The sequence below is a fragment of the Notamacropus eugenii genome, chromosome 3, assembly GCF_028372415.1.
Source record: "Notamacropus eugenii isolate mMacEug1 chromosome 3, mMacEug1.pri_v2, whole genome shotgun sequence".
Lineage (NCBI taxonomy): Eukaryota > Metazoa > Chordata > Mammalia > Diprotodontia > Macropodidae > Notamacropus > Notamacropus eugenii.
In genome coordinates this window covers 23,091,808-23,235,986 of record NC_092874.1, presented here as the reverse complement: position 1 = coordinate 23,235,986, position 144,179 = coordinate 23,091,808, and the positions used below count along the sequence as shown (strand labels likewise).

General features: G+C 44.1%; 1 protein-coding gene across 1 annotated transcript; it reads left to right on the top strand.

The window, feature by feature from the left end:
* The first annotated feature begins 52,809 nt into the window (after nucleotides 1–52,809).
* On the top strand, nucleotides 52,810–93,728 carry GPD1L (glycerol-3-phosphate dehydrogenase 1 like). The gene is made up of 8 exons (XM_072651108.1): nucleotides 52,810–53,009; nucleotides 70,916–71,093; nucleotides 72,935–73,075; nucleotides 75,782–75,920; nucleotides 79,258–79,370; nucleotides 85,924–86,157; nucleotides 86,329–86,435; nucleotides 90,641–93,728. The coding sequence occupies exons 1-8, from the start codon at nucleotides 52,963–52,965 to the stop codon at nucleotides 90,735–90,737; spliced, it is 1,056 nt and encodes a 351-aa protein (XP_072507209.1). The 5' UTR covers nucleotides 52,810–52,962; the 3' UTR covers nucleotides 90,738–93,728.
* The last annotated feature ends 50,451 nt before the right edge of the window (nucleotides 93,729–144,179 follow it).

The window sequence follows — 144,179 nt, the reverse complement described above, 5'->3', positions numbered from 1 at the left end:
GTATGAGTCGTTGCTGAGTGAAGTCAGCAGAGCAAAAGAACATTGTGAACAATAACTACAGTGAGGTAAATGAAAAGATCGCTGAATGGAAGATGAACTCTGGGTAATTGAAAATCCAACTGTGGCACCAGAGACCAGTCAATGAAATCACACCTCCAGTGCTCAGCACAAGGTCTGACACATAGTAGGCACTTAAGAAATGTTTGTTGACTTGACTTGGCTCTTTCTGGAAGAGGGGTGGAGGACACAAGGGCAGAATGCAGCCTGCAATGTTTATTTTTCTTTATTATGGGGAAGCTTCAATTTTGAGGGGCATGGGTGTGGCACTGTGCTCAGCCATGACCATAATGCAAAAACAGAATACATCAATAAGATATTTTTAAGTCCTCAAATAAGTATTTGATGGATACAAAGAGCTACAGCTAGAAGGATGGTTATGGAACTCCCTGACTCCTGAAATAACAGAAGAGTTCTTTATCAGTTTCCATATCATTCCATTCAGATGTCCTTAAGTTCTAGCATTATGTGGTCATCAATTTAGAAACTCTAAGGGACCTAAGAGGTCATCTAGTCTGACTCCTTCATGTCATAGATGGGAAGACTAGGGCCTAGGGAGAGTAAGTCATTTGCTCAAGGTCAAACAAGTAGTAAAATGGAAGGTGAGATTTGAACAAGGTCCTCAGACTCCAAAGTTAGAACTCATTGGACAACATAATATTGCTTCTCCCCAGGCCCCAGTGCCACCTGGCATCTTACTTTTGAATACAGTTCCAGGATGAAGCATTAGGCATAAGAAACAATGACTTTGACTGGTTGGAATCATTGTAAGAGGCTTTCACCAATTCAGAATGAATGAAAGGCTGCCATTCAAGGTGGGCTAGGCTACTCTGCCAATAAGCAGCTGTTGTTGGACAGTGCCAGGCAATCCTGGAGGATTGAGCACCAGCTCAGCCCCATTTAACAGTGGCCAGCCCTGGTAAGGAGCCAGCACACTTGAGTGACTTACTTAACCTAAACTAGCAGTGGGTCAGCTCTGTGAGAAGCAAGCATACATAGGTGGCCATGTCCCCCAGGGAACTACGTGAGGATTTTGAAAGAAAGTATCTTGTTCTACCATTTGAGTAAATGCCTTTGCTATAGAATTTAGAAAGCCTAGTGTCTCACTGTTAAGGGAAAGCACACCAGTGGGGGCTCACAGGACATGATGTACCAAGCTGAGTAGAAGTTGGGTGAGTGAGCCAGAGTAGAGATTGTACATAAGTATTTACTGTGTCCTAAGTTTTGGTAATAAAAATGTAAAATCAAGACAGTCCTTGGTCTCTAGGAGCTTACATTCTCCTAGAAGGAGAAAACACATGCAGGGAACAGGTGACCTAGGGAGGGTATGTTGATCTGGGAAGTCACAAGGGCAGTCTATTGGTGGGACTTTTCCAGAGATAATGCTAGTATTGATTTAATTAAAACTCTTATAGCTACATGTTGAAGGAGCTGAGAGGGAATGTACATGGGACAGGATATGAAATGAGCATGGCATAGCCATTTTGTCATGCCTGAGCCCAGGGAGTTCTGAGCTGAGTGGCTTAGCTGTTTTGGGGAATGATTTCTGGAGATGCAGTTTGAAGGGCAGAGCAATTGCAGGGTGTTTGAGGTGAGGAAGAGGATGCATGGATCCAAGAGGTTAGACCTGTAACCAATGAAAGCATCTCCATATTTGCATGCCTCACCCTTTAGAATGTAAAGTCCTTAAAGGCAAGAATCATTTCAGTCTTTACATTTGTGTACTTGTCACCCCGTCCAGTATTTGGTGTTTAGTACTTGCTAAAGAAATATTTGTTAATTAACCAGTGATGATATATCTATCACAATGGAATGTCTTTAGCCAGCTAGAAGTGACATGCATCAGAAGCAGTTGCCAAGGCTGGAAGAAAATTGTGACAAATATTGAGTTGTTCTAGAAAAATTCCTGATCTATCTATTCAGGCCAGACTGAATCTGAGCACTTTAATGGAGGCAACAGAGAGGTTTTATACAGAAGACTAGGGAACAGAAAAGGGGTCTAGATGGAATTAAGGAATGGCGGTCTAGGATGGGGCCAGGGGTAGACCACTAGGGCCACAATGAAAGGGCAGTTAATTAACTGGGAAGGGCTGGTTACCGCAGGAGGAGCCAAGGACTTAGTCGGGTGGGAGGGTTCCCAGAGCCTGTACCCACCACAAGCATGTGCCAGGTATTGGAGATATAAAAAGAAATATAAGAGAGTCCCTGCCCTCATGGAGTTTAACGGGGGAGGCAAGACGCAGACCACCATGTATGAACAGGCTGTAGCCAGGACACATGGGAAATAATGAACAGAGGGAAGGTACTCAAATGGAGAGGAAGCAAGAAAGTCATCCCACAGAACATGGGATTTTAAATGGACTTTGACAAAAGCCAGGGAAGCCAGGAGATGGAGATGAGAGGAGAGAAAGAAAGAGACAGAGAGAGAGAGAGAGAGAGAGAGAGAGAGAGAGAGAGAGAGAGAGAGAGAGAGAGAGAGAGAGGAAGAGAGAGAGAGACAGAGAGACAGAGACAGAGAGACAGAGACAGAGACGGAGAGGGAGAGAGAGAGACAGAGACAGAGATGGAGAGGGAGAGAGAGAGGAAGAGAAAGAGAAAGCACATTCTAGGCCTGTGAAATGCAGAGCCAAGAGTTAGAGTCTGAAACCTGCAAGAAGGAAGCCTGAACTAGGGATTATATGTTGAAAAATAAGCAGATCTTATATTTTTATAATTTGTTTATAAAATTATTTATATATATAATATATAAATTCTTTTATAATAATATATTTCTTATATTTTTAAATTAAAAATTATTTTTTAATTTTAAATTTAATAAAAATTTTAAAAAATTAATTAATTAGTTTTTAGTTTCAACATTCACTTTTATAAGATTTTGAGTTCTAAATTTTCCTCCCTCTCTCTCCTCCCTGTTACCCAAGATGGTATGCAATTTGATATGGTCTATGTTCGTACAATCATATTAAATATATTTCCACATTAGTCATGTTGTAAAGAAGAATCAGAACCAAAGGGAAAAGCCACAAGAAAGTAAAAAAGAGAAAGAGAGCAAATAATATGCTTCTTTCCACAGCCAGACTCCAGAGTTCTTTCTCCAGACATGGATAGCATTTTCTGTCATTAGTCTTTTGGAGTTGTCTTAGACATTTCTTGTATTCTGCTGGCCCGGTTGGAGATCTCCACCTTTAGGTGATTTCAGACACCACTCCTTTCACTTCAGTGGTCTGTAGTGACACAATCTCTCTGCCTCCCTAGACCTTATAAATGGCCAACGGCTCTGAGTCAAGAGATGCCGTTGGAGGTATCATTGTGAACAAGGATATCCCCTAACATATCATCTAAGAAATCTGCCAAATTATAGGGTTGAAACAGATGGCCCCAATCTACAATACAGGAAGCGATGTCCTCACCCGGCTGTTGGGGTTTTGTTTGTGAAATTTAAATTCCTGAACTATGATGGAGGCTGCTGCTTACTTACCAGCTGCTCTGGAGTCAGTTGGCAGTGCCTGGTAGTTGTGCCAGATTTAAGGGAAACGCTTCTTCTCTTTGTGGTCATCCCTAGAATGGGTACTAAATTAGCTATCTGAAATGGCAAGGCATCAGCTGACCTTCAACTTTTCTGCTGAGAAAGTGTTGTAACCATAACTGTAGTCATGTAAAAGGAACAAGATACTGAGAAAGCCAGAGGGTAATATCACATCACAGATCCACTTACCTTACACACAGAATACAAAGTAAAATTAAATCCCAAGGACCACACCTAAGAAATAAGTGAAGAAAGAGCTTTGAGTGGCCTGGCCAGAGTCCTGGAGAGATTTTTAAATGAACAGTAGTTAAGTGATCGATCTGCTGAGTCCTCAAAGCCTGAAAGCTGACTTCATAATTTTGCTAAAGACCAACCATGTGGCCAGGGCAATCCGGGACCTTCCAGGAGCTGTCCCTAGGTTATTTTTTTCTCCCTGCTGCAAATAAAGGCCCTCAGACCAAATTCTAGGGCCCTGCTGGCATCTGGGTAGAAGTGAGCATTTAGAGCGGGAGTTCCTAACCTTTTCTTTGTGTGTTGTGTTATGGAATCCTTCAACAATCTGGTGGAATCTATGGGCCTGTTCTCAAAATTATGTTTTGTTTTTCTAAAGTTGTAATTGCTAAGCTTCAGTCAGAAGTTAGTGAAAATAAGCTAGCAATTTTTCCCTTCCAAGTTCAGGGTTCTCTGAAATCCATGGATCCATGTTAAAAACCCCAGATTTAAGGAGATGTTACTCCATAGGAGCAGGGGTTCAGTTCTCCACCCTCCCCAGTCTCCTGACTTATACCCCAGGTTTGGCTATAGAATATCACTTTCAGCAGCTGAAACACCCACCATACCCTCCAAATGATCACAGATCCTTCCTCAGGATACAGATCATAGAAGGAACCTTAAAGGTCACATGATTTAATGCCTTCATTATATAGAAAACGATAGTGAGACCCATCAATTGTAGGGAGGGGTACAGTGGCCAGAGTGCCGGACTTAAAAGTCAGAAGGAATTGGTTTGAAATCCCACTTCAGGCACATCCTAGCTGTCTGACCTTGGGCAAGTCACTTAATCTTTGCCTGTCTCAGTTTTCTCATCTGTAAAATGGGTGGGGCACTAATAATAGTACTTACCTCCTAGGGTTGTTGAGATAACTGTAAAGTGCTTTGCAAATTTTAAAGTGCTATCTAAATACTGGCTATTTTCATCAATAGAAGTGAAGAGATTTACCCAAGACCAAGTTAGTGGTAAAGTCAGAACTCGAACCCACATTCTCTGACTACAGACATATCAGCTCTTTCCACCATACCACACTTCCCCTTTGCTGAAGAAAACAGGCCGGATTATTCACAATACAATGGAAAGAAAGAACACTGCTAAGGAGAGCACAGTGGAGGACCTGAGTTCAAATCCTCCACAATATTCACTTTGTATGACCTTGGACGATCAGCCTCTTCGTCTTCATTTCTTCCTGGGGGAAATGATCTCAAATCTGGCTCTGGAATTCTATGACTCTGACCCTGAGGCATCCTCCAGAGCCCCGCATCTGACCTCTGGCAAGGCTTTCTCTTTCATCTGTGAAATGAGGAGTCTGGAGGATGTCCTTACTGTCCCTACCACTTCTGTCTCCAACGGTTTTGTAATGAAAACACCAAATAACATCCAAGACATTTTCTTGAAGGCCGTAAAAATCAGATAGAAAGATGAAACTTGGAATGGATTCTTCGACTCATTCACCTTTGCTCTGCTCATGATTTCTCAGGACAAATCTCTTCTGATATGCGATGTTTCACTTTAAATGGACCCAGGCATTCTGCCACCTCCCAGGAGCTATATTTTTCACATTTTAATCATTTTCAGGGCTAGCAAGATTATCTCCCAGCTGGGGGCTGCAGCAGCCTACACTTTCTCTTCCTTACTCTAACCCAATTTCTTCCACTGGCAATCCCCCATGACACTAGCCTAAATAATTTAGTATTTACTATAATTGGATGTAGATGAAGCACCCACTTTTGTAAAAAAAAAAGTTATCAATATCCTTTGTTTTTACATCTTCTTAATTTCCACATATATCCCTCCCCTCTCCTTTTCTTTAACCAGTGTTATGCCTTATAGCAGAAAACAGCAACAATGACAACGTATCAAATAATGATGATATCTGGCATTTATATGACCCTTTAAAATGTGCTTTAGACACATTATTTTCTCTGACCTTCACTACAACCCTGAGAGCTAAGTGCTATTGTTACCTCTGTTTTAAGGATGAGGAAGGGAGACAGTTTTAAGTGACTTACCCAGGGTCATAAGCTAGAAAATGTCTGGGGCAAGATTTGAACACAGTTGTTCAAAACACCAAGTCCAGCACTATCTACCATGCCACCTAACGACCCACTCTCTAAAAGAGAAAGAAGGGGGAGAAAGCAGTCCAGCAAAGGTAACCCCAACGTATCGGCCAATGCTGACAGTATATGCAATGCCCCATAGCCCATGTACAGAGAACGAGCAGAATTTCATTTTCCCACTGTTCTTCGGGACAACTTTGTTCAATATGATGGCTCTTGTTTGCATTTATATTGGAGTAACTGTTCATGTTTCTTTTCCTGGTTCTACTTGCATCAGTCATTTCAACCTTCTGATGCTTCTCTACAGTCATCGTATTTGTCATTTCTTCTAGCACGGTCAATTTTACTACATTCATGTACTTTTTTGACCATTCCCTAAGCAGTGGGCATCTGCATTATTCCCAGGTCTTTGCTACTCCCCAAAGCCCTGCTATGAATATTTTGGCGTACGAGGTTTTTCTTTTCTGTCTTTGAAGTCCCCAGTGAGATTGCCAGGCCAGATAATGCCCATCCACCCTCTTGGTGATGCTCTGAGCATGTGGTGTTCGCTCTTCTCAGAACCCAAGCAGCCAGAGAGACACGGAAGGGAAGTGAAGGTCAGCAGGCATTATTATATTATTTTTGGGTCATAGCATTTCCTCTGATTTTCATCACTCATTTAACTCCTCCCATGAGCATTGATTGATCCTCCCCCAGACTACAATTGTTTTCTCTGACTGTCCCCCATACCTGGAATGCTCTCCTTCCTTACCTCTGCCTCCTGGCTTCCCTGGCTTCCTTCAAGATCCAACTAAAATCCCATCTTCTACAGGAAGCCTTTTGCAGTCCCTCTTATATCTAGTGCCTTCTCTCATGTAATTTCTTATTTATTCTGCATGTATCTTGTTCTTATGTATTTGTTTGCTGTGTGAGCTCCATGAGGTAAGGGACTGTCTTTTACCTCTTTCTATATCCCCAGTGCCTAGTAGAGTGCCTGGCATATGGTGGGAACTTAATAAAATGCTTGTTGACTGACTGACTGACTAGCAAGGTACTGTGTAGATGCTAGAGAAAGAACAAAGACATATACAAGCTATGGTCTCACCCTCTTGGCTTTAGTCTCCCAGACTGTCCTTAGAATCTCATGTACCCTTCCCTGTCCCCCACCTCCACCCTGCTCCAAATCATGCTTTTTGGATTTCTATCCCTACGATGTCTCTTACTTCTGCTCCCTTCTCTTCAGTCATACAGCTACCACCTTATCTCAGGACCTCATCACTCTTCACCAGATCATTGCAGCCTCCTAATTGGGCTCCCTGACTCAGGTCTCTCTCTACTCCAGTCCATTCTCCAAATTGCTACCATAGTGACTTTCCTCATGAGTAGTCTGACCAGCAGACCGACCTGCTCAGTCAATTCCAGGAGTTCCCCATTGACTAGGCTAAAACATAAACTCTTCTGTTTAACTTGTGGCTCTCTTTAAAACTGGTCCCCTAACCTCTGTTTCTAGCCCCCTTATGCAATACTTTTCTTCTAGAACTCCACAGCTGGGCCAACCTGACCTCTTGGTTCCTTGAAGCCTCTGAGCCTTCGCACTGAGCATCTCTCAGTCTGGAACACATCCCTCCTCATCTCTTCTCCATAGATTCTTCCCTTCTTTTGAGCTTTAGGTCACATGCACCTGCCATAGGAAGCCTTTCCTGATCCTCTTACCTGCCAGGGCCCACTTTCCCAAACTAACCTATAGTTAGGTACTTCACATGTATTTATAATTTATTCTATATATTCCTATACAGAGAATATAAACCTTATGCTCTTTATGTCCTTAAATAGAAAATATACTCTTTATATTCTCCATATCCTTAAAAAGAGAATATATTCTTTATAGTCTCTATGTCCTTGTATAGAGAATACAACCGTTATGTTCTCTAAGTCCTTATATAATACAGTGTGCCCTTAGAGATACCTGAGGGAAGGAGCTCTCCTCCCACTTTGGAGGAGGTGACCGTAACCTGATTACTTCCTGTTGGCCATGAGGATCTCCTTTAATCGGCTGTTGAAAAGAACTCAGTAAGTATGTTCAAAGACCCTCTCCCCCCACCAAGATCTCTTCTTCCTGACTGACTCAAGAGTGAAGGGAAAAGAAATAGGAGAAGAATTGATACAACAATAATAACATTATAGAACAATGCTATGATAAACCACAATGACAGGAGACCGAAAATGAAACATGATTCATGCCATCGACCACAGAGGTGACAGACTCAGAATGCAGGATGAGTCCTACATTTTTGGACATGGCTATTGGGGGAATATGTTTGCTATGCATATTTACCATGGGGGTTTTATTTATCTTTTTACAAATTGTTCAGTGTGAAGAGGGGGTGGGGGAGAAGAAGAGATAATAAATGCTTCTAAAAATAAAAAGTATGCTAATTTTTTAAAGTGACTGAGTTCTGAGGATCAAGTAGAGGGATTCACCTCCCTAGAAGGACCACAGGTTTTGAATTCATGCCTTTATGTCTTCTTTCCTTTGGTACAAGGCCTTGTGAGATTCTGAGAGGCAGCAGACCTCTTACTGGGCACCTGAGGAGTGAGGTAGCAGCTACCAGATGAGCCACAGTGACTGCAATGACATTGGCAGAAAGACCAAGATGGAAATCGATACCCAAAGAAGGAAAGAGACTGATGAAGAGACAGAGACAAAGACATGACAGAATGAGCCCTCTTCCTATTGATCAGCTGGGCTCAACAGAGGTGACATCGAAATAGCAAATAATCAGCCCTAGAAAAGAAATCGTTTGTAAATATCTCCCGAAAACTCCAATACTAGCCTCTCCACTGCTTGTAATCATTCTAAGAATCTATTGCTTAGTCTTGCCTTTCCTCTACGGGAATAAAACTATCTGTTCCACACTTGCTTCATATTGGTGCTATCTGTACCTTTCTCCCTCCTTGCTGGATCAGTGTCCCAAATATGGAAGAGCTTTGCTGGAATCTGGAATAGGGGTGAGGTCAAAGCCCTGGGAACCTGGCTTCCCTGCTGAGGGATCAGACCAGGCCAGAACAAGTGACTTTTGCAGTCACAAAGCCAGTAAGTGTCTGAGAAAGGTCTTTCTGACTCCAGGTCCAGCCTTCTAGTCACTAAGGCACTTCCTATCTGCCAACTCTTAACTGTAAGAGACAGTTTCTGATCTCAGGGAGCTCACGTTTTAATGAAGGAGACAATGTGCCAACAACTGGGTCCAATAAAAAGGGATGCGCAGGGTAAATCGGGGAGAGTTTCAGAGGAAACACATCGAGATTAAGAAGAGCCAGGAAAGACTTCTTACAGAAAGTGACGCCTTAGCTGAGACTTGAGGGAGGAGGCAGAGACGAGAAGGAAAAGCATTCCTGACTTGGGGGACAGCCAGAGGAAAACACTCAGAGCCAAGAGATGGAGTGTCCTGGGGCAAGGAACAGTGTCACTGCATCAAACTGTATGCAAAGGAAAGAAAGAAGATTGAAAAGGGAGAAAGGTGTCAGGAGATGAAGGAATTTGAAAGTCAGACAGAGGACTTTACATTTGATCCGGAAAGTAATAGGAACTCACTGGAGTCTGCTGGATTGAGGGGCGATATGGTCAGACATGCATTTTAGGAAGCTCAGTTAAAGAGGAGTTAAGGGTAGTTTGGAGTGGGGAGAAACTTGAGGCGAGGAAGTCAGCGATATTAGCGAACAACTTTCAGAGGAAACACTACTCCAAATCACTAATAATGGAAGAAATACAAATGAAAACAAACCTGAGGTTTCACCTCACATTTCATCAGATTGGCAAAGGTGGCAAAGGGAGAAAATGGTAAATGCTAGAGGGGCTATGGAAAGACAGGCACACAAATATCCTGTTGGTGAAGCTGTGAATTGGACCCCCTCTTATAGTAAACAATTTGGAATCAGGAGAGCAAAGTTAATTAGTTGTTCATATGCCTTAGCCTAGAAATATTAACGAGTATATTTCCCAAGAGGTCAAACATGAAAAGAAGTACACATTTATATTAAATTATTCAGAGCAGCTCTAAATCCATGATCGCCTCCAAGAGCAAGTCATTTAACCTTTCAGTGACCCCAGAAAGTGTTTTGAAATAATGAATTACAGAATTGTTCCCAGTCTGTTTTAATGGAGTGAGTTGTGTCTCTGAGAGTTCCCTAGATCAATGAAGTAACGGGTCTTGCCTCAAACAAAAATTCTTGCTAACTAGGTGCCAAGCTTATTTTTGTCTGTGTTGAATAAAGAGCGTGTACTTTCAGCAGCCTCTAAGTTTCAGTGCCCTAGGATAAAGGCTCAGTCACCTGATCCTGGTTGTGGCTTAGGAAGGAAATCAGAAATATTTTGAAAAAGTCTTAATGCAGGTGAATTGTAATGGCACCATACAGATTGCAGTAACCTGCCTTTGCCACCAGATGGAGGACCTGCATTGGAAAGGTTTTAAAATAGGTTAGCTGAATCCAGAGGAGGGGTTCCAAGGGTCTTGGAGTGAAAACCATAGCCTGAAAAGTTACTGCTGACAAAGCGGGAAGTGGTTATTTCCTCCTGTGACCCCCAACTGATGCAGTCAGATTTGACACTTTCATTAGGGCCTGGACTAGCAGTCAGGTATCTTGAAATGTTCAGGTATGGTCATATTTCTCCATTTCTTGAGCATCAGGTCACCTGGTCTTTCTCTGGTCAACCAGATATCTATTTAGAGAGGCCAGGCCTGATTGGCTGTATAATATCTGATTGTGTAGACTATATCAAACTAATTTGTGCCTCAGTTTCCTCATTTGTAAAATGAGGGTCATTATTACAAGACTTCTGACTATATCATAATGATAAAAAAGGAAAAGAATAGATGTGAAAGCTCTTTGGGGAAAATATGTTTTATGTATAACAAAGATGCAAGGTATTATTTATTATTTCAGGATGTCTTCTGGCCTCGAATATGGAATTTGATCTACCGTGTACCACAGTCTGAATGCATCAAAAGAATGTCTCACATTTCCTGAATGATCACATTCCACTCAACACTTTACGCAAATACGTACACACAGAACTGAGCATTTGTAAAGATGAATGTGTTGGGGAACTGTGGCTGTGCTGAGAAGAAGGGAAAGAAGAAGCAAAAGACAGAAAAGAGGAAGCAAAAGAGAGAAAAGAGGAAACAAAAGTGGATGGGGAGGAATGGAAGGGCAGTTTTCAGAGCTACAAGCACCACTGGAATAAGAGGAGAAATTCCTGTGACTTAGCCTCTTGTCTTAGACACAGGAGTTCTTAACCTGGAGTCCATAAACATCTGAGGTATGTATGTACATATATATACATGTATAAAATACATATACACACATACATATATACACACATGTACATACGTATATGTACATATTTGTGTATATGTATATATGTACACACATATTTTGATAACTGTGTCTCGATACAATTGGTGTCCTTGATTACTCTATGTATTTTATTTTATGAATTTAAGACCATTATTCTAAGAAGCGGTCCACAGGCTTTACCAGATTGCCAGAGAGGTCCACAACTAAAAAAAAAAAAAAAGATTAAGAACCCCTTAGAAGATCAGAGTCCCTCCTGATATCCCCCATGGATAAGGAATTGTTTCATTCTTTATACTTGTACCTCCAAGTGGATAGCATGTAGAAGATGCCTAATAAATGCTTATGAATGTTTCATTAGTGTGAAGGTGTGTGCCGTGTTTCACCAAAAGCCCCAGTGTGCACTTCTAGATTCAGCCACTAGGGGACACATGTGTATAACAGCTGCAAGTCTGTTAACCCCAGAAGGGTGGGGAGAGTGACTCAGTAGCAAAACATAGGAATCTTACAGACTGTCTGGTTCTAATCTCCTTATTTTACAGATGAGGAAACTGAGGCTCGGAAAGATAAAGTCACTTCTCCCAAAGATGCATAGTCTCTTCCATTTGTAGAGCTATAATTTTATTATCTTTTTCTCTTACTGTTTTTATTCTGAACTTAACAGACACCAAATAAAATGAGCTTTTCTATATACATAGTCGGATAGTAAAAGAAGATTGTATGGGAAACTCTCCATTAGGTACAGCTTGCTTTTCTTTTATAAGTATGTAATAAATTTAACATGTAACTTTAAAAAGTGTGCTGCTTGTCTGGGATTTCTTTTTGGCCTTCCTTCTGTTCTCTTTTGTGCATTTTTTAAATTTCAGTGTGATTTTATTTATATAAAAAGTGTTTTATAAAGATGCTAATATAGTGCCTAGGTTTGCCTTGGCAGGAGTAATCTATGGTAATTTCAAGTGAACTATTGCCTTTAAAAATTTTTTAATTTAAGTTAAATTACTTATTTTTAGTTTTCAACATTCACTTCCATAAGTTTTAAATTTTCTCTTCCTCCTTTCCCTCCCCTCTCCCCAAGACATCATGCAATCACACATAGGCTCTACATGTATTCCTATTAAACATATTTTCACATTAATCATGTTGTATAGAAGAATTAGAACAAACGGGAGGAAATATGAGAAAGAAAACAAAACAAAACAAAAAAAAGTAGTCTGCTTCATTCTGCATTAAGACTCTATAATTCTTTCTCTGGATGTGGAAGGTATTTTCCAACACGAGTCCTTTGGAATTGTTTTAGATTCTTGCATTTCTGAGAACGGCTAAGTCTATCAAAGTCAGTCCTCACACACTGTGGCTGTTACTGTATACAGTGTTCTCTCGGTTCTGCTCATTTCATCCAGCATCAGTTTATATAAGTCTTTCCAGGTGTGGTTTTTTTTTTTACATTTTTTAAAAATTAACTTATTTGCTTTCAGTTTTCTACAATCACTTCCATAAATTAGTTAGATTTTCTCCCTCTCCCTCCCCGAGATGGCATGCAATCTAATACAGGTTCCACAAATACATTCTTACTAACTACATTTTCACCTTAGTCATGTTGCATGGAAGAATTAAAATGAATGTGAGAAACTATGAGAAAAGACAAAGGAAAACAAAATACAAGAGAAAATAGTCTTTTTCATTTTGTGTACCAATTCCACAGTTCTTTCTCTCCATGTGGATGGCATTTTGCCTTGAGTCCCTTGGAAATTATTTAGGTCCTTGCATTGCTAAGTCTACCACAAAAATTCCTCACACACTGCAGTTGTTGCTGTGTACAAAGTTCTCCTGGTTCTGCTCCTTTCATATATCATCAGTTTATATAAGTCCTTCCAGGACTCTCTGAAGTTTTTCTTTTCATCATTTCTTATAACACGATAGTATTCCATTACATTCATATACCACAAATTGTTCAGCCACTCTCCAATTGATGGGTATCAATTTCCAGTTCTTAGCCACTACAAAAGGCTGCTATAAATATTTTTGTATATGTGGGTCCTTTCCCCATTTTTATGGTCTCTGTGGGATGCAGACCCTGAAGTGGTAGTGCTGGGTCAAAGGGTATACACATTTTTATTTTTTAAATTTATTTATTTATTTTTAGTTTAAAACATTCATTTTCACAAGATTTTGAGTTCCAAATTTTCTCCCCATCTCTCCCCTCCCCCCACCCCAAGACACTGTGTACTCTGATTAACCCTTCCCCCAATCTGCCCTCCCTTCTATCACACCCTCCCTTCCCTTATCCCCATCTCCTTTATTTTCTTGTAGGGCAAGATAGATTTCTATGCCCCATTGCCTGTATAACTTATTTCTTAGTTGCATGTAAAAACATTTTTTAACATGTGTTTTTAAAACTTTGAGTTCCAACTTCTCTCCCTTCCTCCCTCCCCACCCATCCCCAATGAGAAGGCAAACAATTCAATATAGGTTATACATGTGTAGTTATGCAAAAGACTTCCATAAAAGTCATGTTGTGAAAGACTAACTATATTTCCCTCCATCCTATTCTGCCCCCCATTTATTCTATTCTCTCTTTTGACCTTGTCCCTCCCCAGAAGTGTTTACTTCTAATTACCCCCCTCCCATTTGCCCTCCCTTCTACCATCTCCCCCACACCTCACTTATCCACTTCTCCCCTACTTTCCTATAGTGTAAGATAGATTTTTATACGAAATTGAGTGTGCATGTTATTCCCTCCTTAAGCCAAATGTGATGAGAGTAAGCTTCACTTTTTTCCTCTCACCTCCTCCCTTTTCCCTCCATTGAAAAAACTTTTTCTTGCCTCTTTTATGAGATAATTTGCTCCATTCCATTTCTGACTTTCTCTTCTCAATACATTCCTCTCTCACCTCTTAATTTTATTTTTTAGATATCATCCCTTCCTATTCAACTCACCCTGTGCCTTCTATATATATGTACATAATCCCTCCAATTACCCAAATACTGAGAAAAGTCTCAAGAGTTACAAATATTATCTTTCCATGTAGGGATGTAAACAGTTCAAATTTAGTAAGTCCCTTATGATTTCTCTTTCCTGTTTACCTTTTCATGCTTCTCTTGATTCTTGTGTTGAAAGCCAAATTTTCTATTCAGCTCTGGTGTTTTTATCAAGAATACTTGAAAGTCCTCTATTTAATTGAATGACTATTTTTCCCCTGAAGTATTATACTCAGTTTTGCTGGGTAGGTGATTCTTGGTTTTAATCCTAGCCCCTGTGACTTCTGGGATATCATATTCCAGGCCCTTCTATCCCTTAATGTAGAAGCTGCCAGATCTTGTGTTATCTTGATTGTATTTCCACAATACTGGAATTATTTGTTCCAGCTGCTTGCAATATTTTCACCTTGACTTGGGAACTCTAAAATTTGGCTACAATATTTCTAGGCATTTTCCTTTGGGGATCTCTTTCAGGAGGTTATTGGTGGATTTTTTCAATATTTATTTTATCCTGTGGTTCTAGAATATCAGGGAAGTTTTTCTTGATAATTTCCTGAGAGATGATGTCTAGGCTTTTTTTTTTTTTTTATCATAGCTTTCAGGTAATCCCATAATTTTTAAATTGTCTCTCCTGGATCTATTTTCCAGGTTGGTTGTTTTTCCAGTGAGGTATTTCACATTGCTATTTTTTCATTCCTTTGGTTTTGTTTTATAATTTCTTGATTTTTCACAAAGCCATTAGCTTCCATCTGCTCCATTCTAATCTTTAAGGAATTCTTTGCTTCAGTGAGCTCTTGGACCTCCTTTTCCATCTGGCCAATTCTGCTTTTCAGGGCATTCTTGTCCTCATTGGCTTTTTGGATCTCTTTTGCCATTTGGGTTAGTCTATTTTTTACAGTGTTATTTTCTTCAGCATTTTTTGGGTCTCCTTTAGCAAGCAGTTGACTTGTTTTTCATGATTTTCTTGCATCCTCATTTCTCTTCCCAATTTTTGCTCTACTTCTCTTACTTGATTTTCAAAATCCTTTTAGAGCTCTCTCATGGCCTGAGATCAATTCATATTTTTCTTGGAGGCTTTGGCTGGAGGAGCTTTGACTTTGTTTTCTTCTGTTTGCATGCTTTGTCTTCCTTGTCACTAAAGTATGAGTCTTTAGTCTGATTGTTTTTCCAGTTTTTGCTCATTTCCCCAGCCATTTACTTGGCTTTTGAGCTCTTTGTCAAGGTAGTTCTCTGCTTCCAGTGGGGGTGGGGGATATACTGCCAGCTTCTCGATCCCCCCACAATCTGTAGGCCTAGAGATCCAGAAACAGTGGCTACAGTTGCCCCAGCTACTGCTGTGGCTGCTGCAGGTTCTTCTGCCCCCTCCCCCTCTGCTGCCCTGGGGCTGGGGCTGGACCACTCCAGTGTCCTGCACTGGTCCCACAGGCTTTTTCCACTGACCTTCCAATTTATCCTCAGTGTTTTGGGGTTGTGAAGTCTGGAAACCACCACATGTGTGAGATTCAGTCCCCCCAAGGCCTACTCTGTGCACTCACAGCCCGTGCTGGACTTCACTCTGCTCCCAGCATGGCGTGATAGACACTTCCCGGCAACCTTCCAGGCTGTCTTGGGCTGGAGATTTGCTTCCATCATTCCACTGGGCTGTGGGTTCCACAGCTCCAGAATTTATTTAGAGTCATTTTTTCACAGGTATTTGGCTGGGCTTGGTGGAGCCACTCTAGAAAGTCTATGCTGTTACTCCACCCTTTTGACTCTGCCCCAGTCTATTTAATTTTAACTTATCTGAGTGAAGGTAGAGCCAAAGGCTAGGGGAGGCAACATTTTGCCGAGAGAAGAACACTAGATTTGGATGTAGTTTTGAATCCTGGCTATGCTCCTTACTGCCTGTGTAACTTTGGATAAGTCATCTCACCCACCTGAGACTCCTTCCTCTCCTGTATAAAATATGGGTGGGGTGTAGGGTGTGTTCAGGGAGGACTAGTACTGGTGTGATGGCTGTTGAGCCCTTTCAGGGCTCTTTCTACCTTTGGTGTCCACCTGTTCCAGCCAACTCTCACCTGTGACTCCTGTAAGCTGCAGCATGCACAACAGCCACACTCCCGTAAACTGTTTCAGCAGACAAGCCAGACCAGGTTGAGGGTAACCAAGCGGTCTCAAATCCATTAGTGAGTTAAAGGGGAGTCTACCCCAAGCATGTGAAGACTTTCCCTGGTGGAATGGGTGAATGAGAACAATTTGTTTCAACAGCCAGGAAAGCAGATGAAGTAGGCAATGTGGAGCGCTTAGAACTTGGTTAGACACCAAAGACCCCAAGGTCATCCACTGCATCCTGAGCCATTGCCAGCCATCTTGACACTGTCCTGCCACTGGACTATGAAGACTCCGGAGGAGAGAGTGAGGCTGATGACTTTGTGTAACTCTGCCTCATTTAAATACAATTTATGCATGAATCAAAAGACATCACCCATACCATTTTACTATTATGCCTCAAAGCCTTGTGGTGACAGGCAAGTGATAAAGCAGCAGGTGTGGATACACTGGGAGCTGTAGTCACAACCCTACACATAGGCGGCCCAAGCCATAGGGTCGTTTCTCACTGGAAGTAGCAGTGGGATTTGGCAGCCCCCAGGGTATCTGAGCAGCCTTTTAAGGACCGCAACTGCTCACTTCCTGGTGTGAGGAAGAGGGCTAGAAAAGGTGCCCTAAACATTGCCTGCTTACCCAACCCTGGCCTAAATACCACAGCAGGTGGAGAATCCAATTCTGTGGTTGAAACACCAAAAAAAAAAATGTACAAAATGTACAAAAACATCTGTAAAGGTGATTCCACTCAGCATTGGCACATAGAACATGCTCACACTTATAGACAACACAAAATCCAGTAGACCTGAAAGAAGAACTGTTCTTGTTGCAAGAGAACTCAACAGGTATCGCATCCAAATAGCCCTGAGTGAAAAAAGGCTGGCAAATGAAGGCCAGATTACTCAAGTTAGAGCTAGATACACATTTTTCTGGAGGGGCCACAGTGAAGGGGAGTGCTGTGAAGCTGGCATAGGTTTTGCAATCAAAACTAATCTAGTCAGCAAGCTGGTAGGCCTGCCAAAATAAGTCAGTGACAAGCTCATGACAATCCGATTGCCACTTGCAGGAAAACATCATGCCACCATCATCAGTGCCCATGCTCCCACCATGATGAACACTGATGAGATCAAAGAAAAATTTTCTGAAGACCTAGAGACCCTTATCATCAATGTGCTGAAAGAGGACAAGCTTACCATTCTGGGTGGCATTAATGCTAGAGTAGGCTCAGACTACCAGACTTGGCAGAGAGTCCTAGGGAGGAATGGAGTTGGAAACAGCAACAGCAATGGTCACTTACTGCTGAAGACTTGTGCATCGCATGGCCTTCTCATCACCAACAGTCTTCCATTTACCTAAACACAATAAAACTTCATGGATGCTGTTGGAGCCTCATTGATTAGTGATAAGGACATGATCCTAGAGAGATGGGATGAACATTTCCATAGGGTTCTCAACAGATCATCATCAATCAATGCTGAGACCATTGACCATTCACCTCAGGTTGAAGTCAATCCCTCCTTAACTGAACTTCCAACTGAAGAAGAGGTTTTGAGGGCCATTGGGCTCATTTCATATGGCAAAGCATCTGGTGCTGATTCTGTTCCAGCTGAGATTTACAAAGTGGGGAGGTCCATTGGTCATATAAAAACTGACTGAAATTTTCCAGGTTATGTGGCAAGAGGAGGTAATCCCCCAGGTATTCAAGGATGCCTCCATTGTCCATCTCTATAAATGTAAAGGGAATAGATTGTCTTGTGACAATCACAGGGGGCGTGTCTCTCTCTCTCTCTCTCTCTCTCTCTCTCTCTCTCTCTCTCTCTCTCTCTCTCTCTCTCTCTCTCTCTCTCTGAGTCATTGCTGGCAAGATTCTTGCTAGACTCCTCCTTAATAGGCTGATCCTTCACCTGGAAGATGGGCATATACCTGAAAGTCAGCATGACTTCAGAAAAGGCCAAGGAACAGTTGATATGGTGTTTGCTGCCTGACAGCTCTAGAAGAAATGTTAGGAGCAGAACAGAGGTCTGTACACAACGTTTGTAGATCTGACCAAGGCCTTTGACACTGTTAGTCATGAGGGCTTATGGAAATTATGTCAAAATTTGGTTGCCCAGAGAAGTTCATCAATGTTGTCTGTCAATTTCATGATGGCATGTTTGCCCAGGTACTGGATAGTGGACAAAGCTCTCATGCCTTCCCAGTCACCAGTGGAGTGAAACAGGACTGTGTGCTTGCTCCCATGCTTTTTAGCATGATGTTTTCAGCCATGTTGTCAAATACTTTCAATGAGGGTGAACACAGCATCAAGGTCAGCTACTGCACTCTTCAATTTGAAAAGGCTACAAGCCAAGACCAAAGTGGAGGGAGTGTTGGTGCATGATTTTCTGTTTGCAGATGATTGTGCACTCAATGCATCCTCTGAAGCTGAGAAGCAACAAAGTATGGATCAATTCTCTGCTGTTGGTGATAATTTTGGCCTAATAATTAACACCAAGAAAACACAGGTGCTTCATCAGCCGCCCCCACACCATCCACACGTGGAACCATCTGTTACAACAAATGGAGAAGTTTTGAATGCTGTGGATAAGTTCAATTACCTTGGTAGTGTACTTTCCAGGGATGTATGCATGGATAATGAGATTGAACCATGCATTGTCAGAGCTAGCTCAGTATTTGGGAGTCTCTGAAGGAAAGTATGGGAGAGAAGAGGTGTTAGATTGACTACTAAACTGAAGGTCAACAGAGCTGTTGTGCTGACCTCATTGTTGTATGCTTGTAAAACATGGACAGTCTACCAACGCCATGCCAGGAAACTGAATTGCTTCCATCTGAACTGTCTTAGGAAGAGTGTGATGATCGCCTGGCAGGATAAGGTACCAGATACTAAGGGCTTTATTCCAACTAAACTGCCAAGAATTCAAACTATGCTTCAGAGAGTGCAACTCTGATGGGCTGGTCACATTGTTCGAATGCAAACCATATGCTTGCCAAAAAGACTATTTTATGGAGAGCTTGCATGGGGCAGGCGATCACATGGTGGTCAGAAGAGGTGATGCAAGAACACTCTCAACATCTCTCAAGAACTTTGGCATTGATTGTGAGACATGGGAGACACTGGCACAGGACCACTCAGCATGGTGTGCCCACATCAGATAAGGTGCTGTGCATTAGGAGCATGGCAGAATTGAAACAGCTCAAAGGAAACATAGGATGAACAGATTTAGAGAATCCACCCCAAATGTTCACATGGACTATCTGTGCCCAATCTGTGGTAGAGCATTCTGAGCGCATCTTAGTTGGACACATTGAAACTTGACTTTATCATGGTGATGTCATTTTGGTCCTCTTCGAGAACAAAGCAACAACCAACCAAAATATGGGCACTGCTCTCGTTTGTCTCTAAGACCCCTCTTGGTTTAAGTTCCATGAGAGTAAGAATTTGTCAGTAGTATTCATAATTAAGGATATGATGAAAGGAATGAATGAATGAATGAAATAAGCATTTATTAAGCACTTGCTAGGTAAAAAGCTTGAGGATTATGGTCCACAGAAAGATCCTAGAGTAAAACATGAATGCTCAGTATGGCCTCATACTTTCAGAAAAGCACAGAATTTAAGCATTGGAAGGGACCTTAGGGGCAATCCACCCCAATCCATACCCAAAGTGGAACTATGCTCCAACAAGTAAGTGGTCCTATCACCTCTGCTGGAAGACCTCCAAGAAGGGGGAAGCTACCTACTATCCACTGTTAGTCTCTATCTAGACTAACCTTATTTTATTTTTTCTGTCAATATGGATTAAGAAAACACTGCAGACATAGGTCTTCTTTTGTATATGCTTATACCTAGGGCCCAATGAATGTGAATAATGAATCCCCTTGAAGTAGTATAATGCTAATGGGATAATAAGATCTTCCCTACTCATTAATAGGTCTCATGCAGAGCCCATTGGGGAGGGACTTGCCTAAGGAGGAGCTTGCTTAGGGGGAGGCTTTCTTGCAGGAAGGCTTCCCCACCTTTTGGTACTAAGTTGATTAAGCACTGAGTTATGAGGGTTGTGATGCCTGAGAAGTCTATATATACTCTGAGTTTGTATTTTGCTTTGAGAGTTTCACTTATGAGAAGGGTCATTTGATTCCCTGTTTGAGATTCTGAGTAGCCATATGTTCAGGACCCCCAACGGCTCAGATGTAAAGGCTCTCTCAATCCAGTGGTATATTTAAAGTGTATTTCTTTGATTTAGTCAGCCAGAGCCCTGTCTGTTGATCTTCATGCTAATTTCTCTGCTTCTATTTTCTCTGACATTCAGGGTGCTGACTTTTCCCCTGAACTAGTAAATGTAATTAAAGAAGATTGTTGACCCCTAAAAATTTGCTTTTCTTTAAGAAAAGCAGACCCAAGAACCTGTGCTAGCAGGTCATCCTGGGTGTGCCTGGGTCCTTGCTGTTACAAGTGGTCGCATTATTAAAATTCACACTATCTATTTCCATTGGGCAGAAACAAATGACCATATTTTCCATAATTAAAACTTCCAGTAGTGAGAATTCATATAGATGTGACCACCCAAGGGATTGTTGTTTGCACTAATGGAGACCTTATTCCTCACTTTGATTTCACAATGAAATAGAACACTTCCTTCTTTGTAAGACAGCTTGGGATATAATGGATAGGATGCTAGACTTGGAGTTAGAAAAATCTGACTTCAAATCCAGCCTCAGATACTTACTAGCTGTGTAACCCTGGGCAAGTCACTTAGACTCTGTCTGTCTCAGTTTCCTTAACTGTAAAATGGGGATAATAATACCTCCCAGGGTTTCTGTGAGGATCAAATGAGTTAATACTTGTAAAGGGTTTAGCACATAGTAGGTTTTTAATAAGCATTTATTCTCTTCCCCTCCCTTCTTAAGTGGAGGGAGGCAGAAAAGGGCAGAGATAGGTATCCTTCTTCCGATCAAGTCCCTAGGTTATACTCTACTGGGAGAGACAACATAGGAACAACTATATACAAACACTGTAGTCATAGTATAAGGGAGAGGTAATCTCAAAGGGAAGGTACTAATAGCTGGGGATGATGGAAAGGCTTCTAGTAGAGGTAGAATTTGAGCTGAATTTCAAAGGAGTTCAGGGAGGCCAGAAAGGGAAGGTGAGAGTGGAGAGTATTCCAGGTATAGGGAAGCCAGTGAAAAGTCATGGAGTTGGGGGTAGAGATGAGAGTGTCACCCATTGCTGGATCTTACAGAATGTAGAGGAGAGCACAATAAGGTGCCCGGAAAGGGAGGAAGGAGCCAGGTTGGGAAGGGCTTTGAATGCTAACCAGTGGATTCATATATGATCCTGGAGTAGCCACTGGAGTTTATTTAGTAAAGAGGTGACATGGTTAGACTGGTACTTTGGGAAGATCGAATTAGCAGCAGGGTGGAAGATGGAAGGGAGTGGGGAGAGGCTTGCGGCAAAGAAAGCCACCAGCATCATTATAGCCATAGTCCAGGTGGGAAGGCATGAGGGCCTGCCCCAGGGGAGAAAAAGGAATGTTTCAGAAGGATGTGAAGACAGAGAGGGTAAGACCTAGGGACAGATTGGATGGATGGATAATTGTGAGTACAGAATCAAAGATGACACAGAGAATGCTAGCCTGAGCGAATGGGAACATTGTGATAGAGTGATGGGGAAGGTTAGAAGAAGAGAATTTTGGGGGAAAGATAACGGGTTCCATTTTAGACACATCAAATTTGACATCTAGTACGAGATGCCCAGTCAGCAGCTGGAAATTTTAGACCTGACGTCAGGAGAGAGGTTGAGACTGGATAAATGGATCTGAGAATCTTCTGCATGGAGATGATCATTGAACCCTGGAGAGCTGGTAGACCCTCCAGTGAAATTGCCTGGAGGGAGAAAAGAAAATAACCCAGAAAAGACCTTCAGGGACAACCCTACCTAGAGGGTGTGGCCTGGAGGAAGAGCCTGCCAAGGAGCCAAGGAGGGGCCACACTGGTAAGAGGAGATTCCAGAGAAAGGGGCAGTCATGGAAATCCAGAAAAGACTCAACATCTAAGAGAAGCTAGAGATTGATAGTATCATCGAGGCCAAGAATGAAGAAGAGGAGGATTGGGAAAAGGCCAATCAGTCACTTTGCAGAGGGTGGTTTCAGTTGAATGATGAGGTCAGAAGCCAGACTGCAGAATTTAGAAGTGAGGTTCTCAAGGCCTGCAAGAAAGGACAAAGGCTAGGAGGCAGGAAAGGATCACCATGAGATTTTTCTTCCCCTGTAAACTCACTTCAGCCAGGAATGACCTTTTACTTAATATGGAAACAGGGCCCTAGGGCAACGATAGGCCAGAACCTCCAGCTAGGGCAGAGAGGGCCCTGCACAGCTGTGGCTGCAGATGACAAACAGCTGCTGCTAATTTTAGCTGCCTCTATTATGTGTGTATTATGGTCTCAACCCCTTAAGCCTGGCCAACCGCTGACTCCCTGGGCCAACCTGGGGGTGGAGACAAGGGGGAGAAAAAACATAAAGCATCTAAAACTTGTTGATTTGATTTAAAATTTAGTTGAACTAAATTATTTGTTATCTGGGATGGCTCTTTGGTAGGGGGAAGGGATACAAGGGAAATTTTCACGTTAGTTATGCTGTAAGGAGGAATTAGAACCAACCTTGAGAAAGAAGAAACAAGACAAAGCCAAAAGAGAGAGAGAGATCAAACAACTGACTGCGATCTGCATTCAGACTCCATGTCTTTCTCTGGACATGGATAGTGTTTTCCATTATGAGCCTCTTGGAATTGTCTTAGATCCTTGCATTGCTGAGAAGAGCTAAGTCTATCAAAGCTGGTCATCACACAACATGGCTGTTACTTTGTACAATGTTCTCCTGGTTCTGCTCACTTCTCTAAGTCTTTCTAGGCTTTTCTGAGGTCTGCTTGCTCATCATTTCTTATAGCACAATAGTATTCCATTACATTCATATAAGCTATCAATAAAATTTATTTTCAAAAAAGAATGAATTGACCCCACCCATTGTCACATTCACATCCACTGTTATAATCCCTCATTGTCATAGTACAAGGTTATCACAGTCCAAAATAAATCATTCCATGGGGGTCCCAGAAGTCACCAATTCATAAGGCAATTATTCTCCATCTGTAGCTGAAAAAGATTGTGATCATCTGGGGAGCACAGATTTAGAGCTGAAGGGATCCAAGAGGTGATCCAGCTCACTCAGAGTTATTACTCCCATTTTACAGATGAAGAAACTGAGGCCAAAATAGGTGATGTCATTGCCCATTTCACACAGAGAAAGAGCCAAAATTAGAAACCTACTTCATCCACTCCCAATTCAAAGAGCCTTCCATGATGCCATGGACCACTAAGAGTGGAATCCCCTTTAGTTCTGCTGTAAAACCAGAGTCACTGGACAGACCTTCACCTAGGACTAGAAATGACCAACAGTTAGGAACAGCAAGCCTTCATCTGGAAGCAGGGAAGCCAAGATTGAGGAGGGGATGGGGCAGGACTGGGAGAGGGGTTGGTTTGGGCTGAGAGACAGAGAGACAGAGAGAGGGGGGGGGGAGAGAGGGAGAGAGTGACAGAGAGGGATAAAGTGAGAGAAAGGGAGAGGGAGAGAGGGAGAGGGAGAGAGAGGGAGAAGGAGAGAGAGAGAGAGAGAATGCTTTTGTGGAGGCCCACAAACCCCTCAAACACTAAGGGGTTGGCTAGCAACTTTAAAGACAGAATTCCTGACACACTTAATCCTATTCCTGAAGGGGATGGAATTTGTCTTTTACTGGTTTTCCAGATTTTGACCTTTAGCAAGGTTGTTTCTGACACTTCCCTTGCCCCTCCAAGCCCAGTCTGAGGCTGAGATTGAGATTACGTGCCTCCAAGGCTCCTGTACCTGCTTCACACAAGGCTCAGGTTTGCTCTCAAACTTTTGAAATTCAGCCTGGCTGAGGAGGAGAGGCAGGCAATCAGTCAACAAGCATTTTTACTGCACCTACTATATCTCTGGGCGTCCAAAGAAAGGCAAAAACCAGCTACTGCCCTGCAGAAGTTTCCATTCTAGAGGGAAGGCAACCAGTTTGATGGCTAAGAAGAGGCTGGGCCAGAGAGGGGAGAGACTTGAGGCAGGCAGACCCCTGGCAGGGCTCTACAATAGTCCAGGTACAAAGCAATAATGGCATACACCGAGGGATGGCCATGGGTGTGGAGAGAAGGGAATGTTTAAAAGAGAAAATCCAGAGTGAGAAAGACCACCCCATTCTCAGGAATCATAGGATCACCCTATTTCAGAAGCCTCAGAGTCCTGCCTACACCTGAAAAAACATCCCCATCATAAACATAGCCAACAGGTGTCCTCTAGAGTTGGTTTGAAGGAGCTTGTGAGGTCGCACTTTTGGGGTGGGACTCAGAGAGGCAAGTAACTTTCCAAGGTCACACAGCTAGACAATGCTGGGAAGAACCTAGAATAAAACACCCACAGATCTTTCTGATTCTAGAGTCCCATCAACCAAACTCAACTTGAACATTTAGGTGACATATCTGTGCCAGGGTTAGAAGCTGAGTATTCCAAAATACTAATGAAAGAAGCTTACATTCTACTGGGGGACAAGATACCCATGGGCACAAGGAGAGAACAAGGAAAATGGAGGAAGGAGAGACCACTGAGAACTGGGAGCATCGGGGTGGCTTCCCAGAGGAAGTGGCCCTTGAGCAGAGCTGTGAAGGAACACAGATCCCAAGAGACAAAGTAGAGAATCCAGTTCACTCTGGGTATGGTAAATGGCAAGTAGCCCAGCTGGCCTGGGAGCGAGAGCTCAGCGAGGGGAAGGCCGTGAAATAAGATGAGAAAGAACCTGCATTGACTTTGCATTGGATACTAGCAGGTAATGGGGAGCTGTTGAAGATTCTTCAGTCAGGGATGGTGTGGTCAGTCCTGTGCCTTTTCTAGGTTAAAGTAGCAGCTGAGTGAAGGATGGATTGGAAAGGAGAGGCACTGGGGAACAATTAGGTCACCATTTCTTCAGTTCAGGAAAAAGGGGGTGAAGGCTTCATCAAGGGTAGTTGTGTTGAGTGGGAGAAGGGGACAGAGATAGAATCAATAAATTCATTAAAGTGGAATGTCTTTAGAATCTTCTTCAGAGTCAGGAAGTCCTGGCTCTAACATTGTATGACTAGAGCGTGTCACAAATAAGGCAACTCCCTAGGATTATAAATTACAAGAAGGGATTCATCTGCTTTGGCCAAGGACATCTCCCTGGCAGCTCCCAATGCTACTGAAATCACAGGAGGGGGGCGGGAATTGATAAGACTTGGCAACTGGATGTGAAAGATGAGGAAGAGTAAGGAGGTGAGGACAACTTCTCGGTTACAAACCTGGATAACTGGGGAAAGGATGGTTCTCAACCAAATATGGATATTTGGAGAAGGTGAGACTGAAAGGAGCTAACATGTGATGTACTTGGAGAACCTTGAAGTGGGTCTATAAATGTAAGCATGATTAAACTGAAGACAAGTGGGACCAGCTAGGGCAGTGAGGTGGTGCCATAGTGCACAGAGCACTGGCCTGGAATCAGAAAGACTCATCTTCATGAGTTCAAATCCTACCTTCCTAGCTATGTGACCCTGGGCAAGTCATTTAGCCCTATTTGCCTCAGTTTCCTCATCTGTAAAATGAGTTGGAGAAGGAAATGGCAAACCACTCGAGTGTCTTTGCCAAAAAAAACCCCTAAAAAACAGCCTAGCCATAACTGATCTCAAATTGTATCATTCTGATGGCAAGCAAAGTAGGATCTTTAGCTGTTTTTGTTTTAGTATAATCAAGTGCCTCTGATTAGATCTTGCCATTATGAACCAAGAGTCTTTACTAGGAGTAAAGTATAGAAACAAGAGTTTCTTTAACTAGAAACAGTATATGTACTTGTATTGTTAATTATTTTAATGTGATTAAAGAAGATCTTCCCCACCCATTCATGGACCTGAGAAGATTTGTAGAAACTTTTGTTAAGTTTCTAATGAGGCACTGGTTCTCCAAAAAATGTATACATATTCTGAGGGTGAGGTTTAACTTGGGGTTTAGTTTTGGGAAGAAGCTTTGTGTGCCACGTGAGACTCTGGGAAGCATCTAAGCAGCCCAGCCCCACCCCCCCCACCCCCCTTTAAAAAACCCGGATGTTGACACTACTGTCTCTGGTAACTATGTACGTATGGTCAGGCAGTTGCATCTGTCTGTTGATTTGTGATGTATGTATATTGCTTACTGTCAGACAGTTGGGAAGCGCTGTCTGCTGATTTAAATTTCTCTGTATTTTCTCTGAAGTTTAGGGTGCTGACTTTTTTCCACGAACTAAGTGAATGATACATGTGCTTGATTAAAGTGATTGTTGACCCCTCAAAAGTTGCCCTTCCTTTTAGAAAAGCAGATCTAAGAATCTGTGATAGCAGGCCCCCCTGTGTATGTCAAGGTGCTTACTGATACAATTATAAAGCAGCAAACATCAAAAATACTTGGTACTGGCTAAGACATAGAGGGGTAGAGCAGTGAAGTAGGCTAGGTACACAAGACACAGTAGTCAATGATTATAGCAGTCTACTGTTTGATAAACCCAAGGACCGCAGCTTCTGCGATAAGAACTCACTGTTTGACAAAAACTTCTGGGAAAACTGGATAATAGTGTGGTGGAGACTGGGCTTAGACCAATGCCTGTCACCATACACAAGAATAAAGTCCAAATGGGTACACGATGTAGGTAGAAAGGCTGATTCTATAAACAAATTAGGGGAACAAGGAATAGTTTATTTGTCAGATTTACGAAGAATGGAGAAATGTATAACCAGAAAGAGATAGAGAACATTATGAAATGCATTTTGATTACACTAAATTGAAAAGTTTTTGCACAAACAAAGCCAATGCAACCAAGATTAGGAGGGAAGCAAAAAACTGGGAAAGAATTTTACAATTAGTGTCTGTGACAAAGGCCTCATTTCTAAAATATATGGAGAACTGAGTCAAATTTACAAGAATATAAGTCATTCCTCAACTGATAAATGGGCAAAGGATACGAACAGGCAATTTTCAGAGGAAGAAATTAAAGCTATCTATTGTCATGTGAAAAAAATGCTCTAAATCACTATTGATTAGAGAGATGCAACTCAAAACAATTCTGAAGTACCATATCACACCTAGCAGATTGGCTAACATGACAAAACAGGACGATGATAAACGCTGAAGAAGATGTGGGAGAGTTGGAACACTTATTCGTTGTTGGTGGAGCTGAGAGCTGATCCAACCATTCATTCTGGAGAGCAATTTGGAATTATGCCCAAAGGGCTATAAAATTTGCATGCCTTTTAACCCAGCAATATCACTTCTAGGGTTATATCATAAAGAGATCATAAAAATGAGAAAAGGTCTCACATGTACAAAACTATTTATAGCTGCTCTTTTTGTGGTGTCCAAGAACTGGAAATTGAGGGGATGCCCATCAATTGGGGAATGGCTGAACAAGTCATGGTATATGAATGTAATGTAATACTATTATGCTATAAGAAATGATGAACAGGTGGACTTCAGAAAAACCTGGAAAGACTTACATGAACTGATGCTGAGTGAAATGAGCAGAAGCAGGAGAACACTGTACACAGTAACAGCCACAGTGTGTGAGGACTGTTTCTGATAGACTTAGCCCTTCACAGCAATGCAAAGATCTGAAACATTCCCAAAGGACTCTTGAGGCAAAATGCCATCCACATACATGGAAAGAACTATGGAATCGGAATGCAGAGGGAAGCAGACTCTTTATCTCTTGGGTTGGGTTTTGTTTTGGTTAGATTTTTCTCATGGTTTCTTGAATTCATTTTAATTCTTCTGTGCAGTTCTAGAGCCCATATCAGATTGCATGCTGTCTTGGGAAGGGAGGGGAGAGGGAGACGGAAAAATGTAAGACTTATGGAAGTGATTGTTACAAAGTGAAAACGAATATACAAATTAAAAAAAAACAACAACCCTAAACCCCCAAAACAAAACCCAAATGGGGTCACAAGGAGTTGGACATAACTGAAATGACTCACAACAACCTCCAACACCCAACAGGGCTTTCTTTCTGCAGCCATAGCACAAAAGGTAACTGCTCTGTTAGGCCTCAACCAGCTCTAGGAATCAGCACCAAAGATCCACAAATAATTAAGAAGAAGAATGATATTGCTGAGGGCAGTAAACATTCTAACCACACCCATTAAAAAAGATTCTTTGAGCCACTGCTGGAAATTGCTTTGCATCCAATTTCAAAGAGAGTGCCATTAAACCTTTAAATAAAGCAGAAAACTAGTCCATAAAATAAAAATGGGGATCCACTCGGAGAGGTTTGGAGGTTACATTTATGATATCTGAATTCCCCTGAAGCACCAAGTGATAAAATTCCCCTGCGTGTGCTGGACAAAACAGAGGGCAACTGTGAGCCACTTCCTGTCTCCAGGGAGTGGGGGGGACTGAGAGAAGCAGAGGAGGATGCTTTAAAGTTATCATGTCTAGAGAAGAGACACGAGAGACAACTGAAATTTCAGGTCATCAGGAAAAGTTAGGGGCTGGGCTCGCCAAGCTGCTCTCAATCCTCATGCATTTCATGGTCTTGAAAATGATCAAAAGTCTTGAGTTTGAGGCTCTTATGGGTCATCCATGAAAAATCTCAGATACCTTCTCACCTCCCTGCTTCAGGGACTATTAGAGAATTAATGGAGGAAAACTCTGGCAGGATCAACCAATCAACAATCAATCAATTAAAAAGCATTGATTAAGTACTTGATGAGATACAAAATACATCAAGAAAAAATTGCCCTGGCCTCATGGTGCTTACCTTCTACTGGGATACAACACGTATTCTATTTACATGTCTTCTGCCCATTTACAATGCACCCTCCTTGAGGGCAACAACTGCTGCTGATTTGTTTGTCTGTTTATTTGTTGTTATTCACTTGTCTCAATCATGCCTGATTCTTCATGACCCCATTTGGGGCTTTCTTGGCAAAGATACTGGAGTGATTTGTCATTACCTTCTCCAGCTCATTTTACAGATAAGAAAACTGAGGTAAATAAGGTTAAGTGACTTGCCCAGGGTCACAAAGCCAGAAAGTGTCTAAGGGCAGATTTGAACTCAGGTCTTTTGACTCCAGGCTTGTTGCTCTATCCACTGCACAATCTAGCTGCCCCATTTATTTATATGTTTTTATCTTCTCTGGTACAAAGGGAAGGCCAAAAACTTTTAGGCAGATTTTCCAGCTCAAAGAGGGTGCTGGGCCCTTAACCCACCCCCACCCACCCCCCACCCCCCACCGCCCCCTCTCCAGATATGGAAGGGATAACTGTATTGCCTTTCTTTGTAATCCCACCCCCTCCTTGGCTTGGCACGTGGTAAATACTTGATAAGTATTTACTGATTGACTCTAACTTAATTAACTCAGTAGGTAGCCTTAGGCAAATCACTTTCTCTCTCTGAGTCTTAACTTCCTCATCTGTAAAATGGGGGTGAGATGAGAGGGCTAGATTTTCTTTAAAGTCCCTTTCAGTTCTAAAATCAAATGAGATGATATTTGTAAAAGTGCTTGGCCCAAAGTCTGACACGTGTGTGTGTGTGTGTGTGTGTGTTGGGGGGGACACACAAGCATATATTAGGTGCCTACTGTGTGCCAGCTGCTGGGGTAAGCACTCTACAAATACCATCTCCTCTGACCCTCACAAGAACCCTGGGAGGCAGATGCTATTACTATCCCAGACCTCACTGACACACTCCCCAGGCACAGGGACCAATAAGGGGTTGTTGCTTCATTCTGTGCCCAGTCTGGCAGATGGGGGGTTTCCCCTGATTGCCTCATTAACAATATAGAAAAAAGAAACCTGAGGGTAGGGTTGGACTTGTTACTCCCTTCGTATGGGGAATTCCCTGATGAGGAAACTCCCTTTCTTAGCAATTTATAGTCTCAGATTGGCACTTGGGGTGTTGACAAATTAAGTGACTTGCTAACTTGCATCAAAAGCTGGCCTTGAACTCAGGTGTTCCTGTCTCTGAGGCAGATGATCTCTTAAGTCTTCCAAGCTGCCTCATCACTGAATAAGTATATATAAAAATTATTCAAAATAAATGGAGAGAGACAGAAAGAATGAGAGGCAGAGACAGAAACACAGAGGAACTGAGAGGCAGCCTGTGTGGTCTTTTTCAGAATTACTAAGGTAAAAGCATCCATATGAGATAGAATTCTATAATCTCTTTTCCATGTAAGAGCTCTCCTAACCACACCCACAAAAATATCCTTTCAAGGCTTACAAAACCCTCGGACAATTAACTGAAACTCAGCTGTGAGTTTCCTAGGCTGCTCAATCCTAGAGAGGTGCCCACTGCACACAGACACTGAGAGTCAGAACTGGCCTTCCAAACCACGCCTCCTTAATGCCAAGCCCAGAATTCTGACCACTAGCAGATATACTACAGAAAGTTCTATTGACCTGGGTTCAAATTCCCACTATCACTTACTAGCTGTGTGATCTTGGGCAATTCACCAGACCTCTCTGGGCCTCAGCTTCTAGGGTCCTATACTACTAGCCCAGAGCTCTTTGGGTTTATTTTGTGCTTTACGTTGAAGAGAGGAGAGAGAAGGCAGGCCAGTAACTACCTTTTTTTGGCATCCTGTTTCCTAGGAATTGAGTGTTTCCTCCACACCCTCCATTCTCACTCAAGCTGGAAAGTTGTTTAGGAAAAAGGGGATCCATCAATTAGAGATTTCAATTAACCTGGGATGAACTAGTGAACAACATTTCTCAAAATAAGGCCAGGCAGCCTAATTACAGAGCCTTCTAAAGAAAAAAACAGATAAATCACCCGCTTCCACCAGTTCAGGCTGTACCCTGGGCAGACTAATTGGAGCTAATTCATCTCTCCTAATGGATTGTGGATGCTCAGAGGATACTGTGGGGATGCTGTGATATCCACCTCTATCTGCCTCCCTCAGAGATGTTTTGAAAATCTTATGAGCCAAGAGCCAAGATCTAGAAGCATATTTTGGAGTTTGAGATAAAGAAAACTAGGGATAAAAACAGTTTGGTGAAGAAGTTACCCAGGCTTGAGAGCTCAGTGTCGTCCTCCACTCTTCCCTTTCCCTTACTCCACATAGTGAATCAGTCGCCAACTCCTGTTGTCTCTCCTTCCACATTTCTTGAATCGGAACCCTTCTTTCTACTCGATTCCCCCCTAGGTCAGGCTCTTGTCACTTCTTACCTGGACTGATACAATGGCTTCCTCACTTATAAAGTGACAGGACTGGACTAAATAACTTTTGAGCCATCTTCCAGATCTACATGTAGGATTCTGGAATGATTACTACCTGTTTCTCCTTGGAGTATATCTTTCCACCTTCTCAGGTCTCAGTCTTTTCATTTCAAGATCTAGCATTCTTGTTGTTATGTTGGACTCTGTGTGACCCCATTTAGGGTTTTCTTGGCAGAGATACTGGAGTGGTTTGCCAATTCCTTCTCCAGCTCATTTTACAGATGAGGAAACTGATGCAAATAGGGTGAAATGACTTGCCCGGGGTCACACAGCTAGGAAGTGTCTGAGGCCACATTTGAACTCAGGAAGGTGAGTCTTCCTGATCCTAGGTCCAGTGCTCTGTGGAGCTACCTAGCTGCCTATGATTCTATAATATTTGCATTTCAAGCGTGGCTAATAGTGGACTCTTTCCCCCTTTCCCTGCTGTGGTATCCACTGGAGAGTGTGCTACCTGGGGATAAATGACACTCCATTTTAGGTGGATCTGGTAATTGGAAAAACCTGATAGCTTTAGAAAATTCAAATAATCCTACCAGCTGCTCATTGGGATACTTGTCTACTCCTGAATATGTGAGGAATATTCCCTTGGAAAGGAAAACTCTGAGCTAAGCAAGTAGAGAAAGAGCCCCAGGGCCATACTGCTCCAGTAAGTTACAAGAAGTGCTGTCATAAAGACTGCTATTGACGTCTTTTATCTCCAGTTGGAGAATGCTAAGAGTTTCAGATGATAACTATCAGTTTAAGGAGAGATTTTTGGTGGGGGTGGGAAGTCTATTCCTGGATCCTGAAATCAATGGACCCAAGGTTTGAGATAAAATAACCCTCCAAGACAGTAACCTTTGGGCAATGATTATGGTCAAAGGTTTGGCCTCACGTGAATAAGATTTGTGTTGTGAAATACCAGTAACTGGTATTCCCAAGGACAAACCCAAGGGTTTCAATGACAGAACTGTGTTCAAGAGTGCTTGACCAGATGCTCAGGGATTAATTTCTGTGAGGGTGTCAATTGTCCAAGACCAGCACTCTATCCATTGTGCCTTCTAGCTGCTCCTGAGGGCACTCTCTTTTGCTCACTTTTTCTTTATATTTCCCTGCCTTCAGCATCTGCTCCTCTGATCAGAAGCCTGGAGGGTGGAGCACTAAATTCCCCCAAAGTTTTCCATTATGCAGGACTGGGCCTGGACTTTCCAGATAGCTCTCCACTTAACATCTGCAACTGTCCTTGATTTGAACTCTATGGACCATGAAGCCCTGTCCCAAGTACCCCCTGATGACTATTCCCCCCTTTCCAACTTCCTTTTGTGAGTTGTCTTCCCCCATTCCATTGTAAGCTCCTTGAGGACAAGAACTGTATCCCCGGTGCTACCATGGTGCCTGGCACATAGTAGGTGCTTAATAAATGTTTATTGAATATCCTCAGCATTTAACATTGAGCCTAATATACAGCAAGCACATAATCAATGTTTCTTTAGATAATCAGCTATCTACTCTCATGTCATCAGGTACCTATGAGCCATTTCTAATTGGATGGTCCATAGGCAGTTCAAATTCAATGTATCCAAGATAGAATTTATTGTCTTTCCCCTAAAACCTACCCTTCTTCCAAATTTCCCTATTTCTAATGAGGACACCCCCATCTTTCCAGTCACCTAAGCTCAGAACTTCAGTCATACTCAACTCTTGACTCCCTTACTCCACACATTCAAACAGTTGCCAAGTAATATCAACTATATAGTGTTCTAAGATTTATAAAGATCGTCCCTGCCAACTACCCTGTGCAGTGGGTAGCACCCGTATTATCACTCCCATTTTATAGATGAGGGAATGCACCCAAGGTCACCCATGTAGAAAGTGGAAGAGCTGAGATTCTGACAAGGCAAGCTAAAAAGCCACACAAGATAATTACATATCATCACAAAAGAAAATGAGGAGAGAGAAGAGAGACTCTGATACAAAAATAATTTTAAAAATCCTACACAGTTATTGAAATAAACACAAGAGCATAAGAAACAATACAGATGGGAAGTAAAATGACCCATTATTTCCCAAGAGAATCCTCAAATAAATAAGTGACATGTTAAAAAATTTAAAAGAATACTAAATATTGGCAAAGAAAAAAAACCGAGAGGAAATAGAATTTGTTTACATAAGAAAATCCCAAGGTGAACTGAAGCTAGAATTAAAAGACTGGAAAAGATTAGGAAGAAATTTTTTTTTACACAAACAATATGGAGACTATAATAGGAAGCTCAAATATATGATAGAGCTGAGAACCATTCAAATTGAATTAAGGCAAAATTGAAAACAACACAGAAGAAAAGGAAAAATTAGTTTACAAAACAATGCACTGGAAGGAGTTGGAAGCCAAGACCATGCAAGTGACAAGCTTAAAGGACAAGTCAAGACACAAGCATCTCAGGAGCACGAATATCCTGGACCATTTAAAAAAAGGAAAGAATTAGATGGCCTTAATTCCAAGAAACATTTCAAGAAAACTCTTCAGAATTTTAAAAAGGAAGGCCACTTATAACAGGTAAGAATTCATAGAACACTATGAAAGCACAGCATGTAACTCAGCTTTCCCAGACTTCAGTATGACAATGTCCATGAACAAATCCCATGAGCTGCAAGAAGAAAGATACATGTCACGCTCAGGAGCAACAGGTGTGATCGCAGCAGGGTTTTTCCAAGAAGATCAGATACGAAACAGTGCAATTGACATATGATGTATAAAAAGTTAGGAAATGTGACTAAGTCACCCAGAAAAGCTTTCCACCCCTTCCTAAGGTGGGACCGTTTGTGAATTGAAACAACTTAAAAAGAATCCACTTTAAAAAAAAATACCCTTCAAAGCAGTATTCAAAAAAACATGACTTTCAAACCAAACAGAGAAGAATTTAGAAGACATACTTTTATGCTCAGATAAACCAATTCCTAAGTAAGAACAGGAACGTTCAACGTGTTGTGGGGTTGAAATCACTAAATGTTTCAAAAAAAAAAAAAACAAAGAGAAAAAAATGAATGGGGAAAAGAAAAGGAGGAAGAGGGAGAAGCGATTCCAAAGCGATATTTCCATTTTTGATACAGGATACAGCATGAGAAATGCTTATATTAATATTACATTAATACTTATATTATTATAAGTTATAATATAATTATATTATCTAAAATTGTATAATATATAATAATATAGGATATATAATATAATATATTATAAGTTATTATAATATTAATATTATATGAATACTTATATTCAAATGTTTAATGGTCTGTGATATCATCAGTTTGAAAGACTGCAACCCATCTCCATACCTGCTCATTCTGTGAAACATACTGATATGAGAAGCAATACAAGATGAAAGAATCTTACACTAGTGTGGTTATTTCAAGATTAGTTTGTTAATAATCATAAAAATAATAGCATTTACATAACACTTAAAGGTTTGCACAGTACTGTACAAATAACAGTATAAGAAAGTTGATATCCTCTTCTGACAAATCAAATAATGATTTAATAAAGAATGATGGAAGGGAAAAGATGAATTTAACAATTATAACATAAAATATATTATTTCCATACAGGTACAGCATAGTAGTATCTATGGAATACAGTCAAAGGAAAACTCAAAGGTGAGTTTATAAGACTGGATACCTACATTACCAACAGAAAAATAGGGAATTGAATCTACACCCTCTATGGGAAAACCAAAGACTCATGTTCCAGGACTTTCATTGTCTAAGACTATTTGGCATTCTAGGTGCCTTTCTCAAGCAGGGAGCAGGGAGGGGTGGCCCAAGGACACCTTGGAATCATGGAGGAGATACAGAAGGGGACAGACAAACATGAACAGAACTGGCACAGCTGAGAGTAATGGGGGCAAGGAATTCAAGTTGTTGGAGGATAATATTCAGGATCTTTGGTAGGTTTGTTTTTTTAAATTTGTGAGGGTGATATCAAATAGGTCTAAGGGAAATTGTCATCACTGACATTAACTAGGAATACTTGAGAATTTTTAAATGAGAAGAGAAAATTAAAAGTCTTCTCTGTCCACATAAAAGTAATGTTATTTAGCTGTTTCAGTTGTGTCTCACTCTTCGTGACCCCATTTGGGGTTTTCTTGGCAGAAATATGGGAGTGTTTTGCCATTTCCTTCTCCAGCTCATTTTACAGATGAGGAAACTGAGGTAAAGAGGCTTAAATGACTTGCCTGAGATTACTATCATTCATGGAACCTGCTTACTATTTCTATATAATTACTAAGCAGTAAAATAACAATTACGTATATCATTAAATATATATCAGCCTAACTTGGTTGTAGGCTTAATTGAATTACCATATTAGGATCTACATATGTATGCTCATATTTCACAGTTATTCATACTTTATTGTAGTCTCTTCAAAGCTTAAAACAATTTCAGGGAACCTTGATTCGGGGTCAGTAGGCAGGAAGAAGGAATAAAAGAACCACTGGAGCTTAGAGATCCATTGCTTGACCAAGAAAAGCTAAGAACCGTAGGAAGGCATTCCATCCTCCAAGGGAGGATATGATTGGTGTTGGAGGAGACACTAAAAACCACATCCTAAGTAACACCGGAACCCAAGTTGTGAAGCTGTGAAGATGGTCTGCTTTTACTGGCTACTGTCCATTCAAAGGGAAAGCTGTGATTTTCCTAGTACTTTTAAGCACATCCAACCCAATCCAACAAGTGTTTATTAAGTACTTATTCTATGCAAGGCACTACACTGGATTTATAGAGGCAAACAAAAACGAAAGCATCAGTCCCTACCTTCAAGAAGCTTATATGGCGGGTGGGAGGCACCACATTTAAACAAACAGATGTGATTGGATTAGAAGAGGAAGAAGAGGGGGGGAGCAACCAAAGAAATCAATAAAGGCTTCCCAGGGAGAGATAGCATAGAAGGAGGATTGAAAGAAGTTAGGGATTTAGATAGGAAAAAGAAAGTTCATTTCACCATGGGGGACAACTTGGGCAAAAAAACTCAACCTAACCCAAGCAATGGAGGAGATCTAGAAGGACCAAAGAGAAGTCTATGGCAGAATTTATTACATTGTCTGGAACCTTGGCGAGAGTACTTTCAGTGGAGGTCTGTGGGGGAAAGGTAGCTAGCAAAAATGCTGAGAGTTAGGGAGGAGGAGAGGAAACACTGTGTTGTATACACACATTTCAACCACAATCCTGAAGCAAATCTTACCACTTAAAATTTAGAGGAAATTTTAAATAGTTAAATTAATGGTAAAGTACTTAATTTAAAAAATATATTATTTAAATACTTAATCTAAAGGAATCATTCCTATTAAGAATTAATTTAATTATAATTGTGTATAATATAATAATAAATGTAATGATTTAAATACCTAAGTACTTAGTATTTTAAATTTTTTGTCTTGTTCTATGGAATATTCCATGAGTCCTAAGTTGAAATCATATGAACTAATTCGTGTACTATTGTCTAATCGATGTTTTCATTCTTTCTAAATAAAAAGCACCAGTGAACATCTCCTATGGCATGGTCTTCCTTGATTTCCAAGGCCCCTTCTAGCTCCGAAGGATTATGATTTCCATTTTCTGTCAGTGGTTATGAACCTGCGGTCTGTGAACTGGTATTTTTAATATTTGGACAAGTGTGTTTCAATATAATGGATTTATTTTATAATATTATGTATTTTATGCCTTTAAAAACATGATTCTGAGAGTTCATAGGCTTTATCAGAGTGCCAAGGGGGTCCTTGACATTCCAAAGTTTAAGAGCCCCTGTTTGAGATGGTTCAGATGCCATTAGGTTTGGCATTAGAAAGGCTAGATCTCCTGCCTTAGACACTTATTGGCTAAAGGTAACCCTGGACAAGTCACTTAATCTCCTAGCCTCAGTTTTTTCATCTGTAAAACAGGGAGCATAATGGGAGCCTACCTTGTTTTGAGGATTCTGTGAAATCGTAATTACATACATAATTATGTATATAATTTTGAGAATTGTATAAAATAATCATAATTATGTATATACATATATATATAGTGCCTTACAAACCTTGAAATACTACATAAATGAGTTAAATCAAGTAAAGAAGCATTTATTAAGCACCTTCTGTGTGCAGGACAAGACCAAGGAAAGTCTTGCTTTCAAGGAACTCACAAACTAGTGTGAGGCACTGCTACTATTCTCCACGTGTGAAGTAAGTTTTGCCACTGGACCTGCTGGTGGCAGCCACCCAAGTCGAAGGCTTCATGCCTTAGAGAAGCTTAACAGCCTCGATGTTCTGAAATCTCAAGCCCTTGCTAAAAGGGGAAATGTGGGCAGGTTGTTAAATTTCTAAATTTACTACTGAATACCAGGGGAGGGAAGGGGTAAGCTTTAGCCATCCACAAATATTTTAAATTCCCAGTACAAGTAGTATGCTAGGCAATGAGGGAAATCCTAAACACATAAAACATGGTCCTTGTCCTTGTCAAGCTTATAATCTAGGGAAGACAGGACATCTTCATTAGGAGATAAGATCAGAGATATAGAGCTGGAGAGGGACCTTAGAGGTCATTAAGTCCAGCCTGTGCAGAGTTAGCAAGATGGCACACTTCTTGGAGTCAGGGAGACCTGAGTTCAAATCCACCCCCAGACACTTAACTAGCTGTGTGATTCTGGGCAAGTCATTTTACCTCTGTCTGCCTCGGTTTCCTCATCTGTAAAATGGGGATAATAATAGCACCTGTGTACTAGAGTTGTTGGGTTGTTGTTAGGATCAAGGCAAAAAACAGAAAAGTCATGGACACACACATTTATCTACATACAAATATACATACATAGAGTGAGTGCATTTGAGCAAGAAAGAGAGGGAGGGGGAGAAACAGAGAGGCTGAAACAGAAACAGAGAGAGAGGAATTTCAAAATATTCATAGTAGCACATTTTGTGATCACAAAAACATTAACGATATGACTTTGGGCAGGTTTCTTAACCTCTCTGACTCTCGGTCTCTTCATCTGTAACATAAGGGAGGGGGATAAACATGACTCCTGAGATGTAGATCTGTGAATCTATGTTCTTCTCTGGGTACCCATCAAGTATTAAAAAAAAAAAAAAGGATAAAACATAAAAAGAAAAACCAACTTTAAAGGGGGATTGATTTATGGACTACTGGAAATGTAATATCATAGATATTAGAAGGGGAATCAGGGTCACCTAAGCCGAATCACGAACGTGATTTGCCCAAGCTCTGAGCCAGGATCTGGATTCAAACAGTCTCCAAAGCCAGTATTCTTTTGTAGCTACTGCCCCACCCCCACACCAGGCACATCCCTTTGTCTACTCAATCTTAATCCTCCAGTCCCTTTAAAATGGAAATTTTCCTTATTCCCAGCATTTATATGTTGTATTGTACAGAAAGTTGAGTCACAGATAGTGATTCAAGATTGGCCCCTGGCTAACCTCCAACTACAGCCCTGATTCACAGCAAAAAGTATATTTATTCCCTGGTCTTGATGGCAGCCCCAGCCATCTTTCAAGCCCTTGGCAGGGTATTTAATCAAAAGTATCATCGCCCTGAATCATCTCCACTTTTCATTGTCACTAGTTTATGGTGTAAAGTCAGGTCTGTTTCAGAAGCAACTTGACTAAATGATGCTCGGTGGGTCCCCTGACTTTTTCCTCTAGAAATAGAGGCTTCTCTGGCACCCTGCATCCCCCTAGATGAGGGGTTCTTCTCCTTTGCTGTGTGGCCCATACCCTTCTGGCAAAGCCTCCAGACCCTTCTGAGAACCATGATTCTAAATCATTGAAGGAAGTACTAAATTTCATCTAGAGGTCAGTAAAAATATGATCCACCTTCACAGACCCCTCAAAATCTGTATTGCTGCGTCGTTTTCGGTCAAGGCTGAATCTCCAAGACCTCATTTGGGGTTTTCTTGGCAAAGATAATGGAGTAGTTTGCCATGTCTTCTCCCTGAAATCTATCCAGGAACCAGTTGGGGGAGGGTCTTTAAGCCCCTGATTATGAACCCTAGCTTTAAGCATTTCTTTATGGAAAGAGGATTCTGAAAGAACTCTAATGAATGTTGTGACCCATCTTGACACCAGATAATTTAATGAGTTGAATAGAAATACTTCTTCCTTGTGGGCAGAGAGGTGGTAGTGAACTCCTGGGATGGAATGAGGCAGAGAGGTTGATTTTGTTTTGCTGAGCTATATTTTTTTGTTGCAAGAGAAGATCCCATAGGAGAGGGGTGATGATGGGGGGAGGGGTCAGAGATTTTGACAGCAATGTTTAAAATATTCAATAAAACATTTATTTAAAAAACAACTTCCTTCCTAGTCAGTGGAAAGGGGCTTATTATTATATGGTCACAGCTGGGAAAAGTCTCCATTTCTTATGATCTCTCTGTAGTATGGAGCTTGCTTTCTGAGCTTTGAGGGTCTGAACCCAGGTGGTTTGTGCACCTAGAATCGAGCAAGCTCAGATAAAAGGGGTTGATGCCGTTGCCAGACTCACACCAAATTGCTTTAGGCCTAGAAGTCAATTTAATAATTTACTATGAGGATAACAAACACTGAGGTCAGCAACAAATTCCCTCCTGACTAGGAGGAGTTAGAAGAAAGATCAGATTAAAGGAACAAGGATCATAGAACCTGAGCAAGGAAGGCGGGTGCAGGGTAGTGGAATCTAAAGGAAAAAGGGCTTTAGTTATCATTTAGTCCAAGGTCCCTCGTTTTACGGAGGAGGAAAACATCTTTGAAAATATAAATCAATCCTCATTGTTTTATAGATGAGGAAACAGCCTATAAAAATAGAAGTGAATAATGCTCATTCCATGGATAGAGCCACTTATCTGGGGTCATGCAGGTGAGCCCAATATTAAGTGGGTGCAAGACTGGAAACTGGGTCTCCTCCCTCTCCGAGTCCTTGGTCTGCCTAAAATATCACCTTGCCAACCTGCCTTGGGCTGAGCTAATCCCCGAGGGCCTGCTTGGTGTTGTGACTAGAGCTCTCTGGCACTGAGTCAGGGGAGGCAGGAAAGGAATTTTCAGGGGCACCCATCAGCCTGAAAGCAAAACTTCCAGGAAGGAGAAGTTTGTGGCACTATGGAGGAAGGAGGGAATTGGGTGTCAGAGGGGCTGGCTCTGCCACCTACAATACCTCTGTGACCCTGGGCAAGGCAAGGCTCCTCAGTTTCCTCCTTGGTAAAATGAGGTAGAAGGATTAGATCACCTCTGAGGTCCCTTCCATTCCTGGTGCCTCCAGTCCTGACCCTCCAGGGACTTACTTAGTATATTTGATTGAAATGCAAGTACACAGATAACTCAGCCCCCTCACTTAAAGTGAACTGCAAGTCATGTCATCATCTTGATGTCATGGTCCTCTTTGAGAAGGAAGTGATGAGGTTAAGGGGTGATAGGGGACCCCAAAGTACCGATGGTCCGGGTCGTGCTCGAATGAATTCGACTCAAGCCTTCTTAAAGCCAAAGAAAACAAAGTTTGTTAAAGATTCGCCAAGTTGGGTTTCCTCTTAAGGAGCCTAAGCACTTGTAACGCCAGGCCAGATAGAATCCAAACTAGACGGGGTCTGAGCTGGATTGCATCTGAGCGCCTTCATGGAGGCGAGGTGGAACTTAAATACAGAAAAGAGTATAGGAGGGATCTGGGGGGTGTGTGGGGGGGTGGTCTGGTAGTCCAGGGTGATGGGAGGACGGGTTTAGAAAGGGTCTTGAGAAGTCCAAGGAGGGAATCCAAGGACGGTCAAAGGCTGGAAACAGCTGGAGGCTATCAGGAGACAGCAGACTATGGAGGGTTTTGGGTGGGAAGCAGGTGGGGCAATCGAGAGATAACAGACAACGGCACAGATTTGAGTATGAAAAGCCAGGTTCTGTGGAGAGATACAAGGGGAGGTGAATTTGAGTATGAAAAGCCAGGGTAAGTGAGGAGATTCCAGGGGAGCTCAAGGAAGTTCCCAGAGTCTGAACCCCATCAGAAGGACACACCCACACACACCCACACACCCACACCCACCCCCCACACACCTAAAAGAGGAAGGAAGGAGAAGAGCCACTGCTTTAGGAGAGGGACCCACAAAGGAATATTCCAAGGAGGAGGCAGAGGTGGCATAATGATGGTAGTTTATCTGTATATCATGCCATTTGGTTTGCAGAGCACTTCTTTCCACAACAACCCAAGTAAGGTAGGTTCATTTCTGTTTTACAGATGGGTAAACTGATACTCAGTTTGAATGATTCATCCAGACTCACACAGCTTCCTGGTGTCTGATAAGGAATTTGATAGTCTTCTAGGTGGAGCAACGGAGGTATTTCTGGGCCTGAGGTCATGAAGACCTGAGTTCCCATCTGGCCTCAGAGACTTACTAGCTGTGGTATCCTGGGCAAGTCACTTAATTCTGTTTGCCTCAGTTTTCTCATCTGTAAAATGAGCTGGGGAAGAAAATGGCAAACTGCTTCACGGTCTTTGCCAAGAAAACCCCAGATGGGGCCACAGAGTCAGACTCGACTGAACAACCACCACCACCACCTCAACTTCTTTACTCTCGTGGAAAGCCTTTCCTGATACATTCTTTAGCTGTCAGTGTTAGCGTCTCCAGGGTGCATAAAGAAAAATAGCTAACATTTATAGAGCGCTTTAGACTTTGCTTTACGTTTGTCATTTCATTTGTACCTCACAACGACCCTGGGAAGAAGGTGCTATTATTAGCCTTATTTTAGATGAGGAAACTAAGGCAAAGAGAAGGTAAGTGACTTGTCTAGGGCCACATGGTTGTTTCTGACTCCAGGTCCAGCATTCCATCCATGGTGTTGCTTCGTTGCATTCTCTAGAATATAAGGTTTTTCTTTGGAGAGGAGGGATTGTTCCATGTTTTAATTTGCACGTAGTAGGCAGGACAGAGGTCAGGATAAGGTGTGACTCCAGTAGTGTAGGGAACTCCCAGGTGAGGAACACCCTTTACCAGTGCAAATGTGGCACCTTCTCTGCAATCTTTCATCTTAGAAGGCCTCTAGAGCCCTGACAGGTTAAATTATTTGCCCAGAGGCATGCCAGATATGTACCCCCGGGGCAGGACTTAAAACAGGGGCTTCTAGGCTTTGATTCCACCTCTATCCCTTGCGCTATGCTGCTTCTCTACACGTAGCAGGGTTGTGGTTTGGCCCTCTGGGAACCCTGAAATACAACAGTACAGGGGGTCTGCCTTGAAATACACTCAAGTCTTCCAGTCCAAGTGGCAACTTTATTGTGATGCCAATAGAAGCAGGCGAGGTTCTTATGAATCTCTGTAGTTTAATGAAGGTAAGATTGGTACTTTTATACCAAAAAAAAAAAAAAGACTGTGGGAAGAGCTGGGTGGGATTGATGAGTGGCAAGCAGTCTGGGGTGACCAGATGCAGACAATGAAAGGAGCTGAGTGGTCTGGGCTGCAATGAAAGTGTGAAAAACAACTACTGAATATCTAGATAGCAATGTGTGGGAAAGTTCACAGGCAAAGACACACTAGTCTTTTCCTTTTAGAGGTCCAGGTCTCATCCACCATCAGTAGGTTCTTTAAAAAAAAAAAGAGCAGCCTGGTGCATTGGGAAGAGAGGCCATCAGTTTGAATCCTGGGCAAGTCACTTCACTAAACTCTGTGTCTCAGTTTCCTTGGCTGTCAGGGATTTGACTAGATGACATCTGAGGTCCCTTGTAGCACTAAATCTGTGATTCCTGGAGCCAGACCAACTCATTACACTGTTTTCCCCAGCAAACCTCCATAGAAGAGCCTTAATTCACTTTAGGAAATAAGGCCGGGCCCCCTTATGGACAGTTTTCTTACAAAATCCAGATTTGGAATAAAATAGCAGCTTTTCTTGGTAAAGTTTCCAAAGGCCCAGTCATTGCTCTCCTGGATTCTAGGTGCTTTCATTCGAATGGAGATTGAACCAGAGGACCACTAGGTGACAGAGTTAAATCTATCAGTAGCTTAGCCTCATGCCTGGCATACAGTAAATATTTAATAAATGCTCATTTATCTATCCATCGATCTATTATCAGCAGTCAATAATCATTTATTAAGAACCTACCTCTTGCCAGGCACTGTGGGGCTAGGAAAATCCCCAGGGCTTAGGCCAGAAAAAGGACAATCCTGCCCTCAGGGCACTTCCACAGGAGCTTGGTGGAAAGATCAGAGAGATCTAAAATAAGTAGGGTGAGGTGGGAAACAGTAACTTGGAGGAGGTGCTTGCTTTCTGCTCTCTCCTTAAAGGGAGTTATTTCAAGGCTCCACCAGACATCAAAGGGGCACAAAGTGCTGATGAGATCAACAAATGATTAGATCTTGCAGGTGGCTGAGATTTCCCAGTGATGAGTTAGTTACCTGAGGGTGGTGGAGAACCCAAAGACTCCACATTGTGGGTTGATGGGCAAGAAACGAGATGTGAGATGCCTGTGTGTCTATTCATCTATCCATCTACCTGTTCTAGCTAATCATCCACCTGTGTCTGTCTCTCCCTCAGTCTTCCTCCTCTTTCCCTCCCGGTCTCCGTGTTTTTGTGTCTGTCTATTTCTGTTGGTTTCTGTTGCTTTGTCTCTTTGTGTCTCTGTCTGTCTCTCTGTCTCTTTGTCTTTGTGTCTCTGTGTCTCTGTCTCTGTGTATTTCTGTGGCTGTCTCTCTGTTTCTGTCTCTGTCTCTGTTTTAGTTTCTCTCTCTGCCTCTCTGTGTCTCTATCTCTTTGTGTCTCTGTCACTCTCTGTATGTCTCTGTCACTCTCTGTATGTCTCTGTAGCTGTCTCTGTTTCTCTTTCTGTCTCTTTGTGTCCCTGTTTTTGCAGGTTAGGACACTAGGGACCTCAAAATGCAAGGGTACAGGGCGAATCTGCCACAAAAGAATTTGACCACTCAAGTCTTCTTTCAGTCAGAATAGTGAGATTGAATTATTTGGACAGGTGAGATTCTAAGAATCTGATGGAGTGTTTTATAGGGACAAGACTGGTGCTTATATAGAGAGAAAGACTGGAAAGATCAGGATGGAATCAGAGTGGAAAGTAGCCTGGGGTGGGCCAGGTGTAGAGGAGGACCTGGCCTGAGTCAGAGGGTCACAATGAAAGAATTGAAATAATTATACTGGGATGGGCTGGATGCTTCAAGGAACTGTCAGGGCTACAATGGATGAGAGAATTGAAGGACTGAGGGTCTTTCCCTCTATAGGGGTTCAGGTTCCACAATCTTTCTCTGCCTTTCTCTGTCTCTGTCTTTGTCTCTTGGTCTATGTGTCTCTGTCTCTCTGTTCCTCTTTCTCTCTCTGTGTGTCTGTCTCTCTCTGTATGTCTCTGTGGCTGTCTCTCTGTTTCTGTCTCTGTCTGTCTCTCTGTTTCTCCCTCTTTCTGTCTCTGTCTCTTTGTGTCTATATCTCTCTGTTCCCTATGCTGAGTGAGAGACTGATGAATGGGCACCAGCTGGACCTCCAGCAAAGAGCCAAGGGGGCCCAAGGCCAGGGCCTAGGCTTGCCCTGTCACTTACACTCAGAAACATGAGGAGTCAGAAGAGGTGGAGCTATTCTCATCTTGAACTGCTGCTCTGAATCAGCATGGCCTGAGCATTTTCAAGCCTATGCAGAATTTGAGGAAATAGATTTGTCCAGGCTTGGAGGAGCACAGAGGTTGTTTATGATTGGGAATGACAGTACAATCAACTGATGATAAGCCCTTACTAAGCACCAGGCAAGATGCTAGGCTCTGGGAAAACAGACAAAACTGAACCAGTCTCTGCCCTAAGGGAGACAACACATCCATGTATATATGCAAAATGTATTCTATATAATAAATAAATGCACATATGTTGTTCAGTCATGTCCAATTCTTCATGACCCCATTTGGGGTTTTCTTGGCAAAGGTACTGGAGTGGTTGGCCATTTCCTTCTCTAGCTCATTTTGCAGGTGAGGAAACTGAGGCAAACAGGGTTAAGTGACTTGACCAGAGTCACACAACTAGTAAGTGTCTGAGGACCGACTTGAACTCAGGTCTTTCTGATTTCAGGTCTGGTGCTCTATCCATTGTGTCACCTAGCTGCCCACACATATATGTACATATGTTTATTCCCTTTATATGAATTGTTATGCATATTATTTGCACATATATGCATGTGTATCTACATGGATGTGTGCATATATGTGTGTATACATGTATGTGTGTGCATATATTGTATATGTATTAATTTTAGATATATATATATGTGTGTACATATGTATATCCAAAATAAATACCAGGTAACTTTGGTGGGGAGGCACTAATAGTGGTGGCCATCAGGAAAGGTTTCATGTAGAAGATGGCACTTGAGTTGAGTCTTGAAGGAAACTAGAGATGCTAGGAGACAGAAGTGAAAAAGGACTATTCTACGCGTGGGGACACAGCTGGTACAAAGGCACATGGATGGGTGCATAGTTGTATGAAACTCAGCCAAAGAGTTTATCTTTTGAAAGAAACTCTAGCCCCTTGACATTGCCCCCCAGTAAAAGCAGGGCTGATCCAAGTGTGAATTGCCTGGTCAGGATAACGAATGTGCACAGGGTATCAGAAATGGAAGGGACCATGGAGATTGGCCAGTTCATGCCCCTCTTTTTAGAGATGAGCAAATTAAAGCACTTAGAGGTGATGTGACTTACCCAAGGAGGCACATGGACATGCTTTTCACCAAACCAGGCTGCTCAAGTAACGCGGTCTGATCATAGATTTAGAAGAAGACACCAACTGAAATAGTCTGGTCCAACCTCCTAATTTACAGCTGGAGACACTGAGGTCTGGAGACCTGAGGTCATTTGCCCAAGGTTACCTAGTTAGCAAGTAGTAGGAGCCTCCAACTCCAAGCCTTTTCAACTAGATTTTACCACATTGCACTGGAGTGTTGAGTTCCCTCCACCCTCTTTCATGTCTTAATGATTTTTAGAGTAGGCTGAATGCAATTCTGCCTGTTATTTTTCCAGATTTGGAGCTATCTCCTGCTGCCTCGCTGTCCTCACTTGGGGTTTTCCACCACAAGGAAGTAAGATGAAAATCTCAATTGCTCCTTTTGATGAGGCTTTTTAAATTTCTCAGCCAAAGATTTTGGAAGCTCTCACCAGGACATAGTTAGCAATATTGAAGATGAGCGATTTCACTTGAGAAGATTGCTGTACAGAGAGGAAATTTCACATTCAGCGGATTATTTGTACATCATGTCATTTGTAGCAGGGGCAACGAGATGCATGCTTTAATAATAAGAAAGGCACTTGTTTGTCTAGGCTGTGATTAAGCATAGTACCATAGGAGCCAAGGAAAAGCTTCTTACAGATAATTGTTGAATGAACCACAGAACCTTAGAAACTGAAGCAAACTCTAAGACCTCCACCTATTTCACTATCTACCTTTCTGAAGATCCCCTCTACAATGCAGGCTACAAATGATCACCCCAAGTTTGCTTGGAGACCTCCATCAAGGGGGGACCTATGACTCCCTGAGGCAACCAGAAAGCTACTACCCACTTTGTCTGAACTGGGGGGCTCTTCAGACTTAGACAAAATGGTGGAGACTTTTTTTATCCAGTGTCTCCTGGGTTGATGGCAACACTCTTTGCAGGAGCTGACTGGAAAACAGGCCTTGACCCTCCTGAGCTATCTCAGTGGAGGAATTTTTTTTTTCAGCTCTTTTAAAGGTTCTTTAGTATCAAGGTGTTGGGTTGCTTCAGTTTCTAGCTGTTTCCTTATATATACATTGTCCATATCTTGATTTTTTTGTAAACATGTTTTTTTGTTCTCCTTCAGTCTTCAAATCTGTGTTTCAGGAGTAACATTCTTCTTGTCCTTCTGTATCCCATATATGAAGAAATGCTTAGAGCTACTCAGGACACTTTCAGCCCAATTCAAATAGTTTTATTTTTTTCTCCTAACTGCCCACAAGTCAAATGTTTACTCTAGTGTTTAGTGCCTAGCACTAAGTACAAATCAAACAGTAAGTGCTTAATAAATGCTGCTTGAGTGATAGGGTGCTTGTCACCTCGGCCTTGTAGTCCTCTGCCCACACCAGTCACTGACTGTGTTTGATCTCAGGTTAAATCACTTGTTTTTCACCAATCTCAATAGTAGGTCATAAATCAGCTCTCAAGCCTCCACTGGCAGCAAACCCTTTCTCTTTCCTGAACACACTATAATTCATTAATCCCTAGTCATATGACATTGGCATGAAAGAGTTGACTTTCCATGAGTATAGACAAAACATATTCATCTGTATAGAAGATTTTTCTCATTTCTCACTTGGTTGAACTACTTGGAGATTTGTCTGACTGACTCCCTCCTCCCCCCAAACCTCATGCCCCAGGAAGCTCATTATTGGGATAAACTCATCATCCTGTAAGACTTGATGGGATCCCACCTCATCCCTACCCTCTGCCCCTGGGGCAGCTGGATAGAGCACCAGTGTAGGAGTCAGGAGAACCTGAGTTCAAATCTCACCTCAGACACTTGACACTCACTAGCTGTGTGACCTTGGGCAAGTCACTTAACCCCAATTGCCTCATCCTGGGTCATCCCCAGTCATCCTGATGAATATCTGGTCACTGGATTCAGATGGCTCTGGAGGAGAAGTGAGGCTAGTGACCTGCACAGCCCTCCCTCACTTCAAACAAAGTCAAATGCGAGTCATGTTTCTCTGATGGCATGGTCTTCTTTGGCAACGAAGGATGAACACAACACCCTCTACCCCTCTGACTGGAGGATGGGGCTACAAACAAACAGTAAACCTCCATTTAAGGAGAGACCTCAGCTCAGAATATCTCATTTCTCAATTGGCTGTACTCCTTTGAAACTGACTGCACCACCATGTCCCTATGCCCAAATCAGGTACCTTCTCCTCCTCTGCCTTCCACCATCAGATTGTAAGCATCTTGAGGACAGGGACTTCCTTTTCTTAATTTGTATTCCAGCACTTGGCACATAGTAGGTGCTTCACAAATGTTTATTAATTGATTGTCTTTGAGCATAGAATCCATGCAAGCGGTAAACTACATAACGAAATACTTACTGCTTGCCTCTGCTTGTCCAGCTTCTCAGTGACTCTCCTGCAGTTTCCAGACAATAAATGCAATGGCTGCTGCCTCAGACTCAGGATTGTTGAGAAATGCACAGTTCAATTTATTTAGCCTCAGTGGGTACTCCTCCCATGTCTGGGCAGGAGAGAAATAATGCAGCACAGTTTGAAAGTGGTATTCACGGAGCTCACCCAGTGGGACCAGCTGAGGCCTCAGTTACTCTGAATTTGGGATCTAATACGTTATGTTATGTTATGTTATGTTACATTACTTTATGTTACGTGGATGGATTAATGGTGAAGGACATATATTTTAAAATGTCCAAGGTGTAAAAATAAGAGATACTATAAACCTTTAAAAATGAATAAATAAAACAATTCCCTAAGATTTTGGAGATTAGCCAACGTGATAAATTGTTTATAGTGGTGTCGATGGTATTCATCTTTGAACAAGGCTGTCCTGCCCTTCTGAAGTCTTGCCAAGGGAGGGGATGTAGGGGAGTGGGGAAGGGCATGTATTATGTACACTACAGAGATGCATCCCTTCCTTACACCTCCTCAGCTCTGGATTTCTCCAGACTTTCCATATGGAGACACTTCTGCTCCTTGGGCCTATTGTCCTAATAGGTAACTTCCTTCTTTCTACCTCCTGTTCAGGAAGCTCCCACCATGTTTTACTTCACTGATGCCTGTACTTACTTCCCAGACTTCTCCTTCTCTTCCTCCTTTTCCTGGACAGCTGTGCCCTTCCCTCCAAGCCCAACTTTCTAGCTTCTCTTTATGTGTTACCTTTCTTCTTTTGAAAATAATATTATATTTGTTTGTTTCCCCAACACTTAGCACAGTGTCTGCCACATAGTAAGCCTTTAAAAATCTTTTATTGTTTTCTCTCTCTCTCTTTCTTTCTCTTCTTCTCTTTCTCTGCTTTCCTATCTACTTATTTTTTGATCTATGCTGGACTTAAATTCAGAGAACCTAGGTTTGAATTTTGGCTCTGGGTATAAAGTATCTGTGTGACTTTGGACAGATCATTTCTCTGAGACAGCTCCCTCATTTATACAAAAAAAGATGAGCTTGGGCTGGATCCGAGTACTCACGACATGGGCCTTGGACTCTTGGGGGTCCTAAGACCCTTTTGGGTGGTCTGTGAAGCCAAAACCATTTTCCTAATAATACTAAGATAGCACTTGCCCATTAAAAAACTCCTTCCTTTTCCAATTACATAGCTTGGTGAGGCCAGGATTCTTTTGGTATAGAACTTCAGCCAAAACAACCTATCCCAACAGACTGAATAAAAAAATAGGAGAATCCAGCTTTCTTCTATTAACATTATAGAGATTTGCAAATATATGTAAAATATGATGCAAGATGATATGTATTTGTAAATGGGGCTTGTTTGTTCTGTCTTCTCAATGGATGGGAAGTGGAGGAGGGAGGAAGAAAATGCCAAAAAAGGAAAATTGAATTTAAAAAATAAAATGTCATTCTTCTCATTAATTTTTTGAGTTTTTGAAAATAGTTATTTTTCATAAAAATATGTTAACATGTAATGGGTTTATTCCTGTTATTTTTAGTGAATAAATATATGTATTTTACTGGATCAATATTGATTCCTAATATGGTAAAAATCCATGGATAGAACTGCATAAACCAAAGCTCTTTGGGGTCTGTCCTTAATCAGTTTGAAGAGGGTAAAGAGAGACCAAAACTTGAAGAACCTCTGGTCTAAATAATCCCTAAAGTCCCCTCTGGCTCTAAATCCTATATGGGATCAGCTCTTGCCAGGGGGTTGTCTTGATTTTGCCGAGTCCAGATATTAGCCTCTCACTTATAGTTCTTTAGCAGCTTCCACGGTCTGATTGGAGGGTCTCTCTACCTCAGGGGTTCATGTCCTGGAGCTCTTTGATAACCGGCTGAAGCCTAGGAACCCCTTCTCAGAGCACTGTGTTTAAATGCATCAAATAAAATAGAGGAGTATAAAGGACACCAATTCTATTGAAATAAAGATATTTTTTTCCCATCCAAGTTCAGGGAACCCGAAGGGATCCATGGATATCGGTTAAGAATCCCCTGCTAAAATTCTAGCAATGAGGCAGCTTGGTTTAACCGAAGGAATATCAAGTTCGAAGTCAGGGGACCTAGGTTTGAGTCTAGGCATCCCTCCTGGGTGACCTTGGCCACTTGTGCATAGTAAGCATTCAGCAAGTCAAGCCAAACATCCAGTGAGTATTTATTGAACACCTACTCCGTGCCAGGTATGGTGCTAAGCGTTGGGCACACAAAGAAAGGCAAAGACACAGTCTATGCTCAATCAGCTCTCAGTCTCCTGGGGGAGACCACCTGTAAACCACCATGTTGTAAACCACAAGACAGTAACAAAATAAATGGGGGATATCTCAGAGGGAAGGCATTATGGGTAAGGAGGATGGGGAAGATGACTTGATGGAGACCAGGAAAGCCAAGAGGTGGAAGACCTGGGAGGAGATGAGCAGGGAGGAGAATCCCAGGCCTGGGACTGCCAGGGAAAATGCTGAGTCAGAAAACGGATCGAAAACCAACCAGCCGATGTGTATTTCTAACAAGGCATTAGGAGCCGCACAATTCGGGGGAAATGAGGCTGGACTTCAGAAGAATGGGTCCACGTGCCACCAACTTGTAATACTGACCAGGAGCAAATCAGTCCACACCTTCTAGCTCTGCCGGGGATCAGGGAGCTAGTTCCCTGAACCAGTAAACTCACTGGAGCAAAGAACCTAGTTCACAGGGGGCATTGTAGGAAAATCCATTTGCTTAAGGGGTTATCTCTAAATACGCAGTTAGGGGAACGTGGCAGGATTTCAACGAACTGATACAGAAAGGAGAAGAAACACAGTGGAAACAGAAAGAATGAAAAAGCAGTGCTGGGTGATTAAAAACAATACCGCACATTTCTACAGCGTTGTAAGGTTTGTGAAGTGCTTTACAATATTCGATTCTCACAATAACCCTGGGAGGCAGGTGCTTGTATGATACATATTTGACAGATAAGGAAACTGAGGCGGAGTGTAAGTGACTCGCCCAGGGTCAACCAATGCTAAAGAATGTTGAGCGGTTCCCTGGACTTGTCTTTTTGAGTTGTTACATTTTCTGGAAACACTGTATCCGGAGAATGTGTCAAAAGGCAACCCTCCACCCCCAGCTGACATAGTATCCAAGGCTGGATTTGAACGCAGGTCCTCCAGACCCCAGGGATCTCTCCGGCTGCCTCTCTTGCCAATGACTGGGCTAATTATTAGTCAATTCAGTCTTAGAGAAGAACTGAAGAAAGGCACGTCCCTTCCTTCTTTTCAAAGGCCAGAGGCTGTCGGTACGGAACGCTGCATTTACCGTCTGCCTGGCTGAATGCGTGCTTGTTTTTTCCATTCTTCCTTATCAATATCTTCCGTTTCTTACATCCCCCTCCCCATCCCAGGGAGACGTCCCGCGTGGGGCGTTTTGTAGGAGAAGAAAAAACAACGGGCCCGGGAGATGAACGCGGGCGCGGGCCGCGCGGACCTCCGGAGGGGGAGGTCGGGGGCTCCGCGCTGGGTCTGCCCACCTGCTCCCGAGGAGCTGAGGCCAGAGAAGGGAGGTCTGCAGGGAGGCGCCGGCTCCACCTCCCAGCCTGCTGCTGCGGAGGCTGGAGACCCTGGCCGCTGCCCTCCCCGCACCTGGCCCAGTCTGTCTGACCGACGGGCACGGGAGAGCCTGCCTCCGGGACCAGTGAGGAGGAACGCGCTGGTACAGTTAGAGCTCCTGGCCCCCTGCGGGGCGCGCCCGCCCTCATCTTTGTTATTACGGTCGTATTAGGGCCGAGGGCGTCGGTGATGACGTCACTGGAGGCCCTTCCAGCTCGCCTCTCCCCTCCCCCGCAGCTTTGCCCCCGGGCCCCTTCAGGCCTTCCCCGGCTCTCTAGCTCCCGGAGGCCCCCGGGGCGCCCAGCCCGGGCTCCGCGCCACCCCCGGGCGTCCGGCGGCCGACAACCACGAGTCCCAGCATGCTCCGGGGCGCTAGGGGGCGGGGCGCGCGCGCGCGCGCGCGGGCCCGGGCTCCGTCCACCAGTCCGTCGGCCCATGGAGGGGCGGGGCGGCGCGACCATTGGGCGAGCTGGGCCTGGAGGGCGGGGCGGCGGCCTTGGGGCGGCCCCGGGGCGGGGCCGGCCGGCGGGTACTTGGGGCTGGGCCCGGCGGCTGCCGCTGCTGCTGCGGCCGCTCGGAGCTGCTGCTACCGCCGGGGCTGTGGCCGCCGCCTCCGCCGCCTTCCGACCCCGCGGTCCCTCCCGTCTCTCGGCCATGGCAGCCGCGCCTCTGAGGGTGTGCATCGTGGGCTCGGGCAACTGGTGAGTGCGGGCGGGGCGGGGGGCGAGGGAGGGAGGCAGCCACCGCGGCCCCACCGCCCCACGCGCGGCTCCCCCCACCCGGACCGGCGGGGCCTGGGCTCTCAGTCCGCGGGCCCGTGCCCTGCACTGCCCTCCGGGGGCTCGGGGGGGGGGCCCTCGGACTGGAGACGAGCTGGGACCGGGGAGGACCCCGGCAGGCTCGGGCTGCACCTTGCAGCCCACCGGCACGAGTGGGCACGGGCTGGGAGGACACCCCTGCGCCCCGCAGCCCCCTACACGGGAGGGCCGAGCGGGTGCGTGGGCCCGTGGCCGCTGACACCCCAGCCCCGGGCGGTGAGCAGCCCCTCGCTCCTCTTGGGAGGGGGCTGCGCAGCCCTGGGTGCGGGGAGTTGGGCCGTTTCCAGCCTCCGCTCCTTTGCTCCTTTGCCTCACCCGGCTTGTATAGCTCCAGGAGAGCTATGGACAGAGAATGGAAGGGGCTTTGGTGTTTGGGGGCCGCATGGCAGGTGTCTGCCGGAAGAACTTCGGGGTATAGTTTTATCCAGCTATGACCTGCATTCCACAGCCTCTAATCTGCCCCTGAGGAGGGCGGGAGCCTGGGAGGGCCTAGGCCAGCGGGTCAGTGCCTGCATTTTAAATTTGGGAGAGGGCTCCGTGGTCCTCAGCCCCCTGTCTCCTGGCTACCCTTGGCCTCCATCCTCCCAGTCTGAGCCCCGAGGTATGACTTTCTGAGAGGGGGAGGAAGAGACAGCTTCCCTGTGACTGGGGTGCTCACTTCTCCTTTTTCCAAAGGCCATCCCCATTTCGTTACTCAGACCCCAGCTGCTGGCTGCAAGGTATGGCCTTCTTGCCCAGGATGCTGCTCCCTTTTTTCATTCCGTAGCACAGTAAGTCATCTCCTGCTTCCCCACCTTTGTCCAGGACAGGCTCCATACCTGAAGTACCCTGCCTTTTCCCCTCTCACTAGTAGAAGCCCTAGCTTTGCTCTAGGCTTTGCCCAATTTCCTTCTCTCCCATTTTTCCCCCAGGCTGGGAACATATCTCCCCACTGAAATTACTTTGTATCTCAGTACGGATCTATCAGTGTCCTTGGGCCTCTACTGCCTAGAATGTTAAGTTCCTCCGGTTTGGCCATAATTCTGTGTTTGTATCTTCATCCCCAGCCCAGCACAGTCTGGGTTCAAGTACAGACTTGTGTGGAGGAGTCACTAAACCTGTCAGGCCTCAGTTTCCTTTCTGTAAAATGGACTCCTCGACCTGAGGTCCCTTCAGATCTGAGGTTAGGAGTCTTGGACTTCGTTGTTCTCTGGGGGCGCTCTCCCTAACACCCTCCTGCGTGGGGCTGCTTGGGTGGCTGGGCTGGCCTACAAAGCTGTCCCATATTGCCACATTTCAGGAAGCCATGTTTTCATTGTTATCAGTCCCCATGTGGCACTGGCACCAGATGCAAAGTATTATTGAGAGTCTCACTGTTTAGCCTACTAGAGGCTGCCTCCTAGGTTCAAGTCTGCCTCTGACCCATATATGGGTGCTTTAACCTTTCAGTCCCCCATTCCCCATCCCCCAGCCAACTCCTTACAGAGGACTTTCCCATGCTCATAAAAACCATAACTATCCCGTTAGGTTTGCAAAGCATTTTGTCATTTGAACCACACAACAACCCTGTGAGGTAGATACCATCAGTGTTCCCTTTTACGGATGAGGAAGGAGACTCACCAGGCCGTTGGGCATGTCTAGGGCCACACAGCCAGGAGGTACCTGACTCGGGGATGAAAATCAGGTCTTTCCACCTTCTGCCCTGCTATGTGCAGGAAGTAAAGCAGTCAAGGAGGGGGCATCTGTCTGCCTTTGGGCAGTAGCTGGCAGCTCACCTCACCTGGCTACCAGCAGGAGGTATAGGGAAGAAATGAGCAGGAATTATGAGCCCCTTCCCATCAATCACATGGTTGACCCCTGTGGCCCGGGGACCAGGCCATCACCATCCTAGACCTTAACTTTATTACAGGGCTTGGTGCACAGGAGGCACTTTGCAAATGCGGATTGATTGATTGATTGAATGATCAGACAGACCACCAGAAGGGAATGGGTATGTGTATGTTCACATGGGGCAAACTCACTTTTCTATACCCTGATTTGGGACTCTGTCTTTAGCCGCCTTCTAAGAGTTAAGACAGAGAACACTTTCTGGCCTTCTCTATAGCAGCTGATGTTAACCCAGAGACCATTGTTTAAAAATGTTTATAGCTGTATTTCAGTATAACTGGCTTCCTTTGTAGTCTGGTATATTTTGTTTGATGCATTTACAAGCATATTCTGAAGAGGTAGTACATAGGCTCTGCCAGACTACCTGAGGGAATCCAGGATGCCCCTTCCTGTAAGGGGTGTGTGTGCTAAGGAGAGGACTGTGTATTCCAGGAGTTAGAGGATTTCGATTTGCCTGGCCAGGGTGACCTGCCTTTACCCTTGATCAGAGAATGTTACCCTTTTGCCCAGTGGACGATTTACATAATCCTGAGAGACCTGGCAGAAGTGCTGACTTTGGGGAGTGACCTTCACTTGGCACAGGTGTGCCCCCTGTTGTTTTAGGTTGTTTGTATTTCTCCCCACCCCCCAAGCCTTTTATCTTTGTGCCTGGGCTGGGTCTGACAGCCCATGATGAGACCCATGGAGACCTAGGAGTGAATCATGCCTGCTTGAGTACAGGGCCCACTTCCTCTTAAAAAGTGACAAGGTCAGGCAGAATTGGAAAGAGCCCCAGAACACACCTGTTTGCCAAGTTGAGCCAATAGAATGACCTGGCATGTGAGGAAGTGTAGATCGCTGGCTTTACATAAGAATTAACTTATTTGATCCTCATTGTGACCTGGGAATTAGATGCCTTTATTATCCTCATCTTACAGCAGAGGAAACTGAGGGTCAAGAGGTCAAATGACTTCCTAGGGACACACAGCTACTCTCTTCAGGCCAGAGAGGCACATGGCTACTAACTGTCTTAAGACCAGATTTGAAATCAGGTCTTTCTGACTCTAGACCCAACACCTTGATTTTACAGATGAATAAACTGAGACCTAGAGAAGGGAAGGGACATAACTCAAGATCTCAGCTATTAAATTGTGGACCTTAAACTCTAACAGTTGGTTGGTCCTTCATTCTCAGAAGAGGACAAAAATGGCATGTCCATTTTTGGACATGTCGGACTGCATCTGGAATGTTCTAGCACAGGTTGGGCACAAAACAGTCCATGTGAACATTTGGGGTGGATTTTCTAAAGGTGCGCATTGTGCATTTCTTTTGAGATATCTCCATTCTGCTTCGATCACAGCACAGCCCCTTCTCTGAGAGCATGCCTCGCTCCACTGGTCCTGTGCCAGTGTCTCCAACGTCACACAATTCCAAAGTTCTTAAGAGAGACTTTGAGAATGTCCTTGTATGGCTTCTGACCACCATGTGAACGCTTGCCCTGTGTGAATTCTCCATAAAACGGTCTTTGGCAAGCATACATTTTGCCTTCGAACAACGTGGCCAGCCCATGAGTTGTGCTCTCTGAAGCATAGTTTGAATGCTTGGCAGATTAGGGTAAGGATCTCCTTATCTGGTACCTTATCCTCTCAGGTGATACTCTGAATCTTCCTAAGACAGTTAAATGGAAGCAGTTCAGTTTCCTGGCATGGTGCTGGTAGACTGTCCATGTTTCACAAGCATACAATGAGGTCAGCACAGTGGTTCTGTAGGCTTCAGTTTGGTAGTCAGTCTAATACCTCTTCTCTCCCACACTTTCCTTTGGAGCTAACTATAGTGGCCACGTGGCACAGGAAGACCTAAGTTTGGTCCCTCTGCCTCAGTTTCTTCATCTGTAAAGTGAGAATTGTAGTTAGTGGTGTCTGGGAAAAGCACATAAGATGAGAAAAGAAGGCTGAGTTCATGCTGGGTGCCCCTACTCCACATGGAGAAAGCCAGGCTGACAATATTTCTGTTCTCTTACGGCTCAGGCTGTGCTCATCAGCCCCTCACAGCCCTAGCCCTCCACCTTTGTCTTTTCCTTGTCCCCTTCTCCCCAAAAGATCCCTCCATCAGGTTGCCATGCTTTGACGGGACCGAAAGCAAGAACATTCTTTGCTTTCCCTCCTTTCAGGTGTGATCAGGCTGTGCTAGCATCTTAGCTGGTTTCTGAAGCTCTTGAGTTTGTTAGCACAAACAGCAGCCACCCTCTGGCTCCTGCTTCTGAGAGGCCATGGGGTTTAATGAAGGGAATATTGCGGACTGGGGGGAAGAAACTTGGAATTAAATCCCAGTTTAGCTAATGACTAATTATGTCCCCCTGGGCCTGTTTCCTCATCTCTAAAATGAGAAAGTAGTGCAGGCCTGTAATCCCAGTTACCTGGAAGCTGGGGTTAGCAGATAACATGAATTTGGGATTTCTGAGCTGCAGTGGGATGGGCTGCTCAGGTTTCCTTGTTAAGTCTGGTCTCAATATTGTGAGATCCCTTGTGGAACAGTGGTGGGAATGGGAGTATTCACCAGTATGGTCTTAGGCAAATCATTTAACCTCTCTGGGGCTTAGTTTCTCTGTCTGTAAAATGGGTATAAAACCTGCTCTGCCTTCCAGTCTTCCTGATTTGTGAGTTTCATGGCCAGCCTCCTCTTCCTCTCCCTTTCAATGGAATCTTGCACTCTTCCCTGTCTCTGAGAGGTAAACTTTTGTCTTAAACTTGTCAGGGACTGACTTCTTATTCTGTAGTCAAGGACAAAACCCGCCTGAACTCCCCGCCTTCATTCTAGTTTCCCCCTTTGAATGGAAGCTCTTTGAGGACGTTTTGCTCTTGTGTTTGTGTCCCTGGCACACAGTGAGTGCTTAATAAATGCTCCATTTGATAACAATGGCAAGTGTTTACATAGCGCTTTAGTAGCAGTATTTACATATTTTAATGCGTATAAAGTGCTTTACAAATTTGAGCTCGTTTGATCCTCACAGCAGCTCTGGCAGGTAGATGCTGTTATCCTCATTTTGGGGGCAGCTGGGTGGTGCAGTGGATAGAGCCCCAGGGCAGGAGTCAGGAGGACCTGAATTCAAATCCCGCCTCAGACACTTGACACTCACTAGCTGTGTGACCTTGGGCAAGTCACTTAACCCCAATTGCCTCATCCTGGGTCATCTCCAGCCATCCTGATGAATATCTGGTCACTGGATTCAGATGCTCTGGAGGAGAAGTGAGGCTGGTGACCTGCACAGCCCTCCCTCACTCAAAACAAAGTCAACTGCAAGTCATGTCATCCTTTCTCTGATGGCATGGTCTTCTTCGACAGCAAAGGATGAACACACACATTCTCATTTTACAGGTGAGGAAACTGAGAGTCAATGGTTAAGTGACTTGTCCAGCATCTTATAGCTAGAAAATGTGTGAGGCAAGATGTTGAACTCAAGTCTTCCTGACTCCTGGACCAGCAATCTACCCACTGGACCACCTAGCTTTAAAATTTGCCATCTGTTACATTGTTTGGTCTTTCTACCTCTACCTTTGTTGGGATGTTGCGATAATGTTTGTAAAGCTCTTAGACAGGGACTGGCACAGTTAGCACTTACTAAATGCTTGCTTTTTTCCTTGTGAGGATCAAATGAGATCTTCATAAATTGCTTTGCAAACATTGCAGCCATATGAAGATGCTAGCTGGTTTTATTATCATTATTTATTATGAGCAAAGAAAGGGCTCATGACCTTAAAGTGCTCTAAAAGTGAGTTGTTTTTATTTACCAGTAGTTGTCATAGTAGCAGCCAGTCAAGGGTGTCACTTGAGTTGATTTTCTAGGAGTTCGAATGAATTGTTAATCATTGAACCACACTCCTGTTCAAGCTCTCCTAGCTCTTAGAGCCAGCAGGGGCAGGGGCAGGGGCAGGGGAAGGGGCAGGCCCAGGCCAAGGCCAAGGCCATCGGATGTGTTCCACCCTCATTAGTGGAGCATTCTCAACAACTGAGTGGACTCAGAAGAGTGATGGGTAACAAGGGATCAAAGGGAAGGTAAGGTGGCCACAGAAGTTGGTTTTAATAGTGGACAAGATTGTTGGCATGAACATCCTAGGGCTCCAAGAGGCCTTACACAACCCCTTCACTTTGCAGATGAGGAAACTTGAGGCCTAGAGGAGGGAGGGACTTTCTGGGGTCGGGTCACCCCCGCAGGCTTAAATATTGCCATATTTCTACTGTAATCATTCTTCATATTCAGTCCCAAGTTACAGATGCTTCTGTCAAGGTGTCCTTGACAACAAAGTACTAGGAATGTCTGTGCATCCCCCCCCCCCCCCCCACCAGCCCCCTCATGTTTCTCCATGAGAGGATGGGTTGTTTCATTCTTGTCTTTCTGTCCCCTGCCCTGCCATGAAGTAGGGATTTGTTTTATAAGTGCTTATTGCTTAAGCAAGAGAATGTGTAACCCATGAACGCTACTCTACAAAATGTATCACTCAGAGGCAGTATTTATACTTTTGTTACTTTTCTGTGGACAAATGGTATCCTGTAGGCTGGAAGACCTGGATTCTAATCTTGCCCTTGAATTCATTCACTGGCTTTGGGCCCATGAGTTAACTTCCCAAGCCTTGGTTAACTCTTGATAAGACTGTAAAATAAAGAGGGAAATCACAGGGGTGGAATTTAAGGACTTTTTCCAAGAGTTGACATACTCTTTATTTCTTCTGTATAATTGTATTTCAACAAGCTTGATTACCTTATACTAGCTATATTGCTCCAATTCAACCTTTTTACAAAAAAAATTCATTGTGACATTTTGTTTGGACTTTCCAAAATATACTCCCAAAATGCCCCTACTAAAACAGAGAGACTGCATTCATCAAAGATTGGGAAGAAAAGTTAAATCAGTTGTTTACAGGAAGAAGAGATGTCTCCTTTAACTAAGGCAAGTGAGAGTAACAGTAATCATAACAAGGAAGGAACATTCTAACTGACCAGGGTTTAGTTGTCTCTAGGCAAGTGAAAGTTAATTAAGTGAAAGTAACATTGGTTATTGTAATTGACCAGAGTTTATTGTCTCTGAGTAAGTGAAAGTAATTGACATGAAAGTAGACAATTGAAATTGACCAGAGCCGAGTTGTCTCTGTGGTAATTATTATTATTATTATTTAACATCCAATTCAACAAAGCCTTATATGAAGTGGTTTCTTTTACAATTAAATTTGTTCTTCACTTAACAAAAATCTATTTTTTTCCCCCATATCAACCCTGTGGGGAAAAAACGAAAAAATAAAGAACCTTGTAATAAATATGCATAGTTAAACCAAATAAATTGCTGCATCAACCTTATTCAGAAAATATATACTTGGGTCTAGTGCAGGGATTCTTTGCCTTTTTTTGTGTCCTGGATCCCTTGGCAGTGATGCCTTTAGATGCCTCAGAGTAGTATTTTAAATCACATAAAATAAGAATGAAAAGGAAATCAATTATATTATAATAGTTATTAAAATAGTAAACAAAATCTTAAAAGTTCACTTTTAATCCTACATTAAGAACTCCTGAATATGCTGGTGGCACTAGCTATGTGACCCTGGGCAAGTCACTTAACTGCTGTTTTCCTCAGTCTCCTCAGCTGTGGAATGGGGATAATAATAGCACCTACCCCCTAGGGTTGTTTTGAGGATCAAATGAGAAAAAAAAAAGTTAGCACAATGCCTAACACATAGTAGGTATTAATTATATAGATGCTTATTGCCTTCCATGATGTAGTGCCTACCCAATACTGTGGGCACTGTGCTAAAGTCTTAATTTCCTCATCTGTAAAATGGGAGTCATTCTGCCTTACTACTGCTTGAGTCTGGTTAGGTTTAACTGAAGTCACTGTTAAAGGCCAGTAGGAGTTAAGCTCTTGCTGTTTTCTGATTTCCTAGGCCTGAGCAGATTAGTTAGGAGGCTTGCTGGAGCAAGCCCATTGCTGGCAGTAAAGTGAGAGCTGACAGCCTTATGGTGAGGGAGTAGGAACCAAATATAGAAAAGCAGAAAGAAAACTAAAAAAAAAAAAAGAAAAACAATTTTAAAGCCTGGGGTAGGAGGGAGGAGTTGGACTAGGTGGGAAGCAGCCCCCCCTCCTTTTGTGGCTCTTTCCTTTTAAACACAGTATATTGTATAAGGGGTTTCCATTAGTCAGGCATTTAACATTTATTAAGCCCCTACTGTGTAACAGGCACTATGCAAAGTACTTTTTTTTTTTTTTTTACAAACATCATCTCATCTGATCCTCACAGTAACCATGGGGTAGATTTTCTGCACAATTGTCTTCTAGTCCTGGCTCCCCCATAACTAGCTGAGTGAGCTTGGGCTTCACTTTGCCCCACTGAAAAACTTGGACGTCGAGATATCAGGGGCATGTGAGTTTTTAAAAAGGAGGATTGGCAGTTGGTGTTAGGATCCTCAAAAAGTAGCATAAAGCCCAGAGGCAGGCCCTTTACCCTGCTGGGTGGATTCTACCCTGAGTGGCTGGAAGGGTGCAGGTAGGATGCCACAGTATGGGGACGTGGTAGTCTCCTATGAGTCCACCCATCTTCAAGGAAAGGTGAAATACACCTGCCCAGAGGCAGGAGAGCACAGAACAAAATTTCAATTTCTACCTAGATTCATGAATGAAGATGTTGATGCTTGAAGAGATAGAGGCTTCTTTCTATTCTGTGGGAAGATTCAGTTGTCTCCTTGTAGATGGAAGAAAGACTAGAGGAAGTGGTTAGAGACCTGTAACTGAATCCTGCCTCCCTTCATTGGAGGGAGTCTAGGGAGGGAAACCCTCCTCCGCCCAACTTCTTGCCCATTCAAGCTGTCATTCGAATGTCCAAGAATTGGAGGGGGCTGTATAGGCTACTCACCTCATCGTTTTCTGTTCTCTTTTTCCCCAACAAGACCCCCCAGTTAGTCTCAACAAGTATTCATTAAGCACCTACTATGTGTCAAAGCCTTGGCTATCCTTTGGGAATACTGAGAAAGGCAAAGAAGCCCCTACTCACAGGGAGTTCCCAGGCTAACAGGACAATTATGCACAGATGAACCACACACACATTCAAGGAGATGGAATCCACAACAAGAGGCACTGAGATATAGAAAGAAAAGGAAAGAACAGGGGGACTTTCACTGAGACATGAAGGAATCCAGGAGCAGGCAGAAACAAGAGGGCAGTGGTGAGTGTCTGGGGCCTTGTCAGAAGGCAGGATGAGTGGGGCCTGGGTGGGACAAAGAAGCCTGGAAAAGGAGGGAGCCATGAGCTGAGGGGCTTCAGGGGCCTGAGAACAGCACTTGGGCTGAAAGGGAAAGTTCTTGTGGAATTATCTCCTACTGCATAGGACATTAATTAGTGCACTGGTGATCTGAGCAGTGGATACTCTCTCTGGGTAATAGATATTTTGGCCATATTAGTGAGCATGCTTTCTACCCATTAAAAACAGACATTATTATTAATAGCAATAATAAACTGAGGCCATTCATAGTTAACAATGATCACAGTGCAAAAACAATCATTTGACTTCTTCTAGGCCTTAAGTCCTGGCTTATGTGCTAGAGTCCTCAATAGGCTGATCTTTCACCTGGAAGATAGGCATATACCTGAGAGCCAGTGTGGCTTCAGAAAGGATTGAGGAACAGTCAATATGGGATATGGTGTTTGCTGCCTGACAACTCCAGAAGAAAGGCCAGGAGCAGAACAGAGGTCTGTACACAATGTTTGTGGATCCGACCAAGGCCTTTGACACTGTTAGTCATGAGGGCTTATGGAAAATTATGTCAAAATTTGGTTGCCCAGAAAAGTTCATCAATATTGTATGTCAGTTTCATGATGGCATGTTTGCCCAGGTTCTGGATAGTGGACAAAGTTCTCGTGCCTTCCCAGTCACCAGTGGAGTGAAACAGGACTGTGTGCTTGCTCCCATGCTTTTTAGCATGATGTTTTCAGCCATGTTGTCAAATACTTTCAATGAGGGTGAACACAGCATCAAGGTCAGCTACTGTACTCTTCAATTCAAATTCAATTCAATTCAATTCAAAGAATACAAGCCAAGACCAAAGTGGAGGGAGTGCTGGTGCATGATTTTCTGTTTGCAGATGATTACGCACTCCATGCAGCCTCTGAAGCTGAGAAGCAACAAAGTAGGGATCAATTCTCTGCTGCTGGTGATAATTTTGGCCTAATAATTAGCACCAAGAAAAACACAGGTGCTCCATCAGCCACCCCCACACCATCCATATGTGGAACCATTCATTACAGCAAATGGAGAAGTTTTGAATGCTGTGGATAAGTTCACTTACCTTGGTAGTATACTTTCCAGGCATACACACATTGACAATGAGGTTGATGTACACATTGCTAGGGGTAGCTCGGTGTTTGGGAGGCTCTGAAGAAAGGTTTGGGAGAGAAGAGGTATCAGACTGACTACCAGACTGAAGATTTACAGAGTCGTCGTGCTGACCTCATTGTTGTATGCCTGTGAAACATGGACCTTCTGCCAGCGCCATGCTAGGAAACTGAATCACTTCGATTTGAACTGTTTTAGGAATATTCTGAAGATCACCTGGCAGGATAAGGTACCAGAGGCTGAAGTCCTTGCTTGAGCTGAACTGCCAAGCATTCAAACTATGCTTCAGAGAGCACAACTCCAACAGGCTGGCCACGTTGTTCGAATGCAAAATGTATGCTTGCCAAAAAGACTATTTTATGGTGAACTTGTATGGGGCAGGCGATGACAGGGTGAACAGAAGAAGCGATACAAGGACAATCTCAAGGTCTCTCTTAACAACTTTGAATTTGACTGCAACATGGGAGACGCTGGCTCAGGACCGCTCATCATGGCATGCCCACGTAAGAAAAGGTGCTGTGCTCTTTGAGCAAAACAGAATTGAGACAGCACAAAGTAAATGCAGGATGTGCAATTTTGGGATAATCACCCCAAATATTCACAGGGCCTATCTGTGCCCAACCTGTGATAGGGCATTCTGAACTCGTGTTGGTCTGATCAGCCACCATTGGACACACTGAAATTTCACTTTACAATGATGATGTCATTTTGGTCCTCTTCGAAGAGGAAGGAAAATCATGTGGGCAGGAAGTATGAGGAGAGGTCAGAAGGGGGCATTAGGGAGCATGGTCCTGGAAACTGTTCGTTCAGGCTTCCCCATTCCCAAAGTTTTCCTGTCCCTGTAAAGTATCTCCCGCCCCCCCCCCTTTTCTTCCCTCCCCCTGGGTGCTGGTGCCTTTACTAGGTTTAGGGCACTGTTTGTCAGTATCCCTAATTGCTGACAGAGCACTTGGCATGGTTGAAGCAGAGGGAAGCCTGGCTTGGGAGTCATGCAGAGACTCTTGGTCCCTCTAATCTGTGCCACATCCTCTTCAGCTTTTGGGGGTCCTGGATCCCTTTGGTTGTTAGTCTAGTGAAGCCTTTGGAGCCTTTTCTCAGGATGTTTTATTTCACAATTGAAGGAAATGCTAATTTGTAGTTTTGAGGTTAATTACGGTAAAGGTGTCATTTTCCCTAGTCCTGTTCATAGACTCCCCTCTTCTTCCCCCCCATCTGCTCTGACAGCCAGGGTGATTAAAGGGGATATTGGGGAAGGGGGGGTGCAATCACCCAAGAGGGGAAGCCAGAGGCTGAAGCACAGCTCCATTCACCTTGACCGCACAACTGAAGCTGAAAAAAATACTACTTCATTTTATGTTAAGACTTTTGCCTGTACCAGGCTTATTCTGTAGAAGGCTGGACATACCTCCTCTTCCTGGGTTGTGATGGGTAGTAGTACAAAGAGCCCTAGCCTAGAGGTCAGAGGACCTGAGTTCAAATCCTGACCCCTCTTAGTTAACATTCCTGGGCCTCAGTTGCCCAGATCTGTCAAAGAAGGCTTTGACTAGGAAGGAAATCCTCTGGACCTCTAGTCTGAGAAACATTGAGAAAAATGGAATTCTTCGTATAACAAAAAGACTGATGCAGGCAATGGCTCAGACCTTATTCAGTAGGAGTCCCGGTGGAGCGAATGAGTCCAGACAATCATGTAAAAGTCGGCACATCATTCAGGGCTGAGTGACTCAACGTCCATTCCAGTCTCTAACAACACGTCTACTAGGTGGTCATTCCCAGAGATGGGGAGCTCACGCCTTTTTGTGGTTGCTAGAAATCTGATACCCTGTGCATAGCAGTGCATAATAAGGTCTTAAATCAGTGCTCATGGATGGTCAGTCCATCTATGAACATTTATTAAGCACCTGCTGTATGATAGGCACTGTAACTGTGCTGAATATTGGAGGATGGCTGTCTTCTCTTTTTCAGGGTGAGCTTCCCCACCTCCTTTACCAGCTCACCCCAGTTATGACTCCTAGACCTCTCAAGGTCATTGTCAGATTCAGGAAAGCTCTGGGAGAGTAGCCTGGTCTGAGGGCTGATTTCCCAGCTGGCTGTCTCACAGAGTAGCTGCATGCACATGGGTAAAATCGCTTATCTGTTGTCATCCAGCATTCCTTCTTGGATGCCTCCCCTCCCAGTGGGCTGAAAGTGACCCTGGTTCTTTGGGTTGTGCCACTGATTGAGTGGTCTTTGTGCCTCTTGTCTGAGAACCAGCCCAAAGGACCAGATCCTATCCAGGAGGGCAGCCTGGCACCTGGGGGACGTTATACCTTGTAGGTATTGATGGGAGACATGAAGGTTCTTAGGGCAAAAGGGATAGGAATCACCTCCCCCATACCTACCTGCGCCCACCATTGAGAATGGGAGGGGCCTTGGAGGTCATCTGATCTGCCCTCTACCCACTGCCCCTTCCTATTTTTCACATGAGGCCCAGAAGAGGTAAGTGACTTGATCAAAGTCACACTGCTTTGAAGTGGTTGAGCTGGGACCTGAACCCAGGCCCTCTGACTCTGCTCTTTGAGATTCCGTTCCACTGTCTCTGCCTGGAGGCTCTGTGTACCCTTCAGGATGATTCCTCCCAGTCCCCAGGAGGGCTCTGAGTGCGGGATGGGCCAGTCCTGGCCAGGATCGATGTTTTGGACTGAACTGGTAACTCAGTGGTCTGTCCTTGAGCCTTGTCCTGAGCAGGGATAGTCTCTCCTGCATCCTGGTGGCTCCCCATTCTGCCTGCCACTGCTAGGCTGCCCTTCCTCTTGCACTGGCTGGTGCCATTTGTGTCCTCCAGATCTCCTCCTTGCCCAGTAAATTCAGTTCTGTGGCCAGCATTCAACTCTGTGCAATGAAGCAGAAATGAATTTGAAGCCAAGGACCCAGCTCCCAGTTATTCCTTGGGCTTCATTTTCCTCTTCTGGTGAGGAGTTTGAGCCAGGTGCTCTCCCAAGGCCTCTTCCTGCCTTGTCTCTAGGATCTGAGGATCTTTCCCTTCATCCTTATTTCACCATATCTCCCTTCATATATGCCATGTGCCAGCCACACTGGACTATCATGTCCTGTCCTTTCCTGGTTCTGGCTGCTTCCTGCCCTCAGAATGACCTCACTCTCTCATGTTTACCCCTTAGAAACCTGGGCCATCCTCTGAGACCTCCTCCTTGTCCCCCAGAGGTACTTCCTGAAGCTGGGAGTTGACCTTTCTTTGCTAGGCACTCCCTGAGTCCTAATTAGGGATTGCCTCTGAGGCAGGCACCCAGTACTATGCATGAACATGTACGGCCTAATCTTGTTAAGGGCTTTGAAAGTGTTGCTGAAAGACCATGATGATCCCCTTGTCCTGTGCCCTGGACATGCCCCATCTGGCACATGAGGTATAATTCTGAGCACGTCCAGAAGGAAGTGACCAGAGTGTGGGATCCTGCCAGAGGAGAGGTGGGGCTGAGAAGACTTGGCATAGTAGACATGAGGGGGGCGGGTGGTGGGAAAGATTCCCATGACATGAAAGACAGAGCAGACCTCTCCCACTTGGCCCCAGAGGTCAGAAGAAAGAACTGGGAGCAGTTGCAGAGAGAGAGAAAGAGGAGAGCAGAGATTTTGCTGTAAGCCTGAGAGGGGCTACTTGGAGGCCCACCTATAGGATTGTTGTGGAGTGGTTGTTCATCCCTGTAAGGGGCATTAGAGGTGCCTGACAGCCATGAGATCCTGGCAAGGGAGGAAGGAACATTCTGAGTGTTTTGTGAAAAAGAGTAGAATGGTCTGTGTTCTGCAGCCCTGGAGTGGTCCACAGACTCCAGGAGTTGGACAACTGTTTGGCTCCCAAGGGTGGCCCACAAGGAACAACTCAGCCCCTTCTTAGCCACTTAGGTAAGAGACTAAACCATCAGGATCATGGTCCAACTGGGGGACTTTGTTGAGTTCCAGTTGGCCAGACCATCCCCCTGACCTCCCTGTGGGCTTGGACAGGTGTGAGTTGACAGTTTCTTTCATGGCCAGCGAGGGTCCTGTATCATCATTTCAAGACTGGGGTTTTTAAATGCTTCTATTGAAGAGGAAACATTTATTGAGCCCAAGAGGCTCCTGGTCTTCGAAAAGTGAAATGAGATCCAGTCCTAGCTTTCAGGTAGGAGATGAGAGGCTCTATATTTTAACTGATAGATGGATGGATAGATAAACACTTTATAGATATGTGTGTATGTATATAAATGTACACATGTACACATTCACACACATACACACACATATAAAATCTTGCACCTATAATACCCATACACAAACATAATGTATTACAGTTAGGTATAAGAGAAGCTCCTTAGATTATAGAGAGAGTTCTCTCTTAAGGAAGGCTTCTTGGAACAGATGAAGGTTGCTTTCATCAGGCTGGGAAGGAGCGAGGATATTGCAGCTGGCAGAGACGGCAAGGGCACGGGTTGTGCAGCGCAGGGCACCTGGATTCCAGAATATTTCTTCTGAAATTCAATGTGAAAATGTGTGAGAATACCCTGAGCAGTTGAGTGTCGCCCCTCTTACTTTATAAAGACTTCTTTATCTGTCTCTCAAGGAAGGAGCTCTCCCTTGGATCCCCAAATATCATCTTATGGACTAGATTCACCTTTCACTCATCAGGCCCCTTGGGTCCTCCAAAGGCCTGCCCCTGTTGAGGCTAAACAGTGATCAGAAAGGCTGTGTGCCCTGGCAGGGGGTTAGACTCAGAAATGAGGGCCACCAACCTGTACACAAAGATCCTTGCAGACCACATATTGACTTAGAAAGCCACATGTTTATAAATTTCTTTTTTTATTAATACATCAACACATTAAAATAAGATAGGAAGTATATTTTAATTTGGTTTGGGCACACACTTAGGAATGTTGTGGGCCTGGCCCCATGTGGCTCCCTCTGGCCTAGTGGATAGGGCTGACCTTGGAGTTAGAAAGATCTGGGTTCAAGTCCTGCCTCAAGCTGGTGGCTTAACCCCCTCACTACCCCCAAGATAGACAGTAAAGGGATTTTCCATACTGCAAGGGATTGTCAGTATTTGTCTTGGACTCCTCCTCCCCCCCCCACCAAGGGCAAAGCCCAGTGCTGGCACCAAAGGTGCATAATAAATACTTGTTGAAGTCTGTGTTAGGAAGCACAAAGGGCCTCTGCTTGTTTTTGACCCATGGAGGCTTTGCCGTTGTCTTGGTACTTAGATCTCATCAGTACCCTTTGATTGGAGGGTGGAGGAAGGAGGTCCCCTCTTTTAAGGAGGGTGCCCACACCTGCCAGCTCTCCATTTCCTGCTTGGCTACATTCCTTGGACCTTTTCCATCAGCCCCTTTTGTATGTCTTCTTCCTTTGTTAGACTGTAAGCTCTGTTGAGAGCAGGGACTGACTTCCTTTTCTATATTTATGACCCAGAGTTAGTGTGGTGGTGCCTGGCACATAGTGAGGGTTTAATGTTTATTGCCTGGATGAAACAGGAAAGGAGAAGATTAAGGTTTAGATCCTGCTAGGGACTGTTTCATTTCTATGGGTATCTAACCAACTCTTGTGAGGGTTTGGGGTTTCCAGTGTCTCCAGGTTCCTCCAGTTCATTCCTAAGACCTTCCCTTTGTGTTTCTCTGAGGGTCAACCTCTCCTCATCAACATGGTGCTCCTTCCAGGATTTCCAAGAGCAACCAGTCCAGGCCCAGTCCATCCTCTGAGGTTGTCCGGGCTCCTCTGGGGGGGCGGGCATCTGAGGTGAATGTATGAGAATGTTCATGATGTGCCAAGTACTGTGCTGAGCACTAGGGGTCCTGGGAGACCTCCATCTCCTAAGGACTAGAGTTCTCTTGGTGACTGCCACCCCCTCTAAAGTGTGGGTGGCCATGTGGAAAGGGAGGAGGTGCTCTGAGAGGGCTTCCCACTGCAGGGTCACTGAGTTGATAGTCTGGGGCTGGAAAGGCTGATGGGAAGGTTTCGGCATTGGGGGTCTTCCGCTGAATCTTAGTATGAGTGGTGCCAGTCTGGGATGTGGCTATCTGTCCATTGGTTATTCCTCATCTGTGACGCTTCCCAGCTCTGCATTCACTGAGGCGATGTTGTGACCCCATCTCCCTCCCGTTTGTCCCTTATCCAACCCCCTTTTTTGGAGACTAGGTGTAGGCCATTCAGGGCCCCATCTCATTGCTGATTGGCACAGACACATCAGCCCAATCATCCTCCACTTTTGGGGCCCTCCCCAGGTTGGTACCAGACTTAGGATGTTCACCTGGTGTGATCCTCCAGCCTTGGCCTCAGTAGTAGTAGGGGTTCTGGGTTTGTGCACCTGCTACTTTTAGAGCCAGCCTCAGTGTGGAAACTTTGGAGGCCAGGACTGTCCATGACGCCCTGCCATGCAAACACCATCACTGCAATAGGTGGACCTTGGTTTGGGGGAGAAGTTTGGAGTCATTCAGAGAACCGAGCAGTGGGCATCTGGCCCACTGATAACTTCTTGTCCAATTCTGAGCCCAGCTCATTGTCCTTGCCCCCTGTTACTGGTCTAGAGACTGCAGAGAAAATGTGGCATCAGAGACAAACTGCCCCTTACTAGCTGTCTGACCCTAGGCAAGTCTCCAAAGCTCTCTGAACCTCAGTTTTATCACCTGTTAAATGGGGATAATAATGGCTGTAAGATCTGACGATTCAGGTGGTTGTGAAACCTAAATGGTTAATGCTCTTGGGCCTCTGGGAATGCTCTGTTCTTGTCCTTGTGTGTGATACTGTACCATGCCTGTCCCTCAGTTTCCAGCACTTGTTTTCTCCTGTGGTTTTTTTTTTACTGTTTCAGAGTCTACAAGGTATCAGACTGTTCCTAAAACAGTTCTGACCCATCCCCCCTTTAGTCTTCTGTGGCCACTTCCTTCTTCCAAGAAAAAGAGTGTTTAATGCCCTTCTTGTACGTTGTATGTTAACACCACTCCCCCAAGCCCCTCAGATTTAAGACCTTGTTAATTTCTGTCTCTATTTTTTTGGGGGGAGGTCCCAAGTCAGACCTTCCCTGTGGCTCTGGGAGCCTGGGCCATTTGCTGACCTCCTGAGGTTCCCTGCCTCTCTCACACCAGGGGATTGTATTTAGCCTCTTGGGCATTCTGATGAGTCATTTTTAAGTGCGTAGAATAAAATACAGAGATTATAAAGGAAACCAGGTATAACAAAGTACATACAAAACCTTGTTTGGAGATTCTGAGAAGGTGATCTGCATGTGTGAAGAGAGTTTCCTCATATGAGTTTGATGATGTTACAGGCCCCTGCCTGAGCCCCTCCCCAGTGCCTGGCAAAAGCCACAGGTGCTTCATAAATGCCTGCTGAATTGGATGGTCTTTGGGGTGATCCTTGAGCTGACTGGGAGCCTGGGCCCTCAGGAATGAGATCAGAACAGCGACATCTTGCATTTGTCCAGGATCTTGTGTTTTCACCGTGTTGGAGGATCCTTCTTCTCATTTTATAGATGACAGCTCTTGGCCGGGTTTTGGGACAGGACCAGACCCTGGCTTTGCAGACCCTGACCACGACTGGGCCTTTCTGCTCTCTTTGTAGGGGCTCAGCTGTGGCCAAAATCATTGGTAATAATGTCAAGAAGCACCAGAAGTTTGCCCCAATGGTCAAGATGTGGGTCTTTGAGGAGACGGTGAATGGACGAAAACTGACAGACATCATCAATAATGATCATGAGAATGTAAAATACCTCCCTGGACACAAGCTGCCTGAAAATGTGGTGAGTGGGGGCTGGGGGCACATAGGGGTGACTACTCTTATACTGAGACCTCACCAGGGCACAGAGGGGACCAAGGTCCTGGAAGGGCTGTGGCAGGCAGTGAGGGGCAGGGCATCCTAGTGGTTAGAACAGGCTGTGAAGGGCAAGCACTAATATGTTTCAGACATGGGGCTAGGGGTGCTGGGAAGGTGGGAGATGGAGAGCAGGGTTGGGGATGCTGAGTAGTGAGTCAGTTTTTAGGGGACGTGGGAAAGGGTCCTAGAGCCTGGCTGGGGAAGGGGGGAGACTTGCCAAAGGGTCACATAGTTAGGCTGCATCAGAGGCAAGATTCGAACCCAGGTCTTTCCAACTATGAGTCTGGCCCTCCATTGGCTATTTCTCATTTACTATGTTGTCAGTGGTTGTATCTGTGGATTCCTCTGCCTCTGTCTGATTGTCCTTCCTCCCTTTAGGAGCAAACTGCCCAGGCTGCCTCAGTTCTTTAGGGAAGACAAGAGAATTAGGGGATCAGAATCCCTCCTTTGGAGGAGGCATGATCACAGGGAATATTTGTTATTTCTATGGGCTCCTAGGCCTTGGTGAAAATGGACCCAAGTGACTGAGCCTCCAGGCTCTGGATACTGGAAATTTCTTTTTAAAAAAGCTCCTCTGCCCTTAATGTGTTTGTGTAATTAGTTAATTAAGCCAGCAGCTGTTGAGAGAAAGCAGAGACTTGGTGCCTGGGGCCCTCCCTGTCCTCAGAAGGCCATGGCCTTCCCTCCTTTACCCAGCAGAGCCCAGGCTTGAGTGCCTGGTGCAGAGCCAAGCAGGCGCTGCTTTTATTGGAGATTGGCTTCATTAGCTGAGAGGTCCCTGGGCTCTGTGCCAGCATCCCGAGCCAGCATCACCAAAGTGCTTTATGTCTGAGTGGACAGGGCACAAAGCTTGGGATCAGGAAGGCTTGGGCTCCACTTAATGCCCCTCAGTCTCATTGTGTAATTTCTCCAGGCCTCAGTTTCTTCATGTAGAAATTGGGAATCATAACCCTTGCCTTCCAAGGGTGTGTGAGGGTCATTACCCTAACGCAAGTAATAGAGAGGAGATAGAAACTCCCAGCTGTCATTGGTACAGGAAGGATGGAGTAGAGAGTTTCCTCACCCCAGAATTTTCTGTTCCCACAAAATCACCCTGGCCCCTGTGCCCATCCCGAATCCACATTAAAGTGCAGAGAGGCCCCTCCTTGGCAGCTGGGAGCCTCAGGAGATGCTTGAAGGCTTGTTCACAGTCATAGGGTCATTGTGTGCCATGGATGGGCAGACCTTTGAAGACTTCATCAGCCCTCACTGTTGTTAATTCATCCACCAAGCCTGCACAAGTGGCCTGAGAGCAGCTTTTAAGCATCTACTGCTAGGTGCTGGGGGTATTAGAGGGGTATTAGGATAGACCAAACAAAGACGCCTGCCTTCTTTTAGAAGACAAGACGTTGGTACAGATAAGACTTTTCCTGCTTATCAGACCAAGCTAGCCAGGGAGCCAGGGGATGAGGAAAGGTCTCCCAGTGAATGGGGCTCATAAACTGAGCCTTGAAGGAGGCTGGGAACTCAGAGTTGGAGTGGAGGCAGGAGAGCGATTTTCAGGTGTGAGGCACAGCCTGGGCAAAGGTGTGGAGGTGGAGATACATTTCTCATGAGTCTGCCACCCCAGTTCTCCTTCCACTAGATCTTGATACTTCTAGTTTTTGTTGGCTTTTTGCGTGGTGCTGGGCACAGAGTAGAAGCTTGGCAAATTCTTGGATTGAATGAAGTTGTGTGTGATGGGATTTAACTGTGGGACTCCCTAAACAGTATCCTTCACATGTGCAGATTGCTGTCCCAAGTCTCAGTGATGCCGTTGGAGATGCAGACCTCCTGGTCTTTGTAATTCCTCACCAGTTCATTCACAGAATCTGCGATGAGATCACTGGGCAAGTCCCCAAGAAAGCTCTGGGGATTACCCTCATCAAGGTAGGTGGGGTGCTTTGATCCTTTGTGGGCCTGGGGTCTCCCTGATGTGGTCCTTCCTTCCACCAGTGCAGATTGCAAACCTACATCCTATGCAGTCAGTCTCTGCCCGGGTCTGTCCATCAGTCCTCCAGAGAAGGCAGTCTTTTTTTAATCAGACCTGTGATATCCTTGGAGTAGAGAGCACCCCTTGAGAAACTCCTTCCACCAGGGCAGGTCAGCACGTACTCTGTCTCCTGGCCTGAAGTAAGGTTAGTAACTTGCCTATGGTCACACAGCCCAAAGCTGTCAGAGGCAGGACTTGCACCCAGATCTCCCTAGCTCTGCGGCCAGCTCTAACCAGCATGCTACTCTGAGAGGCATCTGTGGAGATAGTCCAGAAGGCCAGATGCATAGACAGTTGATCTGACACAGTTGACTGCCCATCCACTTTCATGTTGGGCCTTTATTTTTCTAGTGGGGCAGTTAGAACAGTCTCTGTCCTCCAGGACCAAAGCTGAAGACCATGGTTTAGCGTTTGAAGACCTGTTACTGACCCCTTCCCACTGTCGCAGGCTTTGTGGGCCTTCGTAATAACACGAAACCATTCAGTTTCCAGTAATGGTAAATATTAATAGATTTAACTCCCATAAAGACAAACTCTTGGGGGAGAAGGGGAGTGTGAACAGTGTGGTCCTCCATTTTTAAGAGTATGAAGGTGTCCTGAGACCAAAAAGCTTGAGGTCCCCTGCTCTGAGTCTGCGCACTGCAGCAAAGGTGCTAATCTGCACTGCTGGACCTGAGTTTCCTTAGGGGAGTTCCCTGCCTTGATGTGTTCGCAGACCCAGATCACACCAAGGTAGTCTGGACACCCCAGGTAGCCCTTTAATAACTAAGCATCTCCGGCCCCACCTGCCCTTGCTTTTTGGATGGATATGACAGGGTCCCATCATGCTGCCCCAGGTTGGCCAAATCTGCAGACCCTTTCTCTTCCATCCTCATTAGTGAATTTCTGTGCCATAGCTCCATTTCTCTCCAGGGTGGTCTGTGTTCCTGAATGTTTACTTGAGGGAAGTTGGAGAAATCAGGGCCCTGATTGGCTTGATCCCCACCCACCCACCCTGGCTCAGCTACAGTTTCTTTGATATCTCCTCCTCTCAGTAGTTGAGGCAGCGGCACAGAGCCTGGGGGGCGGGGCAGCCACTCTTGGCCCCCTCTGCCTCCCTCCCTATCTCTCTGCTGGCCTTCTCTGGCAGTGAGAGGGGGTGAGAGGCCTCTGAGGCCAGGTGCAATGTGTTTGCTCTCTTTGTATCCCCAGATGCCTGGTATATATTACATTTAACAAATGCTTCTTCACTGAGTGACCAAGGACCATTTTGGGGGTGATGAAAAGTCATCCCTGGTCTCCCAGCCTGAGTTGAGTTGGCTCCTCATACATGCCCAAACTTGAACCTGAGTCCTTTCCAGCTCAGTAAAACCTTCCAGTTAGGTCATGTTACCCCAGTGGAGAAGAAGCTGGGGTCTCTTCCACCTGTGAGGAGGCAGCTTTGGGGGCAAACTTCTGTGGAGGGAGGGCTGCTAAGAGAAAGATGACATAGTAAATGGGAGAGGCCCTAAAGTTGTGCTGATCGCTACTAGGGATGTTCTTTTCCATTCATTAATAACTCTTATTGGAATGTTTGGGCTGAGTGTAAAGTTTAGGGCCTTTATTTCCTGTTAATTAGAAATCTTTATCTGATAACTCTTATTTTCTTACAAAAGGTGCTGCTATAAATATTTGGGTGTATATGGGGCTTTCCTTTATACTTTGATCTCCTTGAGTTACGTGCCTAGTGGTGGAATCTCCAGGTCTGAAGGTTTTTCTTTCCATTTTTTGGCATAATTCCTCTTTCCTGAATGTTTGGACCAAATCTGCAAGTCCTCCAACAGGGTATGAATGTGACAATCAAATTGTGGATCCTGGGATCATCAGATCTCAAGCTGGAAGGCACTTAGTTCAGCGCTTTCAGTTTACAAATGAGAAAATTGAGTCAATTAAAAAGCAGCTTTGAATCAATGAAAAAGCAGCCATGTAGAGACTAGTCAGGCATTTTTTGGCTCCTATTATGTCCCCGGTACTCTGCTAGGGATGGGGGTTAGAACAGGAAACATAAAAACCACCACTCTCTCAAAGCTTAAATAAACACAAATGTGTGTGTGTGTGTGCCAATGAGGTGGACAGAGGTAATTTTTGTTCCCATGATTCAAGGCTTCTCTTCTTGATGTTGCTGCAGTCAGCATTTTCTTTTTTTACTTTACTTCATCCACATCTCCCTTATCAACTGGCCTTTTCTGATGGTGCAGCAGCCTCCCTATCCATTCCTGGGCATGCTTTGTCCAGCCCATCCCGAGCTCCCATGCTGTGAACAGAGCCGCTATAAACGTTTTTGTGTAGATAAGAGCCTGAGCATTGAGGGTCTTGGAAAGAAAATGAATCATCAGCTTTTGATAAAAATGAGTAAATATTCCCAGGGAGAAAATAACAAAAGCTCTGGCAGGAATCCTCCAGGCTGGCGTCAGCACCAGCATCTCCACAGCTGCCTTTACACCTGCATTCACACCTCCATTTTTTCTTTTCACCCTTTTTCATTATCTCAGAGAGGAGACAGAGCTAAAAACAAGCGAATGTCGAGTGGCCTTCTGGGTGGATCTCTCTGTCTCTTCCTTGAACTGTTTGTGTCCTATTTCTAGGGAATTGATGAGGGTCCCGAAGGGCTCAAACTTATTTCTGACATTATCCGAGAAAAGATGGGCATCGATATCAGCGTGCTGATGGGTGCCAACATCGCCAACGAGGTGGCTGCTGAGAAGTTTTGTGAGACCACGATAGGTAAGGACAGGGGCAGTGGCCAGAGCAGACAACCCTCTTTAACTCTTAATTTCTTGATACTGAGGAAAGTCAAATCTTGCCACTTACTAGTTGAGTGACCTTGGGCAAGTGACTTCAATTCAAGCACCCACTGAATGCCAGCACTGTGCTGTATTAGGTGGATGGGGGAAGAAATACATTCCAAGACAAAAACAGAACAGGCCCAAGTGATTTCTGGGGGGAAGTGCCCTGGGTTCAATACAAGGGGTAGTTTGTTAACAGGGGCTCCAGGGGGGCACCATAGAGTGGGGTGAGGGGTCAGTATAGGGAGCTTTGGCCACACTACCAAGGCTCAGATTCATGGGAAGAAGTCCTGGGGGGACAGTGTAGTGCAGCATACAGTACTGGGGCTGAAGTCAGAGACCTTGGGTTCAAATCCTTCCTTTGTGCTCATGGGCAAGTCAGTCAACTTCTCTGGGCCTCCATTTCCTTATCCGTAAATGAGGAGGATGGACTTAGTGACCTCTAAGTGTCATCCAGACCTAAATGAAGTATGTGAGATGGTGAGCCTCAGGAGGGTCTTTGGTATTGGGTCATAGTGGGGCAGCTCTTCCCCAGGGTTCTCTCCAATGTGTGGAAAATGATCTGAGCCTCAGGTTCCTCATCTGTGGAGTTGGGCAGGTAGACGTGTGGCATGTGCCTCACTAGGTACATGTCTTTGTATGAAGTGATGCCTTTTCTGTCTCTGGCTTCCTCTGGCACATTGTTGATCTGCATCTTGTGTCCTTGTAGGGAGCTTTGATGTCCCATCCACCAGGGCCTCAGGATGTTCTCCTTGGGCTCTGGTAATGAAAGAAAGTCTCTGGCTTCTCGGGATCAAGAGACATAATGTTGGCAAAGGTGCTTTTGACAGCTTTGCCATGGGGTGGCCACCATTTTCACTTGTTGTGTTGTGATTTGGGGCCTCTGTCTGCGGGGCTCATCTGTGCCTCAGTGATGGAATTAGACCTACATACCCACTGGGCCAGCGAAGCCACCCAAACTCATCTATATGCAACATAATTGGGCTGAGCCCCCTTGTCAGGAAGTTGGAGTCAGGAAGACTCAGCCTTGGCCGCTGGCTTTGTGTTCCCCAACACAGCACTAACCTGTCTGAGCCTCAGTTTCCTCATCTTTATAATGAAGGGGTTGGACCCTGAGGTCCTTTCCAGTTCTGAATCTATGACCCTATATGAGTTCTATGGGTCTGTGATCCACCAGGCTTCCCTGGATTGTGAAATATGGTGTTTTCCAAAGGGCTTCTTCTGCCTGGACACTATGTCCTAAGGGCAGGAGGAGGAACACCCTCTTTGACCTTTGTAGAGAAGTATCATTGAGCTTTCTGTTAGGGCTACTGTGAGGAGGTGGTCTGCCCACCTGGAAGGCCTCATCAGCATGGTCCTGACCAACTTCGGGGTGAGAACCTGAGATTGTGACAGGTCAGCTTTGGAGAGTCAGGCCAGATGAGAAGCTTTGAACGAGAAGGTTATTGTTTTCAATGAGTACGAGTTTAGCTGATTTTACTTTGGCCTTGAGTGTAGGGTACCTGGATTTTATTGACATAGGGAGCTCCCAGTGCAAAACCTTCCTATATCAGGGCAGACCCTTTCCTGCTCTGCATCTTAGCCTCTCAGGGGATGAGTGACTTGACCAGGGTCACAAAGCTGGTATGTGTACCAGAGAGAGGATTGGTACTTAGACCGTCGCACCTCCAAGTCTGACCCTTGTGTGCTATGGGGCAGAGACAGCTAAAGGGTCGAAATCCAAGGTCAGAGATCACTAGCACCATCCCAACCTCCCAAAGACTTTTAAGGAACACAGACCTCCCAATAAAACTGAAGGCAGTCCCACGCCTGGCCTCCACTTCCCTTTATCCAAACCCAGGGCATCGGCCAACCACTGAGTCCAGATCAGCCGGTGGCAGATTTTGCATTCCCTCCAAGGTCTGAGAAGTGGGAGATGCTTGGGCACTCCTGTTCCCTCCTTCACTCCCCTAGAAAACTGGGGTAACCTGTCCCACGAGGCAATTATTCCTGGCCTGGGGCACCTGGCTTTGATCTTCATGTTTTTCTTTCTCCCTTCCACAGGGCTCTTTAGTCATTACCTTTCCTTTGAAAGGTCATTTCCCCAATAAAATGGTTTTATGTAGGTCCCAACGCTCATCACCTGCTGTCACCTGCCCAAGAGGATCTACCATCCTTGGTTTGTTCCTCTCCTGCCTGACCTTGGAATTCCCAGTCTTGTGCCCTTCCTCCCCCACCCCATTCCATACCCCTGCTAATTTTGTATATGATAAAATGTTGCCCTCACAAATACTACCCTCACAAATGCTTGGTATTGGAGGGGACAGAGACCCCCTTTCTATAGCATAGATCGGCTGCCATCTAGGAAGGCACAGGCTGGCACCTGGAATTCCAGTAGCTCCATGGGGAGGGATGAAAGGGGGTGGTGGCCTGGGGTGACTAGCAGGGGGAACACAGCAGTGCCAGACCAGCCTTTAGTGGGAGGGGGAGAGGACCTTTGGCAGTGGGACAGCCATAGCTGAGCCCAGAGAACCTAAGGCAAGTGCCCCCCTCTCCATCCCATTGAGTAAGCATTTATTAAGCATATGAAGTGATTTGCCCAGAACTTTTACCGTTCTTCAGAGGCAGAGCTTGTTTGGGGTCCAAAGACCTGTCTTTGGAGTCTCAGAGCCACATTCCATGTTTCAGGGGCACACGCACACATATGCATGCAAGCCAAGACATGCCACAGCACACATATGCATGTGCATGCACACATACACACAGCATCTTCCTATACATCACAGAAGGGGAAAAGAGTGGCCTATGAATGTGTAGCTCTGCTCTCCTGTTGCTCTGGGGGCTGTCCCGTCCATCCAGGCTTTGCTCTGGGCTTCCTTCCTTCTCTCCTCTGCCCTTTTTTAATTTATTAAGATGCCCCAATGACCCTGTGCTATTTGTTGCTGGCTTTGGAAGCAGAGACTTGCCATCCATGAGGACTCTATAGACAGGTTAAACTGTTGAATAGGAAAACTTTCAGTCAGCAGTGGGATGATGGGGGAACCCCCGCCTCAGCATTTTAAATCTAGAACTTCTACATGAATGTCACTATGTTTTAAAATTTCTAAAAGTCTAAGTTATCTGTTACAACAGTTTTCATTTTCTTCTTTTTCTTTTTTCCTTCAAACAAGGATGATGGAAGGGAGAAAAGATAAGCTTTTGATCATAAAAAAATTTTTTTTAACCAAAACAAACAGAAAAGATAGCAAGAAGTATGGTTTCTTAATGTCTTTTTATCCTCTGCCCCTCTGTAACAGGCAGCAAGGTCCTGGAGAATGGACTGCTCTTCAAGGAACTCCTCCAAACCCCAAACTTCCGAATCACCGTCGTGGATGATGCTGACACCGTGGAGCTGTGTGGGGCGCTCAAGGTAAGGCTGCTTCCCAGGTACAGGGAAGTGTGAGGACCTGGCAAAGGCAGCAGGACAGTGGTTTTGTACATTGAACTTGAGTTCTTCAAAAGAAATGGGTGATGCTCCAGGCCCTCAGGACAAAGGACAGATAATGAAATCTACCTTTTGCCTCTTGGGAAACGGGCCGAGAGCTAGGGGGGTGGAATGGTGGATACACCATGAGGCGTGGTCACTACGTTGGTTGTTTTGGCTTAACGAAGAGTTCAGTGCTTAGAGAGAGGGGGATGGCAGGTGGTGAGTTTATCCCCCCCAAAAAAAGGTCATCAATACTTATTAAGAAAAAGGGAAATGGGTTCCATGGTTTCTATTTTACATTGTAGCAAATAATGGCTTTTCCATCCAAGCCAGGTGTCTGGAGTTCAGAGTCTGAAACAGCTTCCTGCCCAGTCACTTACTTTCCAACATTGCCCAGGGGCTCTCTAAACCATCTCTCAGGACCCCCTTTGTACTCCTAAAAATTCTCACACTTCTCCTCAAAAGAAGACCTCCCCAAAGGTCATTTGTTTGTGTGGGTTATATCTATCAATATGTATGCATTAGAAATTAAAATGTCTTCATATTATTACAATAGTTTTGACCCCAAGGACCCCAAAAGGGAGTCAGGTTCCCAGGGGATGCCTGGACCACCCTGAGAACTAATGCTCTAAGCCTCCACCTCTACTCTCTGACTTACAAATGGTCAGCAGTGCCACCCAAAGACCATGCACTCAGTACTCTTCTCATGTGCCATTTTGAAAGTAAGATCTTTGAAAGAGTTCCTCCCAAATATAATGCCCCTTATTTGTTCTTGGCCTTGATCAACAACACAGTTACTGTCAGCAGAGACCTGGTGCCAGACTGCCCTGTGCAGGGTTCATGGTCTGCCAGTGACTGGGGGTGGGTGAATGGGAACCAGTCATTCTCTTTCCTTTCCTCTTCATGATTCTCCTTAGCTATTCTGGGCCTTCTTGACTTCACGATGGAGGCTCTAAGTCATAGCTCTGGATGACTGAAGATGGGAGAGGGGCGACATGCATTTGGGAACAAAAGTTGTATGAGAAGGCATCAAAAAATGAAAGTTCTTAATAGGAAATACAATGTAAATTCTCCCTTCTTTAGCAGAGAGAACCAGAGGTTGTGGAGAAGGCCAATCTTTTGTTTAAAATGGTTTTTGTTCTTACTTCATTATCACTTCAGTGACTCAGCCCTTCCCCAAATAGAATTCTCTCTTCTAGCAAAGTAAAACAAATGAACATGTCCGACCACGTGTGTGCCTCGTTCTGGACCCACTTTACCATCTTTTCCAAAAGTCCTATCTTTGACCTTCCAGGAAAGGAGAACTCTACTTGCTTTGTGGGTTTTTTGGGTGCAGTTGGGGGTGGTGGTGTAGGAGCAATAGAAGAGCCAGTGCCTGGCATGACCGGCGTAGGTGCTCGTCTCCTCCTCTGTACGAATGGAGAAGTGGTTCACTGCAGCTAGCCTTCCATCTCCTCTCTGTGCTTATGTAGGAGGCAGCCTGCCCTGCAGTGTTGGCAGTGCCTAGTTTAAACATTCACTCAGGAGACTGGACTTTTGTTGGGCTCTTTTTTAAATGTCTGTTTAATGGTCCTTCATTAAGGTAATGACCGCTTGACAGCAGGGGGCACCATTGATATTGGCAAGTACCCAATTGCTCAGTGGTTGGCCTGGAAACTCCAAGGCTGGTTTCCTAAGTGCTGCTGGTGAGTGGTGTTTGTAGCTGGAGCCTGCCGAAATCCTGGCTGGGACTAAGGGGGCTCCCAGCAAGCTTCCGGCTGTCAACTCGCACATGGACGGCCCCTGTTCGGACTTGAAATAGGCAGAAATGTTCTCTGGCAAAGAGCTTGGAAGTGGATTTATGTGACTACTGTTGTGCAGAGGGAGTCTTTGAAAGGAGAAAAGTCAGTGAGAAGCCTTTATCGGCCTCCCCAGAATGGACCTGGGAAACTCACTCGGTAACAGTGGTTCCTGCAGGCTTGTATTCTGGGTTATGGAGAAACCATAGACAGTGACCTTTGGCACATACCGGTCAGAGCTCAGTCAAGAGAGACTTTTAGAACAAAAGATTAGAGCCAGACCAAGCCTATAGGGCCATGGACATTAGAGCCAGACTGGGCCTTTAGGACCACAGATGTTGGTGCTGGACCAGGCCTTTAGAGCCAAGGATATTAGAGCTAGACCAGGCCCTTAGGGCCATGGACATTGGCACTGGATCATACCTTTTGGGCCACAGATGTTAGCTCCAAAGCTGTTAGCGTCAAAGACATTAGCACCAGACCAAACCTTTAGAACTAAGATCAGAGCTGAGAAAGAGCCTTCAGAGTAATAGTTCAAAGTCTTCATTGTATAGCTATGAAATCTAATGGTTCCTTCAGGGTCCCCCAGAGCTGGTCCAGTCTTTCATCCTGTGCCTTTTCTTCTTTTTCGGCCAAGAGTCCTTTCTGCACTCTGCCCACCAGCCCATCGGCTGTTTTTTGCCTGTGTTTTATGAAAGAAAGAGGCCCTTCTTGCCCTCTTTGGGTGTTACTGAGCCGAGAATGCCTCCCCCAGGCCCAGTGTTGTAGGGAGGGAGCCTCCATATTGGAGTGGTTGACTGATGGCCGCAGGAGTCTGCAATACTTTTAGCTCTGTGTCCTTAGGTTCCTGTGGCATAGCAGGCAGAGAAGGCCTTCTCTAGTAGCTTGGCCCCTCTCTTTTATTCCCTCTTTGAGTTTGGAAGAGACGTCACCCTTCTACCTTCTGAGTTAGCTGGTTAGCTTTGTGGTTTGAAGCAAATAGAGCAGATGAGGGAGGCCCCAAGTACAGCTGCCTGCTGAAAAGAATGATCATTTTAGCTCAAAAACCATCTACAGATTAACTGCTGCCTGTATCATGGCAACTCTCACGGCTGGGCAGACACCAGGGACATCTGCCAGGCTGGCTGCCTAGCGCACTCCCCAGATCTCAGCCTGTTGGTTTGTTTATCCTTTGCCAGATGCTCTGATAGAAGGAATAGGCATTTTGTGGTGTGGAGGGGGGGGCCTCCCTCTAAAGTGAGAGGGGAGAGTAGACAGGCAGCAGAAAAGACCTTGTCTCTGGAGGCAGAAACCCTGGTATAAATCCTGCCAGTTCATACTGTGTGACCTGGGGACAGTCACCTGACCTCAGCTTCCTTGGCTTGTACAGGGTAGGTGGCTTCTGAGGCCCCTTGACCACACCATCACCTGTTCAGCCGTCCAAGGCATTCTGGCAGTGTCTGATATTTTATTGGCCCCTGTGTAGAAAATCTCACAGGTCTTTCCTGAATATTCCGCCCCCCCCCTTCTCCCTTTGGGTGGGAGTATCCCCCTTGTAACCAGGAGGAGGACAAAGTTCAGTAGAGAGAATGGGCATGTGCAGCTTCTGCACATGCAGGCCTGCTTGGCCCCAGTGGTCCCTGGGCCTGCATTATCTCTCAGTCACATCCTGTAACTTGTTCTTCCTGCACTCAGAACCACATTACTCTGTATCGGGTCATACAAACCTTGCCATGTTTCTCTGAATTCCTCCTATTCTGTCAAGAAACAGTAAGTGCCTACTGTGTGCCCAGCACTGAGGAAACAAAGGGGAAAAAATGAAATTTCCTCTTCCCTCAATGAGCTTCCATTCATAATCTTTTCTTACAGCAGGCAAGAGAGGGAAGGAATAAGCATTGTGATGGCCCCTCCTGTGCGCAGGCACTGCGCAGAGGGCTTTTGGCATACCGTATTTCACTGGAGGCTCAGGTGGCTGCTGTTATTATCTCCATCTTACAGTTAGGGAAACTGAGGCAGGCAGAGCTTCAGGGATTTACCCAAGCTCATATTCACATTGCAGCTTTCCTTCATTTGCCAACAGATGCCCTCCTGCTTTCTTTTCATTTTGGCTCTCATGGCGCACTGTTATGTGGGCCCTTTCTGCCTGCGCCCTCTCTGGGACCATACCTCCCATTTCCAGTGGCACCATGCATTGGACAACCCAGTCATAGATTTCAAGTCAGAAGAGACCTTGGACCCTCTCACTTTACAGAGGGCCCAGTGGGTTTCACCTGGCCTCCTTACCGCCAGGGTGAGCATGGAAAGCTCTTCGCCAGGCCCAAGGCTGCCCCTTCAGCCTTGTCCCACCTTCCTCCCTTTCCTACCTCCTCAGTGTGTCACACAGGCCTTCTCTCCTGACACACAACTTTCCTCGCACCCTCCCTGCTCCCCGCTTCCTTCTAGACACCACTCCCCACACCCTCTTGGACGGGAAGCCTTCCCGGACCTCCCCCCACCCACTGCCTCCTGGGTGTCCTACCCAGGTCTTTCAATTCATCTTGTCTGTGTAGGTGGCCATGTTATGATGAATCTCATATACTGCATAGTATATTATGTATTAGGCATGTGTCTGTGCATATTGATGTGCACATGTGTATTATGTGTGTGCTTGGCATGTCTGTGTATGTGTACACTCATGTACACATGCGTGGCTTTCCCGATAATCTCCTTGAGATTAGGCCTGTTTGTTCTTTGTATTGTCATCCTGGCCCCTGGCATTGGTTGGTGGTCATGGAGGTGTTCAGTGTCCAGGTCAGGTTTGAAGCCAGCATGCATCACTCCCTCTCCAGTGTTCCTTCTACTTCTCCCCACCCCCACCAGTGTGCACAGAGACCAGGGAGGTGTCACTTTGGGGAGAGCTCTGTATGGGATGACCAATCCTGAACAGCCTGTAATTCCACAGTGACCCCAGTGACCCCACCATGGGCATGGAAAACCTGTTGCCTGAGCAAAATACTTGGGCCCAGTGGGGCCCAGTGGTCTAGGGTGAAGGGATGAATGTCTGTCCCAGTGATGACCGTTGGTCTTGGGTTGTCCTCTGTTGCCCGTTTCAATGTCATAGGATGGTGCTTGGAAGCTAAGTTAGTACCTAGATCAGGGGTTCTTCACTTTTTGGGGTCCTGACTCCTTTTGTCAGGCTCAGAAGTTGTCGCCCACCTCCAGGTTGTGTTTTAAATGTATAAAAATACAGGGGATTACAAAGAAAACCTATTGAGATAAAATCATAAAAATACTGATTAAAAACAGCCCTAAGATGGGCCAGCCCCAAGGGTGGGGGCAAAGGGCTGCTCTTGCTTCCATCCAGATCCCAACCCTCCGCAGCCTCCCGTGTCCACATCCCACACTCTGCCAAGTGTCCTGGGGTCTCCCCTCTGCCTGGCTGTCTTGCTGAGGGATATTGTCCCCCCACCACCACCTATGCTCCCACCACTGAGGATACACAAAGAACAAGGCCCAGTCCTCAAGGCTGCACTTAGCCCAGTGCCTGGTACTGAGTGGGCATTAATTCATTCATGTCTGACGGCCTCCTGCAGGAGATTGTGTTTGAGCAGTCTCGGTTTTTAATATTTCTTTGTTTTTCAAGTAAAAATCTATCTTTGTCCCCCTTCTCTCTGCTTCCACATTGTAACCAAGGTTAAGTCATTTGCCCAGAGTCACACAAGTTTGAGTATCTGAGGCTAGATTTGAACTCGGGCCTTCCTGAGTCTAGTTCCAGCATCATGCCCACTGCACCTAGCTCTCACGTCAGGGGGGTGAGAGATAAAACATCCTATGTGAGGAACAAAGTGGGGCCCAGTTTGACTGAAAAGGCACGATGGGACCAGATGGTGACGGACCTGAGTCTAGGAGCTTAGCAGTACATCTTGAAACTTAGCTGATCTCCCAGGTCTAAACAGAGCATTTATTAAGCTCTTACTGTGTGCCTGGTTCTGTGCTAAGTGCAGGGAATATAAAGGAAAGCAGAAAAGATGGTGAGAGAGGTGGAGAGAGGAGTAGGGGTATAGCCCCCACGGGGAGGTGGGAAACTAAGCACAGCTGATCCCAAGGCTAGTCCCTGCCATTAATTTCCATGATGCTCACCTGAGAAAAGAGATGGAGGAGGCTTGTGGCCTCTGGTGGTCACTATTTTCCCATGTATGAAGAGGATGGATAAGAATGAAATAGCTTCTGTTGAACTCAGTTTTTGTACTTTTTACCAGCCACATTTCTGTATCTTTAGAGCCTAAGATGAGTGTTAATTTTCTATTCATGCCCTCAGTCTGCCTGCTCTGGTAATATCTCCTCTTTTAGGAAGGCAGTGTGATATAGGGCACAGAGTGCCATGCTTGGAGTGGGGGAGACGCCACTTTTTTGCGTCTTGTGTTTGACCCACACTGGTCATCGGAGCCCCGGCCATCACCTGCATTCCAGTATTGCCTATACCACTTACTCCCCACGTAACCTTGGACGAGTGTGCCTGCTTCCTCCTCTGTAAATACATAGGTGGTACTAGATGACCTCCGACGTCCCTTGTAGCTCCAGATCTAGGATGCTGTGACCCTAAGTTATTCATAGAAAACAGGAGGAAGTTCTACACTGGGAGCCCCCAGACCAGAAAAAAAGTCCTTCCGCTCAGGATGAGTTAATGGGAGGCTGCACTGTGCAGACCTGCCTGCAATGGGGCTTTATGATTATTCACCATCCTTTCTCCTTCCCCCCAGAATATCGTGGCAGTGGGAGCTGGCTTCTGTGACGGGCTCTGCTGCGGGGACAACACCAAGGCTGCCGTCATCCGTTTGGGGCTCATGGAAATGATTGCCTTTGCCAGGATCTTTTGCAAAGGGCAGGTGTCCACAGCCACCTTCCTGGAGAGCTGTGGCGTGGCTGACCTGATCACCACGTGCTACGGGGGCCGGAACCGGAGGATAGCTGAAGCATTTGTCAAGACTGGAAAGGTGTTCAGCCTGCCCCACCCTCGGCCAGTTCTCAGGAGCCCCCACAAGAGCCCTTGCCCAGGGGTGGGGGTTGACCTCAGGGCCCTGAGTCAGCCTCAGCAGCAGGAGGATGGGGTGGGGGTGGGAGGTGGTGCTTTGTCATCCTTATGAACCTTTGGATTTTTTGTTAAGACTATCCAGGAATTGGAGAAAGACCTGCTAAATGGCCAGAAGCTCCAGGGACCCCAGACCTCAGCAGAGGTGTATCGCATCCTCAAGCAGAAGGGGATGCTGGAGAAGTAAGTAGCTGCTTCTTAGACACAGAATGACGAGTGGGCCCCAGGGAAAGAGTGATGTGACAATCTAAACCCATTTACTGCATCATCATGTGATGTCTTGGTGTCTGACCACATCTGTCATTCACTGACTTAGGTTCTGTCTCCCAAGTAGACACTGAGACCCTGTCTTAAACCTTTGGGTCCTCAGTGCTCTGTCTGTCAGTCATCAAGCATTTATTGACCACTTGCTGTTTGTCAGGAGCTGTGATAGGTGCCAGAGCTAGGATATAAAGACCAAAAAAAAACTGAACGAGAAGAAACCATTCCTATCTTCATGGAGTTTTACACTCTACTAAATTCAGAGCACAAGCTTTTTACCTACATGGTAGCACCTGACCTTGAGAACAAATGGGCAGTGCTTCTGTTCATGCCTTCACAAGTTTGGGAACAGATTGTGGGGATCTTTGCCCAAATGCCAGGCTGAGGACCTTGGATTTTTATCCAAAAAGCAGCGGGAAAACACTGAACAGGTTTGGTCGTGGACGGACGCCAAGTGAAGATGGAAGGATCAGGAAAAGACTGCTGACGACAATGAGGCAAACAGACTAAATGCCTGCTGCAGAGATCTCTGGGCAGTTTTTGCCTGTTTGCCTCGTCACTGGCACTGAACCAGTTGGGACTGGTCAGATAGGTGCTTTAATAAACTGATTTAGGCTCCAGCAGGGAGGGTGGTTAGCAGAAGAGAGGAGAAGCCTCTTCCATTATAACGTAGGGCCCAGAGGTGGGGAGAGAGGGCCATTGGCCTTCCTTGCCACCTCCCCTTCCCCTGCCCCAATCACACTCCTGATCTTCTGGGGACCTTGTGGACCTCACTGCCAGTTGTTACTTTATCTGTTATATAGATATATACATAGGTATATTTATGTATATACATTTGTATGTATGAAAGCTCCCTTGGCCAATGTAGATGGTCCCTGCTCTTGCTTGGGGGCACTGGCATGACTTGAACCCAGGTCTTAATTGTTTGTGTGCATGCCCGGGGTGTGGTCCTGGAGAGCAGAACCTGCTCTCCTGCCCTTCTTGCCCACTCTGGCCCAACTTTTCTTCCTTGCTCCCTTGAAGTGGCCTTTTTTGCCTTGGCTTCTCCCTCTCCCTATACTAGAGAGTGGCCCAAAAGGAGTAAGTACTTTGTTTTCTTACCAACTTACTCTTTTTAAAAGAAATTGAAACGGGTTAGGATCTTTCTAAGTGTTCCATCATGTCTCAGATGTCCTTCCCCTCTGCCTCTCCAAGGCCGTTAACCCCTACGATAAATCTTTTTTTTAAGAAGGAAGAACATTTTTGGCAAAACTAATCATAGTATCAAAAAAAGTCTTCTCCGTGGGTTCCACCCCAAGTCCCCCTGAACTCAGCAGAAAATCAGGAGGAAGCGTCTTCTCATCTCTGAGACCAAGATGGGTCATCATGATTTCTCAGCACATAATTCCTGTTTTTCATATAAGCATATGCTTCTAGGTAAGCATTTATTAAGCAATTGCTGTGTGCTCAGCGCCAGTGACATGGAAGAAGGCCAAAACAGCTCCCCTCCAAAGAGCTTTCCATCTAGAGGCAGACAATAGGCAAAAACTGCCTGTGTTCAGTCTCTGTTGCCTCGTTGTCATTGGCATCTTTTCCTGATCTTCCATCTTCACTCAGCGTCCGTCCACGCAAGTCTCCCAGCGCTTCTCTCTGGCCATTCCATCCATCATTTTTTAGAGCACAGCCGTGTTCCTTGACACTCACTGACTGTTTAGATGGTCTCTGGGCAATGGGCATCACCACCTTCTCTCTAAACAGTAATTTAAAGAGTCCAGTAGGGCTGTGCCCCACCACAGTACTCTTTAAGAAGCGAGGCTCTTGGCCTCTTTGAGGATGATGAACGGAATTTGTGGATTCCCTTCTTCCATGAAACACTGGAAGCAGTTGATCCCCAATAGCTCAATGTGTCAAGGTGGTGACTCAACTCTCTTCTCATTGGGGGACTAAGACATCAAGGACGAGAGGAGAAGGGAAGGGCAGTATTGGGACCCAGCTTCAAACCCAGGGGTTCTCAGCCCTTTTTGTGTTGGGGACCAAGGATGCCTAGGGGCCCATTCTCAGAGCAGTCTGTTTAAATGTATCAAGTGAGATACATAAAATTACAAAGGGAAACAACAAAATTGAGTTAGTTATCAAAATTTTTAAAAACCAAGTCACACCTCCCAGGCTAAGAACCTCTTCTCTGCATTCCCCCCATTAACTAGAATTGACTCACCCTGGGGCTGGGCTTTCGGTCATCCTTAGAGTTTTTGTTATTTTTCGTAACAACAGTGACCACAGCATGAAGTTGATGGGGCTGGGGATCATATGTCACAAAGCAGCTCCCTTCCTCCCCTCCCCTCCGCTCCCCTCCCCTCCCCTCCCCCAGCCGGTAGTGCACTCCTGCCCGAAAGGACTGCTCTTTGGTAAGAGCTCAGCTCCACTCCAATCCGTTCTCCCCTGGAGCCTCAGTCTTGACTTTGGAAAGTTTTGCCTTGCTCATAGCAGGCACTTAATCAGTGCTTGTTGCTTCATGATCGATGACATGTTCTTTTCTGCGTAACCTCTGACTCTTCTCGATTGTGAAGGAAGAGAACACCCCTGGTTGTTGGCTCTGGTCCGTTCCACCACTCCCCCAGGGTAGCCTCTTCCCTGCTTCCTCCCAGAGAAGTCTGCAGATAGCCAGGTCATCTCCTGATGAATGTGCTTTGGCTCCCACTTTCCCTTCCTGTCCAGAATAGTATCGCTTTGACCTTTCCTGGTCATGGACTTTGTTGCAGCTTTCCCATTCAGTCATCTCCAGCATTTTCCTCATGTGACTTCACTAGCGAGAAGTGGGGGCAAAATAAAACTTAACCCTTCACTTCAGCGCAGGGGTGGGGAACTCGGGGGCCTCGAGGCTCTCAGGTAGAGCCCTTTGACTGAATCCAAACTTCACAGAACAAATCCCCTTAAACTTGGACTCAGTCAGAAGGCCACAGGTGGCCTAGAGGTCCCAGGTTCCCCAGCCTTGCTTTAGTGCTTCTTTTTGATTAATTCAAGTGGCAGCGGGATCCTAAGTCCCTTCTTCCAGAGACTGGAACCAGTAGCTGGTTGGCTTGTGTTGATAAGTGAAATACTTTATTATTTTTACAGCTAACACTTTAGCAGAGAGCTAAGGAATGGCAGGCACTGGGGATTTGAAAATCCTGTCAGAACCTGGGAATCATTTTAAAATAGCAGCCGGTGCAGTGGGGAGGTGCGTGGTGGGTGTGTGAAAGCACAAACCAATCAATAGGGGTTTTTCCACCTAGGAGACCCACTGTAGAGGCACATGCCGAGTACAGTAGCATCTGAGGCTGAGGGAGGGGAGTTGTAGGCGTGGGCACTGAGGCAGTGGGACCTGGGGGCTGTTTGCTCAGAAAGCTCATTCCACCCCTAGACAGCCCCAGTGGCCTCTCCCTCCGATTGACTGGCCTTCTTCACTTATCTCCACAGGCTGCTCTCTTCTCCCCTCACTCTTTTCTATGTTGAGCTGCCTTCCTTTCTGTCTGTATTCCCCAAAGCTTAGCACCATAGCACCTTAGCACTGTGCTTGACCCATAATAAGCCCTTTATAAATGCTTGTTGACTGACTGACTGACAGAATGCTTGGAGAGGAAGGCACTGGCTTTTGGTGGGGTAGAGGTGGGGGTGGCAAGAGGAAAGATTGGGGGGCTTACGCTGAATGTTGAAGGGAACCTGGGAGGTGAAGGGGATGGCATTCCAGGCGTGGGGGGATAACCCTGACCTGGGCACAGAGACAAGAGATAAACCAGGAACAGCTGAAGAGATGGGGGTTTATTACTGTGATGTGAGGGCTTCAAAGAAAGACTTGGACCACCAAAGAAAGCAGCACCAGAGGCTGGCTGGTGCTGAAAAGCACCTGAACTCAGAATCACTGGAGGGCAGAGCCTTCCTGTGCCCAGCACTGAGCTCTGTGCCCAGCACCGGACAGTGTTCATGCATGCTCTGGATTCACTAGGGCCATGAAAACTTGGTTCTGAGGGGAAAAAACAGGATGTAAAGGAAGTTGGAGAGGTAGAGTGCCTTTTTTAGGTGACCTGCAAGTTTGTAAGCTTTCTCCTCCTGCTATACTATGAAGTCAGATGGTCCCATCTTACTGCATCCCCCTTTCCCCCTCCCTCCAGGTTCCCCTTGTTTACAGCCGTCTATCAGATCTGCTACGAAGGTCGACCAGTCCAAGAGATGCTGTCCTGTCTCCAGAGCCACCCAGAGCATTTCTAATGGGGGCAACACCACCATGTGCCAGGCAGCCTCTGCCTTTCCAAGTGACCCACAGGCTTGGGCAGCAATGATGGCGAAGGCCAGACGCTCCTTGCCTGATGCTTTACTCCAAACGTGAATGTTGGTAGATTTCTCCAGGTTCATTCTTTTCTAGCCCAGGTGGAGGGGGAATTGTTGGGTGGATGGTCCAGTGCTGGATGGATTTGGGCTCATTTCATTGGCCGAGATGTGGGTGTTTAAAACACCATCATGCAAATGTTGCACAGCTATCCGTGTGTGTGTGTGTGTGTGTGTGTGTGTGTGTGTGTGTGTGTGTGTGTGTGTGTGTGTGTGTGTGTGTGTGTGTGTGTGTCTGTCTGCGTCTGCCTCTGCGTGTCTGCCTCTGCGTGTCTGCCTGCGCCTATGTCTTTGTCTCCATGTGTGTTCCTGTCCCTCCTCTGTATGTATGTGTGTGAGTGTGCCTCCAACCCACTCACGTGGATTTTTGGATTCAATTACTCCATGGTAGCTTGGGACTTTGGGACTGTCTTTACTTGTTTCTTTTTGTTTTTAGTTGAACTCATTAATATTAGGTCTTTGGGTGAGGCCAATTTTGTTTTAAAATGACAATTAGCCAATATTATTGTGGTGGGTGGGAAAGAAGGATAACATTTATCTGTTCAATTCACCAAATATACAATGAGAGTTTTACCTCATCTAGTCTAGTCAAGTCAACAAACATCTATTAAGCACCTACTGTGTGCCAGGCACCATGTTATGGGTGGGGGGGGCGGGATTGGAGACATTTTACAAAGAAAGGTAAAAACAGTCCCTGCATCCACGGAGCTGAGAGTCTAACAGCAAAGCCAGCACTGGTTTTTATTAATACTGTTGGGTGTGGTTTTTTAAAATGACATTTGAAATCAGGTTATGCCACCTACATTGTTCCTGTTTCTACCATTTTCTGCCTTTGTGATCATCTTGGTTGGCTGCCATTCTGCTCTTTGGGAAGTTCAGCGGCAGTGACAGTGTGACTGGTGTGGGGCCTCTTCTCCCTCCCTCTCTCTTCTGTGATGTTGCTTAGGCTTAGAATTTTCAGAGCAACGTTGAGAAAACCACATGCCTCCTTCCCATCCCCACTTCCAGAATCTTTTCTTAAGCCTGCTTCGGGCCTTCTCACCTCTGTCATCCCCAGATAAAACGCTTGGTGTAAATAGCCTCTCTACCTGTGCCTGCTACAGCCCTCGAGCCTTCAGCATCTCTGGGCCAAGCCATCTGCAGGCTTCCACTGCCCAGTTCACTTGGTGTGTCCGGCACCGCCATCTTGGAGGCCTGGTGCAGAATCGGGCCTGTATGATGCCTGCAGGCTATTCAAGGCCTCTTCTCTAACTTGAAGCATCTCCTCCTTGGCCTCATCAGTAGCCAAGTGATCCTTGTCTCTGTTTGCAAAGCTGTGAAAACACTACTGGTAGGATTTTTAGCAAGATTGAAGTGGGAGAAGCCTGGATGAAAAGCCCTGACCTTTGGGCCTCCATCACCAGGGAACCATGATTCTCTGAAGATGACTGGGCCATGGCAGGTCAAGGAGGCCCTAAGAAAGGTGACCTTGGCTTTCTTCCTTTTCCACATTCTCACCTCAGTCACTCCGCCAACCGGGGATGAGGGGCAAGGGGGTAGATGAGATTCAAGGGTTTGCCTGAGACCCAGGGATGGCCAACCACGCACATTGAGACAGACCCCTATACCAGTATAACCCTGTCTACATTTCCGAAGGCTTGCTCTGGGCTCATGGCGATCTTGAACTGGCTTGTTAGCCTCCTCCTTAGTCCCTGTGAGAGACTGGGCTGTGTGGTGGCCTTGCTTTCTGCTCAGATGTCTCAAATTCTTTATGATGTGTTAAGGTGACTCCAGAAGCCTGTGGAACCTAGGAAAAATGAGCCTCACTAATGCGCACAATGTGTCCCATGTGATCTTCATTCTGGGATCTGAATGGCTGTGTGTTCAGCCAGGGGGCCTGACTCATTTCCTTCGCCCACCCTCTAGCACTCGTCATGTGGTAAGGGAACATGTGAATGTCTCCAAGCATTCAGGGCCTGCTCGATCACTTTCTGAGAAACATTTGCTCTTTATTTTGGCTATTGCTGAAAATGATTGTAGATGAATGTTTTATGGGTTTTTAAAAAAAACTCCATCCCAGATATCACTGGGTATTTTAGAATCAGAAACACGGACACCTGTGAAAAGCACATGAAATGCCCCAAATTGGATCCACTTTCATGCTGTTCTCATAATTGACTTCAAGCCACTTGATTGGTGGGAAGCCTTTTAAAAGTTTGTACGTTCATACAAAAGTTGCATTTTAAGATCCCTAAATGGCTGCCCACTGATGGGGGGGCGTTGGGGTTTTGTGGATTCTCCTCTGCATAAGTCTCTCTCTGGGTTTTATACTTGAGCGTTTTTTTTTTTTTTGTTTAGACAGGCTCTGGTACCACTCTCTCTAAATAAAGTCCATTTATTAAATCTTGGTGTCATAATACAACAACCACAAATTACAGAAAGGAGCAGATTTAAAAAAAAAATTTGCACCTTGGGGATTCTATTTATTGTTCCACTGGTTGTATCCATCTGCCAACCCCTGTGACCTTTGGTTTGGTGTAACCTGTATTAACACTTCCTAATGAGAGTAACTGGGGATACCCATTTGTGAATGGGCAAACCGTATTGGTGCCTTGCTAAGCATGGCCAACAGCAGCATGGAGCCAGTGTCTGCCTTGGACTTCCCATCGAAGAGAGTGGAATGAACGAAGAACCTTGTGCTAATGTCATGGTCCCAGGATAATGGGGAGAGGAGCTGGTGCTGTAGTGAGGTGCCTGTGGACAAAAAGAACTTGGTTTCCATTACTAAGCTTACTAACCATCATTCACTTTTACATGAATTGTATTTGTTTGCCTGTTGTAGATGGGCATATGATTAAAAGCTTGGTACAATAAACATTTTATCCCCAAATCCTAGTCTTTATAGTTTTGGGTTTTTTTTGAGAATAGAAAACTGCATCTTGGGCAAGCCAGGAGTACCTCTGTTGATTACTGACTCTGTGACCCCAGGCTCAGCCTCATCTATAAAATAAGAGGGTTGTACTCTGGTCTCTAATGCCCCTGCACTTGTAGATCTGAGGTCCTGCTACAGCGGAGGTGAGATTACACACCTTCCTGGCGTGTTTTGCATCCCGTTGTGGTGGTTTGGTTTTTTGTTTGTTTCCCCGTGGATTGTGAGATCAAGTGAAGCAATGACACAAAAGCATTTTTGTAAATTGTGAAGCACACTACCTTTTGGATGTAGATGGTCCTTGAACCTCAGAGTGACCAACGCTCCCACTAGAGGTCACCCTTGGGCAGACAAATGCCCTCTCTCAGGTTCCAGGCCCAGAAAAGATCAGACCTCTCAGAGTCTTGGCTTCTCTCAGAATTAGGGCTAGTTACTGAACTTGGCAACACTTTCCAAGAATTTTTAAAACTGGAAGCTCACTGTTTAGCTTCAAGCATCCCTGACTATTCTGTACTGAGGGGACTGAAGGTTTTTCAGATTCAAAGTTCAGTCAGCTGGCCTGCACCTAAATCAAGGTTGAGGATTTTCCTAGTTTCATTGAATTCCATGATGTGAAGCTGGGATTCCATTTGGTTTCTTTGACACCAAATATTAGGTCCCAGTTTGGAACTGCAGCTCATGACCTTCATAGGATCATACACAGGGAACTGGAAGGAATCTGAGGAGGAACAGAAGCACCAGCTTGCTGGGAGTCACCCAGCTGGTCCATTCTGGCCATGGTGGCTTAGCGGCAACCTGGTTCTGCCTGCTTCTAGCAAGGTGTATCCAAGGTGGAACCCCCAGGGCTGGAGTCCACTTTCTCCCCTCCATCTCCATGGAATAGAAGTCATAATAAATGGAATATAGTTATTAAATAAAAAGAATTCATAAATGTAAATGGGAGACCATTTAGTCCATCCACCTTTTACAGAGGTCACTGAGAGAGAGCTAAGGAGATTGGCCCAAAGGCACCCAAGCACCAAGTGGCGAAGCCAGAATTAGAACGGGCCCGGGTCCTTGGATCCCAAACAATTCCTTGAGGTCAGAGGCCTCTTTCTATGTTCCCAGAGCTTATCCCAGTGCCAGCACAAAATAGTTGCTTGATAAATGTTATTGACCCAGTGGTGCTACACCCTGCAGACCCTGCCAGGCTGCTCACATACTCCTTTGACTTCTAAGGCTCACACAACTGTTTTTCCTCTTGAGAAGAAATATATTTGGTGCCATTTTTTATAACTTAAAACTAGAAACATTGCCTGTAATCAACAAGCATTTGTTAAAATACCTACTTTGAGCCAGATGCAAAAGATATAAAGACAAAAATGAAACTTCCTGCTCTCAAATAGCTTATGTTGTAGGAAGGGGAAGGGAAGTATTTATTAATTCCTTGCTCTATACAAAACATGGGGGATACAAATAGTAAATTAAGATAGTCTCTGTCCCCAAATATTGAATAAAGGGGAAAAAAAACATGTTAATCACTGTTATGTACAAAGTCCCAACTGCATGGGAGCTGGCCAGACTGAGAGAATCCCAGCATTTAGTGGAGCCTTCAGGCATTGCAGATGAGGACGCTGAAGCATATCCCAGACCCACAATGCTGTTGGCAGTAAATACCAAAACCTGTCATTAGACCAGCCCTGGGCCACCCATATCCTTTGGATCATTCCAAAAAGCTCACTGAGGCTCCTGGAGTCGTTTGCTATTCTCTGGATTTTGTTTAAGAGGAAGGGGAGGGAGCAGGCAGTACCAGGGCCTTCATCCTCTGGGTTCAGCTCAGCTCCAGGGCCCCGATGTTGGAAGAACTCTCTTGGGCAATATTGACTTAGTAATGGGCCCCTGTTTACCTCAAACTTGTGCTCAGGCCTTTGGAGCCAAGGAAGCAAAGCCTGACATAGACAGTGGAGGAAGCACTTTGCCCCCCAGCTATGGTGCCCCTTCCAGCCTGATCTTCATAAAAGCAGCCCTGGCATCCCCGTGAGCTTCCCACGAGAGTTTCCTGCTTTCATGCACATCCGCTGAAAGGTGAGACAACAAGGACTGATTGTATCTGGAATTGCTGTGATATGTGGAGTTCAGGTGACAAGCCTGCTCTGCCACTTAGCCTCTTGGACAGTGGTCTAAGACAGCCAGTGTGTGTCTCAGGTAGGACTCGAACCTGGGTCTATCTGGCTCCTAAGCCAGATCTCTACTATACCATACATAACAGAAATCTAATAATATCTATATGAGAATCAATTTCAATAATCTTGAAATCTGACCATCTCAACTGTAAGAAAAAAATCAATGGAGGTGATAAAAGATTAACTATTAAATGTTTTTAGAAGAATTAAAAAAGGTAGCAAAGATAACCCACAATGAACACCTTCTTTTTTAGTGATTTTTTAAAAAACTGTAAGTGGTGAGTATAATGGAAAAATAAAGGGTAAGCTATACAAGGGATGGGACCTGTGATTTCAATGATACAATGGTACCAGAAAATCCCATCCACCAGTGCAGGTCAGTACCTTTGCGTTTGATTCTCAGAGAGCTACCTAGATCATGGAAAAGTTGTGACTTGCCCAGGGTCACTCTTGTCAGAATTGAGATTTGAGCACATTATCCTGATCTCTACGACTACCCTCTGTCTACCACACACAATACCTCAAGTTACACAAATGACAACAAAAACCACGGCAAACCTGAAACTTTCCCTATTTCATTTTTTAAAAATAGATTTAATTCTAACAAAGAGGGAAAAATATCTTGTTTATTTCTGTGTCCCATTCAGATTTTTTTTTAAAGTAATGTGTATTTTTCCAAATTTTGTCATTAGGAAATCTAGCTTAGTTGGTAGAGTGCTAGACTCAGATGTAAGTTGGAAGAGACCTTTGAGGTCATCAGTCTAACACTCTCATTTCACACTTGAGGAAACTAAGGCTTACAAATGCTAAGTGACTAAGTTGAGGTCACAAAAGTAGTACATGACAGATCTGGGATCCAAATCAAGGTCCTCAGACTCCAAATCCAACACTCTTTCCAGTCCACCACATTGGGATCATGAAGTCCTGGATTCAAAACCTACCAGCTATGTGACCCTGGGTATAAGGCACACTTCCTCTGATCCTCAGCTCTCTAGGATTTCTCTGCTGGGCTATAAGGGGCTTGTGGTCAGTGACCACATCACTCTGACCCTGCTCCCTTCACCATGTATCACCTCATGTGAGCACCTGCATTTCTTCACCGTGTCCACATGTGACATCCGTTTGGGCACCTCCATCTGCATTCATTCCCTAATCACTGGACTTCTGTTGTTCCTTGAATGAGATTTTTATTTCTGCCTGAGCCAAGTCAATGTTTACAAGTTTTATCTGAAAGTCTGAGAAATGCAGGGGTGATATATACTCAAATACTTTCCTGATAAAGGAACTGTGAGTTCTTCCAAGTCTGAAACTCCTTCCCTTAGTGCAAAATTCATCCTATCTGGCACTTGATAAACATTTACTAAGTGCTTACTCTGTGCCAATAATCATTTAGCAGGTGCCTACTATGTGCCAACAAACATTTGCCAAGTGCCTACTACGTCCCAGGCATAAGGGGAAACTTACTCAGTTACAAAGTCCTGTGATAGTAAGTTGAAGTGACTTGCTTGGGGTACATAGTAAGTTTCAGAGGCAGGATCTGAATCCAACTCCATGCCTAGCACCCTGTTCACTTTGTCATGCTCCCCTCTCAGGTATGATAGAAAATTTACAATCAAATCTAAGAATTTTTATGCTTGGGACAAAACATGACTGAGTATACAGGAGCTTCCTGTAATCAGAGTTGGTTAGATTATCCTTAAATTTATTTACTTATTTTATTTTTAATTTATGAACTAAAACAAGCATTTCCAGAACATAGTAGACTAACCCTTTTCACCCTGTTGCTAATCAGTTGCTAAGCTCTGTGGTTTCTAGCTGCTGAAGTGTTCATAAAATCATAGATTGGGCTTATTGAGAACATCTAGGAGAAACTGAGGCCAGAGAAGTTAAGTGATTTACTTATAATGCCACACAGATAGCTGGTGGCCGTTGATCAATAAACATTTATTAAGTACCTACTGTGTTTGGCCTTCATTTTCGAAGAAGACCATGACATCACAGAAACGATGACATGACTTGAACTTGACTTTGTTCTGAGTGAGGGAGGCTGTACAAGGTCGCCAGAGTCACTGGGCCATCTAGATATTCATCAGAATGCCTGCAGAAGGCCCAGGATGCACTGGGAGACCTTGGCCTTTTTAGGTGCTCACTTAGAGTGAGGTAATGCCCATTCAGTGAACAGGCCTCTTTAAGAAGTAAACAGGGTGTGGCCCCTTTAATGAGCAAAAGAACCTACTATGTGCCAAGTAGAGTGACAAAGCCATGACTGAAATCGAGATTTTCTGACTCCAAAACCTAGTATTTTTCCATTACACCTCTTTAGCCTTTCTAAATTCAGGAACTGGGGGGTCAAGCCCCATCTGCTATGCCTGACCTTGGTTATAGGTATAAGTGGGCAAATGTAAACTGGTTTCAGGGTTGACAGATAGCATGATCTCAAGGTCTTCTAACTGATTTAATGAGCCTCTTCCAGCCCTCCTAGAACAAAGGAGAAGCCCAAACCCTGGGTCAAGTCAAAGATGTCACTGAAATGAGAATCTGGTTCTCAGTGTAGGGCTATTCCCATGGCCTCTTACCTTGAGTTGTCAAGGGGTGTGACCCCAGGAGAACATCCAAGGGCCAGGAGGTCCTGAAATTCGCACCTCCCCCCCCCCAGGTAGGTCTTAGATCCACTTCCAAAGTCCCCAAATTCCTCCACGGGGCCCAGTCATCCTTGCCTGTCTGTGTGATGGTCAGAATTCCTAATCTGGACTCAGAGAGTCATCACTAAGTGTCTTTCAGAACCAGCAGGTTCATCCCTAAATCTAGGACCCTTGAGGCTAAGTGTCCTGATAGATTTTCCTAGGAAAAGCCTCCATGTGCCCAGCAGTCTTCAGTCCCCTGAATGGGCTTTGGTTACCACCCCCTCTCTCCACCATGGGGCAACTTTGCCAGGTTCAAGCAGGACCAGCTGTCACCAACAACTGGATTTCTGAACTTCCCATGGAGCCTCTTGCTTGATTTGCTGGCACTTGGGCTTGCATGACCTTCGTAAAGTTCTTTACCATTTTCAACGTGGTTCTTGTGCCCTTTTAATTAATACCAAAATATCTAATCCACTCTCGAGTCTGGTGATCCTGCTACCTAGGTCATAGGATCCTAGAGCTGAAAGGAAACTCAGAGGACATCCAGACCTACCTCCTCCCCATTTTACAGATGAGAAAACTGAGACCCAGGGAGCTTATGACCTGCCCACATAAAAAGCATCCCAGGGAGGATATGAATGAACCCTGTGCTCAAGATCCAGAGCTAAAAGAGCCTTAGAAGTCATTGAATTTTAAGGATGATGGAACTGAGGCTCCCATTTGTTAAATAATGATACAGGGTCAGGCAGGTAGTGTCAGAGGCAGAGCTCAGAATCCAAGTCCAGCTCTGACTCCCTAATAATTTCTACAGGTTCTCAACCTCAGAAAGGTAGTCAGGGGCAGGTATCTAGGTAGTGCAGTGGACAGAGCACCAGCCCTGGAGTCAGGACGACTTGCGTTCAAATCTGGCCTTAGGTGCTTCCTGGCTATGAGACCCTGGGCAAGTCACTTAACCCCCAATTGCCTCCCCCCGACAAATAAGGGTAGCCAGCCATTTATTGAGTTATATTCCTCCCAGAAGCAGTAGTTTTCTTCTGGGGCAGGACCACCACCCTTGCTTCTTTCCATTGTCTGGTCATGCATCTGCAGAGGGGACCCTGCTTCCTGAATAGAGTCCTGGGCCTAAATATGGGCCAAGTTGCGTGTGATACCGAAAAGAAGTTCAAACCTCCAGACTTTGACTCTGCCTTGTTTGGTCCTTTGTAATCTGTCTTTGTTGCTAAAGCCCAGAGATTAGTATCCGCCTTGGTAGAAAGAGAGAGAAGGAAAAAGAAGGCAGGAGTGAAAGAAAGGGGGGAATGGCAGTCTAAGAGGCAGTCTGGGCTTTAGGAAGTCCTGGGTTCAAGTACCAGCTCCAACATACACTGGCTGTTTGACTCTGGGCAAATTATTCAGCTTCTGGGTGCCCCCAGGAAAAAGAGGATTGTGATGGAAGAGGATTTGGAATCAGGGTCCTGAGTCTGCATTCTGCCTCTGCCACTATGTGACCTGGGGCAGTGTCCTCCTGTCTCCTCTTTTAGCAAATGAGGGGGTTGGATGGCGTTTCCCCTAACGTTCCAGATCTCAATTGAGAATCCTGTGAGTTGGCCCCAAAATGGCAGTTAAGGTTTGATCATTGACGCTGCTTAGTCCTGGCAAAGTGGAATGTTTAAAAATTAAAGAATTGAAGGGTAGGAAGAGGGGCTAAATCATCTTCAAGCCCATTGTCTCTCCACCTTCCTCTTCCTCTTCCTCCTCTTTGTTCCTCTTCTTTTCCTCCTCCTCTCTCTCTGGACAGAAAAATACAACTGCTGTGTTTTATTTAGCCTTGTTGTGCCTATTAAATGGTCTTTGGTTTCCTGTTCTATTTTTTCCATTTTTATTGATATGGTTTGTTTTGGCATCACCTCCATTTCCAAATATATAATTCCTCCATCTCCCCAAGGAACCATCTCTTGTAACCAACAACAAGAAAGAGAAAGAAAGAAAAAAAAGTTTAGTAAAGCCAGCGCATCAGCAGACTGGACATGCTTTCTTTCTTTTCTTTTTTGTTTTGCTGTTTTGTTGGTTTTTGGCCATGCTGTGTTTCATGCCCATGGTCCCCTGCCTGGGCGAAGAAGGCAGGGAACGTGCTCATTTTTCTGCTTCTCTCCTTCTGGGTCAGGCTTGGTCATTGTAATTACAGACTTCTGGTCTCGTTCCCTGGCCCTATCTTAGATAGCAGGCAATGGAATGACCTTTCTGTCTGCAAGGATTTAAAAAAAGAAAGAAAACTTCTCTCAAATGGAATTGGGTTTCTTGTGTGTGTTTCTAATCTTCTGTTGATTTTTTTTCCTCTCTCTAGGTCAGTGACCCTGGTTATAAAAAACATGCCCCAACTTTAGGATAAATGAAGTCAGGAGGTTTTTATGAACTTGGCATAGAGCTTTTTATAGCAACGTCTTGCTCCCCCCTCGCAGGTAGAAGTATTTTAGACTCATCTAGAGAGCTGCCAAACCGGATACATTCCTTTAGTGAAAGACAATGTTTACACCTGGCCAGAGGCTGCGACCAAGAGGAGCCCTTAGGGAGAAGGGGGCAGGCCTAGTAGTGGGGGGGAGGGGGAGGAAGAGAAGGAGGAGGAGGGGGAGGATGTTTGGTTAGAGGCAGGAGAACTGGGATGGGGCTGAAATTTTTTCTACCATTGGCTTAAGGTGCCTCAACCCAATTTAATAAATATTTATTAATAAATGAACTGTTTGTTAGATCTTGCAGATGCAGAGACGATCTCTACCTTTATGGAGTTTACATCTTAGTTGGGAAAGTTGGGGCTAAAAATATGACAAATCCCCAGGTAAATGTAATACAAGGTAGGGAATAATGAGGACAGAGGGGGGAGGGGGAGGATGGCTTCAGAACTGGCTTCAGGGCACACGATAACACACACTGGTTGGGTGACTTTGGACAAGTCACTCAGTGCCCCAGGAATCTCCCTAAAATTCTAAATGACAGAGAAGCAGCCCACCTGTACTAGTAGACAGAGTTTCCCCACCGGGAGTCCCTATACCAAATGAGGTCATCCCCATCCCCAGTGACTAACAGGGTGTGTTAGTGTTGCAGCTCTGTTTCTGGGGTTTCTGTCAGTTTCGACAGGGGCCCCAGTGGAACCTGGTATGAATAAGGGTGAGAGACCAGTGGGATATGAAGCATGGGCTTCCAAAGATGTTGTGCCATGAGCTTCTGGCCACAGTCAGCTGTGGTGTTCCTTGGGATTGCTGCAGGAGGTCAGCCTATGGCCAGCCTGGCTCAGAAGTGACCATGGGGGTGGGAGATGATGGCCACCTTTGCACGTCCACCCTGAAGGCAGTTTGCTAAGTCATCTTCCCCATGAGGCAGCTGGACAATCATCATTTATCCTTTTGCTTTGTGTTTTTGGCTTTGGGATTTTTAAAAAATAAATCATAAAAGTCATAAAAAGGGTTCTCAGCGGCCTTGTGGTCCAACCTCCTCCCTTTAAATGAGTAAACTGAGGCCCCAGGAAGTGAAATGAGCCACTTGAGGTCACAGGTAGTACGCATCAGAGGGGTGATTTGAACCCATCTTCTCTGACACTAGAGAAAGGTGCTCTTTCTACCATGATAATGAAGTAGCTAAACCCAAGGTCACACAGCTGATAATCAGCCTGAGAGCACACTTGAACTCATGTCTTTTGGACCCAGTAGTCCAATCAATCAGTCAGGGGAAGGAGCTGTCCACATGGTCTCACGGTTCACACCTGCACTTAGAGGACCACTGTTCCTAATTCTACCTGTTGCCCTCAGCAGACCCACCTATGGAGCAGGTGGGCCAATGTGAGCAGAGCCTCAGATCTGTCAAAGAGGGGCTTGCCGACCCTGACACCCACAAGGCCTGGAAAATTCAGTCCTGGCCTGTCAGCTGCCAAAGACAAAGTGCTTCATTCCTCTGCTTTAGCTTGGTTTCTAGGTTACTTAATGCCAAAACTGTGGCCCAAGGGGAAACCCACCAGCTTCCCAGGTGCTTAAGAAACCCCTTCTAATAAGTAAGCCTGTCAGTGGCCTGCCTCCTCCCTGAGCATCTAGCTGGCTGAGGGCATGGCCAGAAGGACTTGGGACCGTCCTCAGCATGGTCAGGGGCTGATCAGTGACCGAAGGACCTGTTCTTTCTGTTAGACTCTCTCCCCACTGCCAACTCAACACTCTGCTGGGCACTTCTGGTAATAATAATCTTCCTGTCTGCATTCCCCAGGATCAGAATGGAGCAGTCAGCTCCTGGTCTGAAGGGAGCTTGCATGCCAGGCTGACTCAAAGCTTCTAGGAGGCAAGCCACCATCAGATGTCCCCAAAGCTGGCTCTGGCTTCCTGGGATTTATTTGCCTTTTACCTGGTGCCCCATGAGCCATGATCACAAAAATCAGCAACCACAGAGTAGTTTATCAGACCTCTTCGAAGGCTGATCATCCGAATTGTTTGGTTTTTAACATCTATTGTTATCTTGGCATTTGCAAAAACTTAGAATTCCGTGTTTAAATGAACTTAACAAGTAATTGAACATTGATTAAGTACCCACAGTATACAGAGACACCCAGGAAGAAGCAAACTTTAGAGTTCTGTTGTCACAGCTTGTAGCCTATGGCAGAGGGATTTAAGCATAGATAGTTATCTCAAAAATGAAATAATACATGATGACAGTTGCTAGCACTTAGCTCTTCAAGGTTAGCAAAGCATCTGATCCTCACAACAACCCTGGGAAGTCGGTGCCATTGTTATCCCCACTTTACAGATGAGGACACTGAGGCAAACAGAGGTTAAGTGACTTGCCTAAGGTCACACAGCTGGGAAACAGAAGAACTAAGATTCAAACCCAGGTCTTCCACATCTGTAGTACCCTCATCCTTCTCCTAAGTTGTACCCCCTTGATCTGAGAGTTGAACTATTTAATTTTTTAAAAAAAATATATGATAGTATGTGTTATGGAAGAAAACCCTCAGGGTTCTGTTTTGGTTAAGGATTGGGAAACAAGGTTTATCTGGTTCAAATTCAATCTCAGGTTCTCTTTCAAACCTAAATTTAGAAGAAGCCAGTACATCCAATGGCCTCTAATGATTGGAACACTGATTTCTGAGGTTTCTTTGCCAATCTCACCTTTGAAACCATGAGAGTGAATATGAATTGAGTGGTTTCTGTATTCTAGAATATCGAAAGATGGAAAGTCTATCTTACATACCCAGCGTCTAATGCAGAGTGCTCAATTCGATCAACAAGCACCCATTAAACATCTACCACAGGCCAACCCCAGAGCTAGGTGTTGATGGTACAAAGTCAAGTAGGAAAATGTTCTTATTCTTAATCAATCACCCGTGTTAACTAGGCAACTAGGTGGTGCAATGGACAGAGCATTGGGCCTGGAATCAGGAACACCTGGCTTCAAATCCAGCCTTCGACATTTATTAACTAGACTTCAAAATTCCTCAGTTTCCTCATCTTTAAATGGGAATAATAAGGATACCTACCTCCCAAGGTTGCTGTGAAGATAAAATAAGGTAATGTTTGTGTAACCCAAAGCCGGTCCCACAGTCTCAGAGCACTGATCTTCACCAGTGAGGAAATAGTCCCATCCAATGGGTTTACATTTATAAAGCACTTCACCTTAAAGAGTCCTATAAGTACTAGCTGTTATAAGCACCTACTGTGTGCCAGTTACATTGCTAGGCACCAGGAACTCAAGGACCAAAAACAAAATGGTCTTTGACCTCAAGGAAGACAAAAGGCAAACGGGAGACTAAATCCCAGATCATCTGAGAAGGGAAAGAAACCAAGGAGCAGCCAGGAATTAGAGTCCTTAAAAGCTTTCCTCTAGGAGGTGAGGTGGAGCGGGAACACGGTTAATTATTTTTTGACATCTTCCATTAGGGAACATTCTGGGCTGGCAAATAGTGGGTGTTTAATTAATGTTTTTTGATTGAATTGAATGTCCTATGCTAGATGTTGGGTATATGAGACAGACTGTTCTTATTTAGTTAGCAAACGCCTTGAGATGGGACCTGGGGCCTCTTTTCCCCACACTGCAAGCAGTGTGTCTTGCACATAAATTGTTGTTGTCATATCTGACTCTCCATGACCTCATTTGGGGTTTTCTTGGTAAACATACTGGGGTAGTTGGCCATTTCCTTCTCCAGCTCATTTTCCAGATGAGGAACCTGAGGCAAACAGGGTTAAGTGACTTGCCCAGAGTCACACAGCTAGTGTGAAGCCAAGATTTGAACTCAGGTTTGCCTGACTCCTGGCCCAAAGTTCTATGTACCACTTAAGGCTGCCTTCTATACCTGCCCTATAGTAATAGATTTAATGATGCATAGTAAAATTACCCTAAATTAATCCAATTCCTCCTGGGAAGACTACGGCATACATACAAGCAAATACAAAGTAATTTCAAAAGGGCTAGGGCCAGTGAGTCATGGGAATCAGGGAAGACTTCATGTAGGAGGTCACACCGAGGCCATGGTTTTAGGGATGTATTCCAGACACAGATAACCACTTCTTCCTGTGCAAAGGTAAGGAATGGAATGTCCTGCATAGAGACTGGTGCGGGCGTGGGAGGAGGAAAGCTAACCAGTTTAATTGGAACAAAGAGAGTGAAAGGGAGTAGTATGGAATCAAACTGGAAAGATAAGTTAAAGCCAGATAGTAGAGAGCTCCCAACATAAGCCTGAGGACTAATTTTATCCCAGAGTTAATAGGGAGCCACTGAATGTTTTGGAGTGAGGGGAAGGATGAGGGAGTGGGGAGCATGGCCTATTCAGACTAGTACTTCAGGCCTACGTAGAACAGAATTTGGAGAGGGAAAAGTCTACTGCTCAAGAGGCATAGCCCAGGCAAATTAGGGGATAGACGAAGAGCTTGACGCTAAGTTGAGGGTGCATTTATTGGCTGAACTTGGAAAACGGGGTCTAAAAGATGTAGATTTCAATATACAAAGTTAGCTTGCTTCCCCCTCTGTGGGTGATTCTCCCCTTTCTGGACCCAAGAGGCTCAGATGAGAAGACCCTCCTGAGACAATAAACCCAATATTTTATTCCTTTATCTTTTCAAACACAGATAATCATTAACTACAGTTGTTATTAATATGCAAATCAGCCCCTCGGACCGGATCTCAGCATTCTTTCTCACGTTTCTCAGAGGAAACCCACACAGCAGGGTTGTGACTTGCCCCAGGACATCCAGAAATTTAGCTTAAGATCCCGTGGTGGAAAAAAAAAACCCCTGTAGTTTCTAGTTTAAAATCTGCATTTGTGCCTGATGAAAGGGACTTAATATCTAGTTTGTTCTCTGTGATTTTAAAATCCATCCATTATTCATGACATTAGCACATGCCCACAGGCTCTGGATTAAGTCATCCTAGCCCTGCCTTCTCTCTATGAATCTCTATGTGGTCATTTACTCATGTTTGCCTTTGAGTTATTTCAGTTGGGTACAACTCTTTATGACCCCATTTGGGGCTTTCTTGGCAAAGATACTGGAGTGGCTTGCCATAGGTGACTGCCCTCATTAGAATGTATGCTCCTTAATCAGTCTGGAACTATGCCTTATAAGTCAGTTCATACCCTTTGGCCCATCAATATCACTGCCACGACCTAAGCTCCAGCAATGTTGAAGAAAGTTGCATATGCATACAAAACATTTCTAGCAGCTTTTTTTTTCAGAGCAGAGCACTAAGGGGATGCCCATCACTTGGGGAATGACTGAACAAACTATGGCAGATGAGTGTGATGGGGTGCTGTTACGGCATAAGACAAAACAGAAGGGAATATTTCTATGAACTGATTCAGAGTGAAGTAGGCAGAACCAGGAAAGCAATTCTCATAATAAAACATCCTTTTAGATGCTCAAGAGCTCTGAACCACACAGTGACCAACCATGAATCCTATGGATGAAGTATGCTACCACCTCCTGAAAGAGAAGGGAGGGAATCAACACACAGGCACACATTTTCAAACATAGCTATTTTGGGTATTCATTTTGCTATGCTAATACAACTATGCATATTTGTTACATGGGTTTTGTTTTTCTTTTTAATTGGGGGGTAAAGGGAGGGAGAGATAGCATAGTGATAGGACTGACAAAAAAGAAGTCATTGAAATATTTTTAATGTATAAAAGAGAATAAGAGAGGGGAAAAACAGGACAACTTTGAAAATTACAAATTGAATTATTATATGCTTTAAAGAAAAGCAAGCTCCAGATAATAGAGACTCAGTTTCATGTACAATCATTTTTCAGTTCTACTTTGTATATAAAAATCATCATTTTATTTTGGTTTTAAGTTCAGAATAAAAAAAATAATGTAAGCTTCTTGAGGGCAGGCGCTGGGTTTTTTTCTTTTTCCATATATCTTTTCTCTATTTCCTATGTGCCTGGCACATAGGAAGGGTTTAATAAAGGCTCCCTGTCCTTGGATGGTTGGCCTAAGTAAGTTCACTCTCAAAGTCTGAAAAGCTAAAAATTAAAGTGTTGGCCATTGGGCGATGGCAGATTTTTTAACCATGGAAATTTATGTCATCCAAGTTAACACATTTGACATTGGGTGTTGGGAGGACTCAAGCTAATAGAGTGGAATGTTCTAAAGGTAAACCTTTGCTTCGTCACCTGGCTGGGAAGGCAGCAGGACACAATGGAAAGACCACTGGTTCTAGAGGTAGTGGTGGTTGTTCAGTTGCTTCAGTCCTGTCTGACTCTTGGTGACCTCATTTGGGGTTTTTTGATAAAGATACTGGAGTGGCTGTCCATTTCCTTCTCCAGTTCATTTTATGGGAAACTGAGGCAGCCAGGCTTAAGTGACTTGCCCAGGGTCACACAGCCAGTCATATAACTTGCCCTTTCCATCTGTTAAGATAATTGCCTTTTTTTGGTGGGTGGGAGGTGGGGAAGATATTATTCATCACTCTCTATGTCCAGAGCCTTCCAGCTTTCTTTCTGAATAAAGTATTCCTCATATATAGTCATGAAATTGCTGATCCTTCCATAAAAGCCTTTGGTCTTTTAACTTTTCTAAACCTTAACCATTTTTTTTCCAACAGATTTTCACCATCCTTTCTGTGGCTGTTCAAAAAGTCCTCTGGTTTTCTAGGCTCAGAATTTCTATGGACAGGCTGTCTCTGCTCTAGACACACTCTCTCCTCCTACCTGGTAGCCACATCCTGCCCCTTCTCTGGAGCCTTGGATATCTGGAATCTTCTATCCTGGGAATTCCTAGTTTCCCAGTATAACAGATGCCCTTTCTTCCCTGCCCTCCTTCCTCACACACTTTGGAGAGTGCTAAGTTGCCATGTCTAGTGATTCCTTGGGTGGGGCAGCTTTTGGACATGAACGACTCGAGTCTCCATAACTGGCTGCTAAGCTAGCTGTCACTGTGAATACACTAATGTGGCCACCTATCCCTGGGTTATCCCTTTTTCCCTTCTTCTTCTGCGCGTGTGGGGATGACTTTTCCTCCAGCCATGAGCACATGCTCTTCTGACCCAAGGGATGGGGCTGATTTTTCCTTTGTTTTCCTTCCTTTGGTATGGGGTCTCAGGAGAATTTGAAAGGCCTGTGGTCATGGTAGCATCTCCCATTGGCAAGATGGCAGCAGAGGCATCCATCCCCTACCACAGCAGTGGACAACAGCAGAGGGAAACACCTGCTTAGGGCATTTTGACCACTGTCAGGAGAGAGTGGCTGTAGCAGCCTCAGGAGTGGGCTGGCACCAAGGAAGGAGTCAAATACCACGTGTCATTTAATAACAAGCCCACTCCCGATAGGACTTGGCATATGGAAATGACACGCTAGTCTAGGGCCTAACCACTAATACCTTTCTCTGAATCACAATAGTACAATGCAGAGAAGCCTGGATTTATGGTTTAGCCATTCTAGAAAGTCATTCAGAGGATGTCTCCAAAGTCACTGGACAGTGTATCACCTTTGACCCAGAAAGATTAAAGAAGAAAAGGACTCAGTACAAAATATCCACAGCAGCTCTCTTTGTAATGTTGAAGAGCCAGAAGCTACGTGGGTGCCTGTCCTCTGGAGAATGGATGGGCAAATACATTATGGAAAGAGTTGTCCTTGGACAGCGGTCGCCAGAAAGATCAAGGACAGCTGATTGATCAGACAAGGCCAACAATGAGATGTAAGATGGCTAATTGACAGTCTTACAAAAACTGAGGTTTGAACCTGGGCATCCCCCATGACTGTTAGCAGTAATGCGTGAGCTACTTTCCCCAACTCCCTAGCCCAAGCCTTGACAACACAGCAGTGTAACTTGTTTTCCAGAGATGGCAACCAAGAAGAGCAGAAAGTGGGAATGGGGGAGGGGGAGTGCTCAGGCAGTGCCACCCCTGAAGAGAGAAGGTCTCTCCCATAAAGCTGCAGGAGCAGTAAGGGGGTCTAATCCTCTATATGGGGGAGAAAAAGAGCTGGATTTTGTCTTGAGTTTTTCCTGCAGGTCTGATGGACACTGGAGACTGGACTTGATGTGGTGACTATGACCTGCTGGTCCACGGTCCATGGGCAGGCCCAGACCTCCAATGCTGGAAGTTTCTTCCGAAGACTTTGACATCATCCCTGGGTCCAGCAATGAAGACTTCCAGACGCTGATGGGACAACACATATGGAAAAATATGCAGCCTCGAGCAGGGGCCTAAGTGGATAGGGCTCTGACCTGAAGGCAGGAAGACTCAAATTCAAATCAATGCTCAGGCATTTACTAGCCATGTGACCCTGGTTTATAGCTCTTTGCCTCAGTTTCTTCAACTGTAAAATGAGGATCATAATGGCACCTACCTCCCAGGGCTGTTATGAAGTTAAATGAGATAAGATTTATAAAGTGCTTATCATAGTGCCTACTGTCATCACAGCAGGTGCTTAATAAATGCTTATTCCCTTCCTCCCTGCCTCCCACAATTGAGGACCAGACTGATGGTTGCAGTGTGGGAGGGTTCAACCTGGACTGGGATTATGTAGGAGAACAGGACTTGAAATCTCCCATCACTAAAGATTGGGATTGCTTCAGGAAACAGGATGTCAACATCCTTGTGGTTAATGTATTTTCCTGATTTCATCTTCCATTTCTATTTTAAGTAAGATGTCTTTTTTTTTTCACTACTGCAGTGTGAGGTTATGTGATGAATAAAGCAGCTGGTCATGGGAAAGAAGTTGAGAGGGAATGTACTAGTGCAGTGATGGGTGATCTCCCTACTCAAGAGTCTCACCATTACAGTCTATCCTCAGCTCAGTTATCAAATTAATCTTCCTTAAGCAGAGACTGACTATGTTACCTCAACCCTACCCCCTTCAAGAACCTCCAGTGGCTCCCAATTCCCTGCAGGATCAAATAGAAAATCCTCCACTTGACTTTTAAAGCCCTTCATAAACTGACCCAACCTTCCAGTCCTTCTTACACCTCCTTTCCAAACACTCTGAGATCCAGTGACAGTGACCAGCATGCTGTTCCTCATACCTCCGGTCTCCAGGGATTTTTCACTGACTGTGCCCCATGTCTAGAATGCTCTTCCTCCTCATTTCTACCTCCTCTCTTGGTTTCCTCCAAGTCTCTACTAACGTCTCACCTTTTGCAAGAAGTCTTTCCTGGTCTTCCTTAATCTCAGTGTCTGCTCTCTGAGGTTATGTCCTATTTCTAATATGTATGTATGTGGGCATATATGTATGTATGTACATAGGGTAGCTCAAAAGAAATGTGAAGTGTGCAAATTTAGAAAATCCAGCCCAAATGTTCACATAGACTATTTGTGCCTGGCCTGTGGTAGAGATTTCTGAGCTCATGTTGGTCTGATCAGCCACAGTCAGACATACTGGAACTTGACTGTAACATAGTGAGGTCATTTTGGTCCTCTTCGAGAATGGAGGACAGCAACCAACTCTATGTAGGCATATACGTATGTATGTATGTATGTATGTATGTATGTATATATATGTATGTATCTTGTTTGTGCATAATTATTTCATGTTATCTCCCCCATTAAACTCTGAACTCCTTGAAAGCAGGGAATTTATATGTATGTGTGTATGTATGTATATCTATACATGTATATATATATATGCACACACACATATAGCCTTTCTTTGTATCCCCAGGGCATGTAGTAAGCAATGAATACATACTTTAGAGGTGACTAACTGATTGACTTTGATACCATGAGGAATGCAGAGGTGAAAAAAATGAATAAATAAGGGTAATGGTCATGAATCTAGGAATGTAAGTCTAGAACAGAAAGAAAAAGGAAGGGGAAAAGTGACAGAATGAGGGAAGGAAATTTTTTTTTTTAGAAAAAGGCACAAAAATGAAAAGTAGCAAACAAAGCAAGTTGAAGGAAAGATGATCAGTTTTACTTTACTTAAGCAAGAGGGCAACTAGGTGGTGCAGTGGATAGAGATCTGGGCCTCAAGTCAGGAAGACGAGTTCAAATTCAACCTCAGAACTTGGGTTTAACCCCGTTTGCCTCCATTGCCTCATTTGTAAAATGAGCTAGAGAAAGAAATGGCAAATCACTCCAGTATCTTTGCCAAGGAAAGCGTAAATGAGATCACAAGGAGTTGGATATAACTAAAACCTGAAATGACTGAACGACGACAACTCTTAACTAAAAGAAAAAGAGGGAAATAGATAGCAAGATAAAAGGAAGAAAGAAAAAGAAATTTGTAAGTTAAGCAAGATCCAAAAACTGGGGAAAGGAGTGACAAATGAGAGACAAGCTTGAGGGTGAAGGGAAAAGAACCATTGGGAATAGGGTTGCCTTGAAATAGGTTAAGTTAACACAACTGAAGAGACAAAGTATTATCTTTACAGAGGAAGAGGGGGTAAAATAATAGGAGAGACAACTAAAAAGAATGACATTTTAAGGCTAGGCAAGAGATGGTTGTTCATACACCTTCCTATGTCAGCACCCATTCACCCTGTGCTAGTTACATCTCTCCGATGTTTCCCTGGCTTATAAAAATGCACCAAATAGAAGAAAGAGGAGGAGGAGAAGGAAAAGGAGGAGGAGAAGAAGAAAAATTAGGAGGAGAAGGAGGGAGGGAGGAATGAAGGAAGGGAGAGAAGGAAGGAAGGAATGGATAGATGGAAGAAAAGATTACAGTTTTTCAACTAGTGACAGTTGAAAGTCCCCCTTAAATGGTTACCAAACTTATGATTTCCCCTTTCAAAGCGTCCCTGAATAGCCTTAAACATTAGGAAGCAGGTTTGCCCTATTTTCCATGACTTTGATGTTTCCATTTGAAATGTTTTCACTTGTGGGAATAAATCTATCAAAAAACAAGCAGGCATAGTAAAAAATGAACTCTATGATGTTAAGTTGGAATATTCCACATAGATTACCCAAGGGGGCCTGGGCCTCTTCATCACTGATCAGAGAGAGGTTATTATCCCATGGTGTAATTTTCATGCTTTTAACATCAAATGCATCACTCCACAACCACAGGGAAGTCATCCTCTTTAAATAATTCAGTCTGTTCAACACATAGTGTCACCATAAATATGGAAGGACTTTCACAATTTCTGATTCTGGGGCTGGTTGTTTTTATAAACTACTTTTCCTCAGCCCTGGATTTCTCGTAAAAAAAGATTCTGAGTTCATTTCGTTAAAATTGTGTTGATTTCTGGGTTTATGCCATATTCATTTCTCCAAGGAATGCCGTCCCACCTTCCCTCTGCCTTTAGAATGAGTGCTCAGTTTCCTTCCCATCTTGGCTCAAGCTCCTTCTTGAGGCTTTTCCTGCTTCCCCCACCAGCTTGAAGAGCCCTCCCTTCCAAACAACCTTGCCTTCATTCTGTGTCTACTTTTATACCTGTAAGTTGTCTCCCTTGATAGAATGTAAGTTCTTTTAGAGCAGGATTTGTTTCATTTTTGTCTTTGTATCCACAGGGTCTCACACAGTCTTTGGCACCTAGTAAGTGCTTAAAAAATGCTCGTTGATGGATTTCCATCTCTCTACCCCCACATATATTCTCCGTTGTAACAAAGATATTGAAGCAAAAGTGATGACCAAATGACCACATCTAACACACAACATTCCAAAGCAAGGAAATCCAACATGCATTTGTTACATACCTACTATGCGCAGGTCTCAGTGCTAGGGCTAGAGATACAAACACAGAATGAAAAACTATCCTTTCACCCAAAGAACAGAGTGGATATGACATGGAAACATGAGCAAATACAAGGTAATTTGAGGTAAAGAATGACTAGAGAGATGGAGAAAGGTTTCCCATTGGAGGTGGCACATAGCAATACTTGGGGGCTGAGAGGAGGGAGTACATGTCTCTTCTTGAGTCATTTCTTAAATGACCACAAAATCCTAGATTAGGAGCTGGAAGGGACCCCACAGGCTAAGATACCTCAAGGGGCTCACAATCACATGGGGGATTTCCTCTCATTATTGTAAATAATAAGATACATACAAGATATATACAGAGAAGGCAAGAGACAGTGGGAAAGAGAGTTAGGAGAGGCATGTGAGAATGCTGGGAAAGAGGTGCTGAACTGAGTGGAACTGGAATTGAGATTTGAAACTAAGTGGAGGAGGTGAGGAGGGAGAGCAGTCCAGGCATGAGTAACAACCAGTATGAAGGCACAAAGTCTAGCTGGATTGTAGGGCATGTGGAGGGGAGTAACAGGTAAGAATTCAGGAAAGGTAGGAAGGGACCAGGTTGTGAAGAGCTGTTGTAGGCACTAGGGAGCCCCTGGAACTTACTGAGGAGGTAGGGGTATGTGACATGGTCAGACTTATGCTTTAGAAAATTCCCTTGGGGCAGCCCATCAGAGAATGGATTGTCATGGATGACATGGAGCTTGTGAATCTGGGTATATAGGAGAATGGTGGTGCCCTTGAGAGCAGTAGAGAGGTTAAGAACAAGGGAGTGTTTGAGGGAGAAGATAATGAGTTCCATTTTGGACATGGTGAGTTTGACATGCCTATGACTCATCCAGTTTGAGATTTTCAAAAGGCGGATGATAATGTGACCAGTTCAACAGAGATACTAAGGCTAGATATATGGATCTAGGAATCATGGATCTGCATGGAGATGTTCACTTCTCAGAATCATGTCAATAATTGAAAAAACAAAAAATAAATGTTGTTGAATTAAATATATAATTTTCCCATCCACTTTCTGAGATCCCCTGAAATCTATTCAAGGACTCAAGGTGATCCATATGCTTAAGATTCAGAATCCCCCAAATAGAATAGACAAGATAGCCTAAGATAGAGCCTTGGGGGACACCTTTGGTTCTTGGGCATGAGAAGGAGGAAAATCCAGCAAAGGAGAATTCAAAAGAATAGCCAAAAGAACCAGGAGAAAGCAATGTTATGAAAACCTAGATGAAAAGTCATTCTACTCCCCCGTAGTGGACTCTCCATTCTCCACAGTGCCTGCTCCAAACCTTCTTGTCTTTCCTCAAGACTCCTCCCCTAACTTCTCTACTAACAAGGACCTTACTGTTGTTCATCCCTGGTTTCTGAAGAGGATCAATGACATCATGGATGATGTCTTGATTTGTGCATGAATTGGATTTAACTGAGGCAGAGTTACAGAAAAGTCTGCCTCACTGTTTTCCATAGTCATTGAAATCCAGTGACAAGATGAAAGTCAGGATGGGATGCAGTGGATGACCTTGGCATCTTCAATGTTTGACCACACTCCAAGTATTCTACAGTTCCTGCTTCGGCTGCCTTCATGACTTTTGGAACAAATTACTCTTCTGGGGAAAAAAATGGCAGCTATTTATTGAGAACTCCTTCTCTCCTTCTCAACTCTCATCAGTCACGTATTTTTTCCACTGTCTTCTCCTTCATTCCTGTATCACATGAAGAGGCGGTCCTTCTTACCAATATGTGCGCACCTCTATCCCATCTCCTTCTGTCTTTTCCAACAGATCGCCTATTAGTAAATACTTATTAAGTGCTTGTTGACTGAATGACTGACTCTCCATAAATGATAAGTACTATTATTATCTCATTCTTCTTGTCTTTTTGATGGAGTTCAGATAGAAGTGATCCAAGGATTATTTGGACTGCTTCAATGGTCCAGTTGCTATTCTGGTATAAATGTTTGATGTATACCTGTGTTCATGTTTACATAAACATAATATTTAATATATACACACATATGTCTATACACACACATACATATAAGGCTCTGGGGACTGTTGCCCAGGTGGGTAAAATAATTGGTGTTTTTTGGTAATTGAATAATTGGGCTAATCATATATCTAACACATTTGTGATTATTATATAACATCACATAATAATAACAGCTAGCATTCATATAGTATTTTAAAACTTGCAAAACACATTACAAAAAATCCCATTCCATCTTCACAACAACTCTGGGAAGTAAGTGCTTACTATTATCCCCATTTTACGGATAAGGAAACTGACAGTGACAGAGCGACTTGCTCAGGACCACACAACTAGTGCCTGAGGCCAGCCTTGAACTCAGATCCTCTGACTCCAGGTCTGGCACTATATTTACTCGCCACCTTTCTACTATTATACATCTAATGCTTAGCACAGTGCTGACATGTAATAGTTCTTAATAAATGTTTATTGACTTGATCTGTCTATCAGAAAAATCAAAACTGCAGGTGATCTTTCGGTCAAGGATGATTGGTGCTCCACATCATGTATCAAAAGCACCACAGATGATTGGATAAGGAAGGGGCCAATCGTCCCCAAAGGAGGAGAAATTAGATGAATAACATGAGTACTACATTCATGCCCACAGAATATTTTAAAAGATCCAGAGAAAGATCTCCAGGACAATGGCTAGATCCCCTACCCCACACCATGGAAGGAGATGGAGAAGGCAGGATTAGACCGTCTGGCCCCAGCAGAAGGAGTGGCCACATCCTCAGATCCAGCATTGATTGAACCAAGGCAGTGAGCCATTTTCAAACTAAAAGCAAGTTGTTTTCCAAGACAGAGAGATGGACTGCTTGGTTCTGGGAGTGTTACACCTGCCTATAAAGAATTCATTGTTCCGGCTTTAATACCCACAATTTGCAGGTAAAATGAATGGGGTCAGGCTTTGTATACAGAGGCATTCAAGGGCAATCTCTTGGGACTGAGGTCATGTTTACTACAGAAATACTCCTCCAACCCTAGCAGCAAGAAGCACGTTGCCTCAGGATTGTCTCTAGCAGAACTTGGGATGGCAGAATCATGGAATCATGGAATCATCCTTGTCTTGGAATTGGAAAGAGCCTGTTTCCTCATCAGTAAAAGGCAGAATTTGAACAAGATGACCTCAGAGATTGACTCTGACTCTATGAGTCAGAAGACACATTCTTGAATAAACATGGCCATGAGAACACTGGTTGGTAGCTAGAAGTCTACTCCTTGATGAATGTCATGCAGGACCTGACATAGGACATGGATTGTGAGTCAGGAAGAGGTAGGGTCTCCTCTTACCTGGTAACCCACTGACTGTGGGACCCTGGGCACACTCCTCCATCTCTCAGTGCCCCCAGCACCACTCCCAGACAGAAACCGCAGAGCTGGTCCAGATCTTCCTGGTAAAGGGAATTTCTCATTAGGGGGTTCTGATAACAATGAAATCCCAAGCTCAGTCCTACATGCATGCATATGCATGTATGTACTTATACACACATATGTAAATGTGCATTTGATATGTGCATATATAGAGAGACACATATATGTATAAGGGAGTGTGGGCTGGAGCCAGCTTGTTAAGTTGGCAGAGGGAACATTTACATCTCAGAATTAGGCCAACTACAAATCAGGGTTTGATTTACTGCTTTGTTGATTTCTAGACCTACGAAAGTAATAATGAAATATTAATAATATAGATAAATATTAATAATGATATATTAATAATTCATCACAGAGAAAGATTAATAATGCTCAATGCTGATTATACTTAAAAGTGTGTCTTGTATACAGGAGTTTTGGGAGGGCATGGGGGAGCTGGTTACAAACCATTTTCCAGCATACCCCAGGCATTTATACATCCATGAATGGGAAGGGACCTTCGAGATCGTCTAGTTTAGCTCATTCACTTTACAGGTAAGTAAATTGAGGCTCAGAGAAATTAAGTCATGGTTACATAGCCAGCTAGATATAGAACTAAGATGAGCATTCAGATCTCCTGCCTCCCCTCCTTTTCTAATATTTATCAGAAAGATTCGTTGTGGGTCTGCTACTTTTTTTTTTAACTGAATGATGGTTATTTTAAGTTCCAGTTGAGACAATCCATATAGAGAGAACAATATAAATATGCACCTGTTACAAATATGCTACAGTTTTAAGTCTTGCTAGTTGAGCACAGTGTCCCAAAGTATCCAAGCAGTTTCACACACAATCCATTTAAGTTACTTTTGGCACAAGGCTTGGCACATCAGAAAAGAACCACATCCAGCTGAAGTTTTACAGATACGACATGCAGCACCATTGGGTCGTTAAGCAGATTTTTCAGTTAAAATGCAGGTTTGCTCATGTATTCTTCCATTGTCTCCTGTAACATATCAGAGTCTTCTATAACCTTGACCGCAGTTTTCTTTGAAGTTTCCTGGATTTCTCCACCAAGTATAAACTCATCAAGGATAAAATAGGCCTTTTCAAAATTAAATGTAATATCCAGCTCACAGATGTTTCCAAAATACTTGTCTAGTAATTCCACATAACGATGTACAATCTGGATATCCCGTCCCTGAAGCCCGCTCGGATCTTTTCCTCACGGTGTCGGGCCGCTGCAGGGCTGCCCTCTGCTCCCAGTCCCGACTCCCAGTCCACAGCGCGAAGGAGGTTTGCAGGTCTCTCCGGAACAGAAATCTCCCTCGCTCCAATATTCCGTGGCCTCTGGGTGCAGAATTCACGTGAGTTACTCCCCTCTAGCCGTTCTGTGGGTTGTGGGTTCGGAGCTATGCGTATGTGCGTCTTTCTACTCCGCCATCTTGGCTCCGCCCCACGATGTACAATCTCTAGCGTCAACAGTTCATTGTCCTGATTTTCTACCGCACAACAAAAATATAAGCTAGAATATCTTTTATAAACAACTTTTAGATCCTTCCAGTCAACAAAACGTCTTGTCCTTTGACCACGAGACAGAATCATGTGTACAATTTCTCGGGTGATCTTTTTTCTCTCTTTATCAGGGAGTGTGGTATACCATTTCTGCAGCTTTCATTTCCCTTGTCGACTGAACAATATGAACCTGATCTTAAATAAAGAACAATACCTGTTGTCAAATCAGGAAGACCTTTATTAATCTTTACGTCCATTCCCCCTGAATGGACAGGTAGCCTCCCCTAGTAAGGTTACAGGAAGACTACCTGGGTCTGCTACTTTTTAAAAAAAATAAATCTGTATATCATCAGGACCAGAGATGACATCTAAATCAACCCTTATCTGAATCAGAAATCCCCTCTTTCTATTTCTAGCAAATCATCAATCAGTATGCATTTATTAAGGACCTACTATGTGCCAGACCCCATGCTAAGAGCTTTGTAGGGTTTATCCCATTTGATCCTCACAGCAATCTGGAGAGGTAGATATTATTGTCATCCCCATTTTACAGATGAGGAAACTGAGGCAAATAGAGTTAAATGATTTTCCCAGGGTCACACAGCTAGTAAGTATCTGAGATCAACACTCTCTATACTTCGCAAGCTGGTTATCTTAAAAAAACTGCAGAGGAATCAGAGAATCTAACCCTGGGATCAGTTCCCAGTTTTGTCACTATGTGACTTTGACAAGTGCCTTTCCTCCTCACAGCCTCAGTTTCCCTCTCTGTAAAGTGAGAGCTTTGGACTAGATGATCTCCAAAGTTTCTTTTAACTCTGGATCCATATAATGTTGAGTTACTCAGCTCCCACAAGTTGACCAATATGTCAGATGCCCTTCAACACCATGATCTTTATCCAGTCCAGTCATTACTGGCAGGAAGTACAAGGGAACATAGCAAGAAGGAGACCACTGTGGAGAAAACTGGGATCCATATGACTGCCCATTTGCTAAATGTCATTTCTAGCAGTAAAGGAAGTTTCCACACTGTGAGGTCCCTACTCTGATGAAACTCTGGGTCCTCACCCCCTGCCACACACCCCACCTCACAAGTTTATCATGAGGATAAATTTAGTAAAATTTTATGTCAAAAAAATCAATAATTATTATACGTTGTTACAAGGCTGGTTCCATTATCTGTAAAGAAAGGAAAGACTGTCTCTTATTTCCATTTTTTAAGACACAAAGTTGGTTCCAAGTTAAGACAAACAGGGAGCTTGTCCTCAGATTCTGTCATTTGTATGGCAGACTGCACTTGAGTGACCCCTGAGGGCCCATCCCATCACCCCCTTGGAGTCCAGCTCCACCTTGGGATCTCAACTTCTTTTTCAAATTGAGCTGTTTGACATAAGCATAATTTAAAATAGGAAGCAAACAATGAAGCTTTTGTAAAAGCAAACAAAAACCAAACAATCTCATTCCATTAAACAAAACAACAAACCTTTGTTTTGACAGCACCAAAGTTAGTCCTACTTAAAAGCTTGCCAACCTCATTTATAATAAAAATGACTGCCCTGTCCTTCCTGTGGAGGTCAGACATATATATGGTTCCCAGTAGTTAAAAACATCTTCATTTGTGCTTCCAATCTGAGATCACAGACTTAGAAGAGACCTTAGACATCATCGAGCCATAAGATCATAGATTTAGAACTCGCGTTAGGGGTTGTTTTTAGTCCAACCCCCTTACTGTACAAAAGAGGAAACTGAGGCCAGGTGGGTCATAGACTCATAGGATCATAGTTCTGAAACTAGAAGAGAGCTCAGAGTTTATCTAAGATTAGCCCCTAAAGGGAAAGGAATTACCTAAGGTCATCCAGGTGGTTAGTGGCAAGACTGGCGCTTGAAAATTGTGCAAATGTGTTCTGTCTAGTTTAGTTTAGGTGTGATGGGTCCATCCATCCAGTGTGCTCCGAATTGCTTTTTAAGTGCCCCCTTATTGTTATTATGTCTAAAAGACATGGGATCATTTAGAAGGAAAAAAACCTTACAATTTCTTCATACAAAGGATTCCTAAATGGTGGAGCTGCCCATCTGGAATTTGAGTCAAAGGCGCTGGGCTTGAATCTCAACTCTACTATTTAAGAGAGTATGACTTTAGGAAAGTCATTTACACCCTCTGTGGCTTACTTTCCCCATCTATAAGATGAGGGCATTGGACTAGATCTTTAGGTTACTTTCCTAGGATCCTATGATCTTTCTGGACACTATTCAGTCCAAACAAGACTTTAGAGTGACCAAGGCAATGGGAGAATGAACTTTTTTCAAAGTTCTAGTGAAAGAGGTTGAATAGCTAGCTATTAGCATTCAAGTCCCAACCAAAATCCCATCTTCTATGAGAAACCTTTCTTGACTCCCCTTAATGCTAGAGCTTTCCCTCTAGTCATTACCTCCAATTTTTCCTGTATATCTTGCATGTACATCACTGTTTGTTGTCTCTTCCATTAAACAGTGAATTCCTTGAGAGCAGGCACTATCTTTTGTCTTTTGCTGTGTCCCCAGCTCTTAGGACAGCACCTGACATATAGTAGACGGTCAATAAATGCTTATTAACCTTTCACAGCTATGAGTAGGAGATATCTAACCAAGCAAGAGAGAGAGGGAATTACAAAAGATAAAATAGATTATTTTGATTACCTGAAACGGAAAAGCTTCTGCACAGACAGCATTAATGCATCAAGGATAAGAAGGTGGGTCAAAGGGGAAAAAAAATCTTTGTGTAAAATCATTTTGATAAGGGTTTGGTATCCAAGTTACATAAACAATAAAGGTGTATATGACTATATACATTCTCCAATAGATTAGTCAAAGGATATGAACACACAATTCTCAAAAGAATTGTGAAGTATTCACAACCACATGAAAGAATACTCTAAATCACGAATAATAAGAAAAACTCAAATCAAAACAACCTTGCATTTACCAATCTACCAATCCAAAGAATGACAAAAAATAACAAAAGTCAGTTGGAGAGGAACTTGGAAATGGTGAACTCATTCTGGAAAGCAATTTAGAATTATGTAAATAAATTGACTCAAGTATCTGCCCCCTTTGAATCAGCAACTTGGTTACTGAGCTTATACCCCCAAGGAAGCCATCAATAAGAAAACGTCCTCATATACTCCAAAATATTTATAGCAGCAACTTTTGTGATAGCTGAGAATTGGAGACAAAGCAGGGAACTGGAAAAAGACTAAACAAATTGTGATACATGAATGTAATTGGATACTATTACTATGTTGTAAGAATGACGTGTGTGATGAAAACAGAGAAGCAAGGAGAGATCTTTGTGAACTGATGCGGAGTGAAGACAACAGAGGCAAGAAATCAATAAACTAGAACTAGAACAATGTGAATGGAAAGAACTACGTAACAACAACAAAAATAAAAGTATCAAAATTACAAAGATCAAGGCAAGACTCGAAGGAAGAGACATTGGAAGGCATCACCCCCCTTACCCCTTCATGCGATGTCCACAGGTGTTACATATTGTACACACTTTTGGACTTTTAAAATGTGTTTGTCAGTTATTCTGTTTTTTTTCCCCTCCCTAAAAAAATATTATTTGGTTATGAGATTACTATCTGGGGGACCAAGATACAAGGGATAACAGAAAATATCAACAAAAATTTATTTTAAAATTGCTTGAACTACTTTACCTCCTAACACATCTGAACATACCCATTATTTAAAGTAATAATATTTCCATGTTTAGGAGCTATTTGTTCACAGATCAAAGGATGAACAAGGCCTTTGATGGAGTGTTTCATGGTGCCTTTGGTCACAAGAGGAGAGGGATACTAGCATAGCCATGTGAACCTAGGATAATTATGTGATTGAACCATAACTAAGAGTGATAACTCATGTCAACCCAAAGGTTTATTGGCAATGGAGCACCTCAACCTATCCTTCTATCCTTGCTTCTCTTCTACTGTATGTTTTAATCCACTATTTGACTGAGGACTTATCAGTTATTGAAGAAGTCAAGATAGTGGCAGAACACAGTGAATGGAAGAATCTGGATTGAAAACTACTCACCCTTCTATAGCAATGTCTATAATAATTCAACAATATTAGTTGAAATTGAATAGACATAAATGTAAAGTCTCATGCTTGGGTTCAAAAAATCAACTTCACTAGTACTGGATGAAGGAAATATGAATAGAGAGCAGCAAAAGGACCTTGGAATTTTAGTGAACTGTAAGTTCACCATCAATTTTCTGACATTGAAAATATTTGTAAAAGGTAGCATTAGAAAATATCGCTGGATCTTAGTATCTTGCTCCCTTTCCTCTTCCTGGCTCTAGTCATGATAATATGTTCCAGGACAATGGTTCTCAAACTTTTTAGTCTCAGAATCCCTTTATAGTTATAAAAAAAATCATTGAGGACTCCTCCCAACTCCCCACAAGAGCTTTTACTTATGTGGGTTATAGCTATTAGAATAACCATATTAGAAATTAAAACTCCTTAGTTTTGTTGTTTAGTATTATTGACCTCAAGAACTCCTAAAAGAGACCCCTAGAGATTCCAGACCACACTTGGAGAACTGCTGTTCTAGACCATTAGCTTCTAGGGTAAGGGTCATATTCATTTGATATTTTTACCATAATGGAAAGAGCATTGAACTGGGAGTCCAGAGCCCTGGGTTCTTCCCTCAGGGTGATCACCAATTAGCTGTGTGACCTTGGACAAGTCATTTCCCCCTGAGAGCCTCCTTCTCCTCATCTGCAGAATGTAGCAGTTGGACACAATGATAGTGGTTCTTGTAGAATCACTTACATCATCTAAGGTTCAGCTGAAACTCTGCTTTCTACATCATTAAAACCACCATCAATAACACTCAAGGCTAACAAAGCACTTTACATTTGTGACCTCTTTGGATATTAAAGCCTGACACTTCTCCTGATCTCCCCCATCTGCTTGGGCCTTCATCTCTAACCTATCTTGTATTTATGTGACTAGTCGGTATGTACTTGTAGATAGATGGATAGATAGGTAGGAAGATAGATAGATAGATAGACAGATAAACAGATAGATAGAGATAGATAGATAGACAGATAGACAGATAGATGTCTCTCCCATTAAAACGTAAGCTCTGTGAGACCTAGGACTATTTAATTTTTCTCTCTGTTCCCAGATAAATTCTCATTGTCAAGCATAAATGTCTGTTACTTGACGATGATGATGATAATACATAGCATTTATAGTATCATAGTATAGCATTTTAAGGTTTGCAAAATGTCTTACAAATATTACCTCATTTGTTCTCCTTACAACAGCTTTAGGATGAAGAAATTCAGATGAAAAAATTGAGGGGTCACGCAGTCAGCAAGGGTTTGCATTTGAACTCGGGTCTTCCCGACTCCAGGTTCAGCACTCACTGTACCATGGTGCCCCTACTGCATAACAACAGATAGGGTTATTTTAAGGTTTGAAAAGCACTTGCATACATCAGTTCACTTGAACCTGAGAGCCATCCCTATAATGATCTCCATTTTATTCATTGGAAAACTGAGGCTCATGGAGGTCACTCAGTTGGCACGATTTGGAGGCAGTTTTCAAAATCAAACTATTCCTGTCTCCAAGTCCAGTCTTTTGCTCAATATCCAGAATCAACTGTGAGTCCATAGTTCACTCTCACAAATCAAGCTAAGATGATGCCAGTCATTATAGCTAATGACTTACAATCCCTCATTTTAGCAATCAGAAAAATCCTCTAGCTCAGTGAGAGAGATTCACTTAGCAAATTATTCATCAGAGACTCAGGAAGGAGCCATTAGGTGTATCCCAGGTTCTGCCTCATTAATTCTCTCAACCATTCCTGCGAGAGGGAAAGCAAGAATAGAAACGGAAAGGATACTCGATGAAAATCTCAGCATGGTTCTGAAGTCCTCAGCACTCTGGTCAGTGACCCTCACAATGGAGAGCTTCCCTCCCACATTCCAATCGCTCTTAAAGGACTGGGGGGTAGGAGGGAAGAGGTGACTCTGCTGCTAATATGCTCTGTGACCTTAGCATAGTTAGTCCCTTCCCTTCCTGAGACTCAGTTTTCTCATCTGTTGTGACATTTAAGAAGTTTGAGGGACAGTTGCTGGGTAATTTAATCATTTGACTAATAAGGCTGGCTTGTTTATTAATAAAAAAGAGGTCAGTGGCCCTCTTGAATGGCAAAGACCCCTCATGGTGGTGGGCTCACAGTTCGTGCCCTTGGAAAAATAGTTGCTCCTGAGGGTGGTAATCAACTCTGACTGGTAAACAATTAATGAGAGAATGAATATTACAATGAGGGATTAGGTTATACTTCAATGAGGGTCTTAAGACATGTGCTTTGGATCACCCAAATCTTGGTCAAAAATACCAGTTCCCATGTTACATTTTCCCAGGCCTGTCTGAGTAAACAAAATGAGCAGGAATCCTCTCCTTAGCCCAAACTTGAAATTGCTTTTACTATCTTTGATTAGATCTTAGTCTGGTTAAGTCTTTGAGCAAGATTTCCCACACTGGTTGATTTCTAGATAAGGAAGTAGAAAAGAATAAGAACCTTGATCCCAATACAATAATTAGTTATTAAATACAAGAGAGAAATACTTATTTCTCTGTTTAATGAAGAGATTGGACAAGATGGACTTCAAGATCCTTCCTAGTTCTGACATCAAATGGGACATCTATAACATCCTCAGACCCCTTTTGTACAAACCAAGTCAATGAACACTTATTAAACTCCTACTATATGCCAGGCACTGTACTAGTTGGAATTAAGGGGAAGAAGGGAAAGCCTCCTGTAGAAAGTGGGATTTTAATTGGAAATTGAAGGGAGCCAGGAGGTGGAGATGAGGAGGGAGAGCATTCCAGGCATGGGGGGAGATGGTGAAAATGCCCAATCTGGAGATGGGGGGCTTTGTACGTAGAATGATAGACTGAGAAGATGAAGCCCAGACAGGTAAGGGGTTAGGTTAGAAATAAAAATACATGGCTATTTGGTGGCAATAGCAATACGGGGAGGTGGATAGAATATTCGATGCGTAGTCAGGAAGACCAAAATGTAAATCTTTCCTTAGATGCTTAGTCTAGACAAGTTATATAACCCCTTGAGCAGTTTCCTCTTCTGTAAAAATAGGGTGAAGCAAATGAGATTAAGGTCCCTTGCTTACATTAAAATACTGTACAAATGTTAGCAAATATTACTATCCTCGAGGTAGCAAAATAAGTTATAATTCATGGAGCCAAAGCTTAGTTTCTTTGGCTGACATTCTCATCAGCCCCAGGAAAATTGAAGTATGTTTTATATTGAACTATGGATTGAGGATCATGGGAAATTCGTTGTTATCCATTGGCTTTTGGCATCCTCTCAGATTTCTCAGTTTCTTTGTAGACTTCTAAGTATCTGGGCAAAAAAAAAAAAAAGTCATGAGACCAGGGAGGGAAGAAGGTGAAATATTTTCAGAGTTTGTGTGTGACCCCCCTCTCAGGTCACTCCAGTGAGATTCCAAGATAGGGAACAGTCCTTGCTTGATTTCCCTAATGTCTTTTGTTTCTGCCTGAGCTTTATTTCAACAGTTCCTGGTTCCTGGAAGCACTCTGTGCCCTACTCTCTTACCCCAGAATTAAATTCCTTGATCACTGCTTTCCACATCTGTCCACCTATTTCATGAAACCCTATTCTTTCCCAAAGAAAGAAAGAGAAGGTGGTAGGGGGTAGGGAGAATGGGATGTGTGTGTGTTCGTGTGTATTTGGGGGAGTCTGGGCTGGCACTGCCAAGCCTAGAACAGAAGTGATGACTGACATCCTTCTGAAGAGGTTAAATTTGAAGATAATTAAAAAAAGAAAAGGGATGCCTTTCCCCTCAGCTGGCTTCCTGAAATAAAAGGACCATTGTTCCAGAAGCAGCTTTCAATTATCCTCCTCTGATGGTATCTGCCGGAAAGACAGAAAACATCAGCCAGGTGGACGCTCTCTGGGGTGCTGCAAAACAGAACAGAGGCAGAGAATGAAGTAAAAGACTGGCAAGTTTAAGCCCTCCAGGAAGATGGGCTAAGAAAGCAGACCAACTAAAAACAAAACAAGAGACGTCCTGCAGGAGGGGCAGAGGGCCATGAACTTCCCACAGTCTCTGTCCCATGTCTGTCCCTAACCTTTCTAGCCTGCAAAGGGATTTCAACAATGTGCTTAACACAGTGCCCTGGTATTCAGTAGGTGCTTAATAAATGCTCATTTATTAGCTGAGTGGATCCACACTGACAGGTAGGGAAAGAGTTTCCAAGGATGAGGAACTCCAATGAATTGTAATCAACAAGCATCTAATATGTGTCAGACACTGGGTCAGGTCCTGGGGCTGCAGAGACCAATGTGAATAGTATTTTCCCTTAAAGAACTTCTACTTATATTCTCTCTCTCTCTCTCTCTCTCTCTCTCTCTCTCTCTCTCTCTCTCTCTCTCTCTCTCTGTCTCTGTCTGTCTCTCTCTCTCTCTCTCTGTCTCTGTCTGTCTGTCTCTCTCTCTCTCTGTCTCTGTCTCTGCTGTCTCTGTCTCTGCTGTCTCTGTCTCTCTCTCTCCCTCCCTCCCTCCCTTTCTTTCTTTCTCCTCACATATATATATATAATATATTGTGTTATATACTATATAACAAGTACAGTAAGATCACTAGTTCTGAAGTTAGATGCATTTCAAATACAACCTCTACTGCTTACTACCTTGAGCAAATTGCTGAACCTCAGTTTCCTCGTCTGCAAAATAAGCTGGAGAAGTAAATAGCAAACAGCAATCCGCTCCAGCGTCTTGAAGCTCAAAATCAATGATACTGTGTTTTGATCCTGTAAGCAACCACAGTAAAGAATCTTGCCTCCTGCTGGCTTCTTGTATTAGTTTTACATGATGAATTACAAGGTTGCCTTGAGGACTTTCCTTGCTATTTGTCCTGGTTGGGGGGTTGCTCCAAGCCCCAGAAAATGCAGTTACAACTCTGCTCCTCACTCAGGATGTGATCCTTCCTCCTCTAGCCTCGTGGGGCAGCCATAGTGCCTTAGACATCCAGCCTTAGATACTTAACTAGCTGTGTGACCCTGGTGAAGTCACTTTGCTCTGTTTACCTCAGTTTCCTCCTCTGTAAAATGAACTGGAGAAGGAAATGGCAAACCACTCCAACATCTTTTCCAAGAAAACCCTATTGGGTCATAAAGAGTCAGATAAGACTGAAAAACAACTGAACAACAAGCTAGCTCATGCTGGGAATGGGGATACAAATCTTTCTTTACCAGCCCTCTTGAAAGACATTTCCCTTCTGGAAGACAGCCAAGGATCAAGCCTGCAGGACTTTATTAGTCTGTTGTCTGCACCATGCAGCTGTATGTGCCCAGCAAGGCTTACAAGGGCCAACCCTTACAGTCATCGCAGCTCTCCCTTGTCACAAGAAATGGAGTTTAATATTCCCCCCTCCCTCTTTCTCTTTGTAAATACACCAAAACCCAGTTCTGCATGTAGGAAACAAGATGAAGAGACACTGTGGATCTTCAGATTGGGGGCTGAATGCCTTGGGGGGTTCTTTTTCTGGCACAGATTGGAGTAGTGGCCAATGCGTCCACTCCTAATGTGACTTCAGTATATGGAAATAAGGCCCTACTCCCAACCCCCAACTTTTCTCCCAAAAATACACCGGAGAGGCAGTGTGGTTCAATGGACTGGATTTGGAATCAAAGGGTTTCAGGTTCACATCCCTTCTTTCCTGAGTAACCTTGAACAAGTTTACCCAGCCCCTCTGGGTCTCAATTTCCTCCTTGGTGGGAGGAAACTAGAATAGGTGGACTCTGAAATCCCTTTCATCTCTAAATCTAAGACCCTATGAACTCCTGAGGGGAGCCCAGAGCCTACATGGCTTCCCCGGAGATATCATAGACAGAAGGAGATATCATAGACAGATGTACTTTGCTTTAAGCATGCCTGAAAGGTGGGGATCTGTATTTCCACTGAAGATAATTCAGAGGATGGCTGTTTGTATTTTAACACGATTTGTCCTAATAGGCCTACTGTAGGGACCCCATACTTGGATGGATCTGTGATCTGACCAAGGTGGGTACACTCTGCAGTGATACAGACCTCAGCCCATCCTGTGTCACTCTAGTCTATGGCCTCCCATAAACTCTACAAAGGGCACCTGCTTTCCTGGCAGGGCTGGGGCACATCAGGAGGCCCAGAGTATCTCCATGGAGAGCACAGGTTGTCCATCACGATCCCTCTCTCTCACTAGATCCATCTTTTTTTCTCACTGTAAGACTCCCTGAAGATATTCTTTAGATTACTTCTTCTAAGCATTTCCTATGTACTTTTTAAAAGGAGTGACAGAGTTCCAGATGTGGGATTTCTTTGGAGTGGGGAACTCCCAACATGGAAATGCCCATCATCAAAGTAGATAGTAACCCCTCTGCAGCTGACGGCCTTAAAGAGTTGCCTGGGACACTAAGTGACTTGCCCTTGGTCCTACAACAGTAAGGATTATAGGATAATAGCCATAGATCTAGGAGGAACCTCAGAGGTCAGGGAGTCCACTCCCACCCCATTTTACAGATGAGAAAACTGAGACCTAGAAAAATGAAGTGATTTTCTCCAATATCACACTGGTTCTTGAACCCAGATCATCCTGACTCTGAGACTGGCCCTCTAACCACTACGTATTTCAAATGATTCCATTTACAAAAAACTTAATTTCCCAGCAACTTTTTAAAAAAATACATCTATCCCCTAAAAGTTCCATTTTGTATAATTTCTCTTGTGTTTTATCTTTGTTTCTGATTCATCTTCCATCGGCCGAGGTTTCACTCACAAAGTCTCTTTCCTTTATAAGGATGTTTTCTCTGTTAATCAGAGGATGAGTTCTAAGCCAGCACTGAAGTGTGTTATGACTCCAGGCACTGAGAAGAATCTTTCAGTGAATTCTTGCCAAAATTCTCTTGTCATCTAATAATCACTCCTTCAGGCTCTGGACTTCCTATTTATCCAACTATGGGCGAGGGACTTATTCTCTCTGCCTCAGTTTTCTTGTCTGTAAAATGGGCATAATATCTCACCTTTGTATCTTACAGAATTGTTGGGAAGAAAGTACTTTGTAAACCCTAATGCCCTACAGAGCTGTGAGCCATTATTATTAGGTGGCAGGCTGGTGATGCAGCAAGAGAAGTGGAGAAAGGAGACACCGTCAGTGCTGTGCTGATGCCCGCAAAAGATTGAGAGGCCTAGAGTAAGATCTCCAGCCTCCTCCTGGGCAGGTCCTCTAGGAAGGATTCCTAGGAATGCCTGGAGAAGAATCCCACAGCATAAAGACACTAGAATGGATTAGAATCTACAGGAGTAACAGATTAAGCTGAATAGAAGCCCCTTTAATTTAGAGAGGGGCAGCTAGGGGGCACCATAGTGCACAGAGCGCTGTGCCAGGAGTTAGGAAAACTCATCTTCATGAGTTCAAATCTGCTCTCAGACACTTGCTAGCTGAGTGACCCTGGGCAAGTCACTTCACCCTGTTTGCCTCAGTTTCCTCATCTGTAAAATGGGCTGGAAAAGGAAATGGCAAATCACTCCAGTATCTTTGCCAAGAAAACCTCAAATAGGGACACAGAGAGTTGGACACAACAGAACAACTCAAAGGCATTTATTTTAAACTTCTGATCTGTGCTGTCTTAACTCCTACTCCTCTTCACAAGCCTCTGGCAAAGCCAGCCTGCAGCATCAGCCTTTTCTTGATCTTGATACTCCATCTCCTATGTTAAGTTTGTACAGGCTGCTCCCTGTGTAACATGCTTCCTTCTCATCTCCATCTCTTAGAAAGTCATGTCTTCCTTTAAGGAAGGCTCGGGTACCACTCCCTGTTCGAAGTCTTCCCTAACAGTCCCAGTTGTTAGAGTTCTCTCTACTTCCTCAATTTTTGCTTGAACTACAGCTGGAAAAGGACCTCTGAGGCCATAGAATTTAATCTGATCATTTTATAGAAACATAAACTGAGGCCCAAGGAGGTTGCGACTTGTCCAAGCTCATGTAAGGCAGTAGCTTAAGAAACAAGGTTGAACCCAGATCCTCCAGTTGCAGAGACTTTGCTTCTTACACAATACCATGATGGAGCAGGAGATTGCAGCTCAAAAGGATCTCTTAGCTCACCTAATTCAACACTCTTATTTTACAAATCAGGAAACCAAGGCCCAGGGAGCATAAGTGACATTCTAACATCATCTGTGTGACAAATATCAGGGGCAAGATAAGAGCCAATGACCATCCTCTGAATCTATAGCCAGAATTCTTTCCACCGTATGATAATTCCTTATGGAATCAATCTGAGAGTCAGAAGTAGACGTTTAGTTCAACCCATTATATAAAAAGAAATGTCCCACTGTGACATTCTCAACAAGCAGGGTTGTCATTTTCACTTCCATTCCATTCCAGACCATAAACACTTATTAAGCACCTACTGTGTGCCAGGCACTGTCCTAGGCTCTAGGGTCACAAAGTCCCAAATGAAACTTTCCCTGCCTTCAAGAAGTTTATGTTCTACTGGGGAGGGGGGGCAGAATGTAACACACGCTCCAATAAACATATTTCAAAGAAGATTGAGAAGGAAAAGAAAACTAGGGATAGGGAAAGCTTCACAAGCTGAGATGAGGATGGAGATCGCTAACATTTGCACAGAACCAAGGTTTACAAAGCGATTTACATATATGTAACATCTGGTTCTCACAACAACCTTATGACAAGGTGCTATTATTGGCTCCATTTTAGAGATGAGGAAATGAAGACTGAGAGAAGTAAACTGGGATCACACGGCCAAGTGTCTGAAGCTGAATTTAAACTTGTCTTCCTGACCCCCAAGTTGTGACATTGAAAAAGTTCAAGAGACATTGTTTCTGGGTAATTTAATCATTTTATTAATAAGGCTAGCATGTTTACTAAAAAAGAGAGGTCATGGCCCTCTGAAGTACCCATGACCCCTCACGCTGGTAGGCTCAGTTTATATGCCCTTGGAAGGAAGCACAGATATGACTGAGGGTCATAATCCACTCTGATTGGTTAACCACTAATGAGAGAATGAATATTATAATGAGATGTGGGCTCATTGTAATGAGGGTCTCAGGAGTACTTGGATCACCCAAGTCTTGGTCAAAGACACTTATCAATATACAAATCAAAGAGGAAATCCACTTCTACCCCAGATCTGTCTGATAAATACAATGGACAAGGATTCACCACTTCTCTTGGACTGGCTAGGTAAGTCTTCACTCAAGATTTCCGACACTGGTTGATTTATGGATGAGGAAGGAGAAAAGGGGGGGAAACCTTGATCCTCATTCAATAATTAGTTATTAAATACAAGAGAAAAATAATCATTTCTCTAAGTCCAGCTCTCTATCTTTGGGAATAGCTAGTAGTCCAGTCTGGCAGGACCAGAGCATGAAGGAGAACAATATGAAATAAGACTAGAAAAGGTAAATGAGAGGAAAATTTTGGAAATGCCAGGCTGAGTTTGTGTCTAAGCCTCTGGGAAATGGGTAGCCATTGAAGATTTTTAAGGGAGGGGGGAATTTTTTTTCAAGATGTGTGGAGAGGGAAGAGATGAGAAGTAGGAAGGGCCAATTAGGAGACTATTATTTCTATTAACGCTGGAAGTGATGAGGGCTTGAATTAAGATGAGTGAGAGAAAGGGATGCAAGAGATGCTGTGTAAATGACAAGGCTTGGCAATATTACTGCATGATCCCTTTGGTGCTGGCTGCTCCTTGTCCCAGAATGCTCTCTGCTTGGTGAGAGGAAGTGCCATGTAGCAGCAGACCAGGCAGAGGGATTCCACTTAATTAAGGCTAAGTAAAAATGCCTCCTTATCACCTGTCCCTTGAAGCTTCATCTGGCTTCCAAGCTGTTATGGTCTGGTTCCTGGAATTTTCTTGAGTCCTCAAAACACGAGGGCTTCTAAGCCCAGTTTTTATTTTTGTAGGACTTCCCCCAAGCCCATCACGTTCCTAGGTCTCCACCAATGGTCCAATAAGCCATTGTAGCCACTGTAGGCTTCCTGTCATCATCACAGGGTGATTGTCAGTTGGTTCTTCACTGTCTTGACATCAAAATTACATTCTTCTGCACGGAAGCCAAACTCCAAAGACACAATTCATCAGAGTTGCATTTTTTCCTTCTCTCCAATATCATGATTTATGTTGTTTATTTCCGCATTTGAACACAACTTATTAGTCTTGCAAAATATTTTTCAGGAAATCTTCTAAAATATATCAGTTGGTCATAGGTCACTAGAGGGAAAAATATGAATAGACAGTTGGGAGATGAGGATTATTTTAGATATAGAGGCAAACTGGATTCCCGTTAGGTAGGGCAGGGCTGTGAGCAATAAGTGAATCTGTACCTAATCTTCTCAGTCAGTCAGTAAACATTTCTTAAGCACCCATTATGTGTTCCAGGCACAGTGCTAGGTGCTGGGAATAGAAAAAAAAGACCAAAGACAGTCGTTGCTTTCAAGGAAGTCACAGAAGGGGAAAGAAGAGGGAGAAAAAGAGTGGCTGGAGAAATTCAGAGGAGTACAGCTGGGTGGGAAATGAAGAAATGGTTTCCTGGGCTTCTCTGGTTCAGAATCATAGAACGCTAGTGCTGTAAGGAATCTTAGAGACCAACTGGTCCATAGGTTGGCAACCTTTGAGGGGAGAGGCAACATGGCCAAGCCATGTGATTAAGCACAATTCACTTAAATCTCAGTGTCCTCATCTGTAGAAAATGGAAATAGTATTTACAGTTCCTTTCCTGTGGGGCTGATACTTTAAAATGTTGCTACCACTCAGGTGACCTTGGGCAAGTCATCACACAGGACCTCCGTTTCCTCTTCTATAAAATTAAAGGGTCAGATGAAATGGTCTCTAAGGTCCCTTCCAATCTCTACATCTCTGAAGTTTTCCTGACTCAGAAGTGCCTTCTTTCAGTGAGGCATTCCACCTGACCTTTGGGTGACCAGTTCCAACTCAATCATTTCTCTACTGCTTTAATATATTGCGTAGAGGAGCTGCTGGGTAAGGAGTAAGAAGCAGCCTGTGTCCTGGAGACAAATTCATTTTCTTTCTGGACTCTTCATATACAATTGAACTATTCAAGCCTCAGACTGACTCTCTCTCTTTCCTTTCTCTTCCTTTCTTTTTTCTCAATTGCATGTAAATTTTTTCAACATTTTAAAAGAATTTTAAATTTAATAATTTCTAAAATAATTTTTGAGTTCTAAATTCTCTCCCTTCCCTCCCTGCTCTTTGAGAAGGCAAGAACTTTGACATAGCTCCGATTCTTTCTGAATGCATTTTGCATCTGAAGGCTCTCTCCTCCGTTTTCTGTCTCTTCCTTTTGTTATCTCCAGACTTAGAGCTTCAGATGAATCTCATCCAGGCACCTTCTTACATACTAAAGGGAGGATCATAAGTTTAGAGAGGGAGGGAGTTTGGGGGTTACCTAATTCAATCCTTTGATTTTACAGATGTGGAAATGACAGCCCACAGAGCTGAAATGACTTACCCAAGGTCACATAAATAGGAGGTAGTACCAGAATTCAAACCCAGGTCCCGTGATTCAAAATCTAGTATCTTGGAAGAGATAGCTTTCTTAGTTTCTACTTTGTTAGAGGCAGAATTGGTTTGGGAGCAAGAAGATGAATTTTGTTCTGAAAGTGTTGAGTTTGAGATATTAACAAAACATCCAGGTGGCAATGTTCAGTGAACAGCTGATAACACGTGGCTTCCCATTTAGGAGAAAGATTTAAACCTGGAGTTGTAGAGTTGGAAATTCCCTCATATAATGCTGCTAACAAAACCCAGTGGGACTGGAGGAAATAGTCAAGGAGCTGGAGAGAAAGAGCCTAAGAAAGGTTCATTGGGAGAAACTAAGGCATCACTAGATTATCATTACTCTGCAAGGCAAGAGGCAGTCCTAGACAAAAGAGGCATGAGACCGAAAAGACAGAGAAGGGAGGTATAAGGTAGGATCAATCAACCAGTATTCACGAAGAGCCCACTATTAGTGGAGCCAGGCACTGTGTTCAATGCTAGGGATACAGAAGCAAAAATGAAATTGTTGGATCATGAGCCTCCTTGTAGAACAGGAACCTTCTTTGCCTTTCTTTTTATTCCCAGCACTTACCACAGTGGCTGACAGATAATAGGTGCTTAATAAATGCTTGTTGTCATTAACTTGTCCTTTGGAGAATCATCGTCAAACATTTATATAGCACTTTTAGACTTGCAAAGTGCCTTACAAATATGATCTCATTTGAGCCCCACAACTCTGGGAGGTAGGTACCATGGTTACCCCCATTTTACAAATAGGAAAACTAAGGCCAAAAGAGATTAAGTGACTTGTCCAGGGTCACACAGCTAGAAACTGTCTTCTGTTCTACTGGAGATAATCAACATGCACTGCAAAGTAAATGCAAATGCATAGAGATAATCTTGTAGGGAAAGCAGTCATAGTTGGGGGTGGGGGGAGTGATGAAGCAGAGCTTCATGCAGACTCATGGAAAAGCACTGGCAACAGCAAGCTCAAGGGTGAGATATTGACTGAGGAAATGAGGCCCAGGCACCCACCCTCCACTGAGGACTCAGACCTACAGAGGAGGGGGGCGGAGAGGGAATGGGAGGGTTCAAATGGGGTTCTCCTAGGTGAACAAGCCTTTGTTTCTCAAGTGAACTTAATGAGATGAGTCAACAGAGCAGGTACAATCCAGATTGGCTAAATGAGCTTCCAGTGTTTGCTTTGAATCAACCCCCTTGGCCTCTGTGGTGGCCAATCTCTCTTTTTCTTTCAGAAAAAGGTGAGGTCCAGAAAAGGAAAGAGATTTGCTTAAGGTCACGTAACAAGTTTAGTGGCAGACCCAGGATCAAAGCTCAGGTCTCCTGACACCCAGTCCAAAAGCCTTCTCTTTAAAAAATTCATTAAAGATTTCTTTTACAAATATTTATTATCCGTTCCTCATATTGACCTCTGATTCCCCATTGAACAATAAAAAGAAAATCCTCCTAACAAATATACATTGACCAGCAGAACAATATTCTGCCTTGGTCTTGTCCAAAAATGTGCACTTCATTCCGCTTTTTCCTCTCTGATGGGGAGGTGGCATGTTTCATCTTCAGTTCTCTGGATTTATCATTGCATTGATCAGAGTTCTAAAGTCTTCAAAGTTGTTTTTCTTTATAATGTTTTCAGTGTAGGAATGGTCCCCCTGGTTCTGCCCCTTTTACTCTGCATCAGTTCACATGAGTCTTCCCAGCTTCCTCTGAAATGGTCCATTTCATTGCAACTTTTATGGAACAGTAACATTCCCGCACATTCATATGATCACAATTTGCTTAGCCATTCCCTGATGAGTGGGCACCCCCTTACTTTCCAGTTCTGAGATACTGCTATAAATATTTTTGTACATGTAGGTCCTTTTCCTCTTTGATCCTTTGGGGTTATAGGCTTAAGAGGAGGCATTGATGAGTCAAAGGGTATGCATAATTCTGTGACATCAGGAGCATAACTGGTGCATTCTCTGCTAACCAAGGCTGCTACATACCATGGAACACTTACAGTTTACAAGCAGACTGTAAAAAAAAGATAGGCAGTGGTACACTGTGCTGCATTTGGGATTAAGGAGACCTTGAAAATAGGGAGATCATGAAAATTCTGCCTCTGATACTGAGTAAGGGTATGACTTGAACTCTCTGCGTCTCAAGTAACTTCCTAATCTGATGGGAATCATTTTCTTCAGTACAGACTTGTAGTAATTACTATTTCCCTGCTAGATGTGTCTTTTTTATGGACAAGTTCTAAAATCTGATCCTAAATGGAAGTCAAGCTCATTGGCCTGGATGGTTCCAAGCTCCCCACTCCCTTCTTGGAAATCAGTTCAACATTTGTCCTTCCCCAAATCCCACAGCATTTCTCCCCTTCTACAGGATCTTTAAAGGACTTTTGACAATGGCTCAGCTGATTGTTTCAGTATCCTGGAAAACAGCTCATCTGGACCTCCATGACTTGATTTCATCAAGGTGCCCTCTTAACTGTCTCTCTGCCTGAGATGAGCCTCCAACCATCATATCCCAAATCCCCTTCTATCTGCTCCAGCTGCAAGGAAGATGCCTCACGCTGCTTACTCAGTTTCTTTCTGGCCATTCCTGCAGCATTTCCTTCAATGTCTCTGTTTTCTGACATCCTTGCCTTATGTCCTCGGATATCCTTGGATACACTCCAATCTTCTCTCCGAGGAAGGGGAAAAGAGACTTAGGTACCTTTCATGTCACTTACCAGGTTAGGTGTCCCTTTTATTCCATTCAGAAAGTGTCCCAAAGCTAGCCCAAGATCAGGGGAATTCTCACCTCCTATTTTTAATTTTCTTTCTTATCGCTCTCTGTGCCTCTATCTCTACATGTCTCTGTCTGTCTTTTCCTCTTTGTCTCTACCTATGTATGTGTGTGTGTGTGTGGGGGGGGTAATAGCCTCATAGATGGGAGCAAGAAGTGACCTTAGAGGCCAAAGTCCAACCCTGTAATTTTACAGGTGAGGAAACTGAGACACAGTGAGATTTGAAATCCTACAAGTAATATTAGATAGAACCCTTCTTTGGACTCCAGAACCAATGCTCTTGCCTTTACACCAGAGGGTCTTAACCTCAAGTTCACAAACTTTTTTTAGTATCTCAATCACTATCTTTCACTCTAATTGGTTTATTTTCTAATCCTGTGTATTTTATTTCATACATTCAAAAACATCCTTCTGAAAAGTGGTCCATGGGCTTCTACAGACTCTGGGAGGAAGCCATGACATAAACCGGGGTAAGGACTTATCAGGCTGTCACTTTTCCCCACCCCCAGTATCAACCCTATGATCCAATCAGCAATAAACACAAACATTTGAAAAGACAAAAAAAGAGGCAGCTAGGTGGCGCCATGGTGTTTAAAGAACCAGCCCTGGAATCAGGAGGACCTTGAGTTCCAACGTGGCCTTACACACTAGCTGTGTGACCCTGAGCAAGTCATTTTACCCAGATTTTCTTCCTCCCCCCACTAAAAAAAAACCAAAACAACAAAACCATGACACAAGATACAAAAAAAGGATTGTTAATAAACTTGTTACATGTACATTGGGATTTTAAAGTACTACGTTAAATTTAAGAAGGTAGTAACAACATTGCCTTGTTTATATCCCCTTCTAAATTTGTTTTTACTTTCTGCTATTTATTCTTTAAAAATCCTTCTCTTATTTGGTAACCCAGAGATTATCTAGCCTGATCTAGGAGTTTCTGAATAAACTCCCAGAGTTCATGCTTTTTCTTCAGTAAATAGCAGTGACACCTGGGTTCTATTTATTCTCTTGGTGAGGTATTAAAGACCTTGTAGTGGGTACTTCTCGCCAAATTTTCCTTTAAAAAAACAGGAAAGAGGAGAAATTCCAAGTGTGTATATCTCTGAAGCATTAGGTTGTGCACATGAATCTCAAGGATGCTTTATTAAAATTGGGTTCAGAGTAATTCGGTTTTCTTGTTCTCTCCTGTACTGGGAACATTTTGTCAATTGAAGAACAAATTTCTGGCAGGTTTGTTTGCCTCAGAGAGAAACTTTTCCTTCTGTCTGCAGGCATCGAGTTGAAAGCACTGCATTAAAATGAATAACTCAGATGTTTTCAAAGGCATAGAAAGCTTCTCACCTTCGGAGGAGTCCATCGAACTGGAAACATTTGTGTAGCAGGGGGCAGCTCATTGGAGCAGCTGGAGTTTCAGGTGGGGAGGGGAAGGTGTATGGAAGCCAAATGCTGACATCTCTATAGCGCTGATGGTTAGGGGTTGGTAGGAGAGCCAGTAAGTGGCCATTTGGATACAGATAATCACAGACTCTCAGACTTGGATGGGACAATCTCTGTCTGACCAAGAATCCCCTCTAAGACAGAGCAGCCAGCTTTTGCTTGAAGCCCTTCAATGGAGGGAAAGCAATTACCTCCCTAGATATTTCCATGCAAAGACTATAGGACTACTTGACAGTCAATCAGTCAACAGGTATTTATAGCTAATCATTGAGGATAGGGAAAGTAAGGGAAGGCAAAAACAACCCCTGTCCTCAGGGAGCTCACATTGAGAGAGAAAACATGACAATTTTATACTCACAAGATAGAGGCAGGGTAAATGGAAGAGTGGAAGGCACTTGAAGGGTGAAAGATGAGGAGGGGAGACTGGAAAATGCTTCCTACAAATAGTGGGATTTAATTGCATCTTGAAGGAAGTCAAGGATGGCACTCCAGGCTTGGGAGATTACCAAAGCAAAATCTTGGTCACTCATCCCACCTAGGGATAATTTTAAGGGTTAGGTTGTCATTTCCCCTTATGTCAGCCCTAAACCTGTCACTGTGTGACTTATGCCTGAAGAAAAATTCCTGGTGTCCTCTGGGCCCACCCCGCTGTTTTACCACTCTAGCTTTGCTCATGGGCACCTAGATACAGAGTGTAAATGTGGGCAAATGGAGTTCAAGTCCATTGTCCCTAAATCCACACGTACCTTTTATTATCCCAATAAACAAAATGGAGAAAGAAGAGAAAAAAAGGAACTGACATTCTGAATTAGTGAAACTTGGAAAGATATTTTTTGATTCTCCACAGGAGAAGAGATGAAGAAAAATTTCATTCAGGAAATTGGCAAGATTGAAAGAGCCATGGATCTGAGAAGGAGGACATCCTCCTTCATGTCCATGGATTCATTCATTTATTCAACAAAATTTATCAGATGCCTATGACATGCACAGTACTGTGCTAGGCACTGGGAAAAGAAAGATAAAAACACCCCAAAAGAATGCCTTCCCTCAGGGAGTTCATGGAGAAAACAAAAAGCACATAGATTAATACATAGCAAATGTACAGTAAAGAACAAATAGCAAGTAATTTGAGGGGAGTGTTAATAACTGGTTCATCATTGTCCTTCATTCTCAAAGAGGATCAAAGTGACACCATGATGTTGGAGCCAAGTTGCAGTGTGCCCATCTATGGCTGATCAGACAAATATGAGTCTGAAGGCTCTACCACAGGTCAGGAACCAGTCCTCATGAATATTTGGGGTTAAGTTTGCACATCTCACGTTTCTTTGGAGCTACCACAATTCTACTTCATTCACAGAGTACCTTCTTTGATGAGGGCACTGCATGCTAGGTAGTCCTGTGCCAGTATCTCCCAAATTGATCCCAAAATTCTTCAGAAAGACCTGGAGAGTTTCCTTGTACCACTGTTTGTGAACACTTGCCTTGTGTGAGTTCTCCAAAAAATAGTCTTGTAGGCAAATGGAAGTGATTCAGTTTCCTGACACGGTGCTGGTAGACTGTGCAGATTTCACAGGCATACAACAACGAGGTCAGCACAATGGCTCTGTAGATGTTCAGTTTGATTTAGGCAGTCTAATACCTCTTCTCTCCCACACTTTCCTTCAGAACCTCTCAAACACTGAGCTAGCTCTGGCAATGCATGTGTCAGCCTCCCTGGAAAGTATACTGCCAAGGTAAGTTAACTTATCCACAGCATTCAAGACCTCTCCATTTGCTGTAACTAATAGTTCTATGTATGGATGGTGTGGGGTTGGGTTAGTGGAGAACCTGTGTTTTCTTGGTGTTAATTGTTAGGTTAAAATTAGCACAAGCAGCAGGGAATCAATCCTCTTGCGGCTCAACCTCGGAGGCTGTATCGAGTGCACAATCATCTGAGAACAAAAAGCCGAACACCAACTCTCCCTCCACTTTAGTCTTGGCTTGTAGCCTTTTCAAGCTAACTAGTTTATCATCAGTGTGGTAGCTGACCTTGATGCTGCTATCACTCTTGTTGAAGGTGTCTGACAGCATCACTAAAAATAACATGCTAAAAAGCATGAGAGCCACTTCATAGTCTGCTTCACTCCATTGGTGGCTAGGAAAGTGTGAGAGTGTCATCCATTGTCCAGAACCCATGCAAGCATGGAGCTGGTGTACAATACTAACGAACTGCTCTGGGCAACCAAATTCTAACATAATTTTCCATAAGAATTCATGACTAACAATATCAAAGACTTTGATCAGATTGACAAACGTTATGTACGGACCTCTGTTCTGCTCCTGATATTTGTCCTGGAGTTGTCAGGCAGCAAACACCATATCAGCTATTTCGCATCCCTTTCTGAAGCCACACTAGCTCTCAGGTAGATTACTATGTTGCCAGTGAAGAATCACTCTATTAAAGAAGACTGGCAAGAATCTTGCCAGCAATGACTAAGAGAGAGAGTCCTATTTCCTTTACCTTTATAGGGATGGACAATGGAGGCATCCTTGAACTCCTGGGAGATAACTCTTCTTGCCATATAATCTGGAAAATTTCCATCATCTTTTGTATGATCAGTGGACCCCCTACCTTGTAAATCTCAGCTGGAGTAAGGTCAGTACCTGGTGCTTTGCCACATGAAAGGAGCCTAATGGCATTCAAAACCTCTTCTTCAGCTGGAAGTTCAGTTAGAGAGGGATTGACTTCAACCTGAGGTAAACCATCAGTGGCTTCAGCATTGATTGATGACAGTCAGTTGAGAACACTATGGCAGTATTCAGCTCATCTCTCTAGGATCATGTTCTTATCACTAATCAATGTGGCTCCATCAGCACTGAGTAAATGAGATGTACCATTTAGCCTTCAGGGAATCATAGAAGTGCCTATAAAAGTATTACTTATAGTGTAAACTGAATTTCCTCTGCCTTCTTACTGAGCCAAGAATCCTGCATTTCTCTAAGTTTCATTTGCATTTTACTTTCAATGGAGTTAAAAGCTACTTTTTTAGAGACAGAAGAACTATCCTGCTGGTAAACTCTACGGAGCTCTTGTTTTTCATTTAGCAGCTTCTGAATTCATTTTCATCAAATCAGTCTTGGTGTTTCTGAGTGCTCTGGCCCAGAGAAGTAAATGTTGTGCTGTACTCTAAATCTCTGAAAGCTGTTCACTCCTTTTCTGCTCCACTGCCACTAATAGTGTTGACTTGACTTTCTCTCCAAGTTAGCAACAAACTGTTCCCACTCAGAGAAGTGCTCTAATCTGTTAACATTAAGTCTTCTGGTAGTCCCCTTGCCTTGAGACCACAGCTTTTATTGAATACCAATATTTAGCTTGGAGAAGATAAGTCTATGATCAGTCCAGCACTGTGCACCACACGTTGACTTCCTCACTTTCACATCCTGTCTGTCTTTTACAATGACCTAGTCTATTAAATGCCACTGTTTGCTGTGAGGTTTCATCCATGAAGTTTTATTGCATTTAGATAAATGGAAAACAGTGTTGGTGATGAAGTCATGAGATGCACAAGTCTTCAGTAGTAAGTGATCATTGCTGTTGCTGTTTCCAACTCCATTCCTCCCAAGGACTCCCTGCCATGTCTAGTAGTCTGAGCCTACTCTAGCATTAAAGTCACCTAGAATTATAAGCTTGTCTTGTCCTGTTTCAGTACATTGATGATGAGGGTCTCCAGGACTTCATAAAAGTTTTCTTTGACTTCATTAGGGTTCATCATGGTAAGAGCATATGCATTGATGATGGTGGCATGGTGCTTTCCTGCAAGTGGCAGTCACATTGTCATGAGCCTGTCATTTACTCCTTTTGGTCAACATACAAGCTTGTTGACTAGATTAGTTTTAATTGTAAAATCTATGCCAGCTTCATGGCATTCCTCATCAGTGCAGCCACTCCAGAAAAATGTGTATCGAGCTCCAGCTTTGGTAAGCTGGTATTCATTTGCCAGCCTTGTTTTACTCAGAGCTATTTGGATGCAATACCTGCTGAGTTCTCTCGCAACAAGAGCTATTCATCTTTCAGGTCTACAGAATTTTGTGTTGTCTCTAAATGTGTGCACATTCCATGTACTGACGGTGAGTGGACTCATCTTTGCAAAAGCTTTTGTACCTCACTACCCATGAACCCCTAGCTGGACAATGAATCTTACTAAGTTAGTAGTAATTTCCCTTGACTTAATCCATTTTCTTCCCTCTCTGTCTCTGTCTCTCTGATTCCTTCCTCATCTTCTTTCTCTCCCTCCCTCCCTTTCTCTCTGTTTCTCCTCCTTTCCTTCTCTCTTGCCCTCCCTCCCTCTCTCTTTCCCCTTTTCCTTCTCTCTTACACTCTTCCTTTCTTTCTCCTCCCTCCCTCTTTCTGTCTGTGTCTCTCCCACTCTTTCCCTCTCTCTCTCCCCTCTCCCTCCCTTCTCTCTGTCTATGTCTCTCTCCCTCCCTTTCTCTCTTTGTCCTTGTCTCTCTCTCTCTCCTCCCAGCCCAGAGTCAGATCACTTTGGGAGAGCTGCCAGACCTTTCCTCTCCTCTTTATTGTCAATGGAGGATTATTTCCCTCCCACTTGCCAGAGTTTCTTGCTAAAATGTGATCCTGTGTGTGTGCACACTGGGCTAGAGCAAGGACAAGTAAAGCCAGGACTGGGGAGGAGGGCCTCAAGAGCCTAGTGAAAAAATTAGGATCCCAGATCTCCAGTTGGAAGGGACCTCAGAAGCCACTGAGGCCACCCTCCTCATTTTACAGGTGAGGAAACTGAGGACCAAGTAGGCGATGTGATTGGCACCAGGTCACACAGGTAGTGACTGAGCCAAGCTTCAGACTCAGGTAGGTCCTCTGATTCTAGGGTTGGTGTTTTTTCTTCTATACCGTTTATTTAACTTCAAATTTACTTGAAAAACAAAAAAACAAAAGAACACTATTTTCCCTTTTTAAAAAGTATTTTATTTTCATGGTAATGGGAAAATATGAAGTAATAATATCTTACATTGATAAATATTGAGATGCAGTGTGACATAGTGACATAGATAGCCTTGAAGCCAGCAAGATCTGGGTTCAAGACCTGCCTGTAACATACTGTATGGCTGCATGGTCTAGGATGAATCATTTAAATACTCAGTGTTTAAGGCAACTCTGTAAGATGTTAAGTCACAGAGGTATGGTAAAGGGAGTTTTCTCATCTGGAAGTTCCTCATACCTGTGAAACCCCAGAACCAGTCCCTGTTTCCCTCCTTCAAAAATCCAAATGGAAAGGACACTGCATTTGAAACCAAAGGAGCTGGGTCCAGATCCTGGCTCTGAGAGGGAAGAAAATCAAATCAACAAAATAAAAAATGAACAGGGTGAAAATGACAAAAACAAAAGAAATTTTAAAAGTTTGAACCTGCCATGCACAGTTATATACTAACAAAAAAGAAATAGAGGATAAAAATATAAACTATCCAAACTTACAGAACACCAGCCGGAGATAGTAAGTAATTCATTATCAGAAAAGACAGACTAGAACTAGATTTGAAGGAAGACTGGTTCTGGCGGATTCTCCAGAAAACTTTATTAAATTTTTAAAGACAATTCATACCAATACTACACAAATTATTCTTAAAAATTAAGAAAGAGAGCATCCCAACCTATTAGAGCCCTAATAATCGAACTAGATAATGATAAGCCAGAGAAAGAAAACTATTGACTATTATCATTAATGAATACTGATTAAAATTATAAATAAAATTGTGTCAAACAGAATACAGTAATTTATTAAAGATAACATGTATTATAATCAAGTTGGATTTATACTAGGGATACAAGAATGGTTCGATATAAGGGAAACTCATCCTGGCTCTGCTACTTACAGTGTGACCAGGGCAAATTGCTTAACCTTTCTGGGCTTGTTTATTCAACTATAGAATTGGGGGAGAGGTGGATTAGGTCACCTCTGGAACCCCTGCAAGTTCTCAGTCTGAAGTCTTAAATCTACAGTGAACTTCTAGTTTGCAAAAGCACTTCTAGTGCTTCATATCATTTGCTCCTCAAAATAACCCTGTGGAATTCAGTTTTAATTATCGCTATTCTCGAGGCTGAGAGATTGGAACTTAACCATAACATCAAATCTAGTGATTATCAGTCCTGGAACTGGAACCTGGGTCTTTTGACCCTAAGGTCAGTGAACTTTCAACTACCCCATGCCTAAACTGAAAAAAATAGCTTGTTGTAGCTCTGTGCCTTAGTGCCCCAAGAGGAACTGGGAAACAGAAAAACAAGCATTGAATTTTGGAGGTTGGAAAAACATTACTTAGAATTTTGGCTCTGACACGGACTTGCTAGTGTGACCTTAGGAAGAAACTTATTATTACTATTAATAAGCAAACCCCAAAATGACATTTACAAGACACTTTTCTTAATCTTGAGCCTTGATTTCCTCATCTGAAGAATGGGAATATATGTGACCAGTTGGACAGAGTTGTTGTCAGTTTCAAATGCTATCATACATCTAAGTTTTGTAAACTCTCAGGCTAATAATAGGTTGTTGTGACAGGGTTTAGCAGAATGACTGGGGGAGGACTACAGAGACATCCCTTGGAAGTCCATTGCTACAAGAGGAAAGAGATTAAATAAGTTCCTTATATTGTTTCTGACAGGAGGGGCAGGAAACGGTGGGGCTGACCAATGAGAGTGGGGGTGTGCTGCCTATGAGAGGCTGGGTGATCTCTCTCCCAAACCGCACACCTGCCCAGGGAAGACAGCTAATTAACCAGGTGCAAGGAGCTACTTCC

Bases quoted from the DNA above. Each gene is read 5' to 3' on its own strand.
- GPD1L (XM_072651108.1), top strand. From the start codon at position 52,963: ATGGCAGCCGCGCCTCTGAGGGTGTGCATCGTGGGCTCGGGCAACTG. The intron at 73,076-75,781 runs GTAGGTGGGGTG...TCCTATTTCTAG, and splicing joins TGGGGATTACCCTCATCAAG to GGAATTGATGAGGGTCCCGA. The intron at 75,921-79,257 runs GTAAGGACAGGG...CCTCTGTAACAG, and splicing joins GTTTTGTGAGACCACGATAG to GCAGCAAGGTCCTGGAGAAT.